At 33.8% G+C, this 144,179-nt stretch overlaps 1 pseudogene; it reads left to right on the top strand.

Annotated features, from left to right (window-relative positions):
• Positions 1-46,220: 46,220 nt before the first annotated feature.
• LOC149538164 (glutamate--tRNA ligase, cytoplasmic-like) lies at positions 46,221-136,183 on the top strand (annotated as a pseudogene).
• The last annotated feature ends 7,996 nt before the right edge of the window (positions 136,184-144,179 follow it).

Genomic DNA, 144,179 nt, shown 5'->3' with positions numbered 1-144,179 from the left:
AGAGAGAAGACAACTCTATATTCTCCACAACAAAATAGAGTTGCAGAAAGAATGAATAGGACCTTGATGGAGAAGACTAGCAGTATGTTGAGTGTGCTAGACTGGAAAAAAAGTTTTAGGCTGAAGCTATAGCCATTTTCTACTACCTAATAAATAGGTCTCCTACATCAACTTTTGTTGATAAGAAACCAATGGAAGCATGGTCAGGCCACAATCTGAGAGATTTTGGTTGTGAGGCATATGCTCATGTGCCAAAGGATAAACAGAAAAAATTGGCCAATAAAGCTATCAAATGTATCTTCATAAGATGTGGTTATGGTGTGAAAGAATACAAGCTCTGGGATTATGTTGCATAGAAGGTATTTTATTCAAGAAGTGTTATATTCTAAGCCTTCTTTTGTTACAGTGCAACTAAAATAGATAGAAGAAAAGAAAGATGTGATTCAACTTCCTGCTACACATGGGAAATTTGAATCGGGGCCCTTAAAAAGATGAGATGTTGAAGATAGCTCTATGAGTTTTGAATCATCAGAAGAAGAGGGAGAGCCTGATCTTGAACTTGAACTTGAACTTAAACCAGATCTTGTGTGAAGGTCTAGTAGACATTGGAAAGCACCAAAAAGGTATGAATATTCTCCTAAGAATTAGAGGTATATATTTTATTTGAATTCTAATTATGATGAACCAAAATCTGTAGAAGAGGCTCTTGGTATGAATGATTTAGGGTTTTGAAAAAATTCCATGAAAGACGAGATGGTAGCTCTCAAGAGGAATGACACATGGGACCTTGTACCATTTCCTAAAGGACAAAATCTTTTTGGTTGTAAACGAGTGTTCAAAAGGAATATAGGTTCATATGGAAGCATTGAAAAGTATAAAGTATGATTGGTTGCAAAAGGTTATTCCCAAGTTGTAGGAGTTGATTATGGTGAAATTTGTTCTCCTATAGCAAAAATAACATCTATTCAATTTTTACTTTCTATTGCAGCACCTTATAATCTAGAAGTTGAGGAGATGGATGTGAAGATAGCTTTCCTTCATGGAGATTTGCAGGAACAAATTTATATGACACAGTCAGAGCACTTTGTGATGCAAGGTAAAAGTCATTTGGCCTATAAATTGAATAAATCCTTGTATGGTTTAAAACAAAGTCCTAGGATGTGGTACCTAAATTTTGATACATATGTATTGAGTTTGAAATTTGTGTGATCCAAATTTGATTGTTGTATATACTATAAGTGTGATGGTGATTATTTCCTAGTTATTGTCTTATATGTTAATGAAAAGTTATTTATTGTAAAAGGAAAAGGTTTGATTGTAGAATTAAAATCTTAGCTCTTAGCAAAGTTTGAAATGAAAGATCTTGGTGCAGCAAGGTACATTCTAGGAATGGAGGTTATAAGAGATAGACAAAGCAAAATACTTTGGCTAGGTCACACTATGTATGTTGGTATTATTCTAAGAAGATTCAATATGTAGGATTCCAGACCATGGAGTGTTCCTATTACTATGGGAACAAAGCTATCTATCTCATAGAATCCTTCATCCCCATTGGAGATGGAAGAGATGATTTTAGTACTGTATTAGAGTGTTGTTGGAAGTTTTATGTATGCTATGGCCTACACAAGACCAGACATTGCCCAAGTAGTGGAACTACTTTTCTGTTACATGTGTAATCTAGGAAGAGCACATTGGGATGTAGTAAAAAAATTCTTCAGATACTTGCGGGTACCTCAAAGTACTCTATATGTTTCCATGGAGTAAGAAATGAGTATTCCTTGGATATTCAAGGCTGTGTGGATTCAAACTGGGCTAGCAATGCTGGTAGAAGAAGATCCACTAGTGCATATGTGTTTGCATTATTCAGTGGTGTAATCAGTTGGATGAGAAAGTGACAAGTTGTAGTCCCTTTGTGCACTATAGAGGCAAAGTATATGACAACTACTCATGCCTGCAAGGAAGCTATCTAGCTTAAGAGATTATGTTTAGATATATATTTCAAATAGGGTACACTGACAATTTATAGTTACAGTCAGATTGTAATCTTCCTAGCAAAGAACCTGACATTTCATGCCAGGACCAAGCATATTTATGTACAATATGATTTTTCTAGGGATATGGTCATGGACAGTAATGTGAAGCTGAAGAATTTGGAGACTTTGGTGAATGTTGTTGATGCATTAACTAAGCCCATGAGCACAAAGAAGTTCAGAGTCTATGGGCCTCTCGGCTCCTAGCAATTAAGTCCATGACACTTTGGATCCCCTGAATCTTGCAAGGTGTTTGACAAGTGAGAGAATGTTGAGAATTGTGTCTCAACCTTGCAAGCTTTTTTTGGAAAATTGTAGAAAATTGTAGAATTTGTTTGTGGTATTTTTCCACATGTCTATAAGTTGGAAAAAGGTGTATTAGTTGTTATAACTATGTGGTCTCTATAAAAATATAAAAGGACTATTTTTAGAGTATAAACAGCTCATTATATGACTTTTATGGGGGTCTAAACTAGAGGACAAAATTATGGACAAAAATGTTATTCTTGGAGTTATAAATGACAAGTGGGTAACATGTGGCATGGTTGTTTTGCCCATGGTTTTGGCCCATAATTTTGTAAGGCCACAAATGGTTTCCAAGTTGTAAATCACTATAATAGGAGGGCTTGGGGAGGTGTTTGAATCATTGAGTTCTATTTGCAAGACTGGGTGCTAGAAGGAGTATCTCTGAGTCCGAGTCTGAGTTTGAGTTGTGGTGATGCACTCCTATAAGAACTTACATTGCAAGTGTATTATAATATTCTTGAATTGATAATATATTGTGTAGTTTTTGGAGGGTGGGGTTTTTCTCGCAGAAGGGTTTCCCCACAGTAATAATTGTGTTATGTTTTTATTGTTATTTTGATTAAGTTATTATGCATTTCTTGATATCTCTGTAATAGTTAGTTGAATTTGCATAATCATCCTCTGAAAGATTAGTGTAGGAGGGGATTATGTGCACCTTTTCTTCCTTACAAGTATTCACTTCTATAGTTGGTGTTATGGTGAGGGCTATGTATGTGTTTCTGAAGTTTATATTGCTTATGACTTTTGGTAATATAATTAGTTTTTCCTCTCTTCAAAATCATTAATCCTTTTGTTTTCCTTTTTATTCTTGTATGAACGATTATGTTTTCATTGCTGTTGAAATTTGATGTTATTTTCCTTTTTATGAGTAGTGTCCATATATGATAAGTTCCATCTTGTCCCTAGTGATGGTTACAATAGATAATGTGTCCCATTTATACAAAATGGGGTTTGAAATGATGCATGTTAAGATCAAGATCATCAAGTTGTGGGAATATGTGGCATTGATGTATGTTATTTCTATAAAATGTAGAGGTTTTCGAGTTGCTCAGTCCACACAATGAGTTGGGCAAGCAAGAGACCAAGTCACTGGGTCGCCAAAGGGATACTCCACAAAGGTAAAGGAAGAGCATCTCAGTCAATAGGAATTGAGTTACTCAGCAAAAACACAAGCCTCATGCAAGGAGCAATAACAACATTCTAGAAAATGTAGAGACAAAGATTTAGTTTTAGTTTTTCCAAAGCTATTAACATGCACAATATAATGTATATGAATGAAAACAAGATCAAAAACACAATATACATGAGATGGATAAGTTTGCTTGCTTGATTTTACTAACAAAATAAAACTATTACAAATCTAGAAAGAAACTACAAACCTAGAATATGAAATAAGTAAATACTACTTTGGATAATAAAATAAACTTGTAGCCAGGTTTGGCTGCATACAATAAGCCTAGACAAATCACTTCTCATATAGGACAAACTTTTACTTTCACAAAACTTAAAATAAACATCCACCCATGTTGTTGCTACTCTTCTGAATCACACAGAATGTTTGGGATCTCATTAAATGAATAAAAAATTCCCCCCTTTTGTATATTATTGTTCACACAAAGTTTCTCTCACATATTCAAATTTCAAACTTGCCTACCACATTAAATGTCTTGATTTTTGGAGTTGCAAGTCCTAGAGAAGACTTGGGTATGTTTGACCTTTTATCTAATTGTTGAATAGATTGTATTCGATATTTATTTTATCTCCTCAAATCGTTTATGCTTTTTTAATACCTTCATTTGTCTCTTTTATGAATGCATTCAAGACAATTTATTCAATATGATGAAGGAACTAAAATCTAATTTCCAACTGTGATTATGATTAGGATTGTATTTTTATTGCATTTGGATGAAAATACTTCTCCTTCAAAATAATATTAGTCCAATAAAAATGTGGATGTCGAAAGTGGATGTTATATTTGAACATGGTTTGATTAAATATTTCTTGTGATTTGTGTTAAACTCCTTCTTTTCCTAATTCTCCATCCTCCAATTCTATAATCTTTAATCCCTTCTTAGATGTATTTCTGAAAGGAAGCACAAGGATACAGAAACACTTCCTACACTAATCTTGAGAGGATGACTATACAAATTTTAACTTAAGTATCACAAAGATATCAAGAAGTAAACAAAAATAATGAATCACATAACATAGTAATTTCCATGGGAAATAAATTCATCTATAGCATGAAAGCAGATAACATTCAACACATATATGACACAAGATATTAGATTACCCAAAAACCCTCCAATGAGAAGGTAAAACTAGGGTGGGGATGACACTGACAAATCTTCAATAGTACAATTGTAAAGTGTATCTAATGAGGTTACAATGTTTGATCATAAACTATGATCTATCCTATGAAAGGTCTACCTTGTTAAAGGCTTACAAGATTTTTAGATCTTACCCTATTAAAGGATTTTAACATCCTGTTAGAAGTGTTCCTAATTAAAGAACATAAACTTACAATGAATTAAGAACCCTATTAAAGGATTTACAATAGCCTGTTAGGATCACTCTGTTAAGAGATTTAAATGATTCACCTATTAGAATGTCTCAGCAATGATCCTATAGTTATCACTCTAATGCTAGATAAAAAAATCACCTCTTTGCATGTATCCTTGATCCTCTTTGATCAGATGTATCGCTTCTACCCTCTAACTTCTTTCCTATGTTCTCCTCTAACTGGTTAAGCAATTCATAACTTGATTCAAAACTCCTTGGCCACCATGAATGCTTTGTTTGCACATGAAAACTACTCTTTTCTCACTTACTTTTTTTTAGGGTTTGGCTTCTGTTGGCACTCAAAATTAGCCCAAATTTTGAGCATTGTTGAGAAAATTGAGCCCTATAAATGCTTTTAAATGAGATTGTACCTGGTTGTAGCTTTGAGACCCCTAAGAGGTGTTTAATGCTTCTAGCACCTTTCATTCAATATGCCTACATGTTCCATGAAGTTAAACTGTCATTCTGAGCCAATCTGTGAAGTCCCGTTTTGAGTATTTGTCAAATTTGCATTTTTACCCAAATTTCAGACAAAGACATGAGGCTATGTTTCCTATTGAATATCTCGCACCCCGAATTGCATCATGACCCACTATTTTGGTAGTGTCTAGTTTCCTTGCCTAAGAGCCTATTTTTCAGATTTTGAGTCATTTCAAGTCTTTTTGACTAGGTTTTGAATCCCTCAAAGTTCGTCATTTAATGTTTTCATGCTGATACACATTGCACATAATTCTAGGAGGCCATGTTTGATGAGTTATAACTTTGAACCAGTTGACCAAAATGCTAAAATTCCTTTTGTGTTGCATTGTAGACATTAGAGAATTTTTATGTTTTAAGTTTCTGCTTATGACGAATCCATTCATTAGTTTTCAAACGTGATTCCAAATGGAATTTCTATCTTTTTACTGGTGTCAGCATTTGCAGATTGTTTGGTACCCGTGTTCAGGATTTCATAACTTGAGATTCATGATTGGTAAGATCACATGAATTGTACCACTGTATTGTACTCCAAAAATTTGTTAAGTGTACTAAGTTTCAAGTCATGATGAATCCATTTGCACACTTTTCCAAGTCAATTCCATGTGCAAAAAATCACTTTCTGCCAGTGTTTCCAGTTTGCAAAATCCAAGTAGCCCACTTTAACCACTCGCCAAATGCGTCCTATTATTTTCTATGAGCCCAAATCATAGATTTATACTCTCCTCATGATAGTGAACCAATGTCATAGTTTTCATTCTCCTGAATGTCAGTTTACCAAGTTTTTGAAGCCAAATCTGAACACAATTTATTGTTTTCTAGCATGTTTATGTGTAGGTGGTTCTGAGATGTCAATTTTGACAAAGAATATCTTTTGAACTTGAATTCGTTATGAGATGAGATTCAACATGGTGCAAGAATGCAGAAAGAGAGTTAATGTGCCAGTTTTCAGAGCCTGATTAGGTGTTCTAGTTAGTTTTTAAGTTAGTCAAAGGAACCTTTGGCATTGAATTGACAAGTTGTAGATTAATAGTAAAATGATCTTTAATTGATGGTTTAGTGATCAAACTTGTTTCTAATCAGTATGAGATGGTTAATGGATTAGTTTTGTAGTTTAGGTGTTCAAAAAAAAAAAAATTTAGCTGGACCTGCCTTAAGACCCAGCTAAAATTTCATCTGACTGATAAGGCATCATTGAGTTTTCAAAATGACTAAAATTGGTTAGAATGAATGTGGTCTTTTGAAAATATAAAGGGAAACTATAACGGTTAAAGAGAGGTTGAAGACGAACTGAATGAAATATTTTTGTGCAAAGCTCCAATCTCTCATACCAACAACTCTTCTTACAAAGGCTGACAGGGGAGCCATTTAAAAGAATATGCCCATTTTTTTAAAGAAGAGAAGACATCTCTCCTGAATCCTATGATCATATTTATCTCTTTAACAATGACAAAGATGATGCAAAAGGTATCTATGTACAATGCATGCATGGGAGATTTCCATATGACAATACAGGTTGAATATTTTTGGAAGAAGGGTACTTGGTATATGAATGCAACTCTATGTGTAGTTGTAATAAAGAATTCCCAAATTGGGTGCTACAGAAGGGCTGGGCATTCAGAGCTACACAAACAACTTTGCATGGAACATTCATTTGTGAGTACCTTAGAGAAGTCTTGAATGATTAGGAGGCTAACAAAAGATGCGAGAGGTATGACAATGAAGGTTGTAGTTATTTATATGATATTGATGCCCATATTGATGCAAGTGATTTGGGTGATGGGGTACAACCATATGTTATTGATGCTACTAAATATGGGAAAATTGCATAGTTTATAAACCACAGTTGCTCACTAGACCTAGTAAACTATCAAGTATTGGTGGAGAGCATGGACTGCCAGCTTGCACATATCAGTCCTTATGCAAGTCGAGATATTGATATTGGGGAAGAGTTGGCTTATGATTATTATTATAAACTATTACCAGGCAAAGGATGTCCTTGTCACTATAGGGCACGTAATCATCGTGGAAGATTGTAATAGGCTTTTATGTTTGTAGTTCATCAAGTTGTAAGTTTTTCAATTGTTTCTACCCAAAATGACCAAGCCGCCAAGGAGCCAAAGTAGCATCAAAACCATATGAAAGAAAGTAGCAAGTAGGCATGTTGAAAGGAAGAGGTGCCCAATGGAGACTCATGCCTAAAAGGAATGCAGCAGAGGCGGCAGGGGAGGCACATAAAATGTAGCCCATGCACTGCTAAAGTAGCCAAATGCAAGTAGTAAGCCACATTAGTTCATAACCATAAGAGTAGAGGTCCACGTGAAAATCAAAGTCCACGTGCAGGAGTCATCCTCATTCATAATTGAATATGTTAGTGCCAAGGTCCAAATTCTCATAGTTTGATCACAAATTTGATTTCAGACAGACTCTGAAACATGGCATGGACAAAGGCACTCCATAGCAGCAGGGGAGGCAATTGAGAGGCCAAGCTGCTATACGAGCTAGAGGAAGACCCTTAATTTTTCAACAAAGAGTAATCCATGGCAAAAAAGGAGATCCCCACGTTGAATCACCAAGCTGCAGTATGGTAGGAAAGTATAAGACGCCAAAAGATTATCAAGAAAGTTGCAATAAACATATAATACAAAGAACACCTTGTGTTAAAGAATTTTAGAGGATATAATGAGTTGGTGAACTCTATGTAACTAAGGAGATGCCAAAAGATTATGGAGAGAATTGCAAGGTGAGCAGATCATGCCAAAAGGGGAGCTATGGTTTTAAGAAAAGTTCATGCAAGGGTGAGAGGATATCTGAAATGTTTATCCCACATCCACAAAATGGGAGAGCTTTATTGTGTTTAAATAATAAACCACACACATTATCAAATGTCAATAAGACAAGGAACATTTTGGAAGAGAATAACTTTGTGGTGGGCCCCAGATGTGGATGCAATTTAGAAGGTGATGTGTAAACAATTTTGAATGAGCACGCAGACATGGAATCTTGTCGAGAAACTAGAAAATCTGGAAAGGCACTATGTCGCCATCAAAAAATTGTGAGGTTTTTTGGTAGCGACATATTGGAAAACCTTGAAATCTGACAAAGATGGTTGTGGGTCCCATCTATGTGATGTGGCAATTTGACAGTGAACTAGTGAATGCCAAGTGGTAGTCGACAGTGAACGTAGTGACGAGATGATGAAGTGGAGTTCTCAACTAGTCTGATGGTGACATGTGGTAGATGTTCCTCACATGGGACACTTCTCAAGGTGCCGACATGGTAGAGGGTGACACGAGTCACAAGGTCACTATGTCACTGATGACATGGCAGATGCTGACTCAGATAGTGAGATAGCTACTTTAAGGTGGCATGAAGAGGTGGTGATAATGTGGCACCGGTGTATAGAAAGTGAGCCAATAAGAGATCGACACGTGGTAAGTGGTCAAAGAAGGTTGACCCACAATTCATGGGTAAGGAAAATTTGAGAATGATTTTAAATCAATTATTTGAAATACTTGTCCAAAGACATTCCCATACCAATTGTTTTAAAATCTGAAAAGATTTATGATAAAGTTTGAACTTTATAAATGGATAAATTTTTGAAAATTTTAAATGCTATGGAAGCCATGAGACAGAGGCCTAGTCTTCAGAAGGCCATAATAGGGACATTTTTTTATCGAAAATGGTTGCTCCAATATACGATCGAAACTTGGAGAATCTAAATTTTCCATTTTTGAGGGCAGCTTTTGTACAAGTGTTCACCAGTTTAGTCTGTAAGCCAATTTGTAAACTTTGGGGCATTCTCAGTAGAATAGGCAAATTTCAACATTGATCATTAGAATTGGTTAAAAAATAGATATGAAGGTTGGATGAAATGTGAAAAATAAAGAAAATCAATTCTGAGATGTTTTCTTGGCTTCTGGAGGTTATTGTAACTGGTTTTTCACTTTTACCATGATTTCATTTTAACACCAAAATCAATTACATTCTTTCATCATGAGATTTTTAAGATATCTCTACCTTGTAGAGGCCAAATGATTGGATTTGATATGCAATTGAAGAAAGTAGGTAGAAAGAGGTTTTTTCATCTTCTTGGGAAGGAATTCTGAGTGGACACCTGTCAGTTGCAGAACAGATCCAAGAATTCATTTCTTCCTATATCATTCCCTTTCTTTCTCATTGTACAGGTTCCAGTTTCTAGGAAGAAAAAGTTCATTTCTGTGATACCATTAAGGGTTCTTGTTTTTCACCGTGAGACCACTGGTTCCAATTTTTGACATGTTTCCTTAACTGTGACACCATTCTTTCAGCATAATTCTTCTTGTATGAACAATAGTAAAAGATAATACAGATAGTTCAGATCTATTATGTGTTTACATGTTTTCATTTCATGCATATGGTTGTATTGTTTCAAGGAAATTAATACATGGAACAATAATTTGAGTTTCAGTTGATTCTTGTCTCCTTTATTAGTGATCTTCAATGTTTGATAATCTTTGACATAGAGCTTCAGTTTTAGTTGCAGTCCCTTAAGGTTGTATGTTATTTCATTGTTGCTTATAACCCAAGGGGTTATGTAAACGCTTGAGGGAAATCAACAGGGATGTGAGGTTACTGATGGGGATATCATGTAAGAATGAGATTTAAATTGAACATTGATGTCTATTTACAAGGTAAATAGATAGATCGTATATCTAAATATATAAATAAGTATCAGATATCCCTATGTATGCATTTGATTCATGGATTTTCCCAATAGATTAGGCACTGGTCAGCTATAGAATCATTAAAGTCTTACTGCTGCATATCTGAGGGTTTGTTGAATTCAACATTATTAATCAAATGTTCTTTTCCTTTCATGTTGAAGAACCTAAATGTGATGGCCTCACTCAGCTTGTGCATTTCATAGAGTTGTAATTTGCTACTGCACTTCTTTGTTACTACATAAGTCATTAGGAGATATAAAGGTTTGCATATGCTTAATAGATTTAGGGATATGTTTTGCACTAGTAGGGTATTTTTTGAATCTGAGGTCCACCTGCCTAGGTCTTGCAGAGCCTGAAGTAGAAGAAGGGTCTAGCCTTATTGTTGGCCCGATATCTAAAATGGCATGTTGAAAATGGGAGTTAGCTGCCCCTAGATATGTCATATTCTCATTGGGATAATTGAAAACCCTCCAACATTTTCAAACACCAAAAAATTGGTGGCTCTACTAGGGACTGCATATAGAAGAAGCTAAAATCTCTAGCATGAAATAGATTGGATACAACAAATATATAGCAAGAGGTGTTTCTTATTTCCTTACTAAAGTTTTATGCACCCCAATAATTTTTTATCCATTTGTAGCAATAATTTCAAGGTTGAATATAGATTGTGTTACTAAGTTTTATTTCCAGTCAATTCAACCAGTTGTGGTTTTTATAATACTGCTGAAAACTTCAAGTCGGAATTGTTTTAAAGAGGTTTCTCTCTTCAAGGTGTTTAAAGTTTTGCAAAGTTCTACAAGTTGAAAATCTAGTTTAGATCTATCATGTATGATTTATGTTAAATATTTCTCACAATCATGAGTGGCAACTCTCTAAAGGACCTTTGTACTAGTGTAGATCGGTTATATAATTGGTTTCAAGATTTTTCAGTTGAATTAGGTAAATCTAAAAGTTGTGTTAAGTTTTAAGCACGAAGAGAGATCTATATAAGTTTTTGACCAATAAGTTTTTAAGTGTTGTTTAATTTTATGTTGTAAGAGTTTTTGAATGATAAAAATCAATCACATTAGTGATTTCATTTAGTTGTCCTCAAGAAGATGGAAACTCTACAAAGGATTTGATTAGTGGTGTAAGGAATTGAGATTAGCACCAGACCAATCAACAGATCAATATTTTCATGCAACAACACTAAAGGTATTTTATATTTTCATGTTATTCCTTTTCCATGAAATTGAGTTCTACATTTGTGTTCTCCATCAAGTGGTATTTCTAGCACTAAGAGGAGGAGAATCTTAACTTTAGTTATAGTCATGATATGGGTGATGCACAACTGCCTCCTAGATTCACGTTCCATCCCACTGATGAAGAGTTCATAACACATTATCTCATTAAAAAGGTTTTAGACAAAAATTTCACAAGAAGGGCCCTTGGTAAAGTAGACCTCAACAAGTGTGAGCCTCAGGGAGGGTTCAATTCCCTCCTATTATTCACTATGTGTATAATCCCACACACCCATTTGATCTTGAATGATGATATGTACTGAATGCTCCAAAGACATCCATTTCATGCCTTCAACTATACACAATGTCTTTCTAGTTTCTTTCTACTCGCACACCCATTTCATTTCATATGATCGTCTAAAAATTGTGTCACTCTAAGTTCTCAATTGTTTCCTCTTGATTGATCATCTCATAATTATTGAATGAGAGCTTTGGGATAAGCTATAGGCATCCATCAAAGCATAAAGGATTTTGTTAGATGGTGTAGATGAAGTAGTAGCATTTGCCTAGGGAGACATGCTTGCAAAATGGAAGCATAGATAAGTCATGTGAACTATTTGACAGGATGCCTAAATGTAATGTGGTCATCAAAAGCCATAGTTTTTGGATATACACAAAATAGATATATTGAGAGAATATATTTGTTTAAGTTGCAACTGCCCTGGTAGACATGCATGCAAAATGTGGAATCATAGGTAAGGCATTTTAACTATTTTATTGATTGCCTCCATGAAATGTCATCTAATAGCAAGCCAATATTGTAGGATATGCATATTGATTTGTTGAATATATCCAGATGATGTAGTGAAATTCTTGTTACTGCAACCAATGCCACATATGTATAAAATTGGGATTCCAACTCTTGTTGAGGTTGTAAATTATGTTGAACATAGTCTGAAGCCATAATAGTTTTCTATCTACCAAAATTAGAAAGAGAATCATACAAACTTGTGTGAGCTCTTTGTATTTTATTTGATATGATATTTAGGAAAAGGATGAGAAACAAAACTCTAAATAAGTAGGCAAGCTCTCCATGTGCTCTACACCCCACAGGTAAATCTACTCTAATAAAAGAGGCAATAAAAAAATAGTTCACTTTGCATTTGTAACCTTGAGTAGGCTCTTAGAAACATGCTCGCATTGAACCTTTGACGTAAAGGAGAAATAGACAAGCTCATCAACCTCAGGAAGGATTTCTTAGATAAGAAGTTTCTAAGAAGACACAAATCCTCAATAATAATGCTACTATGATTTTCTTGTTTAAATCCAAAAAAAAGTTGTATTATCTTGGGCAGAGGAGACTACTATTTTTTGTGGTTAAGGATCCTTTAGGTCAGTAGAATCACATGCAAACTAGATGTGACATTGTACTAAGAAAACTATAATGAGAGCTAGGAGCTTGCCTAGTGATTAGGGCTTGAGACTAGACACTGCATGAAGCATCTGTAGGCATTTGAGTCTGAAGTGTCACCAGCACAAAATCAAACTGAAAAGAAAACTTGGCAAATAAAACTAAATAAAAATAGTCCTCTTGAGTAAATATCAACATTTTATGAACAATACCATTACAGTGCACTATACTTGGTACAAATATATTGTTTTCTGAGTCCCCATGACATAATGCTAGTTCCTAGGTATGTCAATATGCCTACTTATCCAGGTATATCATTTTCTTATGGATAAAGGACAATCTACTAAAAAAAGAAAAGACCACTTTTTACAAATTCACACAGGTACAAACTCATTCATTGTGGGAAAGCAGAAATAAAATCTAAAGTACTAGTGATGCAAACAAAAGTATCTAGCATCCAATCAGGCAATTCACCTTGAACATTTATCCAAGTTTCTCAACACACTCCATAACAAGTTGTTGGTGTGCTAAAACTTTTCTACTCTTCATAATTCTTACAATTGACCCATCAATTGCATAACGTCTATCTTTATCCACATCCTCAATCACCTTTTTTTCCTCATCCACTAGTTAAGCATTGGCGCTACATCAGAGATTTTGGTGCTTGATCACAAGATTGAGAAGCATGAAGACAAGAATAATGAGACTGCAAGGTTCTCAAGGTTAAGCACTCACCACTTGCTGAATAAAGGAAGCGCCTTGCAGTCTAGCAACCCACGTGAAGTACCCAATTAAGACGAGCCTACTAGAGAGTTGGTTAGCACATACTTTTTCATTGTTGAGATATTTTAGAAACCTAGAACCCCAAATAGAAAAAGAAAGCAAAAAAATTCATGACCTTTTAAGCTTTACCCAATAATAATATCCCAGGAGTCCAAGAACAACATTTGACTACAAGGGTGATGATAAGAAGTGTGGGGCAGCATCCCTTCAAACCATATAAATTTTTCTACAGTTCATGTTTTGAATGCCTTAAAAACATAGAATTAACATTAGAATCCATGGTTTGAATAATATAAAGTCTTAGAATCAATACAAAATCCATGGTTTGATTGCTATGAAAATTTAGGACCAGTACTAAATTTCATGCTTTGAATGCAATAAAGACTCAGAGTAGTCATATAATTTTTTGTAACTCAACAAATTAAATGTGTTGTAGTAATTACCAGTTATGATGTAGCAAGATGTGCATGAACCTACAATGTTCATCATACCAATGGCAATCATCTCTTTATTGCCATCAATATTGTAGTTCTGGAACAGTGCAAAAGTTCTGCCAACTGCTATTCCTTCCTACATGGGACTCATTTAAATCAGCCAAGGTAATAAATTACCAGCCAATGAACATAATTCAAGCGATTAGCTCTTATAGTGAGTGTGATGATACCAATTATTAGTCATGCCTTCACAAATTTCTTTAAATATTTGGCCTCGAAAATGAAGAATTCAACGGTCAATGGGTTCAAACCACTTTTTAAGTGACCAACCTATTTCAAGCCTCCCACAAAAACATTAGCAAAAGAAACATCCATTTTAGGACCAGAAAATCATGTTTAGAACAATAATTAGACATAATATCAAACAAATTGTTCCATACCCATCGTGTTTCAAACTTTCTAAATAACTAGTATCTTTTGGGTAGTGATACTGAACATGTACAGATCATAATAATAAGTGATTTGATAAGTGATTCATTCTACCATACTTAGATGTGAGTGAATTGAACATTGTGCAGAAATGAATACAAGACAATATAGAATAGTTGGTGATAGAAACTCATACAATCTCAACCCCGTGTTTATCAGCATGTGTAGCGAACACCAGCATGCTACTAAGAATTATAGATATCAAAGGAGCAACTGCTGATATCCAGAAGAGCTTAGGATTTTTCTTACTCTGTTAGATCAACCTACAGGAATGAAGAAATAGATCAACACCATATCAAACATCAGTCATTCCATGTTGTTTCTTCTTGTCATTATAAAGGCTAGGTATTATATGGATAGAAAAATGAAAGAGAATCATGAAGTTATGTTATAATATTGACAATTTGATGAGTGATTAGTAGAAAAGGAGAAAGCATATTCTAAGCACTATGGTCTCCCACCTCCACTGCACATTGATACAATTACAAGAAGAAAATAACAATAAGTTGGAAATATACTTTATTCAAGAATGAATTCTTTACTCTAGATGTATTCAAATAACGAGGTTGTTGATTCATTGCATATAAACATACCTTGTGAGTTTTTCCCCATACTGATCTCATAGAAAATGCTATGTTTGTCCCTCTAGTAAAATGTTGAAGACCAAGAATGCCTTTTATTTGTTGGAGAGAAACAACAGTGGCTACTCCAACCACAAAACCTGCAATAGTTGCATGTGATAGAAAGTCTATAATAAATCCCAACCTGTAGTAGAATCATAAATGATGTGACACATACTATTAGTGACCAAAATCCAATTGTTTGGCTCCACTAGAGTTGTCCATGAACTTTAAATAGTTATATAAATCAATATGACTTTCTCATGCCATCCCAAATAAGCATAATTACATAACTAAAAATAGAAATATGGGACTTGTTAAAGCCATTGAATTACACGAGTTTTTAGTGCAAGCCTCCCACTCAATTATGTACAGTCACATGTATCTTCTCTATAAAAGAAGAATCATATGAAGGACAGACATTGAGAGGCTTGCATAGTGACAATATTGCATTATTAGACATGTAAATCATGAACCTGAAAATGCCCATGCTTGCTTGAAAAATCTCAGCAAAGAATGTTGCAGTCAAGGCCAAGTGCAAAGCTAGTTGAGGATTTTGTGTTGGGGAGACCTCCATGGCAATCAATGATCCTATAAGAAGTGACACAATCACCAATAATCTATAAGATGGTTTATAGCCTCTTCCAAATCACCTGAGAAACTCTGAGATTAGAACAAATGCAAAAGGAAATCTATGTGATACCCTTCCAGAAATAATATATGATAGCCACTCTACGGATTCTATTAGCAAAGAGTTATACCATTTGACATTGCCTCCATTTCTTTTCCCTTGGCTACTTGGGTAGAATCTCATTGCTCTTCAATTACTTCAATAGAGGGATTTCCCATCTATCAGTAACTACATATGTTAATTAAGGAGTTGATGTTAACAACATCAATCATGTAGAAGCTCCAAAAGCAATACTAACTTAGACTCAGAATGTACTATGACATACATATTTTAGTTTTCAATAGAAAATATTATCAATCAAAGCCTTACTTTCTATGGGGGGTCATTGTCTAGTTCAACAACTCCTTCATTGTCAAGTTCAATGTCTGATTCAACAATCTCATCATCACTGACATTTTCTTCTAGCACTTTTGGTGTAGCACTTGAAGTACCAAATTGTTCATCTAGCTCTATATCATCATCACTTTCATCCTCGAAAGTACTTTTTTGGAGCACATTTTACAAAAATTCAGTTTAAAAAACTATAAACATTTTGGATTCTCATGAATGTTATAATTTAGATTAGTATAAAACTCCATAGAAATTGATAAAATTGATTCAACACATGCTTTCTTTGTTACAATTCCTACCCGAAACTCCTTGGATAACACTAGTGAGTTCTTAGGTGAGAATAAAGTTAAATATGGGAACCAATTTTTGTTTAGAAAACCAACTAATACAGTGTAAAATGTACACAAAAGAAAACTTCAAAAGCACAAATACCAACAAAGATGTTTGGAGTACAAACGTATGATATTAAGATATTTTATAAACTATAATTCTAATATAAACCTGCCTACTAAATCATAATATGCTTGTTTTCCTCAAAAACACACAACTGGATCTTAATAGTAAGATCACAATTTGATTTCTTGTGTAAAATATCTCCTACTTATCAAGCTTCAAATATCTTAATCTTTTTCTAGTTTACTTCTTCCAATAATGCTTTAGAATTCAATGGGACTTAAATGTTTCAATTTGAAACAAGTACAAATTTCTTGATATCTAAGTGTCCAAGTCATTTACTATAGTCTACACTAATGCAGTGTCTTTGTTCCTCATATATTTTTCCTAGGAAATTAATTAAACTAACTATTTAAATATCAAATTGTCTTGATATTACTGCTATTCTTTCATTCCATTACTGAGTGTCTTTCATTCCATCCATCCCATATGATGATTATCATGAGAATTTTCCAATAGAATTTAAAGGTTTTCTTTCAATTTTCAATGTCTATCCTTCTATAAGGGACTTAGTAGATTTTGACAAGTTCCTTTCTAGGTTCAAGTATTTTCACAAAGAGGACCATGAGAAAAAATTGGTCATTGAGGGGGGTTTCCAAATACTTCTACGTTGTGAAAATAGTATTAACCATTTAAGTTATACAAGGCTTGACTCACCTTACAAGAAGGACCTTACTGAGGTTTGCTACTGCTACTTTAAGTCACAGACCCAATTGATAGAATCCTATGGTCCCTCATGCAGAATGATGAGTTCACTGTCGATTTGACTTACAATTCTTTTCTTAAGGTTGCTATAGACACTACCTATTGGGAAAAAGTGTGGGAAATCTAACCCATCCGCAAAGTGAATTTATTCTAGAGGATTGTGTTGCATGGTAAATATATTATGCTAGACAACCTTGCGAAATGTTTGTTTAGTCTAGCCAATCGATGCAACCTTTGTTTGAAGGAAGAGAAAAGGATCAACCACCTCTTTTTACACTGTGAATGCTCCATTTTTATTTAATAACTCATCCTCAACAATCTCAACCTCCCTAGGTTGTTCAATGAGAAAATAAAACAATTTACTAATGTCTAATATTTCCCCTCCTAGCACCCTTTTCTCCTACTTCTTTGACAACAATGCCCCCCTACCCCCAATTTTTTTTGGAGCATCTAGAAGGATCATAATAACAGGATATTTAGGTATACTAAACTATCTCCTCTTATTTTATTTTTCCTTGGAACCATGTTCCTAATAGAGAACCCTTTAGTTTCCCATTGGAAGAGCCCCAACCCCCAAGTACCCCCTTGAGGTTGCTAACCTTCATATTACTAAGAATTGGAAAATTGATAGAGGGTTTAGAAGACATGATAATTCTAAAATCCTCACTAGAAAGGAAACTAAATGGATCCCATGAACCTCTTGTGGACAAACTTAACTTTGAAGGTGAGGTGAGTAGTGGTAAAGAGGTTGTGGGAGGATTAATCTACAATGGAAAGAGTTTCCTTATAGATGTGTATGTCAGTCCTTTTAGGGACCATACTGTCAACAAAGTAGAGGGTATGGCCCTCTTGTGGGGTTGAAATTTTTCCTTGAGTTGGGATGCACAAAATTGGAAATTGAGGAGGACACTAAAATCATTATTGATGTGGTTAAAGGTTGTGCTAGCGTAGGGTGAAATGTGAATACTATCCTCAATGACATCCTTAACCTTCTTTATAATTTTGATATGGAGAAAGTAAAACATGCCTATAAGAAGGGGAATTCATTTGTAGATTCTATGGTTGTTGTTGGTCTATTGTCTATCAGCTTGAATTGTTGGAGGGCAATCAATCTTGTTCTCAAGACTACCCAAAACCTCATAAGGTAGGAGTAGGGTGTTGAAAATATTGGTGATTGTGATATTTAAACTTTATAGATAAGGATATCTTAAACCTGACATGATGGGGCCTTGCTTCCTTGGAGTCATATTTTTTAATATAAATGTTATCATGGATTACTCATTCAAGATGGATGTTGATTAGGATTTTTTTTATGTGGGTTGGTAGAGTTGGACTTGAACTCATAACCTTGTTCTATGTACTACTCATGATGGTTTCACCATATGCATGTGACCTCACCTTTTTTATTGGTGTTCTACAATAGATTTGGGTGGGACTACTATATAGCTTTTTATTGTGAGTAATCTTTCACCTCTGAATTTTAACCTTTATACTATGTGGATGAGCTAGAATTGCAATAAAAATATTTACATTCACCAAATCCTTTTGGAAGGATTTAAATTCACATGGACTATGTGATTATGCATTTATACTCACAATTTTATTAACCTACACTAACATCGTATCAAAACATGTCTTTGGGAAATACTCTTCAAAATAGTGATTGTCTTAGATTTGGGGCTTCTCCTCATAATTTTTATGCCACTTCTCCACTCTAGCATACATGCCTTCCATATTGGGCATCCAAAAATTTCATTCTAGCATTATGTTTCCATTTTTGTATGCTTTGTTTGCAGTTGGTCTTTAACCTACAATGGGGTTTCTTCTCATAAGTGTCTCATTATTTCTAGCTTTATTGTTACTAATCTAAATATGGGGCAGGGGCCAAAAAGACACAAGATCGAGCATGATAAAATCAAAGATGAATTCAGAACCAACCCTATGGTCATGTATTTCTATAAAGTAGGGAGCACTCTCTACTTCATGGAGTGTATGACAAGTTTCAATGAGATTGTTTCCTGATAATTTGTGAGCTCTTGGAGTGATACACGAGTCACTGTGAAAGGAATAATGATTGAGATCAATGAATTGGTTATTGGGAAAGCTATTGGGTTACCCTTGTAAGCCCAAGAAACATGCCTAGACAAAAAAGCCAAGAAAATGGTCCTTGACCTTAACTATGATAGTGATGAGGACACTCAATAGAAACAAACATGTTGCTTGAGTAGGTTGGCTAAGGAAAGGGGTAAAAAAGATATCGAAGACTTGGCTAAAAAAGAGGAGACATTGTGGAAAGTGAAAGCAAAAATTTTGTTACTTAAGAGTGAATCAGATGACTCTTCCTATAAGGAAAACCAAAGCCCCATGAGGGACCCTTCCCTAAACCCTTCTATCAATACCCCTCCCCTCACCAGCCCATGTAGAATACCTTCTACTCCAAACCCCCTACAACCCCCCACAATGTCTCCCCTATTGAACCTAAGCAATGTTGCAGTTGATAGTTTTAGCAAAGGAAAGACTAGTGGCCACTTCATGAAATGTTGCAACTCTTCTTCTTCTCACTTATAAAACCCAAGCATCATGCACCAACCTTGGCACAAGGTGATCAAGCAACCCCAACCTTCCTAACATCCAAGGGAACCCAAACAAACATCAACACACCCAAAACAAATCAGGTATATGGTAGACCTGTTGTTAGCAGTCATAAGGTAAATTGCAACACTTGACTCTTATACCATACACACAACCAAGAATGCAATTGGATCCTCCAAGACTCCCAAGCACCAAGTATAGTTTGGAAAAACTCCTATATGACCAAACAAGGTGCAACAAAGGTTGGAAACCCTGCCAACCACTTACCAAGAAAACTGCTGCAACCAACCAAACAAGCACTTAGGTTTCTTAGCAATATTTTCCACCAATAACTCAAAATGTTTACAAAGGACCAGGTAAAAAAAAGACAAATTCAAACACCCTTTTCAAAGTTCCAAAAGACTCCAAAGTTTCAAAACCTAACTCCACTCTAGGATACCCTAACCTTAATCTTGCACATAGACCTAATTATCAACTTTAGGCTTGGTCTACAATGAAATGGTTAAAAATATGGGTGCATGGATCAATTCTTCAACTTTAGTGTGTCCTCGTAGTCAAATTTAAGATGCCTTGCCTCCACACCAAGTCCCAAGTTCCTTTTATCACTTTAACTCATCAAATTGCAAAAACAAGGTCTAATGCATGTGTCTTATTAGACCTAGGGCTTGCTCTTAAAAATGCTTGTTGCAATCTCTTGCCTCTAGGATTTTCACATTTGATAATACAATGCCCTAGTTTGCTCCATACCAAATTGGAGAAAATTCCAACGGTGGGAATTCAAACTAGGGCCATTCCTTTGACCAAAACCCTTGTTTTGAGGGTTTCACAGGCAGCAAGGAAGAAAAATATATAACTTGCAAATGAAATTATATCTCTCCTTGAAACCAATGCCAAAACTTCATAAAATTCAACCTCCAACTTTTCGATGCAAAACAGCCACCGTACAACCTTCAAGAGTCTGTACAGTATGGAAAAATAGTAAAAAAGATCTAGAAACTGCAGATTTTATTAATTTAAATGCAAGTACAATGGTTAATAAACCAATACCCTACGACCAAAATTTTTTAGGAACAATAACATGCAATTAGACTTCTTGATGTATAAATTGGGTCTTAAAAAAATCAACTTCTTTTGGGGAAAGTACTTATTTGGTTTGGAATACTAATGTCATGGAGTTTGTTTCAAATCATATAGTGTCTTTTCAAGTGACATACCATGTGTTCCTTTTCTTTTCTAACAAAATTGGGTTTTCAGATCTTCATTTAGGAATGTACTTCATATCTATTTGGTGGATATTCCAACTATGATTAGAAACAAGCACTATCAACATTCTAATCATAATTATCTTTGCAACTAGAGCAAAGATTCCTCAATCTTCAATGTGTTTCTCTTTAGCTACTAATATTGCTTTGTGTTTGTCAATTAAAACATTATTTTTAAACTTGATCTTAATACTTTTTGTAATCAATGGATTTCTTTCCAATGTCTATCTCTCGACTCAACACATTTTTTCATTTTTCTTTCCTTCTTTCTTCATCATAAATACTTGGTTCACAAGCACTTATGATGTTCTTCTTGCTAAGATTATGAAGTGGACAATGACTTTCAATCTAGATAATCAATTTCTTCTCTTCCTTCTATAGATTCAATGGGACTTTTAGAGTTTGGCTCAAATTTTTTGGGTAAGTGTGATGATATGTAGTGCACTATAAATTTTCTCTTCAATGAAAGGATTAGCACCTCTAACTTTCAAATGGCGATCAACCAGAACTAGCTGACAATCTAACCTTAAAAATACATTTTATACCAAATTCCAATCACAGTTGAAGACATTTAGCTATTGTAAAATGGAAAGATTATGTCTTATTTAAGATATGCATTAAAATGGGCAAGAAATGTGGAAGAACATTAAGTTTTTACACACCAAAACATGAGTAAAATTATATAAACTGAATGTATTTTTAAAAATAATATCAATTCTCTTCAAAAGAAATATTTTGCATGCAACTTACTTGCTGAAGCTGTTTCAAGTTCAACAACTCTTTAATCACAGGATCCACAATAGTTGGAAGCTTTGACCTATCTGTCAGCTGTGGCTTGGCCTGCAACAACAAAAAATTCATTAGTATATGCATCTCAACATTTAAAAAGTACATCAAGCAATTCAGGTCAGTTCCAGTCTGTAAATTAACTGGCATTTGTTTCTTCTTTAACATATTCAACAATCAAGTACAAGGTTTTTTAGTTTGGACTCTGCCCTAATGAGTATTCCCTTACAATCAAATTTACTTACTTTGGCATTGTAGTTTGCATCAAGGAGAACATTTGATGATTTCAAATCACAGTGAATGATAGATTGATCGTAGTGCTCATGCAAATGCTTCAACACTCTATAATATTTAGGGCATAATGACTTTAGATTCTATTGCATTGTCTTTATTTTTATAAAAGAAAAACATGGAGAATCTGCTCTTGGCTCAAATCATTATCACTATTGGCTCAAACCATTTTCACTAAAACTAAATGAATAGACATCAAAAAAGAGATAAAACAATGCCAAAACAAACGATGGTCTATTTAGAAGTTTTAATAGCCCATAACCGCTTTAGGAGGCTTATTGAACCTATTTAAAATTGAAAGTGAATAAAAATGGGCTAAGGTTAGGAATTGAAAGAGAATAATAAATGAGTATAGAATCTCACTTGAAAACAAATATAACTAAAGATTTAATGTGATGAAGAAGACTGGAAAAGAAAATGCCAATGAATAGAATAGATCAAGATGTAATGATCGTATGGACAAAAATACAATCAACCCATTACTCTTCCCATCAGAATAAATTCTGAACAAACCCTTGTAACCGCTTCTCACTATTTTTGTTAACACCACAATGAACAAGAAAATTGACTATGTGGAAAGCACGAAAACTCTTTGACAGGAATCTGTCTCGAGACAAAAAGAAAACCATGCATAGTTGCATATATTTGTTATAAGTATTTTTGTTGCATCAAAAATTTGAACTATTAATGTCAAATAGAAATGGTAGATTTATTCTGATCCATGGCATGAATCTCAAAAGAGGCATTGACTGCTAAATCGACAATCTCAACAGTAATTTATTGAAAAAAGATGCAGGGATGCAAGGTTTCATGGATGGGAATGAGGGTTTAAATTATGAGATGGCAGAGGGACAGTGGGTGAACAATGGTGGAGCACTGGTAGGGGTGGTGCTGCTATATATTATTATATCTTTGTGAGTTTTCATGAGGGTGGCATTCTTATTTGAAGTGATTAAATCATGTTACAAATTTCGAGGGAAGTGCTTACCAATTTGTTACCAATCTAGCCTTTGACATTAATCGAAAGGACTCAAATGAGACCGAGCTCTGATACCACTTGTTACAAATGTTGTTGCCATAACACCAAAATATTGACCTATTAGTGCTCGATACAACTACACTTATAAAATCTACAAGAAGTAGTTAAATTGGATTTTGAAAGGATCATTAATGAATTTGCCTAACAGATTTTTCTAGAGTACCCATAATGGTCATTTAAGTCACTTAATGCATAGTTTAGAATATCATTATTGACAACTATTGCTGAGGGCAAAAAAAAAAAAGGGTAAATATATAAAGGGAACAAAATGATCAAATATCAAACATTATAGGTAGCCACACATAAATCCCATATCACATTTGCATTGTATGTTATGGGCAGCAATATTCATGGATCATTTTAGACCTAAGACATGCAAAGTGTCCATTTTATGTTATTTTGAGCTTCACTTGGTTTCAAGAATACTATAATATTCTCTACTTAATAAGGCCAACCACATGAAGGTGGAAGCTCATCTGGCCTCACCCCCCTCTGCCTAACATCAATCTAAAGTACCCATTATCATCTAATTACACACTTCATTCATATTTTTATCCATTTATGAACTATAATATTCAATCAATATAATCACATAACATTCATTAATCTGATATAAAATTCATTAATACACAATACTAATCAAAACTTCATTAACACATAACAATATTCATTAACATAAAATAAAAATCTGTATTAATACACATCATTCATACATAATTACTTAAAACAAAGTTCTTTCATTATCCAACAAGGTTTATCAAAAAAAAATTTTGAAACATCATTTTTTTTTTGTTTTTCTGAGCTCTCTTAAGAAAAGCGCTATAGGAGCATCCATATCGCTTCATTCTCCTCCTCTTCTGGCATGTGTAATGTCAAATTACGATGGCTCTTTTTGTTTGGAGGAGCAAGAGGTTGCTGCATTAAAGGGGGTTCTGTTTCAAGAACAAGTGAATGGGATAAATTGGCATACTCTTTTTCTTTTTGTAACTGTTACAAGTTTGTAATTAAGTGCAAGTACAACATAAATGCATTTTTCTTACCTGACAATGCCACATCATGTACATTAACATTTTGATCTCCCACTATGTCAACATGTTGAACATTTGGAACATGGTTCCACTCCTATAGTATGATGTTCAACATGCTCTAAAATATTCAAAAAAAGGATACACGTCAAATTGCAATTGAAGATGTTAAATTGTATTCATAATTGCATAATTAATTTCCAATAACAAGTTAATACCTCCACCACTATAATACACATCATGGCCTTCATCAAGAGTAGGTTCTATGGTAGGATATGAAGGCTACAGTAAAATGTTATGCACATTGTTATGTAGTCAATTTACGTTTAAAACTAATACCAAAAAAGAATCTTCCAAACTATTTAATTTCATTTACTTTTCATCTGACCAATTTACCTGTGAGATATCATTTGGTGTACTGGATTCTTGGGCAAGGCTTACAGATTCTTCATGTAGGCATGCAACCACAACTTTATAGCCTTCCTTCAAGGCAATTTTTCTAGTTTCATCTGTGACCTCCACATTGAAATCTTTGCCCTGTGTTTTTTTCTTGATAACGTCAGTTTTCCATGTATGGTTTCATTAAACAAAACTATTTGTAACATTATAGTAAAAAAAAAAAAAATGCATTGCTCTACTTATAAGTCGAGACTGCAGATTCATATAGCCACCAAAGCCAACTTTGTGTTGGCCAACCTTTTCTACTCTCACTTTTGTAGCCATGGATGTGTCTTGCAATCTATGAACAATTTCAAATATCTTAGATTATATATATACAAATATCAATAATTAGTGCATGGTTACAATGTACTTAATACTATAATGACATACCTCTTTTTTCCCTATGCTACATCATTATCTCTATCTTCACATAGCCTTTTCTCCTTTGCATCTTCTATTATTTCATTCCACTCCATCGATGGAATCATAGGAGGACAGTCATAATTTGGGTTATCCTTAAGAGCCCTTCTATATTGATCCCTCACAATCTTTATATGCTTTGCTACTCTTTTCAGAAGTAGGCCAATGTCAAAAATGTTTTTTCCAAATTTCTCCTCAATAGATGCAATCAACTGATTTTTTAATTCCACAGCTTGTAAATTCCACCTTTTTAAAAACAAATAGATTGTTAGATCAATAACTTTAATGTATTACAATAAATAGAAGAAAAGAAAAATTAAGTAGCAATGATATGAAACTACGTACCTTTTACGTATGGTGGATCCAAATAGTCCTAATGTCATATGAAAAAGATGTTCAAAGAAAGCATTATTACCTACAAAAACATAAAGGATTTATCAGTCCAAAATGAGTAATGTAAAAGTGAACTAAATTTACACTTTAAATAATATCAATTTTAAAGCACCTAGAAGCTTTTGTTCTTTTAATGGAAACATAGTTTTCTTATTTAGCAACAATGTCCCTTCATACAAACCAGTACTAATCACATGAAATACTCCAGAAAATGGATCAGTTTCAGTAGTACTACTCTCTATTGGTCTATCAACTGAAACATCATAACAATTAAATGACAATTTTAGTATTGGTCTCTGTTGGTCTACCTACCTACCTATGTCCATGTCTCTCTATGTGTGGGTATATATATATATATATATATATATATATATATATATATATATATGTATGTATGTATGTATGTATGTATGTATGTATGTATGTATGTATGTATATATGTATGTATGTATGTATGGTGTGTGTATGTATGTGTTTGTGTGTATGCAGGCTTCTGTAGACATCATTTAAGCACTGATATGATACTTTGTTATTCATCAACTTGTAGAAAGACATTACAAAATATAGAAAAACAAGGTTTTACTAGTTCTAGTGGGCATAGACGATGATGTTTGCATGGTCCTTGTTGTTGACAATATAGCAGACAATAGTGGACTACCAATCGAAGGAGGAGTCTGCACTTCATCATGAGCTAAAGAATAGAATATTGTTAGCAAAGACATTTGCAATGGATAAAGATCAAATGGGATACTAGTGAGAAAAGTCCACAAAAAAAAGGTTAAGTGTTATAATGTTGATCATAAAAAACAAAGTGTTACTTACACGAAGGTACTATGCAACAACCCTAACCATGTTCAGCATATGATGTTGCAACTGGCACATATGTCTATACAAGAACACATAAAATTAGAGATCATGATCCATAAGATACTATAAAATATTAATATCTATTGAACTTCTATTACTGCTTTAGTCGAATTACTGCTTACCTTCAAAGATTGGATTCTATGGTCTAATTCTATTCTCAATGCCTCTTTCTCCTCACTTTTGTCACCCTTGATGATAATGTTAACAAGTTCATTAGTGTATATTTGCATAATTTTTTGGGTGATGAATACAGGGTCAGTACTAAGAACAATGTCATGTAGATATGACGCCCATATTTTAGATTGCATTTGATTATCGATCATTGTAGCTTTTTCATATCATTTGTGACATCAAATATTCGTATACTTTCATCAAAATAACTCCAAAGCCATATAGAAAAGAACATAATAATATGACATTTGTTTCTATATTAACATTAAAATCTACAAAAAAATGACTCGGCATCCTGAAATTTGTTTGCGGCAGGTGTTAAAAGTTTGATTGACTTGGACAAGATCCAAGGAAGTACGAAGAAAATCAAGCTATAATTATGATTATGAAGGTTTTAAGAAATAAGGGTACTTTTCAAAATGGAAGCATGGGAAATCGTAAATGCAGTGATTCATTATTGATTAATTGACACACTTTGTGGGTTGTTTTTTACACTTGCTTCTGGAGAAATAGCAGGGCTATTTTTCTCTATTTATTGCTTACTCTTAGAGGTCCCTTTCAATCATAGAGTGAGGAGCACATGAGTAAAGAGGGTGTGCAATGTGCAAAAATGGTATTTTGAAAAATGGAGAAGTAGGGAGAAAGTGTGGGAAAAGCTACAATAGGGTGGGGTTACCATTTATATTATGAAGCTACATGGATTCGATCAGGAGGTGACCAAAAGTATGGTGGGGTCCTAGAAGGATGGCAAGGTGAAGGTGAACGGGGTCTACTTCTAGATAATGGAGGAGGTGATTGCGACTGTCACCGAAATCCCTATCGAGGGTTTTAAATTCTTCAGGGATAAGAAACTCTCAGCCAATGCATTTAGGGACTTTGTGGAGAGTGAGAAGGAACTGAAGGTCTAAGAAAGATTGACACCTACTATGTCCCTGACTCCATGAAGAAGTGGTGGAGGTATGTTCTGAGAGCTATTATCAAGTACATCACATTGGACCCCAAGTTTGATAGAGCTCGTACCCACCACTTTTTAAAATTGAATCATTTTTGACATAATGCTAATATTTCCTTTCCATATTATCTATTAACCTCTATGAGCAAGGCAGTGGATAGCTTCAAAAAGAAGCCCACCACAAACCTGGCTCTACATGAGGGGTTGTTATTGCCTATCCATGAGCACTTCAAGGCTCTGACTATAAGCATCACTCCCCCTCAAGTAGAGAATGTGGAGTCTAGTAGTTCTAGCTACTCCTCTGACTCAGATGAAATTCAGAGCCTCAGCTCTAAGGAAGGAGAGATCTCTTCTTCAAGGAAATTAGCGACTCACCAAGCTAAAAAATTGCACTCCTGAGAAGGATGAGGAGAGAGACAACGATGATGAGGAGGAGCCAGAGTTTGAGGAGGTGGTTAAGGAGACACAAGAGGAAATTAAGGATGAAAGTGGAAGGAAGAAACACAAGAGGGAGAATTTGGAAGAAGTGCACTCTTAGTTTGAGGAGGCGTCTGTGCTGCCCCTATCTCTTGTCCACCTCCAAGCCCAACCTGAGGAGCAGAAAGAGGAGAATGCAAGGTATGTAGAAGGGGAAGTGCAAGTTAATGATAGGAGGAAAGCTTGGATAAACTTTAATGTCAAGACTTTGAATATGGGCATCTTCAGGGAGGCCATGAATCCACAAATCATCATGGAAAATCAAGAGGAACAGTGGCTAGAAGAACTTATTGACCTGATGATAGTGGCTATTTTGGACAAAGCCAGGGAGACAAGGATGAACCTCTTGAATAATGCTCGTAATAGTATGATTGACAATTTTAGATCAATCAAATGGCTTTTCCATGAGCTGGAGGAGGTCAAAGAATAGGTGAGACATATTGAGGCAACAAGAATGGGATGGATGTTAAAGGAGGACGGATTCGGCTAACAAGCTCATTCTAACAAAAAGAAGGATACACAACCTGGAGAACTACAATCACAACCTTGCGAATCAGATTTTCTCTCTGTTAAGCTCCATTAACAACAACATCATCTCTCTTACGAGCTAGATCAAAGACAGAGAAATGCAAGATGATGAGGAAGGAAAAGACATGGATGAAGCCAAAATGGAGGATGACTCTACAAAGAACAACACCATTCCTGATTAGGACCAGGGGGATCAAAGGGCACACTAGCTAGAAGTGGAGGAGAATCAACTAGCCTTTGAGGCTACACAAGTTATGCAAGAGTTGGAATGAAAGAGTGAGGAATAACTCTTGCCTGTCCTTTTATTTTTCTTTTTTTTTTTGGCTTTTTTTCTAGCTTTAGGCCATGGTATTACTTGTCTTTTTTCCTAGTCTTTTCTCAGAACTCTAACTTTTGGCTAGGCTTTATGCTTATTATCAGCCTCTAAACTTTTACTCTTTTGGTTGGGCTTTCATGCTTATTATCAGCCTTTTATGTTTTAACTATTAGGTTTCAGGATCCCTATAAAACCTATTTATCTAATCAAAAACATTAAAATTTACAATAATTAATGTTTACCTCTATTGAAGGTGTCTAAGATGGTTCATCCATATTGCCCTGTGAAAAAAATTAGTAAGTCTTAGAAATCAGCAGCGAAATTAAAGTAATAGACTTACCAAAAAAAATATTAATAATAAACTAGATTGTATATGTAAATCATTTGTCTTAAGTTAAAAATTTACCATAGCTAATGTTTATATCTAAAAAAATATTTGACATGTTCTACTTAATGTTTATATGTGCACATATGGTTTGGAAAGAAATATTTGGTTATACAAGACCCCATCATAGTTGACATTGATCCTACCTGGACATTTCATTGATCATCATGATCTTCATCCATGTCATCATCATCATCATCATTATCATCATCATCATCATCATCACCATCATCATACTTGTCACTTTGATTGCCATCGTCACCACCACCATCTTCATCACCATCATCATTCTCTTGATCTCTATCATTATCATGACCATCATCACCATGATCATCACCATCTTCATCACCATGATCATGATCGTCATCAGCATCATCATCATCATCACCATTATCGTTAGCATGACCAAAATCATCACCATCTTCTTCTTCATCATCATTAGGTAACTGTCTTTCCTGATAATCATTTACTTCCTCTTGTGCTTCTTCAATATCTTCTTCTTCGATCACATTATACTTTACTGGCCTTCCTCTTGGGTCATGTCTAACAAAAAATGACCAACCTAGTTTGTGTGGAACACCAAAGTAAAACACTTCCTCACATTATCTTGGAACAACATAGGGCTCATCTCTGACTGGCTCAAATGACCTTGTATTAATCATAGTAAATCCACTATTATGTTCAATAACAGTCCTATCGAGATCATTTTGATTAAGTCATAACCTAAACCATTTGACGACAAATAGAACTATTTTGAATGAATTAAAGTTGCACTCAAGTATATCATCCAAAATGCCATAGTATCAATTTTTAGATTGTTGAGGATGTATGTTAGTTCTAGATGAAATATTGGTGACCGCAAAGACAGCACTTATCCTAGAATCACATGTTTTCTTCATTTCATCTAACTTTTTTGTGCAGAATTTATAGGCATGGTTGTACATAGCTTTGTGGTGTTTGACCTACAATTATTCAAACATGTCAAGAATCTTCTCATTGATTTGTGAGTTGATATTAAACTTATGTCTAATGATTAGTAATCTTATGCATACCTTTGTATCTCTTAAGCCATATATTAGATCAAGTACCATTGGCGTAACATTGGGATCTCCATTACGATGAGCTTCTTTAATCAACAATGCAACACCATCACATGTTAATCAGTGACCATTTTCTTGAGACTATTCAATCCATGTTGTCATCCAATCAAGATTGATTGCAATATACAAGTGTAGTGCATCTCACTCACGACCAACTATAAAGAAGACAATTACACTAGTTAGAAACAACTTATATATATTGATGATGGATAAGAATTTTTAAATTATGAAAAAAAACTTATAATTACCTCTCACCCTCCTCAATCTACCTTTCCCTGTCAAGTACTCCTCTTTGAATTTTTCATTACAGTTGGGCTCCCAAATGCGATCTATATGGATATCTACTGCAAACTTTGGAAGATATTCACTGATATACACCATGGTCTAGTATATTATATATCCCTCTATCATAGAACCCTTAGGATGTGCTTTTTTTCAAACCAAGCCCTTCATAAATTTCAAGTGACTCAACCATCCACATTGATCTAGCTTGTACAGGTCCACACAATTCAATCTCCTCAACTTGATGTATGAAGTAGTGTTCTCAAGCATTGAAAAACGTTGGAGGTAAACACTTTTGCATTTCACACATAAGCTATGGAAATTTTCTCTTCCAATATTTTATATCTTTTTTATCAAACTCTTTAGATGATAACCATCTAAAAGAGATTCAATACGAAAAAACACATAAAGGAGATTTCAAATAAAATTATATAATAGATTTCAGATAAAAAGCTATAGATCTAGGAAAAAACACTTCTAACCTCATATATTTTCTAAGATCATATATAACTTGTTTAATACTATTGTTAAACTATTGTGGAAGGGATAGAGGTAGGACGAACTGCAATCATTAAAAAATGATCATTTCAATATATTATTAAATAATGCAATTGGTACTACATTTAGTCTTACAAATATACTATAAATAGAAAACATGACTTACTTTTAGGAAGGTATGTCAATCATGTGTTTTCAACCCTGACCCAAAATCACCTTTCTTTGATAGAAGAGTGCTTATATTTGCAGCAAATCCTATTGGAAATTTTGTTTTTTTAATGACTTCTTTTAATGCATCACTTTGTTACTCCATTAATAACCAAGGAAGGACACTTGTATTTATGTGGTCTCCATTCCTTTTTGATTCAATGAAAACTTTAACTGCATGATTGGATTCATGAATGTCAGTACAAATTTTAGCAATTTGTTCTCTATTACCCCTTCCATCCAACATTTTCCATAGTGTCTTTGTTACATTCTTTCCAATATGCATAATATCAAACAAATGCATGATTGGTAGATCCTTGTAGTATGTAACCTACTAAATTGAGTAGGATAACTTTTCATTCCTCTAGGAAGTTGGTCATTAATGCCTTGATGACCTTCACGAGCATTAATTATAGCATTAGTAAATATAAGACAATATCAAAATACAAATTCTAAACTTCAGATGACAAATTGGACATTACCTCGACGATTTAGTCGATCATATTCCAACTTCCATAAATGAGGTGTCATTCTTCATGACCTTGATGATGTCTCTTCTTTCCCATTGAAAAGATTTTTTTCTACAATTCGATACCTATGATTATTGTGGAGAAAGTGTCTCAACTCATCAAACACCTGCTTTCCTAAACTTCTCAAATGATGACATTTCATCTTCGAACCACAAACTGGACATGCAAATATTCCCTTTGTTTGAAGACTTAAAAGACCATGTATAATTGGATCATGTACAATTATCATGCACAACTTAAGCATTCGATAGTAATGTGTAAGCACTATAACAAACCAAAAATATGTGATCTTGACAATATAACATACTGCAAAAATGAGTTAGCCTAGGGGCATCATGTATTGTCCATACAAGCATTGCATGAAATTTAAATTGTCGATGTTCTATCAGTCTAGAGATGTCATACATAGTGATTCCATTCCATAACTTCAACAATTTGTCAATTAGGGGCTCAATATACATGTTCATATCTTTAACTTGGTATTTACCTAGCAATTGAATGAACATAAACATTACATAATTATTATAACCATTTTCATGCACTATTTTTAAATTAATTTAGATAACTATAAACTTAAAAAAACCTGACACAATCATTGAAAATATTACGTGCTCCCTCTTTATGGACATCCAAGCAGGAATGTTATTGTTAATAACAAAAATAGGCCATACTGAGTAAACAGATCTCATATCTCCATATGGATTGACAACATCCATCACCAATGAAAGTTTTAGATTATGAGGTTCTTCTTTAAAGTGTGACCATGTTTCTTCTATCTCTTTAAATGCAGAACCATCGGCAGACATTCGCATAATGTCATCTTGACTTCTATTGCATGCATGGTAATCCATAAATTGTGCCAAGCTAGTGCACCTAAATAACTATTCAAGATGTGAAATAATGGGAATGTACCGAAGAACCTTGTGAGGCACTTTTTTTGTTATTTGATTTGACCCATATCTACTAACATGATAATCAGGGCATTTTGTTGCAAATTCATGTTGTTTATGATATGGAATGTGATCATTAGGACATGCATGTATTGTTTGATACTTCATTCCAATCTAATCCATAATGTTAGATAATTCTTGGTACGAATGAGGCAAAATGTTTGATGGTGGTAACAAAAACTCACTAATCAACCTACAACAACAAAAATGCATTGTTAATATAATGAATAGTAATTGTATGCTAACATTGAAGATGACAAAAATGACATACCTTAGCATACGTGACATTGCTACATTGGATATACTATTCATAACCTTTAAGTTCACCAACAACACTATAGCTGACAATAGAGCTATTTGGGAGCCTTCGTATAAGGTCTTGTGTGCCTTCTCAAGTAAAGGTATATCAAGACCATCTTAATCATTATTATCAGATTCACTAGTACCATCATTGTGAGCCTCTTCATCACTTGCCCCAATACCATATTCTTCAATCATGTCCTCTGGCACATTATCATCTTCTTCCATGGGAGTGTTATCGTCAGCTTGGATATTCACACCTCCATGTTCCTCCACTAGGAAATCCACATTCAGCAATGGATGAAAATTGTGGCCCCTTCAACATGACCATATTGCCTACAATGACTCTAGGCTATTGTGATTAGAATTATTTGATTCTTTAAGCCCTTACACTTTTTGCAAGGACAATAACATTTATCAAATTTTCTTCAGAACTGAACCCACAATGTAGCCATTGTCTCATTATTTTGTTTTGGGTTCATATTGTCAGGCGTGGTCTTTTTTCATAGGAAAATATACCTAAAAATAAATTGAACATTTTGTAGTTAATGTTTATATCTACACATATGGAAATTTTTTGATTAATGTTTTCAAATGTAACTAAAATGATCCTATAATTTCTAGAAGGCCTAGATGTTTGAAAAATGTGGATTTATAGACAATGTATCTTAGTTATTTGCAAAATGCCTCAAAGAGATGTCACAAGCTAAAAGTTACTTAGGTGCTAACAGTAGCATGCCATGACTAATCCTAATAGCAATGACTAATCTAATTAGTGCATCAACTAATGAAGATGACTAAAACATTGAAGCATATTAATGCAATCTTCAATCTAGAACATGTGAGCTCAAAAGATGGGTAAATCTCAAAAACTTGTAAGCCTAAGATCAAAGTGCCATCATTTGATAAATTGTTGCATTGAAATATGATCTAGAAAGGGCCTTTCCACATAGTATGTTGGCACTATTTGGCAATCATCGATCATGTGGTTATTGCAAAGAGGCTAAGGACCAAACATGGAATCATGGAGATAGTGCACGGATGTACAAAGAAAATGCAAGAAACATCAAAGAGATTGTTAACTGTTCAATGGCCTTAGTAAAGACAAAGCTTGGCACTTGAAATGCATTGTGCAATGGGATTAGTAAGATATCAAATTTTTTGATAGAATGCCCAAAACAGAGCTTGGAATTCTAATTGATGGACATGCATATGGGAAAGCATGATATGTAATGTTTTATGTCAAAAATGGCTTTGACTCTATTGGCTCAGTGCATGAGATACACTTGCAACTTCTCTACACAATCAGCTTGCTATGAAATGTTTTAATCCAGATGGTCAAAACATGTACAAAGAACATGAATTTTTTGACTAAAGGTATTCATGACATTGGTGTCAATGGGTCTCTATGAAAGTCAAAGAAAGGATACCAATTCATTTAACAAAGTTCCAAATATCATACTTCCATCACAATTCAATTATGAAATATAACATGCAACACCATGTCTGATTAGATTGGTTCAAGGAGATATTTGACCAAGGATGAAATGAATGATTGCACCTGGTGTGCACCACTTGATGCACTTTACTTCCAAATTTGTCAAAAAACCTAGTAACCTCTTCATCTTTTCAAATACCCTTTATTGAGTTCTTCAAACCCTATGAATCTCAGCCCTTCATCCTATGACTAATGAACCTTTCTATGACTATTCCTATTTGTAACTAGGCCTAATTAGCCCTCCAATTACAAAGCAACTACCTTTTACACTTGCTCCCAACATTCCAAACCTTGAAACAGTCTTAAGGAATCTATTAAATAGTAGGATTCCTAAATTTCTTTGAACATCCACTCACATCTAAGAATTCTTTCATCAAACCCTCATTTTAAGGGTTTCTAACCTAGGGATCTCTAGAAAAGACCCTTAATAGTTACACAAAACCATTCAGACGGTTTAGACACCTTAAACTATACTCCTCTAAATGTTTCCAACATTTATTTATCCATTCTAACCCTCAGACCACATTTCCTACCATTCCAATATTAGAAACACCATGGGATGTGGGGGAAAAAATAAAGTCGTGAATAGAGGCTTGGAAGTAGTGGATACAGGCTTGAAAGCCTATTGAGGAATATAATTAGAAGATGAAAAAAAAATGTGGACAAATCCTAGAATAATGATTAATAATTTTAAAACAATACACTATTAATCAATTTAGATGACTCCATTCAAAGTGATTGTTGGTTACAATTCTCCTTAACTAGAAGATCTAACCCTTGAGTTATAGAAATCTCCAACAACTCAAAATATAATCTAGAAAATTGAAGATATCAATATGTTGAAAGATAATTGAGTTGTAGTCATAAATATAATGAAGGAACTAGTGTACTAGTGTCGAAGTAAAATGAGTTTTGAAGTTAAAGTCATATGCCTTGTGTGAATGCCAAAAACTTATATGCAGATAACATTAAAAATTAAAGTTGAAACCTGAACAAAAATTCCTATATGATGAAATGTGCAACTTATCAACTCCTAATAAGACCTTGTTGAAGCTCTGATGCCACCTGATGGATTTATACAAAGTCAGGTGTAGTGGCACATGATAAAACAGAGACTAAAAATTATATTCCTACCAATTTCTTGTGAGTGAGATCAGCTGCTACTTTCACACTACCAAGATGATGAATATTTGAGGAAAGTTGTGTAGTAATAACTCTTCCTTTTGCAGAAGCAATCTTTCCCAATAATGCTTTGGCAACATCTATTTCACTGGTAGTTCTTCCAGGTGAAATAATGTGGAGTCACTCATCATCTGAAAATAGAACAAATTTCAACAAGGGGCATAATCTAACAACTATCAAGTACATTTTATATTCCAAGCACTTTGATGGACCATAGAGAAGCTGATCAATTCCTGAGCATGACAAATAAAATAGCAGTTTTATAATTCACTAACATAGATTAAATAATAAGTATCTAAGAAGAATTCAATTATATTAGACACAAAACCTTGATCCTTGGGAAACAACCATCTATTCATTGATTTTTCGCTAAGACACTGAGTCAAAGGTATTCTATTTCCATTTTTCATTTGACACCCTACTAGCAAACAAATAGAAAATATTTTTAAAACTATATCCACAAAAATCCTCATCAAATGGGTATATGAAACTTCAATAGAACAAAATGTTATGTGAACTGTAGTTAAATAATACAGCTCTAGTTTCTGAATAAGATTTGCAACTATTATACCCCATTACAATTTTATTTTCAAGCTTCTTATACAAAAGGATTTGCTGGAAAATAGTCAAAAGTCATTCAATGAACTAGAAATTGAAACCTTCCTGAAATCCAGTCAAAAGATTGATGTTAGATTTTTTCTAGGGCAATTGAGGGATACAAATCCCTATAATCATCTTAATCCACATATATGATGTCTCTTTGAAGTTTTGAATGGTTCAGAAAGATATATATTTAATAAATAAGCTTCTCAAATACAAAGTAAAGAATTGTTTGGTCTGGCATCTCAAAATTCTCCCTTGATCCCCTAAAATTAACAGCATTCTCATCTTCCATGGAGCATATATGTTGGAAATCATATCAAGCCCTAAAACATAGAAGACAATAGCATAACATTGCAAAGATTCATGTTGGTAAGGATAGATGGGAGAAGGGTGTGTAGAGATAGCAAGACCTTTTATTAGACTAAGATACAACACCCATCCAGAAAAATGCCACACTCTTAGAGTGGTGTAGGATATTTGTGGAGTTTTCTTCTTGTATAAGATTCCCAAGCTTAACCATTCATGGATTTTGTTATCTTTTCATTGCTAAAACTTAGTTGTTTCTAAGGTTTTAATGCATTCACCTTCAAGTACACAATCGAAGTTCTTCAAAGTTGTATCATAAGTTCAGTTCCTTCTGAGGGATTCCTTCTAAATTCTTATGCACAGAGATGTGTATGTGTGTAAAAAGATAAAGATATTTTAAAGAAGTAGGGGGCATTGAGAAAGACTAGATGGATAAGTAATGGCTTCATTTTCCCAATCCAAGCATTGTTACAGAAACTGATCAGTATGAAAAGTGGCAAATTTGGAGAGGACCCATTTCTAAAATTTCAAGAATCAATTTAGCTCACCATAAAATACCCAATATCTACCATTAAATTTTGGGTTGCCCAATTCAAGCATGCTTATTGAAAGGCATTCTATTATTGATACAGGGCTCTCAAATTGCCAAGTCTACAAAAATATTTAGGAGTCTACAACATAAGAATTCATGCTCAAGATGTTAAATTTTGGATTACCCAATTCAAGCATGCTTATTGAAAGGTGTTACATTATTGACACAGGGCTCTCAAAATATTTAGGGGTCTGCAATATAAGAATTCATGCTCAAGATGTTAACATTTATACTTCACTTTGATAGCTTCTCTTCAATTTTTATCAACATAAACTAAGGTAGCAAGAGTCCAAACCATGAAGAGTCCACAACAAATAAGAGTTTTTCCAAGAGATATTGGGAAGTTTTGGATCTCTACAAGTTGTGTTTCACTATCCCCGTCTCTTATTGCATGAAAAACAATCTCCAGGGCTGCATCATTAGCATCTCATATGGCCCAAGATCAAGCCTCAAAACAACATTTTGTCTCATTGGAAAGCCATGTGACAATTATAATGCAGTATATCTTAGATCATATTAAATCCTCTGGCTATCGATAGTTTGGCTTAAAATTAAGCATTGCCTAATATGAAATGTCAGGTACTAGTAAAACTTGAGATTAATTGTTTACGTTTAGCCTACAATAATTCTCATTGAAAATGTGGGTTTCATGGAGTAAAACTAATCTTCCTTACCTCCTTAACCATTTGGAAGTATTTGGAAGTAAGAGATATATTGATGAAGAGTTTTTTTGCTTTCATTGTTCTTTGATTAAGACCATTAATGTTTGGTAACTTATGCAGGAGAGAAACAGATTTAGGTCTTATTTTCTCTCTAATTTCTATCTATTGGATGAGGGAAAATTCAATATGATATAGATGGAGGAAATAAAGATAATGTTGATGAAAGATCAAGTAATACTACCCTTAAGGAAAAATGGGGAAATACTGAAAAGAGAATCTTCCAAGGCTCCATCTAGACCTACATAATATAATGGGCAGAAAGATACCATAAGAACTGAGTTACATATGCACAATTTAACTACCAATCAAGGCATCTTTGATCAATGTCCTTTTTTTTGTATTCATTCTAAGTTACTCTTTGGTCCAAACTGGTTATAGGTGAGTAAATTGCTCCATTTGTAGGGTTATCAAAAAGAGTTATAAAAGTGAATTAAAGATGCATTTAGTGTCTCTGTTAGAAGTTGTTGTGATGATTACAAAATAAAGATAATAGCAAAGCCTCATAGTTGGTGAGTTGAGTTCCCATGAAGAAACTAAGAACTCACACCCATGTGACTTAAATAATCAACTCCATATTCATGCATTATGATCCTCTTGACTGACTTAACTACCATTTGCTATCCAATTTTTCTTATAAAATAAAATTAGGGGAAATAAATTTTCATCATCAGTACAACTATACATCTAAACTTTTAGGGCTAGAACAAGGGACTGAGTAGTAGAAACGTATGTGATAGGACATAAGTCAAGATTGTTACTAATACTAAGTTGGCTGCATTTTGAACTCTTACAAATTTTGAAAGGAATTCTCCCTCTTATATTGACAACAATTTGAGTTACAGACATGCAATAATATCAAGTACACATTACAAATTTTATTTATCTTTTACAAAATTGTTCTATTAACTATTGCTTACACACTAAATTACTACTTTATAGGGTACGAAATTCTGAATCCATTCCCTATATTGATTTCCATTTCTATAAATTGACACAATCAAAACAAAAATGTCCAACTAACAATCTATGCATTGCAATGTCATAAAATATTTTGAATCTTTGAAAAGGCCTGGGTCAACATACCCATTTTAGCAAATAACCCTTCAATGTCTTTAACAGATCTCTCCAAATTAGAGAGAGTGTGTAGGCTTGCTTGATCAGAGTGTTTTTGCTCACCGTAAAAAATCCCAAATGTAAGTCTCATCTAAGAATATCCTTTAAACTACATCTACTAAGTAACACTACATGCATACAAACATGCTTTCTTATGGTTTGATATTATGTATTCTCTTTCTTTAATTGCAAATTTTTCCTATTTGTAATCTTCCTTTAAAACTGATATTGTTTTCCTGGATTGCTTGAAAATTTTCTGTACACTTTCAGATACAGTTCAAAAATGGGGGCCTAATGTACTAGTGGCATCACACTTCCTGCCAAGGAAAATTGCATTGGAAGATTGATATAGTAGAAATAAAAGATTAGATTAGGAATTATAATTATATTAATCATGATAGAAACCTAATTTAGCCATTAGGATATGTGAGACTAGAAGGAACAATATGATTAATCATGATAGCCTTTTAAACAACACTAACTCAAATAACTTGTGGTGCAATATTATTTTGCACCTTGAAAATGCACACATATATCAATGTATAATAGTGTATTATTTATTCATAATTTTAAATTGTTGTTCATAAATTGATAGTTGATACAAAAGTTTCAAGTACAATGTTTCTTTAGCACTGTGGCTGTCAAGTTTTCAAGGAAACGGGGATTGGTAGATCATATTCCTTAACTAATGGTTGAAAAGGGGATCCAACATCAAGGAGCTTTCCTTTAATAATATTTTTAACATCTAATATCTATAGCTTAGCTACATTTAGCTCTAGTAAAACAGTGTAGACTAATGTAGAAAATATATGAAAAAATGAACAATGTTTGATGCATGCATAGTATGTTAGAAGAAAATCAGAACAAGATGGGTAGTAGATGTGGAAAATTACCAAGCCCAAATAAGTGATCAATTTTTCCACCTAATTCAATTCATCCCCTAAAATCAATAATGGAAAATATTCTTTTGACTAATTAAAAAAAAATGTGAAGAGATATCCCAGAAATACAAAGAACTCAAAATTGACAACCACAGAAATTATGAAAAATCCTATGCATGAAAGACATTTTTTCTCTCTCTCTTCTCATGGAATTTGCACAATGCAAATATTTATTATCCTTTTTTTATGGAGCCATGAGAACATGGGATATGAAAACAACTGCAAGAGACGTAAAGAGATCACTAAACTCCCTAGTTTCTAAGCATTGGCCACATCTTCAAGGCATGCAAATTTTTAAAACATAGCAAGGCATGTGGACTATTAAAATATATCATTTGGTGCTCAAAAGTCTATTATTTAATTGATGCACAATTTACTAAAATAAACTAAGTTTTTATGTACATTCTTGCATCGGTATCTGTGATACCTTTTTCTACCATCTACAATGCCAATTGTAACATATTATGGCCTCTGCAAAATGTAATATGCTTATAGACATATGGACAAACCTCAGAATGGGGTCATTTATTGGACTAAAAAGATAAAGTCTTAAGAGAAAATGGAAATTTGGAAGAAGAAAGAAGACTTCCCTGAACAGATCTTGAGACCATTGGTAGTATAAGAGTGGCTATGTACTATGAAACAATGAAATTCTTGAGGAGAAAAGAACTAATGTAATGGTTCTATTCAAAATCAATGGCACTAGAATTGAGGATTTGCAAAGCCTAGGATACAGTAGATGAAGCATTTTTCTATCCCACTGTGCTTGCTAGTTTGGATTGTTATTGATGGAAAAAATACTATGCATGTTAGTTTGGATTGAGATTGATTGAAAAACTACAACTATTGTGTTAAGGATATAGAATTTTGCAAAACAACAAATAGAATTACCAAAAAGCTATTAAAATTGTTTTGCCCATAAATAGTATGAGCCACATTAAAGTACAAGATTGCAATAGTAATTATATATGCTAGAACCTCCTAAAGCAAAGTTCATGCCATTGATTTTTTTTAATAGAGGCCCGAGGACTGAGATAGGCAAGTGGGAAAAATGTAAATCCCAATGTTTCAATTGCAAATTAAAAATAACACAATTTTTTTAATTTAAAAAATTGAAAAACTTAAATTTAATTCAATAAACTAATTTATTTTGCATAAACTATCAAACTTGCAGAATCATAACAACCAATATGAATCTACTAAAAATGATTTTCATCAATGTAATCATTCCATTCTATATTTAGTAGAAGCAAATGAAATCCCCCCAAGACCAATAAATTATAATCTACTATATTATCTATAGCGTTAATTCTAAGCATTGTCATTACTGTAATTTTGTTTAACTGAAGAGTTACCTTAGAGAAATCTAGTTCAAGAATAAAGATATATTAGTAATTAATATTATTTATATAGTATAATTTCATCTATAAAAGAAAACACTAATGAAAGGAAAGAGAAAACACCAATTTTGCATTGACATGGATACAGTCCTATGAGTACAATGTTAGATACTGACACAACCATTTTAAAGACCTCTAATATGGATATAGAGGTGTGTAGATGGAAGGTATGGACATAGACCAATGTAACTGATAGAATTTTTTTTTCCCAATAACTGTGGTTGTGCCTACCCTCACAGATTTTCATCCAAATGTGGATGTGTCGAAAATGAATTTTAATAGTCTCTCAAAAAGCATCAAATTTTTTTGGTCTCTTAGAATAAGGTTGTGCTGAATATGAGTTTCTTGCAAAATTTCAGAGACTTGTGATTCACAATCCCTCTTCCAAGCCAAACTTTCTGAAAGCTAAGCCACTCTTTACTACTATAACATAGACTTGAAAATGAAGAATAATATAAAGACATTCAGGAAAATCCTTGCACAAAATTCATCTAGTTTTATCTAGTTCCTTGTCTCACAATAGTAAAAACCTCTCAGCTCCAAATGCTCAATCTACAGTAGTTGAGACCTAAATTTCTTAAATTTCTTATACACCTCATACTACTATGGACAGTTGTTTCTGTTATACACTCCCACATGCTCTTCACCAACAAAAAACCTATCTTGAAATATTCTAAATCAGAGAATGTAGAGATCAGCTCAATATAGCCTTGTCCAGCCTATAGTCTGCCATCTACTTTACTTTTTAAATTTTTGCCCATTCTGCACCACAGGTCCTACTAAATACTAATAAGTATTTTAAGAAGGAATAATTTAAACATCACATACTAAGCTTAATTCCTAGACCAAAAAAGTGTTAAATAGTCAAAGTTACTTTTTTTTGACAAACTTAATTCTTCCCTTAGTGTGTGATGTTTAAGGGTAGCCCCTTGAGAAACATACCTTCTCTTGCATTGGTATTTTGAAAACACATCTGCCAACCCTTTGTAACACTAATCAAAGAGGAAAAAATAAATTTGTCCATTGTTGAGGTAAGAAATATGCAAGTTTTCCATAATGAACATAGCAAACAAAATTTATCCATGAAAAAAAACAATTCTATTGGCTAAAAGGAAAAAGATTAATGATTGTTTAACCATATAGCCTTGGCAGTAATTCTCAGGAACTAATAAATAGTAATTACCTAAATTTCTTACTTCTTTGACTAGTGTCTCTTCTGGAAATGTCATGACTCTTCTACCTCTATATAAACTTTACACTTTGACCTTTGATGATTTGGTAAGAAATTAAATCATATCCACCATTCAAACAATATAAAACTTTCCTGCAATACTAAACCATGTATCTTCCACACTATTAAAAATGTTGTCAACATGGTAAAACTAGCCACCTTGCAACTCCTAGTTTTCAATACTAGAAGGTGACATGCAAACAAGGTAAAACAAAACAATAATAGTGCTTGAATACTATGAAGTGCAATAAGACTTTTGAGTATTTGGGTCATCACAACTATCATATCCTCCATGTTAGATAGTGTAAATTAATCATCTGATACTGAAAAAATGGTCAATAAATAGTTGCTCAACACCCAATTTAGTCAACTACATAGCCATTCACTTTACCATCCACCATGAATGCTACATCAAATTTTGACTAGTAGTACACTGCACATTTATTATGTATTTCTATATATTGGAAGAATTAGTAATGCAATCTCAAAGCTCTTTTATAGAGTTTCTCCTTTGTGCCTTATTTTCTAGCATGGTATCAGAGCCGATGGTTTTAGTGATATTGGTGGATGTCACTTTGTCTAAAATTGCTTACAGCTATGAATACTCTGTTAAGGATGGTGTTGAAAGGAGGCAGCCATCAAGCAATCTAAAATTTGCTGAGTCAAAGGAAACCATTGTTTCAAGTCAGTTCCGAAGCTACTAATTATATATCTTGCTATATGTGCAGATCACCACTTTCTAAAATAAGGAGAAATAAGAAATCAAAAATAGTTGCCAAAGTTTAAATATGTTGACATGTTGAATGGTGCTACCACTAGTTGAGCAAATGTTATAAGCTATTATCAATCATTGGCTGGTTGATCACTTTAATGTCATAAACATTTGGGGTGTTCCAATCAAAAAGCTCTAGAAGAATACTTCCCATTTTCTTTTTATTGAAGTTTGAATCCAAGATTAGTGTTTCATCAATGTATTTCTTTGAGAAAGTCCTCAACCTAAACAACTTCATGTTTTTTGTTCTAATTTGGCAATGCCTCCATAAGAATGCATCAAAGTCATCTTGACAATCTGCTTATAAATCCTCAAGGCAAGGGAGGTGACCACCATAGCTAGTGGTAAATGTCTTGTTTAACTTACCTCTTGGTGTCAAAATTGGGCCTCAACAAGTAGAATTTTCTTAGTTTAAGGATTTCCAATTTGGCACTTGCATCTTTAGCAGTTGCCAAAGTGCACTTGTATCCTCTACATGATAATGAGAACCCCACAACTTTTACCTTTTCTATGGAAAATACATTATGTACATCCAAGATTTACTTGTAGAACTTGAGCATGATGATTTGATCACTATAATATTGAGGTAGTAGATAGGGATGTCATTAGAACCCATACACATGGATATAGGTGTGTCACCAACTCTTTATGAACCACATCCCCCATGGCTTGATAAAGGTTTTCTCCTTCTTGGACAATTAAAATATGGGGTCCCCTTGTAGGCATATTATTGTCTTGTATAGGAATGTACCATTAGCCTTTCAAAATATTGCAAAACATATTTCAAAATGGAGCCCCCATGTGGTCTTTAGTCTCCAACACTTCATATTGTCAACACAAATCTATCATCCAAACTACTTAAGATGTCATATAAAAATTGTGAGTCTACTACAACTCTTTTAGTTGTCAACCAATATTTTCAAAGATCATTTGTGCCTAGTCAAAAAAGGTAGTAGATTCAATAATGTTGAGATTAGATAATACATCCTTGGGGAATATTTTTTCACATTTAATTCCATAAATATGTGACATAAAATAATGATGATCCCTTGGATGGGTAATATGAATTTTTTCATAGAGATAGTGGGTGAGGAGGATTATCCACTATGTGTTCACTTATGACTTGCATTCATGCTCCATGGATTGATACTCTCTAAGGGTAAAGACCTTATTGTTCAAAGTCATGTACTTTCTTCTAGGAGTCTGGAAGACTATGGTTGTGTTGATAAAATCAAAGGCAAAAATGATAGTATTGTCTGGTAGGGAACAAAATTATGTAGCTAGTGAATAATTATTGTCCAAGGTGTTGATGATTTTTGGACAGTGAATGGATGTAGGAAAGAAGAATTTCTAAACTATCCTAGACTAAGAAGGTTGGTATAGTATTCATATTGAGAAACATTTACTTTGTATACATCTTCCTTGATTTCCTCTTAAGTTGCATTCTTTGATGTCAATGTCCATTAGAAACCAAACCAAGTTCTCTATCTTCAACACTTGGAGCACATCATCCTTCATATGTTTCATTGTTAGCACTATCGTGTCAAACTCTTTGATCAACTTTTCTCTTCTTTTCCATGGGTTTGATGATACTTGTGTTGGGTTTCTACTGGTGTGGATGATGAGGAAGCTATGCTCTCGACTCTATCTTTTCTTACAAGATAATATTTTATTAGTATACAAAGCCAACACAATCTCAGTAAAACCCAAATTGAATTATTACTTGAGGGTTTCTAATTACTCATTCACAAGTTACTTAACAAGGATTAAGGAAACTTGAAGCTTTGATATTGAAATCCATAATATGTTCTCAAGTAATTGATGTTGGAGTAGGATTAAAGAGGAAAATATTCCCCCAAAAGATAATCACTTGATGAACATTATAACAAGTGCTTGGGTATGCAAAAATCATTTCTTTAATACCAACTATGAGAAAAAGAGTAAGTGGTAGAATCAGATCCTAGAACCTAATGATCTAATGTCTAGTTTTGAATAAAGGGTGTCAACCCAAAACTAACAAGGGTACATTTGATGTGTGACCTGTTAGTGGGCCAATGTTAAAGAGGGTTTCAAGGGAAACCCTCTTTTCAACTACAATTTTGGACAATGCACTTAGGGGGGGGAGTACTTCAAACACCAAGGCAAGGATCATGAAAGGCCAAATTAGGGCATCAAAAGATAAGCTCCAAGGGAACTTCCTTCTACAAATTTTTAACACAAAAATTGCTAACCTTTCAAAAACCCTTTCAAAGATATGCTCCAAAGGTGTCTTAGATCCAAGAGGAAGAAGTGCAAAAACAAGACCAAATTTAGGCAAGGTAGAACACTCAACAACCTATGACTAGGATACACACCAAAGGCAAATTGCTTGTGAGTGAGGAAATGGGAGGAAATTTTTGCCTTGTAAAAAAGGTGTTTTGTTTAATGCAGTTCTGCAAGCATTGGACATCTGCGGAGAAATCTTTAGGGGGTTCATGTGTTGAAAGAAAAATGTGAAACATCTCCTTCAACTAGCCCTCTATAAATGGGCAATATGGTCCAAGATTGATAAGAGTAGGGGATGCAAATGGCATTTTGTGATAGTAGAATGTGCAATTTAATTCAATCTAATGACATTACACCAATGGCATTACCGGTGGAAGGTTTTAGGTTTTCAATAAACCTCATGAAAGAAGAGCATGCCATATTTAGTGTAAGAGCCTAAGCGTGAGACAACTCAAACCATTGGAAGAAATGAAATAATTAACCAAATGTATGAAAACATAAAAAGTGTATGAGGTAAATACTAGTTTAAGTGTAGATAGTGCTAGATTCAAAGTTGGATGCGAGAGATGGAGTCCAGTGTTCCAGATGAGGAGCCAGCGGTGGGAAAGCAAGCAGCACTGGCATGGGTTGACCCAAGGTTCTGTAGCTCTAGCTACTTCGCGCACTCAACGTTAATGAAATTGAAAATAATTTTGCATGTTAAAGTTAAGCCCATGTTGGTCAAAATTTTGACCAACACGGGCTTAGATTTTGAAAAATTAGAAATTTTTCCTTCTACAATTCGACCAATCAAAACCTTATTAATTGATGGTCAAAATTTTTGGATGAAAAATGACCTCAAATGTACTAGTGCAGGAACTAATTGGGCTTCTAGAAACAAGATGAATGAACATTCTGAGGTTGTAAGAAATAAAGAAAAATTGGTATGTAAAGGACATTCACAACAAGAAGGTATAGACTATGAAGACACATTTGCCCCTATTGCTAGAATTGAAGTAGTAAGGATGTTCTTGGCTTAGGCAGCAAGCAAGAAGTTCAAAGTGTATCAAATGGATGTGAAGTCAACATTTTTGAATAGAGAACTTAAAGAAGAAGTGTACATTGAAAAAATACAAGGATTTCCTTTGACAACAAAAAGAGATAGGGTATGTAGATTAAATAAAGTGTTGTATGGACTAAAATAATCACCTAGAACCTGGTCTGTGAGGTTGGAAAAGTACTTGGAAAAAAATGGGATTTTCTAAAGGTACTACAAATAGTAACTTGTATTTAAAATAAATTGAGAATGGCTTGTTAGTTATTTTTATATTTGTGGATGATATAATCTTTGGAGTTAATGATAAAGAAAGTGACAAATTTGCTGATGAAATGAAGAATGAATTTAAGATAAGTATGATTGGTGAGATGAAACATTTATTAGCTTTACAAATTATGCAAAATAGTGATGGTATTTTCTAATTACAAACTAACTATTTGAAAGAATTGTCAAAATTATTTGTTTTAGCAAGTTGTAAGCCTATCAGTACACCTATGATAACTAGACACAAGTTTTCTAGCAAAGATGAGATACCTAAAGTTGAAAAGAAGAAGTATAGATCCATGATTGGAGGTTTGAAATATCTAACTCAAACTAGACTAGATTTAGAAAATGTAGTTGGTATAGTAGAAATATTTCAATCAAACCTTAAGGAATCATACTATGAAGTGGTAAAGAGAATATTCATATATTTAAACGGTGCACCTAATTTTGGTTTGTGGTATGATAGATCAAATGATTTTACTCTATGTGCATATAATGAAGTGGATTGAATAGGAAGTATAGATGATAGGAAGAGTACAAGTGGTGGAGAATTTTCCCTTAGAGGAAGATTGGTTTCTTATTTGAGTAAGAAGAAAGAATGTATTTCACAGAGTACAATAGAAGTAGAGTATGTAGCGGTACCAGACACTTGTAATCAGATCATGTAGACAAAAAAGATGCTAAGGGATATTGGGATAGAGTTTTTAGAACATGTTATGATATATTTCAATAACACAATTATAGTGAGTATGTCAAACAATCGTATGTTACATTCTAAGACTAGGAATCTATCAATTAACTATCATGTTCTAAGAGAGAAAGTTGTAGAGAAAGAAATATGATTAGAGTTGTTAATATGAAAGAGTAGATCACATATATTTTTAGAAAGTCTTTGCATAAGGATACATTTGATTATTTTTGAGCTATTCTTGGGATTATGCCCCTTCTTACTTCTAAATAGATGATGTAGAGAGTGCATTAGTCCAGTGGTATAGAGCATTATTGTTAATCTAGACTAAATGTTGATGCTTCCTGTATGGGGGAGAATTTGTGATTGAGAAGAGTCATTAAGGACTCTTGGTAGCTAGTATGAAATAGTGTCTTTGGGCACTTGACTTGGTTGAAGAATTTGAGGAGATGATTGACATAATAATACATTTTCATCAACATCAATGGGGGAGAGATTTCATGAAAAAATTCTTCTAATAGTATGAGGGAAACATATATAAGGAAGAGAATGAATGGGGGAGAAGTGTTCATAAGATATTGATTGGGAATTATGTCCGTCAGAGAAGTGTCAATAACTGATGCCATCCATGTAAGAGTGAGAAAGCAAAGCTTTGATTGATGAAGAGGATTTTAAAAGAGAGAAACAACTTAAACTGACTTTGATTCGGTATTCATGGACTTAGATGTTTTTCATGTATGTTTTCATCAATGTGACAGGGGAGATTGTTAGTATAAATGATGATGTTATTCCTTTAGGGGAGTATCCTAAGCATTTCTAGAATAGTTGGAGAGTTTTTTAGCATGACTAACATGTTTCATTCATGACTATGCTTGTCATTGATGTTGGCATAGTATTGTTTTTGTAATATTAAGCAACCAAAACAAGGGGATTGACCCTTACAAAAAGTCAAGCTAACTGACTACCAACAGATTACCAACCCAAAAAAAACATCCACTACCATAGCTTAACATGGAAAAAACATAGCATGAAAAACATAAGAATAACTAGGCATCCTACTAGGATAACCATAACTAACACTATTTAAACATAAATAGCTTTCAAACAAAGGCAACACTACCTTAAAACTAACTAAGTCAGAGATCCAAAAAATAATCAAAACTGTATAAAACTATAAGACAAGCAAGGCACTATTTAACCTTTTCATCACTTTTTCCCTTATGGAGGACATTCACTAAGTCTTCTACCAGAAACCCAAATAGTAATTTGGAGTCCTCCTGGTTCAGATCCTCATCCTAATTATCTTTCAGCAAATGCAAGGTCATAGCCAACACATGGGTCAATATGATGGTGAATTTGGATAAAAAGCCAAATCTTTCGTCCATGACCATTTTTTTCTCCCTCATCTCCTTAACCATTATTTTTAGAACTACCAATATTTCCTCTAGATAGCTACATGACTTGCCCTTCTCCATAGATCCAAGTTGTTAACCTACAAAATTAGGGAGTTAGAAAAAATTAACCCTTCAAAATTCACTCAAACTAGGGAGGACACCATCATGAGGGAGCATGCCTTATCTGCCATCTCTAGAATTTGATCCTATGTGATATCCACCATATCCATTGTGAGGGACACAGAGACATGAGTCACCTCCTTACTCTCCTTTTCCTCCTCTCCCAAACCCAACATTGAGGAATCCAAAATATTCACCTCCATTACCATATCCTCCTCCTTTTCTTTGGAGGTGGGGGGAGTGTATCATTAGATTCTAACTCATACTCCTCCTACGAGGCAATGGTTTTCAATATCCTCTTGGCATTAGTTTTTGTGAGTCTCTCATACCTTCTTCTATGCCCTCTCACCTCCTCCTCTAAATCCACTAGGCCCTTCTCATTTCCTTTATCCATTTTTACCCTCTTCCCATTGGTCATCAATGGGGTCATCTTAATCTTCATAGGGAAACCACTGGGAGAGTGTTTACGATTGGGGACCCTAGGGCTAGTGATTCTTAGAGGGACATGTGGAGGGAAATGGTCATTAAAAGAAGAGATATTAGCTTCTACAATTTTAGGTGGTATCAAGGCCAACTGAAAATGGTAGAGATAGAACATCAAACCCTGCTGAAGGATAGTGTAATTAGCACCATTTTTCATTTTCTCCATCATATTCATAACAATGTCCACTAACTCATGCATCAAAAATAAAGGAATGGGAAGACTATCACAATGTTTGAAATGATTAAGGAGGGGGAAATGGTAATAATAACACACCCCATACCTCCCTTCAAGAGTGAGATACATGATAAAAAATAAGTAGACCTTGTTCCACGGCTCCAATAGCTTCCCCCTATGAAAAATACCATGGTGGAAGACATGTTCTTCATACTCTTGAAAGAAATGGTTCAAACTAGCCTCGTTTGAAATCTTGGTCACTTTTTTTCATTTCCTACCTTTTAGAGCAAGGCTTGTTTCCATAGAAATTACTTCCTTAGATACCTAGAAAGTAATACCATTCACTGTCACCCTTTTTTCATCCCAAGAATTCACAAACTAAAGTGAACAACTTTCATCATAACCATTCATCACCTCCATATGTAGGACTAACCCACCTCCTTTAACATGTACTAAGTGAGGGGTTTTTGAGAACTTTCCTCAATTATCAAAGGTTCAATTTGAAGTAGGTCACCCCCCATTCCTTCACAATACTACTCCTACCCTTCTAAGTTCTAGACTTAGAATGCAAATTGAAACCAAAGTAACACTTAGACAAAATAAAGCTTATACACATAAATTCCTTTAAGGCCATGAAACTTTGTGCCTTTATTCAACCTTGTTACTATGTGCCATCTACCAGTTCCCCCATTCCATTTTGTATCATCATCAAGAAGGAACCAATGCCATTTTAAATTTGAATCATTACTTGGCATTCAATATGAATTCATTATAAGAAAAATTATAAAATATACACTCAAATCATACTTCAATTTTATTTCCCTCTTGAACCTCACGTCTTTATTATTGGTAGTACTCTTTCCATAAATTCTCACCATCTACCTATCGTGACCCAATCCCACCAATCGTCTTAGCACTGAGTTGTCATCATAATCAATAAATTTATTTCATGTAGACCCAATAATTAGTGGTTGTCTTTATTCATCAAAGGTATTACCAAATTTGGTAATGCCCCAACATCCCGCCAACAATGTAATCCATGCATCTTTAGACACATCACAACCATCATCTTTTTGATGACATTACCTTCTTGGTAAATATGTTGCAAGTCATATCACTTCAGGGTCATTAATAAATTCCACACTTCTTCAATCACCCTTCTAAAGCACAACCCTATTTTGTAAGACCATTCACAATGTTGATGTTAACCTTTGAGTCTCCTTCAATAACCACATTCTCCCAGCCAATGCTAATGGTCATTTTTAGGGCCCAAAGGAGAGCCATAGAAGCAACAACATTATTCAAAGCCTTACCTAAACTACTAGCATAAGAAAAAAACATTCTACCATTTATATCTCTTACCATACCACCTCACATTAACCTACCCCTTCTCACAACTCTACTAAAGTTTAGCTTGATCCATTTTTCCTTTGGCAGGCACTATTTCATCCTTGCTTTAGTGAGATGCTTTAAATTATCAACCTCCATAAATTCCTCCTCAAGTTTCCAATTCTTTGAAATCCTCTGTTCACCAAGCATGGGGGGGAAAATGGTTTCTTCCACTTGCTATTCTACATGTTCTCCACTATTAGCTTAACAATCAATCCCATTACAACCTCCTCATTCCTTTCTTCATTTCTAAAGACCCTACTATTTCTTTTCTTCCAAATAACCTAGCAAACATGCAGGGAATCACATTCCATATTTGAGTAAGAAGAGGATGGTGGAGTAGACTCTGCCAATTCATAAAAAATTGTTCTATCCCCATATGAAAGACCCACTCTACCTCTAGCATCTGGAGAATCCTTCCCCAAATATTTTTGGTAAAGCTACATTCTAGGAAGAGGTGGGGAATAATTTCTTCCTCCTCTTTACACAAATAACATCTATTAGGTATTTGGAAACCTCCTTTTCTAAGGTTTTTAATCATTAAAATCTTCCCATGAATGGTGACCCACCAAAAAATGTTGACTCTTAGAATCAATTGTCGAAGCCAAACCTTCTACCAACAATTGAGAGCCATATCCATCTCAAATATGATCATGTAAGCTAAGCCAATTGAGAATCCTCCCAACCAAGTAGCCCTCCATATGAAAGTATCCTCCCATGCCACCCCTAGAATTATATACCCTTTATGAAACTCACCATGTTCCCCCACTAGGCTCTCCCCATTATAATTCCTTTGAGATAGATGTAAATTTCTCCATCCCTTCTCAGCTCCAATATAATCGATCACCTTGTTTCCCAAAATTGATTGAAGATAATCCCTTAGCACTCCAAATTATGGATGAACCAGTGGTTTTCCATCTAGCCAAGAATCTTCCCAAAATTTGGCTTTACTACCCTCTCCCACCAACCATTACACACCCTCCCTATAAAGACTTATGTTCTTGATGATATTTATCCACACCCTAGACCCCAAGGGAAGATCATTCTCCCAAATACAATAAACATATTTCATATTCTCAAGGTACTTTGGCATAAGGATCCTACACCAACTAGCTTCATTCTTTGCCATCTTCCATCCAAGCTTAGTAAGGAGAGCTTTATTGAAATTAGCATTCCTCCTAATACCTAATCCAACTGTACATTTAGGTTTAAAAATGGTATCCCAACTCACCAGGTTAAATCGGTTCTTCTCCTCCCCACCTGACCATAGGAACTTTCTTTGTATTCTCTATAGTTTCTCCACCATAGCTTGAGATATTTTAAAAATTGAAAGAAAGAAAATAAGGATACCGTGGAGGGAGGACACAAGTAGTTGGACCTTCCTTACACTACTCAAGAGTTTTCCCTTCCACCAAATCAAATTCTATTACATTTTTTCAAGTATATTATTCCAAAATTGACTAGTTACCTCTTTTACTATTAGTAGGAGACTCAGATAAATATCTAGGAGGATGGTTGTATTGCACCTTAGAATATTAAGCACCCTCCTTTGGATATTAGGCTCCATATTGAAGGGCACCTTACTTTTATCTAGATTAACTTTTTGGCCAACATTAAATTTGTAGATCTCCAAAATATGTTTCTAGGCTCTTTCTTCAGACACCAAAGAATCCCCTCTTAGGAAGGTATCATCCATGTGATGTCCCCATTTTGACAAGTAATTTAAATAATAATAAATACTTTATATAAATTAATATTAATAAATAATATTAAAATAATAATATTATGCTATAAGTAATATTATAATAATTATATTATGTATGTCGTGTTATAATATTAATACGAATGAAATAATAAATAATGATAAAGATATGTTTAATATAGCAATACTATATTAGTAAAGTATTATACTATAATATAATATATATAGTTATTAAAATAATATATGATATGCTTATTAATATAGTTATATTAATTAATCAAAACTTATTCATATAAATATATAATTAATATAATATAACTATATCATTATTATTAATATAATGAAAGGACGTGACTCTTGTAATAAAGTTATATATATATATATATATATATATATATATATATATATATATATATATATATATATATATATTGAATCAACTATGGAGAAGAATGATCAAATAGGAAGATTATCAAGTTGTATAGATGAAAATGGGAAAATATATAAATGTCCCAAAAAGGGGACATTACAATCCACAAATTGTTGTGTTACCTCCATTGGGAAAGAGGTGGTTGATTTAATACCTTTGATATCTCCCCTTTCTAACATTTTCAAGAAATCTCTTCCTAGCACTTTAGAAACCATGATGAATGGGTATGATGAAACTGGATCCCCTTGTCTAAGTCCTCTTTCCACATTAAAACTTCTCAAGAGATGACCATTCCCCAACACTGACTAGTTCATAGTCTCAATCATTTTTCTAATGATTTTAATGACACTCTAGTTGAATACAATCTTCTCCATGCCTTCATAGAGAAAAGACCACCTGACCCTGTAATAGGCTTTTGAAATATTTAGCTTTAAAGCCATACCTAGATTACCTCTTTAATACATTGAGTGAAGTATCTCATGGGTAGTAATAGCAACATCCAAAATTTGGCTACTAGGGGCAAAACCCATTTTGGGGTTTTCCAATAAATTTTTGAAGTAATGACTTTAGGAAATTCAATAAGATCTTAGAGAAGATCTTCTGGGTTGTATTGCATAAGCTAACAGGTTTGAAGTTAGTGAGAGCCACTGGGTCCTTAATCTTTTGGGCTAGAACAATAAATGTTCTATTAATTCTTTGAAGTATCTTCCCAATCCTAAAGAAATGCCTAGCAACTCTAACTACATAAACTTTTATTACATCCCAAAAGTGTTGGAAGAAGGTCAGGGGAACTCATCAGGTCCAAGTATTTTCTAGGCCTTCATAGAGAAAATAACTCTCCACACTTCCTCCTCTACGACCTACTAAGTAAGGTCAATATTCTCATCCATTGAGATCACATTATGCATAGAGACAATCAGCCACATCTTGTCCTCCTTATTGGACCAATCTCCTCCATCTTAGTCAGCTTATTTTTCTCATCATCCATCATAGAGTTAATCATATTTCTCCTTTTATGATTAGACGCTCATCTATGGAAAAATTTCATATTCCTATCCCCTAGTTTCATCCAAAGGATTCTCAATCTTTTTTTCTAGAACACTTCCTCCCTAGTTATTGTGTCCTTCCATAGCCTCCTACAGTTTTCCTCTTCCTGAATCATATATTCTGAGGCTAACCCATCTCCCATCAGCTTCTAGAGATTCTCTAGTTTCCCTTCAACCTCCTTCTTGATCTTAAAGAAATCTCCAAAGGATTTTTTATTCCAAGGGAAAACATTTCTTCTTACACTATCCAATTTAGAAGTGAGCCTAAACATAATAGTATCCTCAATCTTTATATTCCACCAACCCTTCACACATTTTCTAAATTCTAGGTGGGACTACCACATTATTTCATATCTAAAAGCCTTTGGGCCCCCCTACACCACCTCCTTCTAGTTGAAAAGGATAGGAACATGATTTGAGACCACCCTAGGGAGACTCATGAGAGTGGGACAAGTCAACCCTTTCCAACTAGCCAGGATAAGGAGTCTATCCAATTTGACTTGAATTAGGTCCTCCCCCTTCATGTTATTTGGCCATGTCAGCTTGAATCCTCTCAACTCCAAATCCATGAAGTCATTGGTATTTATAAACTCTGCCAAATAATTCATACTATTACTTAGGGTTTTAAAACCCAAGTATTACCACTCCCAAACAATTAAAAATTAATATACCTTCAAAGAAAAATACATTATAAATTATTTCACATTATATTTAATTATTTAAATAATTAAATAGTACTACATGCAAAATACTTAAATATCAAACTCTTAAGGTAATATGATCTTTCACATAATTAATTCCAAAAAGAATAATTATTACTATTGATCATGAAAGTAAAAATGATATATGGTAAGTTGGTGGGAGTAAGACAAATTGAAAAGAGAATTTGAAATAATTAATTCATTTAAGAGAATTAATTATTATTGTAATATTAGATATTTTGGAAAATTCGTATGAAGAAAATCTTCGAAAATAGGTTAAATTGGGAAACAAATGTAAAATAATTAATTCTTTAATAGGAATTAATCATTATAGTAATGTGACCAAGAAGACAAAAGTAGTTCAGTAAGAAGTTGTGGTGGTTTCCAAACTTCTTTGGGAAAATTTTTAATGGGTGAAAATCAATTGTAAAGGGTTCTTCTTTTTCGGTTCTAGAGTTATATAGCTATAGGAGGAGGGAGAAGAATATTTTTTAAATGTAACATTGAATGTAGAGAGTTGATTTCTTTTGTTTTGTACATTAGATTGTAATGGTAGGGATGAAATAATACTATTTTTATCTTGTTAAATTTTAGAAATGTAAAGGAATGTTTGTATGTTAGATCTTGAGGTCTGGATGTTTATTTTCTGATAGAGCAGGATCCTATGGTCTTTCCTATCTTTTTTCAAATATACTCCTGTGTTGTTGTCTTTTGCAAAATGATATGTTTTATTCCTTCTATTCTATTCTAGTTACATGAAAGACTCAATAGGTAGTCTTATGGTTGTCTATTTATCTTTCTTTCATTATCTCATTGCAAACCTTATCATCACATTCACTCCATTTTGATGGACAAATGCTATAAATCCTTTGTGTCTTCTAGTTAAAAATATGTGTTGGTATTTATATTCATTGAAATATCCTTGCATGAGGGAGTTGTACCTCTCAATTTAGAGAAGAGTTATCAATTAATGATAACTCATCCAACTATTAGTATATTTTGTTGCCTTAATTTGGGCATACCAAGTCATTATCTACTTTTCTCTTTGAGGGGAAAAAATTGTTTACTAACAGATAGTGACTCTACTGGGGACCAAAAGTGAAGTTCTAGTGCTTTCCTTTCCTTTTTTCTTTGTAGGTATCACCTTTGTTTTTGGTAAAAGAAGTTTGGTGTTATGTCTTTGGTTGTAGCCTAGACATGGGGGGCTTAGATTGGGTCATTTACTTTATCTCTATTGGTGTAAATAGGTATTTACTATTTAGACTTTACTAAATTTTACTTAGGTTAGTGCATTATTTTAATGAGACACTTAGGAGTTTACACACCTTTTCAGTTGTCATGTTGACAACATAGAAGTACGTAACTCTAATTATGCACATGGTATTTACAACACTGGAGTTTGCATCATTCACTGAGTTGTCATGTAGACAACATAGTAATTTGCACTCCTAATTTAGCACATTTTGTCTACAACACTAATTTTCATGTCACACCATTGTAGGCTTAACCTCTCATCTTTGCACTTACTTCCGTGCTTAATGGAGGATAACCCATATCTGGTGGACATGTGCTTGGTTGTATGACTTATCATGATGTTGATTCTAAGGCATTCTAGATGCATCTTAGAGGCCTTTATATATAGGCACTCCTAGTGTACTTGTACATTGTATTGAATACTATATAGTTATTCTAATCATACTCTAGACTAATTTGTGCTTTTGTTTTGAGTTCCTTGGTCTTGGGTGAATTCTGCCCTAAGGAAAATTCTTGCAATCTCAATACTCAACCCTACCTAAGAGATCAATGGAATATCTCTTGAAGTTTTTTGGTGACACAAATCAAGAGCTTGATGATCACATTAAAGTAACTACAGTCGCCTATGGGATACTTGGTGTGCTAGAAGAGAACATATTTGTTAGATTGTTTGTTGTGAGTCTCATTGGAAGCATTGCTGATTGGTTCCAAAATTTTCATAATGGTTGTATCACTTGCTATAGTGATCTCTAGGTAAAATTTCTCCAAAGATTTAAGCCTACAGTTGATGTTACTAAGTTATTATTAAATTTCTTTCAAATTCAAAAGAAGGAGATTGAACCTATGAGAGATTTTTTAGATAGGTTTAATAGGTGTGCTAGTAAAATTTCCCAAAGTAGCCACCCAAATGAAAGCAATCAATTATGTGTTTTCATTGCTACTTTACAAATTGAAATCAAGTTTTTGTTAAAGCACCAGAGAGTGCAAACATTGCAAGATGCATAAAGGGAGGCTATTGGTTTAGATGATGACATGAATCTAAGTGGAATGAAGTGTAAAGAAATTGTACAAGTAGGAATTTGTCTCTATGAACATCAGAATTACCCGAAGGTAAAGCCTAGACATAAAAGGGTCATTATCAAAGTAGTAAAATCAACATCCCCCACCTCTTTTTATCAAATTCTAATAGTTTTTAATGATTAAAATGCCCTAATCCCTTTTGTGATTGAAAGCACTCCCCATAGTGTAGCTAGAGCCTACCATCAACATGTTGATTATGATGATGAGTATGTCTCACAATCAACTGACTCAATGATTGGCCTTGATATACATCCAATTGAATAAGGCCTAGGGGATGAAAGATAAAATTAAAACTTATTAGGAGATGTTCCAACTTCACAATTTGATTCTTTTATATTTGGGACTGCTAATGTTAATTCACCAAATGATGTTGTTTAGGAAGGTATGGAAGATCAACATACACTAGAAAATATTGATGAAGAAGAGATAAGGATTTGTTATCAATTTGGTGAACAAGAAAAATGTGTGACCTTCTTATTTGATTGCACACAATATCGTGAAGAAAACTTGTAGCCTAAAAGATTAGAATAGCATGAATGCTCCTCTAAAAGAATGGCTTGATAACATAATGCAATATCTATCAACATGCTTGGACAAATCTTCTTATGAGCATGAAGTTGATTATGAATTATTCTTTTTTGATTTTTTCGAAACTAATATAGCATTGCTACAACCTAAAGGATTAGAGGGTCTTGAGGAAGCCAAAGTCAAAGGTGATTTGACAAAAGAATAGCATTTCTAAATTCTTTCTATGGTGTCATCCTTAGTCAAAGAAAATCTCTTGTGAAAGAGCTAGAAAAGGAAAAGAAAATGTTTGAAGAAAAAGAGAATGGTGGAATGGGATTGATGCAATAAAAGGATATTGAAAGAGAACAAAATGTTAGCCAAGAAGAGGAAAATGATCCTTTTTTTTTTGGCACCCTGTAGTTCTCTCCTCAGTGTCACCTTTGGATGGATCAATGCAACAATCAAAAGGTCAAGGTATGGAAGAGGTTGTTGGAATTTCGAATATAGCGGTGAAAAATTATATGCAAGAAGTTGGTTTCATATTTCACTGTAGATAAATTCATGTTATTCATGAGAACATTCTTGAATTTGTGTTTATTTTTCCACCCCTACCTTTCCTTTTTAATGGAAAAAACCTTACACTTTGGTTGTTTTTAGTTTACCTCTTGAAAAGTCCGCTTCCATTCTATCCAAAGCTGGTCCGGAAAGGCTCATACTTTTCCTAGCCTATAAATGATCACATTTAGTTTTTTAAGGTTTTTTCCTCTCCATTGTAAATAGCCTATCTCCTTTTTTGTTTTTTATTCTTTGGCTATTTTTTTTTCAATTGTTTTTTGTTGTTGTTTCCCTTCATTTCAAGCTTCATCATCTCTTAATCTTTCCCTTTCCTTGAGTCAATCCACATTCTGAAACATTTCAGAAATAAAGACCCTCCCATTGATTGGCAACATCATGTGTTTACCCTAATTCACTATCCAGAGCTATCGGAGCCATGCATTGAAATATAATAATGCCCCAAAGTCACCCAATGACTCTTTTCATTAATGGAGAAAACATATATTTTTCCAACTACATGGGCTCTAGAAATTTCTTCAAAACCACTTCAAGAAATTAGGGCTCTTTGAAAAATAGATGATGGGGTTCATATAATGGAATTTTATCCATCTTTTGTGAAAGAATAAAATATGTAGGATCTTTATTTCCAAAGGTTTTGTTCAATATTTCACAATTGCAATAGTTTGACAACCCTATCAAGACTAAATGTGCAAAAAAATATTTGATGCTAGATTATGGCAAAAAAAATCAAATATTTGGAAAAATGAGTATATCTATTGGCTAGAAACTTGGAAGCATTTTGTGATCATGGATCAAAGTTTACCTACATTTGGTTATAATCATGACTTCTCATTTGAGGGTAAGTGGCATTGGATCTGAGAAAGATGCTTGGACTTCAAAGAAACTGCATAGAAATGTGATTTTTTTTAAGGGCTATGGTCACCCATCGATGCATATACCAAAGAACATAGAAGTTAATCATTGATGGGATGTTTCTGATCAGCAGCCCTCCCTTCATAGATAGATAAAGAGTATTTCAGAACTGAGATCCTCAAAAATAATGTCTAGTGTTAATGTGAATAATATGGATTCCTCCTCTATTTGTTGGAGATATCAATGCAAAGATTTGGCATAAGGCATCAAAATATTTGAACTAGTCTAAATGTTTGGAACACATGATCACAATATTTTAAATATTGTTTATTCCTTTAGCATGCATGGAAAGTTATATTCTGTGAAGGTAGGTTGCACATACTCAAATTGGGGACATCTTTCTCACCAACATCGAAGGGAGGAATTGCTAATGGATTATTCATATATAGAAAGATTATAGAGTATAGTTTCTTTGAAAATCACTACCTATGATCTTTGTGAAGAATCACAGTAAAGTGTAAACCCTAATTCAGTTTACAAGTGTGATATGAAGATACCAATAAAGCTTTTAAATTTTAGTTGAAGGTGGTAAGACCCAAAACATGAAGAGTGTGTGCATTATTATCATAGTTGGTTAAGAAAATCCACAATAGAATCATAAACCATTACATGTGATTTATTGCTCCAACTGACAGGTGTAATACCATAATCCACAATGTTCACGTCATTGCTGGTATCTTCATGCAGCCTATGAGTCCATATTGTGTTCAAGTAGAACTGTGGTTCTGGAGGATGACAGCATGAAGGAACTCATAAATTGAGATATCTTGAGCATGTGGAAGGAAGTGACAAAAAAGTTGATGATTTTTGTTTCGTATAGCAACGTTGCATATTGAGGGGCATTGTATGGTAGATAGGACAATATTGTATCACATATGGACCTGCAAGCTAGTTGAAAGGTTCAGAGTCAAATGGACAATCTAGAAATCATGGTTTCTCAATCAAACACGGAGTCATGATAATTATACTAATGGACCCCTTAATAAAATAGAAGCTATACATACAATCCTAAATCCAAATATATGTGGACATCATAAACATGATTTAAAAATTGCTAATAGTAGTGGACCTATATTTGAATGAATCCCACCAGCCACCTTAATGGCTATATAGATATGAAGTTTTGTAACCATTATAATGAAATCAATATATACATAAATGATGCAAGGACAAGGAATGTGTGTGATCAGTGACAAATTTCATCTCAAAAGAATTTAAAATGGTAAGGCATGGTGCACATTTAGGATGTGGTCCAACCAAACTAGGCCAACACTGGACGGATGCCAAAAAATTGGAGAATATGTGAATGTTTGCAAATTATAAAGGACTCTATTTATGTTGAGGAGGGTGATCACTTGATTCTTTTGGTAATGATGATGAATTTGAAAAGGAGAAGCTAGAAGAGCAAGAATATACTAGTATCAACTTTGATGCTTATGAGGATATCGCTATGGACACCAATGGGGAAAATGTTCCCCATCCTGTAAATAAATTTGCATAAATTGATGTGAGGAATACCCTCAAGTGCAAGTATGTTAGGTCAATTCATGTACGATAATATGCCATACCTATTTCTCTTGTTGGATGTGATCTTATGTCATGTGCCCAAATAGGTTATGGGAAGATTGCTACATTTTGTTTCACAATAATCATAAGAATTATGATGGGCCAGACATCCTAGTGACCTCGTGGAGCATGATCATCGATTCCATTAGCACTTATTCTTTCTCCAACAAGATAGTTGTCAAGTTAGATACATGAGGAGGCTAGAAATTTTTCATATCAAACTAGTTTCAAGGAAGTTGGACCACATATGGAGGCACACCCATTAACCAACAGTTGTGTGAATTAGAGAGGGGTGTTATTATTCTTTTTGTAACTCTTGGGCTACTAGTGGATCTTCTTGAAAGGGCAAGAGTATCAATATCTATGGTTAGTTACTTGGATTTATATGAGGATGATCATATGCTTGATATGGGGTTTTGAGCCTCAGATCTATAAAATAGTTCAATAGATGGATATGCCTCTAATAGATCATAGATAAAGCATGCTCTTTAGTGCCACATTTCCAAGGAAAATTTAGAGGTTGCTTGCAGATTTTTTTTTGTCATGCAGCCCAAAGAGAGAATGCAACCAACAAGTGTAAAGAAAGTTTCTATACTCTTTGAAACATCACCCCAAGTTGTGTTAATATGAAGCAAATTCCATGTGCAACAAATGAAGCAATGATAGTTGCAAGCCTTCTTGCTGATGCGACAAGAGTTGTTGTGATAAGCTTGACTTATACATTGGTAGGGTTCTTTTTGGCAATATTTGGTGATGTGGATATGGGTGACTCTATTCATATTATAGTTTTAAGATTCATATTGATTAATGACTCTATGGTCCATAGAAGACACTTGGATAGTGATAGCCAAATATTTTGGAGTTCTCTAGATCCTGGCATAGAATACAGTCCCTAGAGAGAGTCACTATTACCTAGGGTTTTAAAACCCTAAGTATTACGCCTCCCAAAAAATAAAATATTTAAATACGTTCAAAGAAAAAAAATTATAAATCATTTGGCATTATATTTAATTATTTTAATAATTAAATATTACTACATGCAAAATAATTAAATGTCAAACTTTTAAAGTAATATGATCTTTCACATAATTAATTCCAAAAGAGCTGATTATTACTATTGATCATGAAAGTAAAAATAATAAATGGTAAGTTGTTGGGGTTAAAGTAAATTAGAAATAGAATTTAAAATAATTAATTCTTTTAAGAGAATTAATTATTAATGTAATATGAGATATTTGGGAAAACTTGTATGGAGAAAATCTTGGGAAATAGGTTAAATTGAAAAAGAAATTTAAAATAATTAATTCTTTAATAAGAATTTATTATTATAGTAATGTGCCTGAGAAGAAAAAATTAGGTAAGAAGTTGTGGTGGTTTCCAAAATTCTTTAGGAAATTATTCAAGGGGGGAAAATCAATTATAAAGGGTTCTTCTTTTTTGGTTTTTGGAGTTCTGTAGCTGTAGAAGGAGGGAGAAGAATATTTTATGACTGTAATAGGGAATGTAGAGAGTTGATTTCTTTTGTTTTATACATCTAATTGTAATGGTAGAAATGAAATAATACTATTTTTATTTTGTTATGTTTTATAAAAAGAAAGAAACATTTGTATGTTAGATCTTGAGGTTTAGATATTCATTTTCCAATAGAGAAATATCTTATGGTCTTTTCTTTCCTATTTCAAATACAATCTTATGTTGTCTTTTGCAAAATGATATGTTTAATTCTCTCAATTCTCTTCTAGTAATGTGAAAGACTCAATAGGTGGTCCTATGGCCATCTATTTATATTTCTTTCATTATCTCATTGTAAACCTTGTAATCATATTCACTCCATGTTGATGGATGAATGCCAAGAATCCTTTGTGTCTTTAGGTTAAAGGTACATGTTGTTATTTACATTCATTGAATATCCTTTCATGAGTGAGTTGTACCTCTCAATTCAGAGGATATTTATCAATCAATGATAACTCATCCAACTGTTAATACATTTTGAACTTCTTCTACTTGAGCATATCAAGTCATTATCTACATTTCTCTTTTCAGGGAAAAATCTATTTACTAACACATAATATTAGTAAAATCAATTGCTCCCCCAAATTTCTCCAAGGCGTACAAGGGAGAATTGAAGTCATGCATACATAAGGAGTTCCTTGAATATAATAAGAAGTCAGTCAACTCCTACTAGAGTCGACATCTGTCTTGTCTCGATTTTGGAGCATAAACATTAATTACATTCCAAACTTCCTCATCCTTCTTATGCTCAATAATGAGGCAACACTTAGAATAGTGAATAAATCCCCCTTTCCAAGAACTAGAGTTCCAACAAGTGGCCACTCCTCTTGAAGCTCTCTTTACTTCACTATAACAATAAGTATACCCCAGCCAAATATTACCTATAATCTTGTCCAAATTTTTAAAGGAAATTTTCACTTCCTAAATTAGTAGGATATTTACCCTAGTATTAGACAATTGTTGTTCTAGCGCAAACTACCTTTGAGGATAATCATTTCCTACCTTTAGTCATAGCCTCCAAGGTTGGTTTCCTACCACTAGCCACATCCCTTTCTATTTTCTTTATCCTTCTATTATGCTTCATCACCTTCCCCACATCTAGCTTTGTCTTCTTCCCAACCTCCAATTTATTTCACACTCTGGTATGTCTTATCAGAGTCTTCCATATCCCTTCATCAACTCCCAGGGGGGAGGCTAAAGGAGAGGTTGAGGTTCTCATCAAATCCTCCATCTTGGATCCTAGGGGGGTCAAGTGCCCCTAAGCATATGGGCCACCTCTTTATCTACCAAATCAATCCCCTTATCTTCCTAAATGTCCTTACACACTCCCTCTAAATCCACACATACCTCCTCTCTCACCACCATCCCCAAGGGATTTTTAAAAGATCCTCAATACCTTGTAGGAAGTGGAAGGGGTTACCCACATCAATATCAACAATCTCTCCTTCCTCCACTATACTAGATGAGCTTCCCACCTCAAGAGGCTTCTCAAGTAGAATCCAAGATGCCTCTACTAGTAATCCCTCCCCATGAGTACTTTTTTAGAACTTATTTGCCTCCTCATTAGCCACTAGTAGGACCTCCTAGGGAGAAGAGTCCACTAATACCCTCCCACTAGCCTTCTCTTCCACCTTCTCATTAGGTAGGTCCACCACTTCTTTTTCACTCAATTTCACTCCCTGTACCTTAGACAATTTACTATTTTATTATAGTCCACAAACACATATCCAAACATTGAGCAATTCTAGAAGAAAAGCCCCACATTTTTGTAAACTATAGACTGGAGCTTCTTCCCCAACTTTGAGGTCAATAAGATGGACTCAGAAAGAGTCACACCAATCCCTACATTCACATTGAATCTTGTAAACACCACTCAATACTTTTGTAGAATAACCAAATCAGCAGCAACAAAATGACCAAAGGAGTTCCCAATCGATTTGAAAACCCTTTCATCCCAAAACTCTAGAAGGCCCAGAAGCCTAACCCAAACTAGAACCAGTTAGTTTAACTCCTTCACTAGATCAAAGCTAGGATTCCATTTAGCTACCATAAGACCATGTTTACCATAGTACCAAGACCCCTTGAGATCCATGGCCATGTCTTCTATAGCCATAAACTTGGAGCAGAAGAGATGACTAGGCACCACCAAAACAACAACACTGCCCTTTAGCTTCCATGTCTAATTCACCCATTTCCTAACCATCTCAATTAATGGGTGAGAAGCCACAAAGAGTCCCACTAGGCACAACTTTAGGTTAGCTAACACACTATCAACCAAGATGTTAGTGACAACAATCTCTAGCCCCTCATGACCACATGTCACATTGGAGGCTTCAAAAGAGTTTTGTGTCAATTTTTCCCTAAGGACCACGTCCTTAAAACTAGAGACTACCGAGGGAATGTTGGCCACAAAATTCCTATGGACATCCCTAGAGAGTAGACTTGACACAATTGTGTCCCTACTCAAAGAGAACTCAGGATCCACCTCTACCTAGGCCATCCCACTCAAGGTCAAATCCAGCTGTAGGTCAAGGAAAATTGTAGGGATCTGGCTTGCTAGAAGGGGGCCATCACAACTCATAGTAATTGAAAAGAACAAAACAAGAAGGAAATTTGTAGAGGTTGTGGTGTTTCCTATCTATAATAAACATATTATTTCTATAATGACTTGCAGAGTAGAAGATAGACAATGAGGTACAGATTGTGTATTGATGATGAGCTTAAGAAAAGTTAAGATGTGTTATACATTGTATCTTGATGACATGGAAAAGTGAAAGAGAATTGAAGAAATGCAATAATTATTCAAGAGTTATAGAAGCTAGTGTGGAGACAGAGTACATAAAAAGTAGTTTTTGTTGTTTGGAGTGTATCTCTTATAAGGAATAGAAGCGTGACAAGAAAAGCTAGACAATGACAATAGATAATCTAACCTTGATGTTAGTAAATGGGTGAGGTTTGAGGCCAGTTGTGTAAGATGTTTTATTTACTCTAAAACAAATTTGTTTTATAATTGCAAAAATATGTGATGAATCATAATACCTTAATGAGGTCCTATTATAATTATTTGGGAAAGCCTCAAGGCTCATGTGGTAAATTATTTCTAGGATATGGTATAAAGGAAGGTCATTTTACTTGTGGTGAAGTATGTAAGAGAAGTGAATAAGTTGTGAAAGTGAAAATTATGAAAGTGGTATGTAAAGTTGGTAAATGTGTGTAAGTGATCAAAGGGATTAGTGTGATGTGAATTTGAAGATATGGAATTGAGATCTAAGAAAGTGTTTGGTATGGTATTGGCATAGTAAGAGGGTAGATAAAGATATTGATTTGTGAAGATTAGTTTCATTTCTATTATTTTGTAAGGAATAATAGGAAGACTAGTTAGATAGTGAGATCAATGGTCTTGCCCCTGAAGCTATATGGATTGTTGGTTCTTCTCCCTTCTATAACTCCTAACAAGGCTATAAAAACTCTAAATAAGGGTTCAAAGTCTCCTAACAAGGGCTAATATGTATTGAATGTATTTCATTGGCTCCTAATAGAGTCCCTCCTATCCCAAGGAACTTTTACATTAGGGTATGTGCAAGATCATGGTCAACTAAACTATGCCCTTAAGTGGCAATGAAAAATTAACAAATTAGGGTTATGTTAACTTGACGTGCAATTTTTAACTTGTTATGAACTTTCTTTCAAAATATTGACAGAAAATAATCTCTAAGAAATTGAATTTAGTTTCTAAATTACTAGTCCTTATTTGAAAAAAAAAAAAATTTGATTCATCCAATTTTTTTGTTTTAATGCAATAGTATAAAAACACTAGGACAAAAATAAGAAGTAGATGTATGTTTGACAATCTTAATCAAAACCAAATGATAATATTTTTTATTAAGATTGGAGATATAAGAATTAGACTCATTCATGAATGTCACACATATTTTTGGGAATTTTTATTCTAAATAAATGATTAATTATTAATTTTCTACTAGAGTATATTTGGAACAAAAAAACTCTCATATCTGACCACCTTAAATAATTCAAAATTTTGCTAATTTTTTTAAATAAATTTCCTTATAGTAGAAGAAGCATAGATTGTGATGCATCTTTTGGATTTTAAAAATGTTGTGCCATTTGAAAGTTATAGTTATTTTTAAATTAGTGTGTCAATCAACACATTGTACATAACTCCATTAGAAAATAAGTAATAATTGTTAGTTCGTGATGACTGATTAGGAAAGTACTGTACTTACTTCATAAATTCTTTGGGGTTTAGGGTATCACCTTGAATTTTTTTTTTGGTTGTGGCTAATGTTGTGGCCGACATATGGCCAACATATGGCCAACATGTTGTAACCTAAAGCAGTTCTAGGGTTAGGTATTTTTATCATAGTTGTGATGCAAAATTGGTTCTTGCAGTGGTATTGAGCTATAAGGGATTATAGATTGTAATTAAGTTATAATCACTAGATCATAATAATATCAGACTTTTTGTTTGGTGGACGTAGCCCAGGGAGTGGGTGAACCATGTTAAATCTTGGTGTCTTGTGTTCTTTTTTGTGTGATCTATTATTTTTTGTTATTGGTTATATTTGCATGTAATTGATATTTCTGTTTGTGGTTTAATCCTAACAAGTGGTATCACAATGAGGTTTTTTTTTAGTTATCCTCTATAGTAAAGTCTCATGGTTGAGTAGGAGTGATGGAATATGATGGTAAGCTAAGGGTTGATAGGTTTAATGGGTAGAACTTCTAGTTATGGAAGATGCAAATGGAAGACTATCTTTATCAGAAGAATTTATCAAAGCTATTGGAAGGCAAAGCCAAGAATTAGGGATCTATGTCAAATGGAAAATGGGATCTTTTAGATAGAAAGGCACTTGGAAGCATTTGATTATGCTTGGCACCATCAGTGGCATTTAATATTACAAAAGTGAAGACAATAGAAGAGTTGAAGAAAACCCTCGCGACATTATTTGAAAAGAACTCCACTTCAAACAAGATATTTCTCATGAAGCATTTATTTAATATGAAAATGGTAGAAGGTGTATCTATTACAGATAATTTAAATGAGTTTAATACTATTACTAGTTAGTTATCTTCTGTGGGAATTAATTTTGATGAAGAAATTAGAGCTCTCTTCATTTTGTGATCTTTTCCTAAAAGCTAGAATGACTTGGTAATGGCTATCAGTAATTTTATTCCTAGATCTAGTAGGCTAAAATATGATGATGTGATTGGTGTTGTTTAGAGTGAGGAAACTCATAGGAAAACCTCAAGTGGATCTACATCAAGAAGTGCTTTGAATGCACAAAGCAGGGGCAGAACAACTCAAAGAGGAAGTTACTATGGAAATCATGAGAAATCAAGAGGAATGTCAAAGGGGAAGAGGTCTCAATCGAGAGGACCAAATGACTGCTGGTACTATGGGAAACCAAGGCACAAAAAGAAATATTGTTGAAATCGAAAGAAAAATGAAGGAGATAAACTACATGGAGACAAGGAGGCAAATGTGGTAAGTGACAAATCCAAAGAGGATGCTTTTCTTTTGTCTTTAGAAAGTGTTGATGATTCATGGGTTTTAAGTTCTGGTGCTTCATTTCATGCTACACCTCATAAAGGTTATTTCATTGATTATGTCCAAGGGGATTTTGGCCTTGTTTATTTGGGGGATAATGAACCCTGTCAGATTATTGGAAAGGGAAAAGTTAAGATTAAGTTGTAGAATGAGAATCATTGGCTACTACATGAGGTAAGACATGTTCCAAGGCTAAGTAGGAATTTAATTTTAATAGGGCAACTCAATGATGAGGGTTGTGTAGTTACTTTTAATGATGAAAATTGGAAGGTTTCAAAAGGTTCCCTTGTACTAGAAAAAGGTGTGAAAGTAGGCACATTATATCTTTGTAAAGGTCATATTGTTCCTTCTACTTTAATTGTTTCAGAGAAAAATGAATGTTTAGGAGCAATTGTTGTAGTTGAGCAGGGATAAAAAATAGTTGTTGTAGATTCTGATATAGCACTGTGGCACAACAGACTTGGGCACATGAGTGAGAAAGGTATGAAAGTACTTCATTCAAAGAAAGTTTTACCAGGTCTAAAATGTGTTAATATGGATTTCTATGAAAGTTGTGTGTATGGAAAAAAAAAGAGTGAGTTTTGTGAGGACTGGGAAGGAAAACAAAAAGGAGAAATTAGAGCTTTTGCATACCGATGTATGGGGACTAGCTCAGGTATCTTCCCTTGGTGGCTTTCATTATTATGTTACATTTATTGATGACACAACTAGAAAAGTATGTTCTTACTTCCTTAAATAGAAATCTGATGTATTTTAAAATTTTAAGAAATTAAAATGTCTCAGATTTGATAATGGTGGTGATTATTGCAGTCATGAATTTGAAAATTATTTCTCCACTAATGGTATTCATAGATAAAAAACTATTTCAAGGACTCCACACAAAAATGGAGTGGCTAAACATATGAACAAGATTATAATGAAGCACGTAAGGAGTGTGAGGTTGCATGTTGGGTTGCCCTTACACATGTAGGTGGAGGCTATCCATACTGTTGTATATTTGATTAATAGAGGTCCCTCTACTCCTTTGGGCTATGGCATTCTAGAAGAATCATGGACTAGTAAGAAGGTGAGTTATTCTTTTCTCAAAACCTTCAATTGTGAAGCATTTGCTCACATAGATTCTAAAAATAGAACCAAGCTAGAAGCTAAGTCAAAGAAATGCATATTTGTTTGATATAAAATTAATGAGTCTAGTTATAGGCTTTTGGATTTTGAAAATCATAAAATTGTAAGAAGTAAGGATGTCATATTCAATGAGAAAGTTTTGTACAAAGATCTATTGCAGCAACATGAGAAGAAAGAAGATGATTATCTAATGTTGGATGATACTCCAAAAGCTAATGTTGTAGTTATTCCTCATGATGTGCAACAACCACAACAAAAAATACTACACACAAAGGTGAATGTTAGATGGTCAACAAGGAAAATTAGACCTCCACAAAGATTTTCTCCCTCTTTGTATTCTATTTTACTTACTAATAAAGTGTCCACTGGTGAAAACTTGGCAATTCAAGGGCCTTGGACAAGTACCATGATGAAAACTTGGCAAACAAGCATCATGTGTAATCCCGCCATCCCCAGCTTAGCCTATCACCCTCATGCTTTTGGTCATCTCTTGACATCCAACTCCATCTTTCAATCTATCCACCTATCCTCCACCCTCCATCTTCCATCTCACACCATCCACTTATCTCCTGCAACTTCAACCAACCATCCTAGCTATCATCCATCTCCCTAGCCCCTTCAGCTTTTTCCATCCTAGCTTCAATCTTATCAAATCCATCATAAGACCTCCTTCCACATGTTATCTTTTGAATGGGTGCACTATATTCCTTGGAGATCTTATCTTGTCCATCCTCCCTTGTCATTGGTATCTAACTCTAGGCTATCCTCATGCAAACCCAATGTCATCTCTTTATATCCATCATAATCCTAGCTATCTACCATCCTATCCAGTCATCTCATCCTGCTCCTCTAGCTATCCTTGGTCACAAAATCTCTCATCATCATTGGATGCATCCTGCCAAATCCATATCTTTCGCTATCACCCCACCCTTAGCTTTCGCATCTTGCACAACATTGAACCATCCCACTATCCTATCATCCTGAGCTGTTGCCTACTTGTAACTATCTTGGTCAGCTTCAGCTTGTAAATATCTTGGTCCATCAGCTTGTACATCCTCTTTAGCTTAGTACCATTGTATCTATCCAATTTTTGTGTCAGATCGTCCTTGCTCAACATCTTGCACCCATCGCACATCTTGGTTAGCTATTCCAATGCATCCTTTAGCTAGATTTCCTATCACCAAAGTGTTATCTTTCTTAGTTCAGCTTGCCAAACACATCACTCATCCAAATCCACCATCTTAGGTGCTCTTCGATAGGTTCTTGTAGGATATAGCTTTCCCTATGTCTGATCTTGGTCCATTAGTACCTCGTCCTACCCATCTCGTTGGAAAATGGTTCTCTTTTGGATTTTCACTTTCTTTTCATTTGGACTCTTCCCTATTGGGTCTTGAAATATCTTTTCCAAAAAATCTCCTTGTTCCCTCCTCAAGTTTGCCATGATCTTCCATATCATGGTATACTGCGAATGGGGCAATTAGAGCATAAGGTCTTGATCATGTCTTTTGCTTGTTTTCTTTTCTGCTTGTGGGTTACCTAGTGTCGTTTCCACACTGCTTCCTCTGGGATTCATGTGTGATACTAGGGCAATCCTTGCATGTTTGTTTTGAGTTAGTTTGTTAGTCCTCTGGATAGTTGGTGAAAAGGCCTTGATGTTTTTGGTAACCTTGGCAATTAACCAACAGTCCTATAGCAAATCTAGTGCTCAACTACATGGTGGTACTTCTCTTTGAAGTATCCCCCCGCTCAAAAAGCTTCAATGGTTTTCCTTCATCTCCATTATCCCCCATCCATATCCAACATCTGTCTCTCCTACCCTAGCTTATGCATCAGTATCTCTTTGAATCACTCCTCACCTTTAGCTTTAGGGATCCACAATCCTAGTCTTAGGGATCCACCAATCCAAATCAATTAACCAAGCCTCATCTTTCAAGATCCACAATCCTAGTCCTAGGGATCTCCGAAACCCACCTTTCATCAATCCGACTCTTTGAAATCCTATTGCATCAGCTTTATAATCCCCTCATCCATCTCCCTATCCTAGATTCCTTTTTATAGCACTCCACTCTTTCATCCTCCACCTTCCCTAAAGTCTTAAGCTTGCTTCCTCTTGTACCTCTGATTCTCCCTTTATCATTCTCTCGTACTGAGAGTTTGAGCTAACTAAACCTCTTCTATTAAGCCAATTTGAGTTTCCTTGCTCATCTGAGATTCTTGTACTTTTCAAGAAGCCATCGAGCCTCGCTTTCTCTCCCTGTCACCTTCTTAAGGGGGCATCTCACATTCCATTCTCTCCTCTTTTGCTCTAGCCTTGGGCATCTTATTTTCTTATCTTTGATGCCATGCCACTTGCGGCATCACATCAAAGAGGGGCAAAATGTAGACACCTAAAAAAAACTAGAAAATAAAGTATTTTTATTTTCTGAAAAATTCCTGATGATATCATCATTTATCAATTTATTTATTTATTTATTTTTATGCCATTAAATCCCTTTATCTTAATTAAAAATATTTAATTAAGGAATCCCTCCCAAAAATGTTTAAATCTTATTTAAACATTATTTCCTTATTTATTAATTATTTAATTAATAAATTGACCAAAAAACCCAAGATAAATTTTAAAAAAAATTTTTGCCCAAAACTTAGCCAATTTCCTTAAGACCACTAACCTCTTCCAAAATCTTCTAATCCTTCTTTAATTTTGATTAAAGGCTAATCCCATCATTTCCTACCCCTAATCCCAACTCAAAATATTTAATTAAGATTAAATATTAATCCTCATGTTTATTAAAAAAGTTTTAATAAATATCTCCTCAACCCAAACCCTTGAAATAAATAAAACTTTATTTATTTCCTAAAAATCTAATTTATCCTCATCCTAAGAAGTTCTAGACTCTTCTAGAAAGTCTTCATCCTCATCCTAGGAAATTCTAGACTATTCTAGAAAGTCTTTATCCTCATCCAAAGTCTAGACTCTTCTAGAAGATTTCTTTAAACCTAATCCTAGTCCCCTCCTAACCTTGTCACATTCCCTAAAAATGGGTTAAGACTTACTAACCCAAGCCAAAGTTAACAAATATCTCCTCCTTCACCCACCCTCATTAAATGCCATCCACTTTCCTATCCCTAAGCTAATCCTAAACCATCCTAATCCATCCTCTAATCATTTGCACAATCCTAAGCAAGCTTAAAACCCTCCTAATCAAGCCCAAGTCGAAATTGCTCTCATCTCCCTCAAAATATCTCAACCATAAAACTTTATGAAGCCCACTAGGCCATAAATGACTCTTCCAAGCCCTTTTATTGCTCTTACAAGCCATTATGAGGGTCTTTATGAAGATTTTATCCCTCAAGCCTCTTGCCTTTAAATTGGATCCTTCTCCTTTGCAAAACAACACAATCCATGAAGTAAAGTCATAATGCCATTTTAAGAAGCCATTTTACATCAAAACCATACACTCACACCCAAATTCCAACTCCATTTGAAGCCCTTTTTGAAACATAAAGCTTGAGCATACATCCTATCTATTTAGACAAAGCTACTCAACAAGAGAGCTTCTCATTGAGAGAGCCCATTAATGGCTCATATTCTCAATTGAGAGCTCATCTTAGTCTATCTTGAAGTTTATGAATTTTGTTTAGTTTGTAAAAGCTTTATTTAAATTTGGTTTCTATTAGCATACTAACATTTCTCATATACAAAAACAACCTTCCTTCATGTTGATTTGGATGAAGAGATATATATGGCTTAGCCACAGGGATTTGCAATCAAAGGTAAGGAGAACTTAGTGTGCAAATTGAAGAAAAGTTTATATGGCTTGAGGCAAGCACCTCGGCAATGGTATCTAAAATTTGATAGTTTTATGCATCAACATTGTTACAGTAGGTTTCATTTAGATCATTGTGTCTACTTTAAGAGGTTGGATGATGATAGCTACATTATTTTATGTTTATATGATGATAGTATGCTTGTAGCTGGGTCTAGAACATGGATCATATTAAGTGGCTAAAATTCCAGTTAGCACATGCATTTTCTATGAAGGATTTGCGGTCAAAAAAAAAAATCCTTGGTATAAAGATTTGTAGAGATAGGAAGAACAAAACATTGATACTGTCTCAGGCTGATTATGTTGAGAAGGTGTTGCAATGTTTCTCTATGAAGAATGCTTAAGTTGTTAGCTCACCTTTACCTAGTCATTTAAAGTTGACTAAGGAGATGTGTCCCAAGAAATCGGAAGAGGAGGATAAGATGTCCAAGGTACCTTGTGCTTCAGCTATAGGAAGTTTGATGTATGCTATGGTATGTACCAGGCTAGATATTGCACATGCAATGAGAGTTGTTAGTAGGTATATGAGTCATCCAGGAATTTAGCATTGTAATGCAATCAAATGGATTCTCAGATATTTGAGAGGAATATCCAATAAGTGTTTACACCTAAGGGGCTCTACTACTAATTTACAGGGCTATGTTGACTCAAATTTGGTAGGAGATATTGATACCAGGCAGAGTACTATAGGTTATGTCTTTACTATTGGTGGGGTAGCCATGAGCTAGGTTTCTAGGTTATAGAAGATTAATGCTCTATCCACTATAGAGGTAGAGTATGTTGCTACTACAGAGGGAATCAAGGAGATGATATGGCTTTAGTTCTTCTTGGAAGAATTGGGACATCCTTAGTAGGATAGTTATTTGTTCACAGATAGTCAAAGTGTCATTCATCTTGCAAAGAATTCAGCTCTGCATTCAAAGACCAAACACATACAATTGTGGTACCATTTCATTTGGTCAGTTTTGGAGGATGGATAGTTAAAGCTAAAGAAGATACAGATAATCTAGGAGATATGTTGACAAAGGTAGTAACAAGGGAGAAGCTGAACTCCTCTTCATCTTTGGTTGGTCTTCTAGACTGAACATGGATATAAGAATAGCAGAGTCTAGGGTGGTTTGATCCAGTGGGAGCCTCATGGAGTAGCAGCATAGCTACAGGATCAGTCTCCAAGTGGGAGGTTTTTGTTTAGTGTGGAGCCTGATCAGTCCCCAAGTGGGAGATTGTTAGTTTGTGGTGACTAATCAGGAAAGTACTGTACATACTTCATAAATTCTTTGGGGTTTGGGGCATCGTCCTAAAAAAAAAATTGGGCCATGGCCGACATTATGGTTGACATATGGCTGACATGTTGTAGCCTAAAGTGGCATAAAATTAATTATGTAAAAGGGCTTAGGGTTAGTTATTTTTATCACAGTTGTGATGCAAAATTGGTTCTTACTATGGTATTGAGCTATAAGAGATTACAGATTGTAATCAAGTTATAATCATTGGATCATAATAATATCGAACTTTCTGTTTGGTGGACATAGCCCAGGGATTGGGTGAACCATGTTAAATCTTGGTGTCTTGTGTTATTTTTTATGTGATCTATTATTTTTTGTTATTGGTTATATTTGCATGTAATTGTTATTTCTATCTGTGGTTTAATCCTAATAATAATTACTTATTGAACTTGTAATTTGACAAACATTACATTTATGGAAAGATAATAACATTCTTAAGAAACCCTTTTTCTTTCATCAAATTTGAGTGAAAAAAAAGTTGATAGCTACATGTTTGAAGTAAAAAATACACAAGAATAGGCCAAAATCACATTTTTGGGACTTTTTTTAAGTCGATCATGTAAGGTTGCTATCCCAAAATATAATAAGCCTTATAAATTTATTAGATTTTGGGTTTGGTATCAGGATGGGTGGGGAAAAAGTTGGAATAGATTGTGAAATGCTTTGATGCATTTTAGAACTACGTAATTGTTAAGTAGCTTCTTTTTGGCACACCATGATTCTGCACATACCCATTAGTACATCATTTTGTTGGTAGGTTTCCATACTTAACATATCTAGTGTTATTGTGTATGTGTATTTTAAGGTTTAATAAGGTTGATAAAAGTTATATTGACTTGATAACTTATTCACCAGCCCCCCCCCCCCCCCGTCTCCTCTTAATTATCTTGGTGAACCCTACCTTCTAACAAGGTTAGACCTATAACATTATGTAATACTCTCTATAAGTTCTTCACTTATATTATTGTGTGTAAACTCTAGAGACTTCTATCAGATCTCCTTCATGTGAAACATACAACTTTAGTTCAGTGTTGTTCAATTCATGATGGCTTTATAATATCCCAAGAAGAAATTTATTCATTTCAAAATAATAAATCACCTAGTATGTTCATTAATTTAGTGTAAGGATAAACCACAGACAGAAATAAAAACTACATGCAAATATAACCAATAACAGAAAAAATAATAGAACACACAGAAATGAACACAAGGCACCAAGATTTAATGTGGTTCACCCAATTCCTAGGCTACGTCCACCAAACAGCAAGTCCGATCTTATTACAATCCGTAATCCCTTACAGCTCAATACCGTCGCAAGAACCAATTTTGTATCATAATATTATGAAAAATACCCAACCCTAAGCCCTTTTATACAAGTATTAAACCACTTTAGGGTTATAACATTTCAGCCATATGTCGGCCATAATATGTCGGCTACCATGTATAGTACTTTCCTGATCAGTCACCACAATCTAACAATCTCCCACTTGGGGACTGATCAGGCTCCACACTAAACAACAATCTCCCACTTGGAGATTGATCCTGTAGCAATACCACTACCACATGGGGCTCCCACTAGATCAAACCATCCTGGACTCTATTGTTCTTTTATTCATGTTCAGTCTAAAAGACCAACCAAAATTGAAGAGGAGTTCAGCTTCTCCCTTGTTACAACCTTTGTCAACATATATGCTGGATTGTCATTGGTATGTATCTTCTCCAACTTTAACTGTCCATCCTCCAAAACTGACCGAATGAAATGGTACCGCAACTGTATGTGTTTGGTCTTAGAATGCAGAGCTGAATTCTTAGCAAGATGAATGGCACTTTGACTATCTATGAACAAATAATTATCCTTCTGAGGATGTCCCAATTCTTCCAAGAAGAATTGAAGCCATATCATCTCCTTGGCTGCCTCTGTAGCAACAACATACTCTGCCTCTGTAGTGGATAAAGCATTAATCTTCTGTAACTGGAAGTTCTGCCCATTAAACCTGTCAACCCTCAACTTACCCTCATCTGCCATCGCTCCCACTCAACCGTGAGACTCCCACTTAACTGTGAGACTTTCCTACAGAGGATAACTGAAAGACAACCTTGCTCTGATACCACTTGTTAGGATAAACCACGGACAGAAATAAAAACTACATGCAAATATAACCAATAACAGAAAAAATAATAGAACACACAGAAATGAACACAAGGCACCAAGATTTAACATGGTTCACCCAATTCCTGGGCTACGTCCACCAAACAGCAAGTCCGATCTTATTACAATCTTAGATATTATGAATGTGTATGATAGGGTACATTAGCATATTTTATGTGAATTTTTGGAGGCATATGGATTCTCAAAATAATAGATCAACTATATTTTTGAATGTATAGCTACTTTGAAGATATCTATCTTAGTAAATAGTTGTCCACTAGGATTTTTTGGTATTCCTCAAGGATTGAGGCAAGAGGATCCTATTTTCCCCTTCCTCTTTATTCTAATAGAAAATGCCTTATGTAGATCAATTTCTAAAGTGTGAGAGATGAGAGATATTAAAGGTTTTCCCATAAGTAGTGGTTAGGGACCATCAAATCTTCAACACTTTGTGGATAATACAATGTTATTTAGGGAATGTTTAGAAAAGGAGGTTGCAACCTTGAAAGTGGTTATCTTAGATTATTCTAGAGCCCCGGGCCTAGAAATTAATACAAAAAAATTGGATTTTTTTTCTTTGATTTTTCACCTTATTTAGAAAAAATAATATACTCCATTCTTAATTTTCATTTAAGGGAAATCTTCCTTGTGAATATTTAGGTTTTCCTCTTCCCTGAATTAGGAATGACTTTAGTCTATGGGAGCCTTTAACAGAGAAACATAAAAATAAAATGAGTGTATGGAATGGCAAGTTGTTGTCTTCAATAGGAAGGAAAACAATGGTCTCTAGTTTATTGTCAACCCTTCCAATTTACAAACTCTCTTGCATGGATCTTCTCAAGAACAAACTATCTCAAATTCATGGCCACCTTAGGACTTTATTTTGGAAAGGAAATTCAAAAAAGATTAAGTTTTATCTTATAGCATGGGATCAAGTATGTATTTGAAAGAGTTTGGGTGGCATTGGCATTCAGAATATCAAGAGTTAGGGGATGGATCTAGGAGCTATATTCTTATGGAGAATTATTTTCTTTCCTATTCTTAAATGGGTTAGAATCCTTTCTCATAACTATCTGTGTGTCTCCAACTATATCAATCTCTTTAGAAAAACTAATACACTAAGGGAGTTAGTATTTTGGAACCTTCTTTTGAAATATAGGAAAATTATACATGATAAGTCTTCTTGGAATCTAGGGGATGGAGAGTCGGGTCAATTTTAAAGTGACTCTTGGGGGGATATAGGCCCCTTAAGGGTGATCTCTCCCTTAGAAACATTAAGCCCCTCTTGGAATAAAATTGGGGCTCAAGGGTCAAAGACTATGTTTCTTTTGGAAGTGATGGGCTAAGCTAGAAATGGAGAAGCTTTAGGATAGAGGATATCCCAAGGGAAGAGAGATCCAATTTTCAAGGTATCCTAAAACCAATGAAACTTTCTTTCCAAGGGGGAAATAATGTTATTATTTTGGATGGGGACAAGGATAGTGAGTATATCTCAAATAAAGGATATCGATACTTTATGTCCTTGCATAATTATCACAAATTTCCTGTTCATCTATGTTTATGTTGGGACAAACTATGCCTCACAAAAGAAGGTTTTTTTTACATGGATAGTCTTGAATCAAAATTCTCTTACTATAGAACAACTAAATAAATTTAGTATTTCAGGCCCTAGGAGATGTCCCTTATGTGTGGAAGGGGATGAATTTGTGGATCATTTTTTCCTTCATTGTCCTTACTCTTCTTCTTTATGGAAATTTTTATATTCTCACTTAGGCTTACACCTACATTTTTCTAAATCCATGCAACATATGTTATCCTCCTAGTCTCATCTTAGATATGATGGCATCTATCATTGCCTATGGAAGGAGAGAAATAGAAGTATTTTTTTAGGATGAAATCATGTCAATAGAGAATCTTAACCAAAAGATAGAGGTAGCTAAATTATTGAATTTATTAAATATATATTGCTCAATTCTAATATCAAGAATGAAAAAATATCTCATTAGGATTTAGACATGATGATCTTATCAATAATTGGATCAAACCCATCTTTTGACAAGCTAGTCTAGGATTTTCCAACCTTGGAAAAAGTATTAATGAGGAGAAAGGGAAAGACTTGTGTTTCTATTGTCTATTTTAAATCTATTCATTGGAATACCTTATATTCCTAGTTCAAATTTCAAAGGAATTTGACTATCTGGTCTCTAACTAAGGACTTGCCATATTGATAGCTATTGATCTTCCCTCATGCAAGAAATGGGTAGGTATGGGTTCTGTAGCCATTGGTCTCTAATTAAGACTCATCATTGAATATAAGATTTTTAATTTTCAAGAAGGATATGAAAGGAAACACATGTTATTTATAGGTAGAGACCATTGTGTCTTGTTTCCATAGATCTCAAGATAGATATCTTTATCCATGTGAAAGGTCTAGACTCTCAAATTTCTTTTGATATACCTATCTTCAGTATTCATCTTAAAGGGGTCCTCCTTAATACTCACTTTTTGGTAATCCAAGCTATCTTAACAATTTTAGTAAAATAATTTATTATGAATATAGACTAGTATCGAGTTCTCAGAGACATTCCAATGATCTTTAGGCGTAGATAAAGGGAGATTTCATATGCTAGTTAGGCAAGTTTTAAAGCCAAAATTCTTAGGTAATTAGGGGAAATTGATAACTAGCTTAAGGGAGGACCTTTTGATGTACATACCATGCCATTGTGACATTCCCCAACATAGTAGACAACTCGTTCCACTCTACCTGGTTCTAACCTCATGTGATCTTGCAAGGGTGATTGAATGGTTTTCCATAATCCAAAGAAATGTCTATTTTCTTCTTTGTTTTATGCATGCTAAAATAAAAAGAACAAGTAGTTGGTTGGAGGAATATGTAGTAGAGGATAGCATTGGAACTTGATAAAATGAGGATGAAGTAAGTTTGAAATGTTTGGAATTCCCAATTGAAATAGAGGAGGATGCCTATGAGCTAGAAGATCCACCGTCCCTATTCCAAATACAGGTGGGCTAAAATATCTTTCTTATTTATATTAAACTCTTGTATTCTTGTAAGCTATTTAGGTGTTTTCTAGAGTTAATTTTAAAATATGAAACTTATATGGACATGTACAGAGGAATGAGTCCATTGATTCTATTTTTCTTCCTTTATGGATTATACACTATTTATCTCATAAATTTAAGCATCTTGGTTCCTAATTGAAGGATCCTACATTTTAACTCTACTAATAACCTTGTTCTTATTGTATCTTATAATACTCTAACACTAAAAGAATATGCATTGCAGTATGTCATGCTATTGCTTTTTTGACATCTTTTGAAGTTACTAAATTATTATGGAGGCTTCTTGCAGTATGTCCAAATCTTTCTTCTAGAATCATCATCAAGGAATATTTATTTATAAAGCTCAATAATCATCTTGTAAGAATTATCAATGCATAGAATCATATTAATTTGTAGAAGCAAGGAAAAACATTAGGAATATCAACCAACTATGTCCATTGATTACGTCTTGAGCTGGGAGGTACACATTATTATTCTTATCAATAGATGACTTCGACATCTTCCATGTGTGTGTGTGTGTGTGTGTGTGTGTGTGTGTGTGTGTGTGTGTGTGTGTGTGTGTAGACATACACACACACACACATACATACATATATATATACATACATATGTATATATATCAATATATGTATATATACATATACATGTATATGTATATATATACATATATAGATACATATATATGTATATGTGCGTATATATATAATATCATTTTTTTTAAATTAATTTTTTATTACTTAATTTAAATAAAATTAAAATTTATGTATATATATACATATACGTATATAGATATATATATATATATATGCATATACCTTTACATATATATACATATACATATGTATATATGTATGTATGTATATATATATATACATATACATATATAGTTATGCATATGCTTATACATTTAAATACATACATACATCCATATATATATACACACACAGACACTTTCAATTAAATATTATTTTTTAACTATTGTAATTTTTTCTTAAATTTTTTAAAAATCATAACCTTTCAAATGCTTTAAAACATTTATCTTATAAGAATATGTATTGTATTATGTCGTGCTATTGCTTTTTTGACATCTTTTGAAGTTAACTAAATTATTATGAAGGCTTATTGCAATATGTACAAATCTTTCTTCTAGAATCATCAGTAAGGAAGATTTATTTATAAAGCTCAATAATCATCTTGTAAGAATTATCAATGTATAGAATCATTTTCATTTGTAGAAGCAAGGAAAAACTTAAGGAATATCAACCAACTATGTCCATTGAGTTCATCTTGAGTTGTGAGGTACTCTTATCAATACATGGCTTGGACATCTTCCATATATATTTGTGTGTGTGTGTGTGTATGTATATACATATATATCTATATATATATATATATATATATATATATATATATATATATATATATATGTATGTATGTATGTATGTATGTATGTATGTATGTATGTATGTATGTATGTATGTAGATATACATATACATATAGATATATATATATATATTTACATATATATACATATAAATATCTATATATATTCATGTATGTATATATACATACATACATATATATATACATATATATATACATATATGTATACACACACACACACACACACACACACACACACACACACACACACACACACACACACACACACACACACATATACATATGTTGGAATACTTGATAATAACTGAGAGGTGGGGTGAATTGGTTATCCAAGGTCCGGATGTATAAATAAAACTTTTCACAGTTTAGTGAACCCAAAAGACATTATTCATCATGCATGCATCCATAAGATTTGTGCAATCACTTAAAACTTGTAGGTTACTGCCAAATCAACTTGCATAAATGTAAACATGAAACATAATAGATTCATCAACACACTTGACATAGTGATTTATTTGGAAACACAATTTGGGAAAAACCACTCGTAACATGCTACTCTTTTCAATCTTTTGAAGTGATTCCCTATGAAAGGTCAACCCTACTAAAGGTTACACTACACAATGTTAAATGTGACCTTGTTAAAGGATTTCAATCACCCTATTAGGAGTGAGCCTTATTAGAGGACTTTAAACCATTCATTTGGAATGTCACCCAGTTAAAGGATTTACAAATGACTGTTAGGTCAACCTTAATCCAAAGGATTTACCCTAGAATGATATAATTATTAGAGAGTAACAGTAAGGCTTGATCTACTAACAACTTATAACTTCATTGGTAGATTATAGATCACAATTTAGTACTGCAATTTGCTTGGCCCTCATACGTTGTGGTACAGCTCTGATAGCTTCATCACCCTTCAAGCATTTACATGCTTAAGACTTCTTGCTTAACATGCCAATGTAGTCTCTTCTCTTAGCTCACTTGATGAATAAAACCCCTTGACTCCTTGTCTTTCTTAGGTTCTCATACATGAAAACCTTGCTTCATGACCAGCCATTCCTATAAATGGGAAATTAAGATCTTTTGCTGCTCATTCTCCATCATCCAATTTAGGGTTAGGATGGATTAGGTAGGATAAAATGAATCTATCCCACATTCTATATTTCTTCTAGAAACTTCTAGAATTCTCTTTGAATTAGCCTAAAAATGGTTTACCTTGAATTTTGTGCCAGTAGCTCATCAACCTTAACTTCCACTTGGTTCACATAATCTAAGAAAACAAACTTATCAACTCAAATGCATCAAATTCATGATCTTTCAAATAATGTAGCAACTCAGCATTATCATGCTTCTAATGCTCAGCACACATTGTGTTGCTCCACATCCTCTATAAAATTACTCAGCATCAACTAAACTTTACTACACATCTACTATTCTTCTCAGAATACACTAGAATAAACTTTTACTTAGCTCCAACTGATTTTTTGCTCAGCTTGCATTGACTTTGCTTGGCACCTACTATCTACTCGATTAAGCTTGGTAGACAACCTTTGTGTAACTTGTTCTTCTAAACTTTCTTAGTCTAACTAGACTTTGTAACCTTAAGTAGATTATCAACACATCATGTTATCACTATCTTAACTAATTCTTGTACTCCTTTACATAATCATAACTCAACCTTTCCTCTAGGTGCTATTGTTACATCTTTTAACAAATCCTCTTTATCAATCAACTAAGAGATAATACTTAAATTATATAAGCAATTGTCTCACTAGCAAATAGTAGGTTTGACATTAATGACAAAAGAATGATTGGAGCATATTTGTCATACTTGTATGTTCTCAACAATCTCCCTTTACAATCTCCCTCTTTGATTAGCTTCTTCAATCTATTCTCAACAATTTGCCTCTTTGGTATTGATGGCAAACCAAACTCATTCAACCAAATTGATTAGGTTAAATAGTAAGACCAACAAATACCAAAAGGAAAATAATTCTTTGTATTGAAATCTCTCCTTCTATCAGCAACTTCCATCATCTGAATAGGTTACAAAATTTTGTTATGTCATCCTTATAACTCCCTTTGAAGTCCCTATTGTATCTCCCTTTTAATATCTACTCTCCTAATCAACAATTATCTCCTGCTATGATTAATAAATCTTGCCATGCTATTATCTCTCTTGATCAGTAAATCTCTCCTTTCAATTTTTTCTATTTCTCTCTCTATCACTGTACTTGTGACTGATTTGAAGTTTTAGCTCTTTGATTATTTTAGGCAGCTCCTAAAATAAGATCCTCTGCATCAGTTTGTAACATATGAAATTTAGCTTGTTTGATGCAGGGCACTCCATTTTTTACTTAGATAGCCTTTGATAGGGGTATCACCCCTAGTTTACCTCTTAGATATTCATGAACATCCATAGGTAATGCTTTTGTGAAGATATCAACAATTTTCTCTTTTGTGTTAACATATTCCATCTTCACCTCTTTATCTTGAACTAACTCTCTCAAGTAATGATACTTGATTGCAATGTGCTTAGTCTTTGTGTGCATTATTGATTTCTTTGATATATTAATAGCATTTTTATTCTCACAATAAAGTATCACTATTTTTGTGATCTCTTCCTTCATACCTTTGAGTAGCTTTTTGATCCATACAATGTTTCTACAATTTACAATAGTGGCAATATTCAGCTTCAACAATAGCTTGTGAGGTGTAGTTTTGTTTCTTGCTAGTCCATGTAACTAGCCTCTTTCCTAAGAAAAATGCTCCACCACTGGTGCTCTTTCTTTCATCAATGTTTCCTAGGCTCTTAATTAAATTTTCTCTAATTTTTATTATAGTATAGACCAAACTCTTTTGTTCCTTTCAGATATCTCATAATTATTTTTATAGAACTCAAATGATTCTCCCTAGAATTACCAAAGAATCTTACAACTATTCCTATAGATAATGCAATATCAGGTCTGCTATGTACTACATATTGTAATTTGCCAATCATAGACCTATACAATGTTTGATTCACCTTAGTTGATTTTTCATTCTTTGACAACTTGTGTCCTATCACCATAGGTGTACTTAGTGGTTTGGAATCCTTCAATCCAAAAAAATTTAATATTTCCTTGACATACTTTGACTAAGTGATGTATATAACATATTTCATCTGATATACTTGCAAACCCACAAATAACTTGATCTCTTCAAACATAGAAATCTTAAATTCTTGCCTCATTTGATTTGAAAAATCCTTACATAAAGCATCTTGCCATCCAAATATGATATCATCAATAAAAATTTCAGATAACAAAATACCTTTTCCTTTCTTTGTCTTCATATACAGATTGTTGTTATCATCAATCCTTTCAAATCCAATCTTCAAAAGATAGTTGTGAAGTTTCTCATACCATGATCTTTGTGCTTGTTTTAAACCATATAGAGCTTTGTGTAATCTACATACCATGTTTTAACTACTAACATCAACAAAACCTTTTGGTTGTTCTATGTAAAATTCTCACTCCAATATGCCATTCAAAAATGTAGATTTAACATCTATTTGATAGACTTTGAAACCTTTGTATGTAGAATAAGCAAGCAGAGTCCTTACTCCTTCCAACCTAGCAACATGAGTGAATGTTTCTCCATAGTCAATTCCTTCTTCTTGTGCATATCCTTTGCAAACTAATATTGCTTTGTTCCTTGTGACTTCACCATTTTCATCTAGCTTGTTTATGAATACTCACTTGTTGTCAATCACATTTTTGTCTTTTGGTCTAGGAACAAGACTCCATGTTTTGTTTTTCTAAATTTATTCAATCTCTTCTTCCATGGTTTTACTCTAGTCAACATCTTCTAATGTATCTTCCACTAATTTGGGTTCCTTCATGATTACACTAGTACATTTGGGCTCATTTTTTGACCATTATTGGTAAAAATTTTGACCCAGGTTGGTCAAAATTTGGACCAACCAATTGGTCAAAATTTTTCTTGCCAAAATTTTGACCAACTTGCTGGTTGGTCAAAAAATTTCAAAATTGTTGGCATAATTTCTGCCAAGCATTGGTCAAAATTTTGACCCATTTTGGTAGAAAATTGCATAGCATTGGTCAAAATTTCAACCAATTCTTGGTGGAAAACTACCAAGCAATGGTCAAAATTTCAACTACCAAGCATTGGTCAAAATTGGTGGAAAACAGCTAAGCAATGCCAAAATTTTGACTAATGCTTGGTCAATTTTTTTTTGACGCATTCCATAAAATAGTTGACATGCCTTGCCTATGATTTGACATTTTGCATGCATCCTACACTCTCTCATCTGACTGATGGATTACAAAGAGTGGTCTAAAATGATGATGCTAAAAAAAACACACAATCAAATCCAAAATGAACTTGCATTACAAATGGATTGTGGAAATTTGATATTGTAATGCAAGTTCATTTTGGATTTGATTGTGTGTTTTTTATCATCGTCATTTCAGATCACTCTTTGTAATCCATCAGCCGAATGAGAGAGTGGAGGATGCATGTAAAATGTCAAATCATATGCAAGGCATGTGAACTATTTTATGGAATGCCTCAAAGAAATGTCATAAACTATATGTAGAATTCACTCTGATTATAGTCATAAACTATATTGAGAAAATCAAAATAAATAGAATAAATGCATCATGTGAATTATTAATAGTAAAGGAAATGAATTTGTTTAGATATTGTCAAACTTCATAGCCTAAGTAAGGATTCACAAAAGAAATCCATACCTAACTCAGGAGCACTGTGCTAGCCATACATTTGAATTATGGCTATTTCTATGCTGGGAAAAAAAAAACTAGATCAATCTAAACTTGAAACAAATCTTATATACAAGTTTGAAATTTAGCATTAGCTTCGGGGGGGAAATATCTCAAAATTGATCAGAAAATAAACCCTCATAAGAACCCCCAAAAAGTCTATGCATTAATATTTAAAAATTAAAATCCTAAACAATGAGCCTATTTTAAGATGACATAGAAGAAATGTTTAACTTCAAGTGCAAAATTCCTCCAATGACATTGCTAAACACAATGGACAGTTAACAACTATTTAACAAGAAAGGGCTTATGTTAAAATAGTGCACAATGAAACACAACAAAACATGATTTACAAATATACTACTCACATTTTGCATTGTTACAATGCTCACACTCCTTGTCATCACTAGCCTCATTGATCTTGTGTGAAATGATGAATGAGGAAAAATGCAATGTAAATCTAAACCCATACCCCAAACTAGTCATACAGAGCTTAAACCTAAAACAAGACAATACAAAGATCAAGCTTTGCATTTCTATTTAAAGGTGCAACTATCAAAATCCTAGTAATGGCAACACTAGAGCTAGGGATGCAAAATGCAGCTATAACATCATGAAAAGTAAGAGAAATCCATCTACTGGTCCAGAGTACACAAGAATATAGTAAATTTATGTGAAAAAAAAATCAATGTACTTCAATACAATACATGAACCACTTTCTTTTGATAGATAAAGGCACCTCGGACAATTATCTTCAGAAGGTAAAAGAAGCTATGAAAATAGAGTATGACTCATCCCACAAAGTGAATAGCTCATTACATCAGTGAGAAAGGTTTCTTCATGAGGTAACCTGCAAAATATGATTAAGGTGTTAGACTCACTTTGACAGTGTCCAAACAAATCTTCCTTCTAGAGAAACCATTAAATGGAGAATTCAAATGAGGCAGTCCCTTCTTGTAGAGAAACTAACTCAAGAGAAGAAGAGGTATATATGTTCTAGTCTTATAGATAATAGAACACTAGACATCTATTTTGTTTTGACATTTCAACAAAATTGAGAAAAAAATGATACAAGAACATGAATCTCAACAGATCTCAATAAGCTAGCAATGCCATGCCTAACTAATACCACATAGCATGATGCAATTAAAAGCTAATATGCATTTCAAATATAATCTAGATGACATAAGCTACAATAAAAAAAATTATTACATTAAATTTTTTTGATATATATAAGTTAGTTGTTTATTAAATGCTTCATTTTTTTTATTACCATAGATATTTTTCTATTATGCTTTACGTATTTCATTAACCTAGATATTCTATTTTATGCAAGTGTTTTAGTTTCCCTTACAAAGAAATTCACATACATGTCAAAATGAATGTGTGTGTGTGTGTGTGTGTAATTTTAAGGATTAAAATTAAATACTTTTGTATCTCCATTTTGGCCTCAGTCTGATTGCATGTCTTTGTTTAGTCTATATGTGAGTGTATATGCTTACAAAATGGAAGCATAGATAAGTCATGTGAACTATTTGATAGGATGCTTGAATGTAATGTGGTCATCAAAAGTCATGGTTGCTAGATATGCACAAAATAGATATATTGAGAGAATAGTTTTGTTTAAGTTGCAACTGCCCTAGTAGACATGCATGCAAAATGTGGAATCATAGGTAAGGAATTTGAACTATTTTATTGACTACCTCCATGAAATGTCATCTAATGGCAAGCCAATATTGTAGGCTATGCATATTGATTTGTTGAATATGTCTGCATGGTATAGTTAGTACTGCTACTACTACCACCACTACTACTAACTGACCTAGCCTCCTACTACTCCTACTACCAACTAAAGTATTGTATGTAAGCCACTTCTACTACATAGTGTATACAAGACCCTTCCTTTTCCTTTTCCCTTTCTTCCTTCTCCACTAAAAAAGATCACTATAAAACATAGATCACAAGGGCACACCAAAAGAAAATATATATATCCACTCTTCAATCATAAATGAATGAATGAAGGGGAAAACTAAGTGGTAGCATAAGTTATAACACAATCAATCAAAATTTAATGACTTTTAATTCTCATTTCATTCTCCCAACTCAAAAAAAGCTTCCATTGTATAGCTCCCTCGTTTCTCTTTATCATTGATTTGTGTGTATGCAAAAAGGGGAGATAAAAGAGCCTGTGATTAGGAAAAGCACATGAAATCCATGTATAGCAATGAACTACACTATTCAATGCCTAGTCATTCATGACTTTATATTCTTACCTAGCTTGGAAAAATCCCATCTATTTCTCATCAAATCCCACCTAGCTTTATACATCAAAACCTCACAAACCAAGAAAACAAAAACCATAATCAGTGTTAGCAAATATACTAAATGAATATATGAATTCCATGGCAATGTTGTACAATTTGGGGCAAGGGGTTGCAATTGTGCTATAACTTAGTGCTGACAGGAAGTCAATACCAAAAAGATTGGTGCCACAAATTGTGTTGCTCAAATGTGACAAGGGTTACAATGTTCTTAGGGTGTAATTAATAGTGTTTTTGAATAGATTTTTTATGGTTTCATGTAATTTCATTTTCAAATAAAATCAAGTAATTAGTTTGAAACTTTGATACAATACTGATTAATAGAAAAATCTACCACTCATAGAACTTAAAGAGTACAAGTACCCAAGTATCCATACACAAGTACTAGGTACAAGTACCCCAAGTACCAAGTACTCATGGGAGAGTATCATATCTAAGGACCTTGATTAGGATTTCTAATTTTGCTTTAGTTTTTTGTTTTTGCATCAACTTGTTGTTTATCAAGCTTAATTCAATATGTAGTCAATTTGAAACATTGATATAATACTGATTAACAGTAAAATTTATCACTTGTAGAAGTCATAGAGTTCGAGGTGATCTACAAGTGTCATTTTAAAACATTCTTTATTCATCCCATTTTCATGAATGCATGTTTGCCCATTTATGTGTTTGCCCATATTGACAATCCAAACAATTGCCTAGGGATCTACAACATGAAATGTAAGGAAAGACAACATATGTCCACTATGAATGCTGACAAGCACAACAATATAAGAAAAATTGAATACCTCCATGATAGCTTTTCTAGCTTCTACTTCTAGCTCACAAGCCTTCCTCCATCTGGTTATGTCTTCTTCTACCATAATTAAAGACAATAATTAGAATTTTAAACAAATATAAAGACAATTAAAGATAGTAATTAGAATTTTAACCAAATATAGTTACTCACCAAGTACTTTAGGTCCTCCATGGTTAGAATAATAGATGAAAACGTGGTCACTGGAGCCACTATCCACTACTTTACCAAGGAGGAGATCTTTCATGCACTCCAATGGCCACTCTGTATAAACGGTCCCAAAGAACTCAAAAAGGGCCTAAAAAGGGAATTGATAGTTTCTATTCAAATTCAAGAGCACAAGATGTTTTACAAACCCGTGGCTCAATAGCATGGGTGTTGACAATGACATGTTTGATATCAGACAACTCTGTATAGTGTTATAACCAAACTTACAATATAAGTGATGCATAAATATTTCCTAAGAAACCATTTGACATAAGGAAAAATGGAGTAAACCTAAAAATGATTTCCACAAAAATTCATATAGACACTATTTCATACAAACTATTCAATCTATATTAAATCTCAAGTGTACTCCCAATGAATCACGTACCTGAAGTGCGCTCATATATAAACTAGCTTTCTCACACAACTATTCTATACAAGGATGGTCATAGCGACTAAAAATTTCATCAACCAAGATAGCATCGGCAACATTAGGGAAAGTGACCAAATTAATCTCTAGAAGCTGCAAGGAAAATAAAATAGAAAAGACAAAACCACAATAATTTATACAATCAACAATGTATAAATAGTTACATTTTCACTCTTTCCATACTTTTCACATTAGTGTACTTTTAAACTAGGTTTAAAATCTAGTTGATTCATGATCATATTAACAACTTGCCTTAGTTTGAAGATGCGCATGTTTTGGTAAATTAGGTTTTAAAATATCCAAGAAAAATGATGTTGCTTCATGGATCATATTATGCTGCATATAGATTTAAATTGGAAACAAAAGTATAGTAAGTTACAAAGAAGATTCTATATGGTCTCTATAGTCTACCAAACATTTTAAACATTTTCGATCCATCTTGTAAGATATTATCACTTTCTACTCTATTTACCAGTGTCATACATAATAGAAAAATATGAGTCCACTTTAGCTCAAACTACAATAGCATTAATTTCATACCTCGTAGATATTTCAGAGAGCACCATGCTAGAATTTTTGGTGAGCCTAGTGAGCCCAATGCTCCATTCCAACCTATATACACAAAAATGAACTTAGTACAAATCATGTCAAAGCCAACCACTATCATGGGAGGAGATTTTAGGATTCATATTAGATAATCTTGTTGGAAAATGGGGTCATATTTGAATCAAAGGTTAAGTGGTGGATTTCTTATATTTTTATTTAATAAAAACTAAGGTATATAGGACTAGGAATGACAATACCAATCTTTTTTTTGAAGCCTTGAAAGCATTTTTCCTAATTTTCCATATTTGGCCTAATTGAGGGCTACTGTCCCTAAAGCCTTAATTTGACCCAAGTTTGCTAATAGCCCTAGAAAGGGGGTAAGACCTTAGAGAAGTGGAGTCCACTTGGAGAGATAAAGGTCAGCATTGGGTAAAGGTTGGAAACCTCGCTTGGCATCTTGTAGTGGGGTGGGTACTACTAGGCACTTAAGAAGATTTTGGTGGATTAAGGCTATAGACTCTACATCAGTTGAGGCAAGATATGAGCACATATTTTTGGCAGCTTACAAGTTACATTACCTCAACTTGGTGATGCAAGCAATTGGCATCCAAATAAAGTGGGTGAAAGAAATAGTCTACATTATTCAAGCACATCATTCTTTTCTTTGGAGTGTTATGATTTTAGGATATGTAGATCATGAATTGATTAAGCTTTAGACCCTTCCAAATAAAAGTGGCAAAAAAGATGACTTATTGGGATGAGAAGATGAGAGGTAGATGGACTTGGGTTTTGTGATTCACTGGTATGTTAGTTTGAGCTTCACTTGGTTTCAAGAATACTATAATATTCTCTACTTAACAAGGCCAACCACATGAAGGTAGAAACTCATTTGGCCTCACCCCTCTCCCCCTAACATCAATCTAAATTCCCCATTAACATCTAATTACATATTTTATTCATTTCATTCATCCATTTATGAACTATAACATTCAATCAATACAATCACATAACATTTATTAATATGATATAAAATTCATTAATACACAATAGTAATCAAGATTTTATATTATATTATCAGAAGATTTTATAAAAAAATTTCCCTGTTCAACTACAGGCCACGGGGCAAAGAAAACCCTTGCTATAGCCTGGGACTAGAGTCCTATATACATTATAGATGCCTTATATAAGGGTCTTTAAGAAGGGATACCTCCTTTTATACAAGGGGAGGATTTCTGATTGAAGAACCTCCAAAAAAAAAATACAAGGTTGGATCAAAATCTGTCTCAGCCAGATTTCCTTCCCAACATATTGGGGATTATAAATAACATTGGCTGAGAGGGTTACAAATATTAATGTTGGAGGAAATTGGAGCGACAATTTTTTTAGGAGATCTTTGGTCTAGTTAAAGAAATCGTGGACACTGGAGGTAAATGTTGCAATCCTTGAATAACCTATAATAAAAAACAATATTCCATGGCAATAAAAAGAATTGGGGTAAGGGGTTAATAGGTATTACCCCCCTAAAACAAATATCTAACAAGTCATCTGTTCTCAAAATAGGAATCCACAAAACTATTTATATGTATATATGTATATATATACATATATACATATATACATATATATGTATACATATGTATACATATATATATGTATATATATGTATATATATATATATGTGTGTGTATATATATATATATATATGTATATATATGTATATACATATGTATATATATACATATACATATACATATACATATACATATGTATATAATATATATATGTATATACAAATATATATATATATACATATGTATATATAAATATATATGTATATATAAATATATATGTATATATATATATATGTATATACATATATATATACATATGTATATATATATATACATATATATATACATATGTATATACATATATATACATATTTATATACATATATATACATATGTATATACATATATAAATCTCTACACACACACACACACACACACACACACACACACACACACACACACACACACACACACACACACATATTATTCTAGAGGACAAACAATAATTTATGCTAAGGAGAATAGTAAATTGTTGTTTTTCTCTATAATATATAAATTTAATCTAGCACCCATAGAAGAGGACAAACAAATTGGCTTCAAGAAAAGCGATAAAGTAGTGATTGCCCACCATGACACAGATTCTAGTGGCCAAAGAAATGTAAAATATTTTGGTACATTTGTTCACACAAAGGCAAATAGCCTAATCAATAATAACTAAAATTGAGAACTTCATGAGAAATAATCTATTTGATGTTAATTTCAAAAAATGATGACAATGTGCATGACATTTCACTACATCCTTTTACTCACAGCACAAATCCTACTCATGATTATGAAGGCAAATAGGCACATCATGACTATCTTCGGCATTCTCCTATGGCTCTTGTGGTTCTAATATTATAACATGAGGCTTCCTCTTCTTTTTTCTAGCATAAGGCTGATGCACCCCTGTAATAAGAACTAAATGGGTTTAATTCTAAACATTTTTTTTAATGTTATAAGTATTTCATTAATCTAAAGAACATTATAGGTATTTTTCTTTACTTGATAGTATCACATAAAGAATACACCAATTGCAATTTAAGATGCCAAATTTTATTAATAATTACATAATTAATTTTCAATAAAAATTGAATATGTACCTCTATCACTGTGATACACATTAGGGCCTTTGTCATGTGTAGGATATGTGCCTTCATAATCATGAGTAGGATCTGTGCTGGGAGATTTTCATATTAGGCATGCCTTGAACAAGATACTAAAAGATTTTATCAATAGATATATGTTGCTTGAGAGGTATAAGGTGCACTATGTGCCTAGTTGGGATTGCCATGGGCTGCCCATTGAGCTCAAAGTTCTGTAGTCCATAGACCAAGAGGCAAAGAAAGAGCTCACACCATTGAAACTAAGAAAGAAAGCTACTCAATTTTCCAAGAAAACTGTGTTTTTATATTCAAGCAAATACAATTGGTAGGTATAAAGCTAAATGACACAACCTTTTCTAGCATTATTGATGCCTATGCCAAAACAAGAGCTTTGGAATAAGCTATGGACATGCATTAAAGAATAAATAATTTTTGTCAGATGTTTTAGTCACAATTCCCATGGTAGACATGTTTGAAAAATGGAAGCATAAACAAACCATGTGAATTTTTTGACAGAATTCATGAACAAAGTGTGGTAATGGTATAACTCTACTAGTTTTTTATGTGTTGTTAAACTCCTTTACCCAACTCTTAGTTTGTTTTTGGGTGCTTAAAATGGATAGTACAGATATAAAAATGGTAGAGATTAAGCCCTGGAAACCATGAAACATATTGGGTGAGTCGAAGATGGTGCCTTGGAGGACACACAATAAAATAGTTTAATTGCCTAATGTTATCACTTGGTTATCAAATTTGATCAATATAAAAAAAGTCTATTGAGACTCAAAAAAAAATATCTTAATTACTTGATGTCAATGATTGAGAATTTCAAGTTAGTCATAAATGAAACAAAATTATTTCTTTGATGTTCAGATCATGATCAAAAAATCAAGTTGATGTTTTTCAAGCAAACATTTAACATCAAGAATCTATGACCTCCTCACTTCTATCAATCATTGCTATCGATTTTTTTCTAATGTCCCATTCTAGAACACTTATGAAATTCATCTCTGAAGCTAATTATAGGCTATCATAACTTTGAAATACAAAGATTATTTTTTTTTGCATAGAAGCATATTGGGAGATTCACAACATGATAACTGCTTAAATAGATATATCATATTAATTTAACACCACAAATTAAATCCAATATGATTACAGGCATCAATACAAGAAATAAAAAGTTGAGCTTACTCCTTAATCCTATGTATCCTAAAAAATCTATGGGCAATAAGATTAATGTAAGAGAGATACAAAGATATCATTCCTACCCTACCAAAATTTAAATCCAATATGATTACAGGTATCAATACAAGAAATAAAAAGTTGAACTTACTCCTTAATCCTATGTATCCTCAAAAATCTATAGACAATAAGATTAATGTACAAGAGAGATACAAAGATATCTAACTTGAGCAATAGATACTACACAACATATCTAACTATCAGTGTCATTGTTGTACCTTATAGGTGCATGTGCTAGTCATTACAAAATACCAATATTAAATATTTATTAAACTGAATCAGTAAATAATAGATAAGAAAGGCTCAACTTCCTTATCCCTTCACACACATATACAAAAGAAGTCATCAAACAAGAGGGGGTGGTGGGGGGGAAGGTAAAATTTTTAAAAGAAGAAACAATGACAATTTATTGAGGAATCTAACAATTGATGGGTCAGAAGAATACAGTATAGCCAACTGAGCTATGGATACAATAAGAAACAATAATCCAATCAGTGGCTCATCCCATTAGCATATAAATTGCCTTATAGTCAATGAACAAGGATCATTTTATGAAATGGAGTAGTATATAATTGACAAAGACAATAGGGGAATTATTTTTCATTCATGAAAAATGGGTGTTTATTAGTCTAGAGAGATCCTTTCTAGTCCCTATATCTGTGAAGATAACTATCATGTGATATTGTGCACTCTATAATCAATTGTCAACTCTATCTTTAGTGGCTATCAAAACTCAAGAAAGACATGACATTCACATCTATAGGCTTTTCCATCATCTAATGATTGAAATCATATCATTGATTGTAGTCGATAGATGCATACTTCATAGGTTGAACATGATTCATGATCTACAAACTTCTTAATCACCCATTGCAATCAGAACATATGAAAGATCCTATGATCACACAAGTATATAGAGTGTTCATTTGCTATGTACCCAAGCACACAAATTAATACCCGTCAGCAAGCATATCACATATATAATTAAGAATTTTAAGAATGGTATTCATTGCCACTACGCTTCACATTGATCACGAACCCAGTCTACATATAGTTCCTTGTTACAACTTGATCCTATAAAGGTTCAATCACTAGAAAATAGAAAATAGATATGTAGTGACGTACCTATCATCACTAGTTTGAAGATATTATACATGAATGTTTTAGTGGCATACCTATCATAACTGGTTTGTATTTCTATCCCTTATATTTTAATTATTTTAAATGAATTGTTTGTGTATTATTTCAGCATGTATAGATAGCTCATTATTTTTTATTCTGGTCATGATTTGTGGAAGTAAAAGATCTATATAATTTTGGAAATGGATCTTATTAAAAAATTGTAAATTTGTAGATTGATGAATGGTTGGAATATGCCCCCATCTTTTCCTCTAGAAATGACTTTGAAAAAGCATGTGCTAATGTAGATAGCTATCTCTCATTTTGCACAATCCTAGTTGGATATAATCTATCTGAAGCTAATATAGCAGTTTGGTCTGGTCTTGTAGGTATAGTTGATTTTATTTATTGTTAAGGATTTTTTTTAATTGATCCTCTTTTCCTATAGTCAATACCAATTAAATCATGTTTTAGCCTATTATTTGTTATCTTCAAAAAAAGTAGCCTATATATTCTTAAAATCTTGTTTTCTAATTTTCATATAACTTTTCTTTTTTTTGGTCCAGGGATGGGGCAAAGATTGGAAGGTATCCACAAATCAAAGAAGTATCAAAGTTTAGCTAGATGGTTTAACTCAATATTGTCAGAGTATCCAATACTCAATCAAGTAGCTGATAAATATGTTGGTAGAAGAGGAATTGGTAAGACAAAGCCAGTAAGTCTAAAAGAAAGTGAGCCTAATGGTATCAAAAGTGAAAGCAATGAGAAAGAAAATGAGGAAGGTTCTTTTGACATTGATCTACCAAATGCAAAAATTAGGAAAGCTCGTACTCAGTTTCCTCCTAAGCTGAGTGGATATCTTCATATTGGACATGTAAAAGCTACTTTTTAAAACCAATACTTTTCTCAGAGGTATAAAGGGCACTTGATTATACAATTTGATGACACAACCCTACTAAAGAAAGCAATGAGTTTGTAGAGAACATATTGAATGACCTTGATACACTAGGCATTAAAGGAGAAGGACCTACATACACTTTAGATTATTTTTTGTAGTTAGTAGAGATGGTTGAGAAATTGATATCTGAGGGGAAGGCATATGTGGATGACACACCTAATGAGTAGATGTAAAAAGAGAGAATGGATGGAATTGAGTCCATCAATAGGAATAAATCTGTGGAGAAAAATATGAGTTTGTGGAAAGAAATGATTGCTGCTACTAAGAGGGGGATGCAATGTTTTCTAAGAGGTAAGTTGGATATGCAAGATGTTAACAAAACATTGTGGGATCCTCTTTATTGTAGATGCAATCCTATCCCCCATCATCGTGTTGCATCTAAATACAAGATATGTCCAACATATGATTTTGCATGCCCATATGTGGATAGCATTGAAGGTGTGACACATGCTCTCCGGTCAAGTGAGTACCATGATCATAATGAACAATATTACAGGATCATAGAAGACATGGGTTTGTAGGAAGTACATGTGTGGGATTTTAGTCATTTGAATTTTGTTTATACTCTCTTGAGTAAGAAAAAACTACAGTGGTTTGTAGATAATGGAAAAGTGTAGGGTTGGGATGATCCTCACTTCCCAAAAGTGAAAGGAACATTGCAGAGGGGGTTGACAGTAGAGGCCTTAAAGCAATTTATTTTGTCACAAGTAAGTTTAAATGTTGTACTTTATCTTTGGAACATATTTTTTCACTTAATTTTCTATAGATTTCCATACAAATTCTTGTAACCTATACCAATTAAAATTATAAATTTGAGTTTTCTTTGGCTCTTTTGTTTTAGGGAGCATCAAAAAATCTAAATCTAATGGAGTGGGACAAACTTTGGACAATGAATAAAAAAATCATTGACCCTGTCTATCCTAGACACACTACTCTTTTTGAAAATTGTGTTCTTCTATGCTTAACAAGTGGGCCTAAAGAACTTTTTGTCAGAATTCTAGCTAGGCACAAAAAATATGAAGGTGCTACCAAGAAAGCAACTACTTACACAAAACACATTTGGTTGGAGAGTGCTAATGCTACTCTTGTCTCAGAAGGTGAAGAGGTAACATTGATGGATTGGGGCAATGCCATAATAAAAAATGTTGAGAAGGACTCAAAGGGTTTTCTTTGTAAAGCTTCATGTCATGCTCCATCTTGAAGGGTCAGTCAAAACAACAAAGCTAAAGTTGACTTGGCTACTAGAGATTTAAGAGCTTGTCAACTTGTCACTTGTTGAAGTTGACCATTTGATTACTAAAAAGAAGGTATATTTTTCATTGACTCAAAGCCTTTATGGTCAATATTTGATGAATTTACATATGTTTCTATACATTGTGTTGGTATTTTATATTGATGTTCAAATATGACTCTCATTACAAGATGTTGATATAGCTTTCAATAGTCTATTCGAACAAATATGTCCAATTTGGCTCTGTGTCACATACACACTAGTAGGGGAGCTCTCATAACTATCATTTGGTGTTAGTAAATGATCGGGATGATTTAAACTTGTAGAACACAATAACAATCATAAGGGGTGGGGGATTAGGATTGTGCTTGAAAACTTATACCAACTTATACCAATTTAGTTTTGCTATTATAACTATTTTTTAAAAATATCTCATTGCACAAAATATAATGTGGAAACCCAACTTGGGAAAAAGCACAAACACAAAGGCTGCTAGCATCTACTATCCTAATCTAGCCATCTCAATGAGCTTCACTTACAATTTTAAGGGATTCAACCCTTAGGAACAACAATCCCCTTCTCAGAGCAACAACTATGTTAATCTATGTATTATTTCAACCAAAATGAACCACAATTCAAAACTTCACTAGAGAATTAATTTACAATCACAAATTTGAATTTCATTGATATATTTCTGTACCGATTTTCATTCAAAACTAATAATTCACAATCTATATTTATGAACAGTATAAATTGATAAATATATCATTGCCTTGCAAACTAATTGTGTACATAGAGCCTAAAAATTCTTTTAGACTAAAATTAACTTACTGGAACAATGTTTTAGCATTCCTTTCTATTCTTTTATCTTCAAAAAAATATCACTAAGCATTATACCTATATTGTTTGATAGAAATTCAATACCATAAAGCGATCCTTTTCAGTCTGTGTCATGCTCCAATAACTTCCAGACTTTGAGATTTCAATCACATTCTAATTCTCCAATTGTATCTTATGATTTATTTGGGGTGTATTGACTCTTACAATGAAAAGATGAGGTTTACATCATACCCTAACTAAGATTAATGATATGGATACAATCAAGCCTCAATACTAAATCAAATGAGTTTTATTATTTGGGTATTTATTAAATGGATGAAGTTGATATTGCATCTTAAGATTTTCTTGGAATGTAGTGATGTTGTGTAGTGAAAGGACACAATTTAGATCATACCCTTACTAAAATTAATATTATAGACTTAATCAACCCTTACACTAACCAATGAATTTTGATTATTATTAAGTGGATGGGGTTGAAATTGCACCTTGAAAGAATGTGCAGTCCAAAGGCCTATCAATCCTTGATAATAAGTTGAAGAAGACCAATTATTTAATTTTTTTTTAAAAATGAATTAGACATGGCCCAAAATGGAAGCTATTATATCCTTGACAAAATATTGAAGAGGGTTGGTTATTTTTGGCCCTATAAAAGAGTTGAAGGCAATGTCATAGAAATGTTTAGATCAAGACAATGTTTAAAATAAATTTTGTTGCATGAATACCCCTTAGTCCTTCATATTAGGTGTAAGGGGTTTTGATTATTTGTTTACTTATAAAAGGGAAAAGTTGAGATGAGGTAGACATTTGATTATCCATCAATTGATAAAGAAATGGGGCTAGGATTGTGTATTAGTATAATTATTCAAGAACTTGTTAGAGAGATGATGTTCCGATCATCTAAAAAGAATTGATTATTTGTGCAATGGTCAAGATTATACCTCTAAGAAAATTAGTGGTATGGACACCCTTCATTTATTGGACCTAATTCAAAGAAGTTTGGTTATTCATGCAACCATTAGAGGAACAGGGTATGATCTTTAGTGGCTTAGAGACCATAAGTTCCTCACACTAAGCCAAAGAAGTTTGATTATTCTTTTATTTTCTAAAAAGACTGTAGGGCCCATTTGTCGTTGTACCAAAAGCCATGACTGTTAGTGAACATGGAACACCACATAATTAACCACCTATGGGCAGGGGAGCACATCGAATCACCCAACAATCTCCCCCTCGACATGCATACCAGGTGCTTACGCGGGTCGGGAAGGCACCGAGGAGATTTGAACCCATGACCAAGCCAAAACCAGGCTCTGATACCAATTGTAGGGCCCATTTTCTGTTGCACCAAAAGCCATGACTGTAGTGAACATGGAACACCACATAATTAACCACCTGTGGGCAGGGGAGCGCGTCGCATCACCCAACAAAGACAAGATTGAGATATACCCTAAAAGGAATTTGAAAATACATATGCCCATTGTTCCTTGACAATAAGTGGGGGATGTTGAGATTGTATCTTATTTGTGTTCTTGTAAAAGGAAGATGTTGAGATTGAACCTTGAGAGAATTTGGTGGTGTTAAGGCCTTTAGACATTGACATGAGTTGAAGAAGTTTGATTTTGTTCACATACCCATTATAGGGATGAGAATGAAAGATACCTGAAAAGAGTTCAATGACTTGGAATTCTTTTAGTCCTTTTCTAAGTTGAAAATGTTTGATTACAATGCACTTGTGGCATTTATAAATGAATCAAATTTCCAACACAAGCCAAATCAAGTGATTGGTTTACCATTACTTTTAGTTGGACTAACATAAGTCATAGAAGTCAATAAAGGACTACATTAATATCATGCATACTTCATATTCTACTACATTTGACTAGAATTGAACTGTTGATTCTAATATTGGTGTGACACATCCTTCCATAACATATTGATTTTGAGAGCCTTGTAACCTTGTGTCTACCACAAAAAGTTCTTCTTAATCAAACTAAACCCTTAACCTACATTTAACTAGAATAAATGAAAATCTACAAATACATTTCATGGATATCAATGATGTGCACTAGGTTTTTGGTTGTGTGAGCAACAGCATGATGAAGACTATTTTCCTCCATTGCTTTGACCTTCTTGTATGTGTATTTTCTTACAATGTAGATATAGAGGCATAGGTTGAGAGCACTAAGAGAATCCAAGAGCCAATAGAAATAATCTAAATGACATATACTAATGTTGTTCACAAATCAACCATTGTGACATCCTTTTTCACTAGTCGTATCTGTAATGGTGATAAGAAGACTACTGATGAAACTTGCAATGCTAACAACACTAAGATAAAAGGCAATCCCCAAGCTTCTCATGCTATCAAGCAATTGGTCATAGAAATACTCTTGCAATCCCACTAGTGTGAACACATTTTCTATTCCAAGGAATATGAACTATGGGCATAACCCAAAAACATTGAGGGGTATTGTGGCCTTGGGAGTGTGAAGAAATTTGTGAGCTTTTTCTGCATTTATCCTCTTTTTCTCAGAAAGATATACACTCACTAGAAATATGATGGAGAAGAACATGACAACACCAATTCTTTGAAGTATGCTTATTCCTCTTTCATTACCAGTGAAATTTCTTGCCATGGGTACATGTGTAGCCCTTTCAAAGAATATGACAGTTTGTGAACCAAACACTTTAAAAGAAGCACACCACTATTGATAGTGTATATAAGGTCAGGCCTTGTTCAAGGTGGGGTTATTAAAAAAAAGCATTAGTTTCTCACCTTGAGAACTTTTTTGTAGCCTATGGTCAAATTGTAGATCTCTGCTTTAATGTCTTTCACCTACTTCTACAAGTCTTGTACATAGCTAATGGTGTCTCCAACAATTGATGCCTTGTCCATCTACATAAGCAAAAATAGAACCACCTTTCAGAACAACCAAATAGAGAACTTCACACAAAATCTTCAAGAAACAGAAGAAAAAGAAACTAGAAAAGAAAAGAAAACCCTAATTTAGAATATTACCTTGTGAATTTGGGAACAAGAGCACACAAAGCATAAAGCCTCTCATTTAGCTAGTTGCGGGCAAAGTGATTCTACACTTCTCTTTAGATGTTGATTTGATGTCTCAGATTGGAAGAAGACCTCAATGCATGCCACAAGTTCTATAGAGTTCATTTAATGCCACAAAGTGGTGCAAATGAATCAGATTTGCAATGCTCACCACCCAAGTGGGAGATTATGCATTCGATAGACCAAAGATGAAGCTTGTGTTCATAGAACAATGAGTGTGCATAACAATGAAATAGGAAATGACCTTTTTCATTTTCACAAAAACTATGAAGCCTGTGTTGGTCAAAATTTCAACCAACACGGGCATGGATTTTAAAAAAAGATATTTTTCCTTTCCTATTCTGACCAATTTGACCCCATTTTAATATATGGTTGAAAATTTTGGTCTAAAAATGGGATCAAATGTACTAGTGTTAGTGAACATGTATTATTTCTCAATCTATTTGTTGTCAATGGTCTAGCATCTTTATCTCCTACAATTTGTGTAGCATTGTCTTTTGATATATTTAGACAATCTTGATTCAACTCTAGTTTCTTCATTTTGTCTTTTAGCTTTAGAATCACTATGTGCATCTCTATTAGGTAGTTTATCATATTTTTCATGTACACTAATCTTAGAATCAAAATGTGCTTCCATTTCATTCTATAACTCAGCATTTGAATGTAGCTCAGTTCCCAAATGCAACTCAACATTCATAGTGTGTGACTCAGCAATCACTAAAACTTGATGTTGGTTTGTAGCTTGATTTGTAGCATTGTCTTTAACAAGCATACCTTCATAAAAGTATACAAATGATTTTTATTCTTCTGGTTCTTTCATAGGTTTAGCCTAATACACTTCTGTATATTCATCAAAATTCATATTTTCACTTTCCACAACTTTGTTAGTGTTAAAATTCAAACACTTATAAGATTTACTTCTTTTGGAATAGCCTAGGAATATACCTTATTCATGTTTTGCATCAAGTTTACCATTTTTGAAGTATTTAAGAATGTAACATTTGCTTCCAAATACCTTAAAATATTTCACATTAGGTGCGTATGCATACCATAGTTCAAAAGATGTTGAATGAGTACCTTTTCTGACTTGTACATGGTTCAAGGTATTGACAATTGTACTTACAACTTCTCTCTAGTATTTCAAAGCAACATTCTTCTCCATCATGAGTGTTCTAGCACAGTCCATTATAGATCTATTCCTTCTTTCTACAATTCCATTTTGTGGAGGTGTTCTAGGGGTAGATGTTTTTCTTTTGATTTCTTTGTCATTATAGAACATCTCAAACTCATTTGATGTAAATTCTCCTCCTCTGTCAGATCTCAAACACTTAAAATTTTTATCTGATTCCTTCTCAACTCTTGCTAAGTACCACTTAAACATTTTGAAAGCATCAAATTTCTATTTCAAAAACATAATTTTCATCATTCCACAATAATCATCAACAAACAAAATTATGTACTTGTCTCCTTTGTAGCTTTACACATCAATTGGCCCACACAAGTCAGTATGAACAATCTCTAGTATTCCTTTAGAGGTATAAGTTTTACTCTTAAAAATTGACTTTGTCATTTTGCCTGACTGACATTGTTTGCACATTATATTATTAGGCTTCTTCAACTTAGGATAACCTCTAAATTTATTCATGTTATTGATACTAACCAAATTATCAAAATTAACATGACATAACCTCTTGTGCCATAGCCACACATTATCAAATTTTACAAGAACACAAGTAGCATCCTCTATGTCAAGATAGAATAGATAACTCCTAGTCGATTCACCCTTTCCAATAGCTTTCCCATTTGAGTCATATATCTTAGTAGTCTTGTTTTCAAACTCAACCTTACATCCAAAATTATTTAGTTGTGACACACTTAAAAAATTATAGTTAAGTCCTTCAATATACTAAGCATTATCACATAAAATCTTATCTATGAATTTGATCAAACCTTTTCCTTTTATCAAACATGGTGCATTATTACCAAATCTTATACTATTTCCATCATAACAATTCAGGGTAATAAACTTACTTTTGTCTCTAGTCATGTGATGTGAACACCACTGTTAATGATCCATCTGTCATTCTTGTTCACACAAGTCACAAGTACAGTTGCCTCATCTTCATTGGATTTTTCTTTCATTGCAACATACACCACTTCATCATCAGGTTCATCAAATTCATCTTTTATTTCCTCTTTAGAAATATAGCAAGACTTCTTGCCTTTTTCTTTGTAATCCTTATTGTCTTCATCTCTTTTATTATTGTATTTGTCACCACTTCTGTCATTTTTCTTCTTTGGACATCTAGTAGAAATATGACCAACCTCATTGCAATTGAAATAAATGATAGGTAATTTACCTTTGAACTTACCTTTACCTTTGTGGAATCTTCTTTGCAGTAGTGCTTCAAGGTGTTCTACATCCTCCTCATTTGTATCACTATCACTAGACACATACTTCTTCATTTTCTTCTTTTTCTTTACATCAAGTTCCCTCAATGATACCATCTTTGAAAGAAAATTCAATATTTTTAGGTTTTTAATTATCAAAGTTAGATAGCTCAAATGTAGTGAGTGTTGACATTCAGTTAACTTTGTTATTAGTGACAACACTTATTTAGATTTTGTATGGTTACTGAGCTCATTGAACAGTCTATAGTGTGTTGGTGTTTTGAAACTATTGAATCAACAAAATTCTCAATACCAAAATGATATCACTCACACAATCTAAGGATTAGCCAATTCCTATTAACAATTATATGTGCAAACCATTTGGACCCAACTTCAACAAAACCAAGGGTGGTTTTCTACTTTTTAGGCTCTGCAAAACTAGGGTGGGTATACCCAGGGATGATTCAAGACTGGGAAACACTATAATGAGAATTATTTTAGTTTCATTCTGATTCTCATCTCAAATCCTCAAATACAAGCATAATTCTTGACAATTTGATAAACACATCCCATATAATAGATCTAGCCAAAATTCTTCTATAGATATGCACGTGTTCTCAGCAATAGTGGCTAACTGAAGCTAAAACATTCCATGCAAACAAGTACAGGCCAACTTTGAAGATCTTTAGAAAATAAAAATAAAATTTATTATAATTTTGCATTTGAAAACCATTTATGACATATTTCTCTTCCAGCTGAATCAATTTGACTAGTGCCTAATCCATTGGGGTTCAGAGTCTACTACAAATCTATAGATCTAATTTTTTGCCTTACAACAAATATTATCAGCAATTCTTATTATAATTCATCATTCAAAAAATCCTTCCTACTACTATAGCAACCTTATCAAATTCATCAAAGCTTTTACTTAATCCATTGAACTAATAGTAGTGGTGAATAGATATACAACCTAACTAGATTGCACTCAATTGCACAAGCCTTTATTCATACAATATCAAGATGACGAAGTAACTAAAGGAGACAAAATTCAAAGAGAATTGATATGGGGACAACTCATAATTTGTATTCATTTTCTTTGAAAATTGTATACATTTGCAGTAAACTCGGAATGACCTTAGGAAGAAACACAAAGATCATTCTATATTAATGCATTCTCCAGAACTAATAGAGATAATACGTCATCAATATTGCTCCAACATTGGACTGAAAACAAACTAAGTATATCACCTAGAAAACATTAGAAATCGGACCATTCTCTAGCCCTAGAATCTCACTTATATAATGTGAGATGCAACAAGCTACAGGCTAAGAGAAAATGATAGGTGCCCTTTACAAGAGATAATTACATACACCTATAATAAAATGACAAAATGGTGGGTAACAGAAGATGTCTAGATCAAACATTCCTTTTGGTGGGTCCGCTTCTATCACATCCTCTATTATTGTTGATTTGGTTGCTATTCTAATCCCTCTTTGTATGCAACTGCCAAGCTAACCAATTATGAAGTTTGTTCTGATGATTGCAAGTTAGTCTCCACTTGTGGGTTTTCACTATCTTTATATTGTATGGTGGGAATAACTTATACTTTTCCCTCTTCTTTGGTTGTATTAGTGTCTTATGGGCCTAGGTCTGTAACTAAAAGTGACTGAGCATTCTTGTCTTCTTCTCCCTATTGGCCTTGTTTAGTGATGGTGTCAATGATTTGGATCTCATCACCCTGCACCTCATCACTATCAGTTTCTACTTCCTCAAACTATTCATCAGGAGCTATTTCTACCATCCACTTGTCAAACAGTGTGTCATCTAGCCAATTGAATTGCAAAATATCACTCTACCTCTTGAGAACATACTTAGCCACATTAGTAATAGTAACAAAATTTTGTTTCAAAGAATCAAAGAATATTTGGGCTTTTACTATTTCTTCAGTTGTTGTTTCCCACCATGCATGCCCTATTTCATTGATAACTTGATTCATTCTTAAACAAAATAAATCATCAAGCTCCTTAGCCCATTCATCTTTGCTTTTCAAATTATTCTTCTTATCTAGGGCACAAGGAAGAAAATTAAACTTTTGGCTCTTGTACTTATCTAAGTAGCCAACTACTATTCTTTGCAAGTGAACTCTCTTATTGTCAAAGTCAGTAAGATCAGAAATAATATCAAAAGTTTTCTCAATTTGATCACAAGAGGTTTTTATAATAGAATAACATAAAAATTTCATCTCCTTCCTCCTTCTTACTCACTTATTCACAATGGGTTTCAGAGCCTCATCACTTATTTTCATTTCATCCCAAATACTGATCACCCTAGCCAACTGATCATAAACTAGTGGCCATTCAATTTTATCCCGCAAATATGTAAGATCTTTTCTTAATTTTTCTTCATATTTCACATTCAACTCCACATGCAAAGCCCACAATTTATTATTTTCTTCTTCAAAGTCCTCAGCAATATAATATTCTAGCCTTTGGGGTGCATCAAGTACCTCTATGAAGGGAGTGGATTAAAAAGATTCCATTGGGGGGTGAGGGTATGTTATTCTTGGTCTTGTGGACCTCCCCATTAGCTTGTTTTCAAGCTCAATTCTCCACCTCTTTATTGTAGGCATCCACAACTGCCTCATACTTACTCTGCAACTCAGTCATTTCTTTTTCCTCTCTCTCTGCAGTAGCCAAGGAAAATTGAGAGTAATCTACATTCATGTGGGCTGCCTGTACATTTGAGGTATCAGCAACTCTCCTCACAATGATATTCCCTATTAGTCCTGAATGATCAGGCTATGATGGAACAACCTTGGATCCTCTTCTTAATGATCACATGACAAGAGCAGCTTGGCCATTACTGAATGCAGTTCCCAAGAACTCCTTTTTTTTGGATCTTGCAATCCCAAATTATTTGACACAGAATTAAAAATCAAAGCATTAGCAATGTCCCAATTGGGAAATAATAAAATATTTGCAGCCTTTACCATCTGTCTCCCTTCTTTGGGAGTTATATTTTGGAACTCTTGAATCATTTGTTCCTTTATTTGATTTTGAATGGAGGCTTCATCCATTTCTGGATGCTCTGTTTTCATATTCTTACATCATTCCTCAAAAATGTGCATGTTTTCCCTCCAAGAAAACTGATGGAAAGCCCTAGACTTTACAAAACTATCATCAGAAAAAAATTGCTAACTGGCTTGTTCCAAAGTAAGATCCAATTCCCTTGCCCTGAAATCTTCTATAGTCAACTCAAAACTTGGCATAGGAGGCTCTTGGGGGTTCCCTTCATCAATCTCTACTTGGGTAACAAAAACTCCCCCTTGTGATCCAATTTGTTCAATTTTCTCATCAGTGAGATGCTCCTCCTCAATTCTCATGGGAGTTTTGGAAGGTGAGTAACTCTCATCATGTGGTTCCTCTTCCCTTATTATCTTTCTCCTCTTAGGAGACGGTTCAGGAGGCCTTTCTTCAAAAATAGCACTAGTAGATTCAACTATCTATTTTCCTTTATCCATAATGAGCCTTTGATCCTAAATGATAGTATATTCTAACCTCCTTTGAACAACTAGTGGGCCTACCCCTATATTAGGAGTGAAGTCCAATATCCTCATTATTTCCCTACCTTATCTAGAAAAGAATCAATGAAATATTGTTTTTTCTCATTCATCACCTCCATTATTTCAGGGAATGTATTCATAAGCTTATTGATTCTATCTGTAGTAGTTACAACATTACTTAGAGGGTTGTAATCTTTGTCAAAACAATTATTGAAACTCAAAACTTTTGAATACTCTCCATTTTTCTTTCTTTGTTTCTTGCTCCTGCAAAGAGTACTAATTCCTTATTACATCTTTAGGGAAATAAAATTCATGCTCAACTGGACGAATTTTGATCCTATGCCTAAGAGCCAAATGAAAGAAACCTTCTACATCACAAAAATGAGGGTGAGATACTGCCATCTTATACTAATCCAAAAATTTGTAAAGGGAAACCCATCCTTCATCGGTTATCACAAACTGGTGGGCTACTGTACAAGTGGGAAAAATTGATCTCGTTGCCCTTTTGTGCAAAAATGCTTCTTCTACTCCTCCCAAATACCATAATAATTTAGCTACCCCTACCTTTAAGGGCACCTAGTAAGGTAGTACATGAGGTGTTCCCTTGAATCCATAAATTCTGATAATAGTTGAAACTGAATATGGGATGATATCTCCCCAATTATGTCAAACCTTCAGATTATGGGGTTTATCCATAGGCCTAACAAGGTTCATTAGTGCCTTAGGGATTCTAGGATTGTCTCTTAATATGAGGCACCTTAGTTTGGAGGTGAAGTACCTGTCAAATCTAACAAAACTAGCATTTTCTACTTCCCCAGTCATATCTGCACTCCACAATTGAACTAGCAGTGCTTCCACCTCTTGTTCTCTATTCAAAACCATTTCTTTACCAAAGTATGTAGGCCCCTTAAATAGAAACATGTACATCAACATGGAGTATTGGCCCCAAACCTTCTCCACCTTGCCCTTAGCAATTCCAACCAATCCACTGTGAATCTCATCAGCCAAGTAAGAAGCAAAATCAAAAATCATTTCCACACCAAAAGAGGAGATTTGAGTGATTATATACATGAAACTCATAAGGATAAAGTCTTCTTCACCCTCTCCAAAAACTCAGCACAGGGTCCTGTATATCTCTACTGCCTTGGCATTGAAGCATGCTTTCTTGAAAGGTTCTTTAGAGGATGATGTTATTGCTGGTAGGGTTCCAATCCTACCAATGTGGGCCTTCAATGCACCTTGTCTAACTATACCCTTCTTTGATATATATTCTTTTTCTAAATCTGTCAAATTAATGGGCACATGATACCTAGCAAGAGGTCCTGAACAAAAAAATTCCCTAATCTCTTCTGAACTGATGGTGACTAGAATTTCACCATTTACTCTTCTCACTACCCTAGTCACTTGATCATAACTCTTCACCATGGCCTTAAGGAGATTATAATCCATAAAACCACTGGTAACAACTAGCTTTCCTAGGTCAAAATTCCATATATTAGCATGTGGGGCAAATAGTTTCCTTTCTGCAAACCATTTCTTGAACAAATTTAAACCAGTTTGTGAGGTTTAAGCATCCTAGACTCAATTACCCTTATCATACAATTCATCTGCTATCCTCAACCTAGGGTTTAATGAGATCAAATTTTTCACTTGCACTATCTCTACAGTAGACTCAAGAAGCAACTCAAGAAAATCATCAATGTACATTTCTATCCAAATAATTTACTTAACCTAAAAAATCCTTCTTCGAAGGCATCTTTGACTATGCTTTACAGGACTAAAATACTTACAAATATTATAGTAGGACTACTTACTTGAATTCTATCCTCATTTTCTTCTATATTTCTACAAATTTTTCACAAACAAACTACTTCACAATCTTGCCAAACTTTAGCACGATCTTCTTCAGTAATTGCTTCTACTCAGGAAAGGCTTGAAATCTTTGTTTGCGTAAGGTGAAACTGATAAAACCTTCTATATTATACTCTATTTTTCCTCACATGTGAAGCTTTCATGTCTAATTAATACATAGAGTGGCACCATCTTCTGTGTTTAAATCTATGTCGTTGATCTTTAAAAATCCTACGATCATGGGATACAGAGAAAGACAACTCGACATTCCACTTGACAAGTTGGTCTGTCAATCCAATGAAAATTTCTCATGTACATAGCTCCTTCCTTGATGAAATTTTCATCTAGACCCACTGGTGACTGAGGACATGTGTCAATAGGTCACTACTTTTCTATACATAAAGAATGAGCACCTTGCCATAGTGAAGCAATGATAGCCATTGATTCGATCTTGATCTTGTGCATGATACAATACTGCATTGCTTAGAAGAACAGTGGTGGGGCCTCATTCGCTACCTCGCTATACATATCCTCTGAGAAACTCTTCATGGTGAGATAATGATGGCCATTCTTCTGAGATCAAATCAAAGATAAAGAAACTACACAAAGTACCCTGAAAAGTGGTGGGTCGCATACTTGCTATGTTGCATAGATTAAACAACTTGCAACTTTACATAGCAAGATAGTGAGGACTGTTGATTCTAGTTTGATTTGATGATCAGGATCCCTTATATGCTTTATGAATGAGGCATGGGTCTTGGGCATTGATGATGCAAGAAATTTTTGCACTACTAGAACCCAACAAGACCTTACTTTTAATCCTAGTTACCCTTCCACGTTGCTTGAGGTCCCATCAGCTGTTCTTTTCATGGCGCCTCGCTAATTCACTAATGGAAAGATTTCAATTTCTTTTGATAGCTAGGTAGTGAGAAACTTGGAGTCCATGCCACCTAGATAGACTATAGTTACTGAGAAACTTGGAGTCCACTGTGTCTTTGATTTTACGGCACCTCGCTACTTCACTAATGGTAAGATGCTTAGTTTTTCTGATAGTGAGGTAGTGAGGCATCGAAAAGACCTTTATTCTGGTGCCGACTTTTGGTTGCTTCTACTAGGTCCCTTTTCCTATTATGATGGTACTTACAAGGTGCACGTGACTGAAAAGTCAACTAGAAAATAAATCCTTGACCATCGTACCTTCATTTTACGGTCCTGTTTTATAAACTTTTTGGCACTCGCTACCTTGTTATGTATAAAAAGTGCTCATCTCTTCATAGCGAGGTAGCGACAACGGTAGATCTATTCAAATTGGATGATGAGGAACCTACGAGGAAAGGTTACTTGAGGGCGTGGGAAAATTTCAAAAGAAAATAGAATATTCACCCAATGTTTAAAAGGGTTTCGTGCCTAAAAACTATAAAAGGAATGAGGCAAAGGGTTTTAACAAATTTTTTCAAAGGTTAACAAATCTCAATGACCAAAGACCGTAAACTCTATTCACCATTAATGGATACAATATGAATTTTTATACTTGGACAAAGGAATTTTATCATTTGAAAATTTAGACCAACAATGGCTCTATCTAGGGACATTGAATTCTTTGGATTCAAATGAGGGCTCAAAATTTATGGGGAAAGTAGACCAACCAAGCTCCCTACAAACCAACCACTACTAAGAGAACAACACACATAGGAAAACTATGCACATGAAACTATACAAAGACAAAAGGATATACAAATATGTACAAGAAACCCTAAACTACTATTCATGGAAAAATAAGTATTTCAGCAAAAATATCTCTTCAAGAACTGTCCATGAACTAGCAGTTCAAGAATATTGTCTGATGATTCTTTAAGAATATAGGAGTCTTCCCCCATGAATTTACAATTAGATAAGGACCTAACCAGATAGGATCAAATTTACCATGATTTCCTTTATCCTCCATTCTAGCATTCCACATTAAGACTAGTTCTCCATCTTCAAACTTTCTGCTTACTGTCTTTTTATCAAAGAGTATCTTAACTTGTAGTTGCAACCTTTGGTTATGGAGAAATGATTCCTTTCTAGTTTTTGCTAATCCTACAAGTTCATCTAGCTTTTCTTGCATGTCATCAGTAATATCTTCATCATATAACTGAATGTAATTATAGAGTCCTACCAAGTTGTTCTGAGGTATCCTAGCCTGAATTTCATATATTAGATCAAATGGTGCCATACCAATAGCCTTTTTAACAGTCACCCTATCAGCCCATATGGCTAATTGAAATTTAGAATCCCAAGCTTTCTTATTATCATCCAATGTCCTTTTTATTGTTTTCAACAAACTCTTATTTGTGGACTCGGCTTGTCCATTTCCTTGTGGATGGTATGGGGAAGATGTTGATCTAGTGATTCCATATTTGTCATAGAATTTCTTGAATTCTTCAAACCTAAAGCACATTGGATTATTTGTTACAATCTTTTGAGGACAACCAAATTTGGAAATAATGTTATTCAACAAGAAATTTTTGACAACTTTACTTGTTGCATTCCTTATGGGGATAGCCTCTACCCACTTTGTAAAATAGTTAGTTGCAACTAAGATCTAGGAATAGCCAGTGCTAGATTTGGGAGAAATTTCACCTATGAAATCCATACCCCATTGTTGAAAAGGTGCTTGACCTCAACAGCCTTTAGTGGAGTATTACCTAAGAATTTCAGTTTTCCAGCAAATTTTTGGTAGGCATCACATTTTCTAATCATGATTTGAGCATCCTTGAAAAGAGAGGGCCACCAAAATCTAGCTCTTATCACCTTATGTGCAGTGGTCTTGGCCATATAGTGTCCTCCACAAACTCCAGCATGCATTTTGTTTAAAACTTCTTTTGCCTTTTCTTGATCAATACATTTCAGTAACACTCCCTCAAAATTTCTCCAATATAGACTACCTTTGACAATTATGTATCTAATGGCTTGCAATTTAGTATTCCTTTTTTAATTTTCTGTCAAATGGGAAGGAGCTTCCATGTGTTGAAGATAATAGATAACATTTGCATACCAATCACAATGATCCATGTCAAATAAGTCAAATTTGAGGTCATCAACTACCACATTTATCTTATTAGCATCCAAATTAGATTTAGCCATGAGTTTAGACAAACCTTGACCTCTTACCAACTTAGTTATCTATATTTCAATATTGAATTCTTGGATCCTATTGATCCATCTATACCTTCTTCCTGACACTTCTTGCTAAGAAAATATGTCTTTAACAACAGCACTAGGCACAAATGTAATGACAATAGCACTTATCAAGTAGCATCTAAAAGCCTTAACAGCCTTTACTAAAGCATATGCTTGTTTTTCATTTATGTCATATTTTAATTTAGTAGGCTGCAGTGACTTATTGAAAAAAGCAATGGGTTGTTCATATCCTTCTTCATTTTTTTGCAACAAGATTGTGGCTACAGTGCGAAAGGATGCAAAAGAAAAAATGTGCATAGGCTTTGTATAATCTAGGGTTCTAAGGACTGGGGCATTTTTTTATGGTAGTCTTAATATCTTAAAATGACTATGAGGGTTCTCCATTCTAGTCAATAGTAGCTCCTTTTTTGAGCATTTTAGAACTAGGTCTACTAATTTTAGTAAAGTTTGTAACAAACCTCCTTAGAAAATTAACTTGCCCAAAGAAAGACTATATTCTTTTCACATTTTTGGGCTTAGAAACCTTATCAATGCTTGCAACTCTTTCAGGGTCTATCGTCACACCATCTTTAGACAATCTATGTCCTAGCAATCTGCCTTTTGTCACCCCAAATGTACTTTTCTTTGGATTCAATGATACTCCACATTTCAAAGCTTCGATAAAAAAATTCTCCAAATTCCTACAGTGATCCTTAGCCTTCTTAGAATAGGCTATAAGATCATCTTGGTATACACCCATAAATTTGTTGATATAATCATGAAATGCCACATCCATGGCTCTTTGAAAAGTAGCTCCTGCACTAATCAAGCCAAATGGCATCCTTACATATACATAGGTCCCCCATGGGGTTGTGAAGGTTTTCTTAAATTATTCATTTTCCTTTACCATGATTTGATTGTACCCTGAGAAGCCATCCATCATGGACATTAGCTCAGAACTAGTTACTTGCTACAACATGGCTTCCATATTTGGTAATCCATAATTATCCTTCAAGGATGCAATGTTCAAATTCCTAAAATTTACACATAATCTTATGTCTCCATATTTCTTTCTAATAGGTACCAAATTTGAAACCCAAGTGGAATGTCTAATTGGTTTGATTATCTCCCCATCCCTTAATTTCATCAATTCTTCTTGCATTTTGGGAGCTAGGGTAGGGTTTACTGGTCTTTGTTTCTATCTGAAAGGTTTTACATTATCCTTTAGTGGTATGACTTGTTGGAACAAATCTTCCCTATAAGACTTAAGGTCATCATATGACCATGCAAAAACATGTCTATACTTCCTAAGAAAGTCAATCAATGGTCTTTTGATTTTAGCAGATAGATTTTGGCCAATATAAACTTTCTTGGGACCTTCATCAGTACCAAAGTTTATCTCTTCTAATTCTTGAGGCTTAGGGTTCTTAACTCTTGGTTTGACTCTATCTAGATTATCAAAAATACTTTCCAAAACCACTAACCCCTTTGGCACCTTGTTGGTTTTCCACTGCATAATCTCCTGGCCAAAAATGGTTTCCTTACCATCTATAGTTTCAATTAAATCACTACAATCCATTTCTTGACCATGGTATTTGTCTTCATTTAATAAAAAATTTATAATGTCTTTATCATCTTCAAAGACTTGCCAATTTTCAATATTATCAGGTATCAAAGGTCTACTCTGTACTTCAATTTGAGAAATTCCTATAAATGATATCTCCTTAGGTTTGATTGCTACATTTGCTAATAAATCAGCCATCTTATTCTAAGTCCTATCTCTCCATGAGATACCAAATGCATCAAAAGATTCTATCTGCTCCTAAACAACATTTCTATACTGCTTTAATCTCCTATTCTTGGATGGATAGGTTTATTTTATCTAGGAGATAACTAGTTCAGAGTCCCCTATGACATGAAATTTCTTAATTCCATGATGGGTAGAAACTATCAACCCTAATAACAAGGCTTCATACTCAGATATATTATTATTACATTAAAATTTCAAGGTAAAATACTATCTAAAAGTATTCTTCTCTGGAGAAACAAAAACTACCCCTGCCCCTGCACCCTCTTTAGAACTAGCCCCATCAAAAAACATTGTCCATAATATTGGTGAGTTCGTACAACACTTAACTTCATGTTCAATTACAATAGGAAAATTCTCAACTTCTTGAATAATCAATTCAGCTATGAATGCATTCACACCAGTATCTAAGAAACAAGTGGCATCTTTGTCAATTTCTTTCCCTAAAATGTGATTGACCCTCGACTCTTTGTTTACCTTGACAACTTTATCTCTGATGTGAAGAGTAGCATAGGTTAAGTCACATTGCAAACTGCCTTGCATAGTAGCACTCCATTTTCCAGAAAGAAACATTCCATAGTGTGGAGGTATATCCACTACAAGGACTGACATGGTTAACTCTACTTCAGGATATGCAGCTAATTTGAATGGTAAAGCATTTATGGTACCTATGACTGGGACTTCCCTAGCATCGATACCTCTTCATCTACCCTGCTTAGTGTTTACTTTCAGACCTAATTCTTCCATTATCTTGAATGGCATGATGGTATTAGAGGCTCTTGAATCTATCATGCAATTTTTTAGGGTCTTTCCATTTATGATCAAACTGAGGGAAAATGGGTCAATATCTTCTATATATGCCACTGAGGAATCATCTAAAAACATTTGGAGAATCTGAGATATGATACTAATGGGGTTTTTTGTATAACACTTTGTTGTACAACAATATTGTTGTTTCCTATCCCTCCCAACCATTATAAAGCCTTTCTTTTATCCTCTTCAATTCTAAGAAGTTCAGACAAAGGTACTTTTACAGTTATTTGGGACAACATGGATATCGTATCAATAGGTTCAACAATAGTGGGTTTTACAAGAATACGTGGAGTTGAAGTCTTTTGAACAGCATGCACCACTATTTTCTTGATAGTATCAGGTCCTAATTTCTTTGCTTGCACAACTACTTTCATTGTTTCATTTGTTTGAAATTGAACCTTCTTTTTTTGTTCCCACTTCTTAACCTTGTTGTCTTTGATCTTAGGCACATCTATATTGACCTTCTTATCTTCATCATTCATCTTATGGGTAATATCTTATATGAATACACTAGATGTCTTTCTTGCATCATTATTTACTATTCTATTTCTCAAATTGTAGTTACTATGAACTTGGAAAATCATTTTTGTTATGATTCTATCAATCTCCTTTTTAGAGGGCATTCTTAAACTTATGTGACCTACATTAGAAGATGTAACACATACCTTATCTTCATCATAGCCTTCATCATCTGAAAGCACTTGTTGATTATGTAAACGATAAGCAATTCTCTAACTGGTAATATCATTTTCAAGTTCTTCAAAATCAGAATCTATAAAATCATCACACATTCTTACCATATTGCAACTTATATCATCATGGCTTTTCTCTTCATTTTCTTCTTCAAGTTGCACACCTTAATCTGGGGAAAATGATTGAGCAACAACACAATAATTAGAAGAATGAGGTGATTGACATAAAATGCACCATGGTACATCATCATTCATATTTATAGTGTTCCTTTGTAGGGGGTCTGGGGTACCCTTATCCTTCACATTTTATGTCTGGTTAGGAACTAGCTTACCATCTTTCCACTAGGTAGTGTAAGGGTAATTTTGCATTCTAGCTTGCCTATTCAAATTGTTGTTATTCACAAGGGTTTTTTGAACAACATTTGGCTTATTGAAACTAGTGGGATTCATCTTCTTTAGTAATTCAAAAACCTAGCCTATTGTAGGTTCTTATGGCTTTTTTCCTATAGGAGTTTTATCACCCTCCCTTTTGTTATTGTTCTTGGGATTGAAAAGCTTTGGGTCATCTCTTCTACCCATTTTGCTAGATGTTTTCCTATTGTTTTCTATATTTACTGCAACTTTATAGGTATCCCTTAAAGTTTTGGTATCCTTATCCCTCAATTGATAAGTCATTTTTCTATCAAAAACATTAAAATATGTTGTGAGACAAACATCCTCATTCAACTTCATAGCTTGAAACAATTTGTGCATACCTTTCTGGAACCTAACATTGAAATCAAATGTCAACTCATTTGGATTCTTCTTGATGTTATTGAATTCATTTAACATGAATCCTGCGTTAGTGTTGTCTCCATATTGCTCCTTGAACAATTTTTCTAGGTCACTCCAAGAGGTTATATTTTCATCAAGTAACCTTCTGAACCAAGCCCTTGCATCCTAAGTTAGTGAATGAACAAACAACTTCATGACCACATCTTCATGTTCAACATCATAATTATTTAACATATCTATGAAAATTCTCAAATGTTCTTCACTAGTAATAGCATTATTCCTAGAGAACTTAACCACTTTGTCTCTTAAATCAAATGATATGGGATGTGGAGCACCAAGAATACCAGAAAATGATATTTGTCTATATTTTTTGAGGTATATAGGTTTCTTCTAGAAACTAGGAACATTTAAGGTACTCACTACGTTAACTTGGTTTAGAGGAGCAGCTAGGGATTGTTGAGGTTGGACAATAGGGACTTGAGTATAAGTAGTGGATGATGAGGCAGGAGCAAACTGAGATATTCCTTGCATTGAAACTATTGGTCTAGAGGGAGGTATAGAAGCTGAAGCTAGGAGGGATAAATTTGGCCATGAGGCTAATGCAGAATTATTTTTAATAAACTGAATTTTTCTCCTAGTTTCTACTGCTTGAGCTTCATTCTCCACCTTCTCAAACTCATTTGCAAGATCTTCCTTCTCTTTTCTAGCCTTTTCCAGGTCTAAATCTTTGACATAGAAGGTTTTGTGGGTTTGCTTGGTTGAGCTTGAGGTTCATTTATCTAGACTCCTGTAGCCTTGCCCTTTCCTTTGTCTGCAACTTTCACAATGGGTTCTATAGGATTTACTTGGATAGGTTTATAATCTTGGACTTCAGCAATAACTGGTTCTTGCTTTTGATTCAAGCATTTTTCTTGTTCTTGAAATTTAGCTCTCAAACTGTCTATGTCTCCAAATACATCAGAGTGGAGAGTTGTGGTATTTTCTTCTAACTTTTTTTTCTACTCCTTCAAGGTAGCCATCCTTCTCAGCAGAACATCTCTTTCTATTATGGCATCCAAGGTGGCTTGCTCCTTCTCTTTTTCAAGATGAATGTGTTTAGCTTCTTCCTCAACAACCCATTTCTTCAAAAATCCTATCTCAGATTGCACTTCGTTAGGGTCTACAGAAGGAGCCTCTGAATAAGTAAGATCATCCAGATCTATAAGATTGGGCTCCATGTATGGGGCTTCCCTAGGATTAAAAGGATCATCAAGTGAACTCCTAAATCCTAGCCTTAAGTTCATATCTACTATGAGATCTAGCCTTGGTGAAGCATTCCCTATTGGAGCCATATCTTTATCTTGATATGTTTTTTCATCTAGTATTGGGGTACTAAAAATGCCTCCTAAGAGTCTTGTGGTTTTGGATTTAGAACTGAGTGAAGAAGACTCTCTCCCTAATACTGGTTGATACTGAAAATTGATGAATACAGTACCTTTGGGTTTCCAGGTGGGATTTGGAACTGTCCTTTTCTTATTTAGGTTCTTCCTACCACCTTGGGGAAAATCAGTATACATTGGTACATCAGGATTGGCTCTCATGTAAGTTCTTGTTTTCTTTCTCTTGTCAGCCATATTCACCTTTTGTTAAAACAAGCACCAGCTTCAAAACCTTGACTGATTCACCACCCTATTCTTGGGAAAATACACAATGAAAATTATTCCTGACTCCAAGGAAAAACATGCAAATAGAAGAAAAAAAATATGTGACACAAATAGACCAATCACTGAGATTATAAGACTACAACTCTTGCTTATTAGATAAGACACTTGGATAGGCTAGATACATCAGTGCATCTCTGTGGCATTCTGGCTATTTTTTCTTTAAATTCTCAAGATTTTTTCACTAAAATATCCACTCATGACCACGGGAAAAACTTAGATAATCTGACATACATGTACACAGTAGGACTAAAGAAACTACAGTACTTTTCACAAATGTGTTGGACAACTCCCCAGTAGAGTCGCCATTTTGTTGGTATTTTAAAACTATTAAATCAACAAAATTCTCAATACCAAAATGATATCACTCACACAATCTAAGGATTACCCAATTCCTATTAACAATTATATGTACAAACCATTTGGGCCCAACTTCAACAAAATCAAGGGTGGTTTTCTACTCTTTAGGCTCTGCAAAACTAGGGTGGGTATACCCAGGGATGATTCAAGACTAGGAAAAATTGTAATGAGAATTATCTGAGTTTCTTTGTTCTGTCTCCTAATTCTTCATATATCATTAACTTTATGATTAAATGGATAAGGTTTATTTGATTTAAGGTAGCTTGGATGAGTTGTGTATTAGATCTATTGTTGCTTCTAACTCAAGGAGTTAGGTAAATGCTTCAGTGTTCTGATAGGGTTTCCAGGTGTATGAAGGGGATATTGCATAAGAATGGGATTTGGGGATTTCAGTTGATAAACTTGATTGTAATGCAAACAAGTTAGGTCATCCTGTTGGTAATGACTCTATGTTTCAATGGATAAGGAACTAATTACTAAATCTGATGCAAGCTGATATGAATGTCATTTGCACAAAATATTTTATTCAAATAAATTTAGTATTTCATGTTTTGTAGTGGGCTGAAAAGAATTAACCCTCACTCAACTTATGAGATTCATAGAGTTGCATTTAGCTATCATAGATCTGTGTCATTTCATGAGTTATTAGGAGATATAAGGGTTTTCATCTACAGTGAATAGGTTCATATTTATGTTTTAAATACACTAGTACCATATCTCAGAACCTCAAGGTTAACCTGCCTAGGTCTTGCAGAGCCTGAAGTGAAGAAGGAGTTATGCCTTATAGTTGGCCCAAGACTGCAATCAGGTGTATCCATTATAGGAAGTTGCTAGCCTTAGATGCATTTGTCTGGTTTCTTGGTTGTTTGTAAAACTGTTAAATCAAGAGCCAACATACTACTTGCCATGTAATTCAGTAGCCATAGAGCTTTACAATTCCTACTGAGCATTCCAATGGTTACCAAGGAAATTTAGTTAGTGTAAAGTGCAATAGTTCAGACTAAGAAGAATCAGGCAGTGTGAAGTCCAGTAGTTCAACTTGAGCATTCCATTGGTTACCAAGCTTTTTAGTTTCTACCGAGCTAATAGTTCATGTGAAGTGAAGTTAGTGTTAACTAAGTTATGTGATGATTAGTGTTTACCAAGTGCAGTCATGGTAAACAAGTAATTTAGTTTATACCAGGTTACATAGTATCTATCGAGATAGCAGTGCAAACCGAGTTTGAGACTACTCTAAGATGATTAGTATGGACCAAGATTCTACTTCTACCAAATGCATGATGATGTCGAGTACTGATAGTGTATGTTGAGTATCAAAACTTCACCAAGTCAGTCTTTAGAACCTGAGTATCTATATTTGGGCCGACTTTGTAATATTGGTATTAACTTGTATATTGGGGCCAACTTTGTAATTATGTAAAATGGATTCATATATAAATGTAATGTATTCTTTCATATCCAAGTGTGGAAAAATCATGTGGAAAATTTATGAATGTGAAAGAGTATGAATGTGGAAAATAATGTGAAATAGAAGCATGCAAATGTGAATCAGCAGTAGAAAAAGTATATTGAAGACCATATTAGAAAAGGAGCAGCAGTGTCATATCTATCACATAAAGGTTCTCAGCACTTCAAAGAATCTCTATCAACAATTTAATTGTAAGTTAGAGGTCTACTATTTCATCCAAATCGGTGAACTAGTCCAAATCCTTTAACAGTGTAGAATTAATAATATTTTCTCAAATCTCTTAATAGAGTGCATACTTCATTATGTGTTTGGAAAACTTCTAACAAGGTGGACCTAGTAGTCCTAATTGCTCCTAACATGGAAGATCATCAAAAGTGATCATTGTAAGCCTTAACTGGCCAACTTTATGCTACAATATTGAATTTTTGTGGGTATCATCCCCACCCCAAATTTACTTTCTATTTGGAAGGTTTCTGGGTCACCAAATTGTTGTGTTCAAGTGTTATGAATGTTTTATGTTTGTATGCATGTAGTTAGATCTGATTTGATGAACTAAATGGTAATTGGATTATTGAAATTAAGATCTAAATAGGATAAAAAATTTGAGGTTACTGATTCACCCCTCCCCTCTTAGTAACCTAGCTAGTCTTGAATATTTCCAATAATTGGTATCAGAGCTTTGTGGGTCTCAGGATAAAGATTAATAGCTTAAGCAAAGATCAAGAACAATGGAGATATTCAAACTTGAAAAAGCCATTGACAATGAAAAGCTAGATCTAGACATGGCCACTACACAAGTCAATAAAGCTAAGGAGCAACTTTCCCAATCCTTGAAAAGAAGGAAGGAACTTGCTAATCAAATGAATGGTCATCAGTACATTGAAGAAAAGATTGAATACTTTTTCCCTTCAAGTAGTTTAGATAAAGCAAATGATGTGCAATCAATGAACTCTTAAAGAAGAATGGTTCCCCACAAGAAGAAGTAAGAAATCTCAAAAGAGAACAAGAAATTCAGTCAATAAGGCTATGTGAAATTTTGGAACAAAGGAACAAGATGAAAGAAGAAATCGATGGAAGAAACAATGAGATCCAAAACCAATCCCTTCAGCATGCAAATCTTATGGATCAAATCTCCAATGCAAATGAGAAAATCATGAGCCAAAGATAGATCAATGAAAGATTAAGAAATGATCTAAATTTGGAAAGACAAATTAATGATAGAATAAGAAGTGAGTTGAGAACTAAAAAGAAAATCAATGAAAAATTAAAAAATGACCTAAACACTGAAAAGCAAATCAATGAAAGAATGATGAAATATCAAGTAAAAATGAATCAATTGAATTAGTTGAATGAGAAGAATATTTATAGAAGGTGAATCCTCCAAACAAGGTGCTCAAAAGAATCAAATACCTACTTGCAATCACTGTGGTAAGATAGGTCATACATCAAAAAAATGTTGGAGGAATTGTAATGCAAAATTCAAAGGTAAATGCTACAATTGCAATCAAAATGGTCACAAGGCTAATTAATGCAAAGAGAAACCAAAATTTGAAGACAAATATCACAAATGCAAGAAATAAGGTCACAAGGCATCAGACTGCAAAACCAAGTCATTCAATCCAGTAGAGAAAATTGTAAAAGCAATATTTAGTTTGGACTATAAAACTTGGTGTAGATATCATTATTGTGGAGAATATGGACACATTGGCATGAACTGTGTTAAATGTCACATGAGGAAGAGAGATACCACCATAAGATGTTTCACTTATACAAAACTTGGTCATCTAGCCAAGAATTGCATGAATACATATAGAATTAAAGATAAAAAGAAAGCAAAAGCTAATAACATTTGAAAGCATATGAGGCAACAATGGATTCCTAAATCTGCTAAGGAAGATAGTTTCAAAAATGATGGTCATGTCACTCAAGAAGTTGGTGACTCCACCATTTCCATCTAACTTCTTAAGAAAGAAATGAAACTACGTTATCAAGATCACATACAAATAGTTCCAATTGATAGGAAGCAAAGATCCAAATCAGTATTCAAGATACAAAAGGATCATCAAGTGAGATTGGTATAAGTTATCATTGAGTTGATTTCTCTATCAAGTAAGGTTGGGTCATGGAATCTATTGAGAAAAGTCAAGAGTAACAAGTCATGCATGGTTATTGAGTTATGAAGTCTTTTATTCAGCAATCCAAACAAATAGTGGATGATAGTTGTCACGCATAATGATTTCATCACAGCTACCTTCATACTGAGAATTAATGGAAAAGTTTTATCTAAAAGTAGGAAATCAAATTCCTTTTCCACCGAGAATTCTAAGTGTTATTGTGATCAAGTGAATTGCAAAGCGATGAAGCGACTTCGAGTGGAATTTGCAGCTAAAATTTTTCAAATTTGTTTTATAGCTTACCAAGTAGCCATGGAAGCATCAAGAAGTAGTAGCAAGGCAAGGAAAGGGTCAAAAATGTTGGTCTGAGGAGTAGAATGGAAAGCACCTAATTTCAAACTTATGCCAATGATTGCTAAAACCCTCGATCCAAATAGAGCACAATCATAGATCCCTCCTAAGGTACTACTCATTAACAATATTTGAACTCATTTTAAGTGTGTTATTCAGGAAATCAAAACCCTAGAAATGGATGATGCTCTAGGAAAATTATGTGTTAATGGTATTCTTAAGCTTGAACATAAGAATTTGGAAGCCAAAGGTTTAAGCCACATTCCCCACCTACCACAAAGTTTCCAAGTCAAATGGATAAGATACATCCTAAGTCAAGTTCACAATGGTCAGTCATGGCTTGAGAAATTAGTTTTGATTACTAAGAATATGATTCATTGTATCATCGGCCTTGCCATGCTCTCCAAAGCCAAAACCACTAAAACCCTAGGTCAAGTGGAGTTAGAAAAGAAAGCCCTAGCTGAGTGGGATAGCAGAGGTATGAAAGTTAGCAGCATAACAAATGCAGAGCTGAAATTTGGAATACATGTGATAGCTCACAAGATCTATAGTTCTAGTTGTCTAAATAGTGTGTCATGTGAAGTAGTAGACTTGGCATGCAAGGTCGTGGAGGTCCTAAATTTGACATCTCTTCATCAAGATTAGGCAAAATGACCAAATTTGGAGACAATTGAGATACTACATTGGTAACATAATTTGTATACTGTATGCATGTCAATTTGGGGAAGCCTTTTGGAGTATTTTTAAAAAAATTGGTAGGACAAATGCATGGTAGTATGGAGAAAGGATGTGCTAGTGCTATACTAGATTAATGAGTATATTGTAGAAATGGGAGAGAATTTTGTCAACATAATGAATAACTACTTTGATGTCTTTAAGAAGAATATGAATAACAGATTCAAGACACCCAAGAAATTGGTTGAAGATTGCAAAGATTATGTTTGTTTCATGGTAGATTGTGATAGAGTCTACATTCAGGTAGTGAGACCTAGAGTTGTATGTGTAAAACCTCTTCCCTATTAGGTGAACATTGATGAAACCAAAGAAATTATTGAAGCCTTGGTTAATGAACTTGTTGATCCAAAGGCACCACACTTTGGAATAGAAGATGAGGCTAAGGCAATGATAGAGCTTGAAATCAAGCTTCTATAGGTGATTAACAAAGGAAAGAGGAGAATAGAAAAACTCAAAGAAACCACACCTCTTATGTCAACTAAAGTAAAAGGAGAAGATGTGGAAGAAGTAGAGGATGAAGAGGAGTCAGAGAAGGAAGAAGAGCCAGTGAAGAAGAAAGGAAAGGTGATCATCACCAAGCCATCCATTGTAGTTTTTACCAGAAGATTCAAGAAGGAAGGTAGTGAAGTTGTCTTCAGCAAGCCTCCTCCCACCTTCCAAGAAAAGTTGAAATAATTGGAAGAAGGTGTAGGCATAGCCAACTTCAAATCATTGAAGTATGAATCTAGGACAGAGGCTAAGAAGAAATAGGTTAAAGAATTGGTATTAACCAAGATGGGAAAATGGAAGTATTCCCCTAATCAAATAGCCTCCTAGATCTCTAATGAATTATAAGAGAAATTAAAGCCAAGATGGGACTCTAATATGCAAACAACAAAATATATCTATGCACAAACCCTAAGGCAGTTTTTTTCAAGCATAACAGATGTTGAGGTAAAAGAGTCTTTAAAGAAGAATGAAGATAAAATGACCCACAAATTTAATGCTTGTTTAATTTTGTTAAAGGATATAAAACATGTGGTTAGGAATGCCACAATTATGTGAAAGAATGTTTATCACTTGCATAAACAAAGTGACTTCCTTGTAGAAGTGAAGGATGATGATAATGATGATGAAGAAGAAGAAACATACACTAAGCGTACACATTTTGACAATGAAAAAGTTAAAGAAGATAAAGAGGAAGAAGCTACCAAAGAAGACAAAGAAGATGATGAGGAGACTGATCTTGAAGATAATAGCCACAATCATTGCCTCACTTCCTCGCTTTCCAAGCAAGCCAGTAGCCACATTAAGTTTGGAGACAACTTCAGCAAGTTTGATCATGACCACAATAGATACATCAAATGTCCAATCACTCTTCACTCCCACACACCTCAGCACTTCATTGATAGAAGTGTCTACCACTTTATCTACCAAGTTGTAGCCTCCCTCTTCTTCAGCTCTTGAGTCAATATCATCAGCAATGTATATAGTATGTTCTACAATTTTGTGTTCTTCTATAGTAAGTACTTCAATTTTGAGTTCTACAATTTTGGATACTTCTGTAAATACTTCAGTTTTGGATAGACTAAGCATACCAGTTAGTATTCCATCAGTTGGGACTATATCAATTTTCACAACTAGTCCTACTATCTCTACAATTGTTTCCATTCCAAATTCTAAGGCATTAAGTACAAGGACAATTGAACCTAAGGCTAAACCGAGTACAAGATTTTTGAGTAGCAGTAAGGAGATAGAGAAGGATATAAACCCAGATGAGGAGATTGAGATTCCTAAATGGGGTTTTGATAATATCACTATGGATCAAATGCATATAGCTGGTCAACTCCTCCAAAAGAAGGCAATTCAGAAGAAATTGAGAGAAGAAAGAGACAAAGAATATAAAATTATAGATGATGCCAAGAATATTTTGACTGAGGTGATAGGTGCTGAAGTTGATACTTCTCAACACATTTTTTTTCAATTAGAAGAGGTAGTCTAGAAGTTTAATGAGGACTCTAGTGGTCAAAATAGATTGATTGAGAAAACAAAACAAAAAATTGATAACAAAGTGCTTGAGCACATTGCTTAGCAAATAGCTATTCAACATGTGGAACATTCCTCAATTCTAACCAATCTTGAAACCACTTGCACAAATGTAACATCACTTTTTGGAAAGTTATGTAATGTTACCAAGTTTACAAAGGAAATAAAGAGCAAACTGGAAAATATTGATGAAGATCTAAAGGCTAGTGCACAACATTACTTGATGTTGAGATATTGGGTGTTGCACACATTGTACAATATTGTTATACTATATTATTTTATTTTATTTTATTATGTAATATTCCACCTAGATGGACGTGCAACATGTAAAGATTCCCATGGGATATAATTGATGAGTTGTATTGTAACATTGTGAAAATATTTCATGTAATTATTTAATATTGGAGAAAAGAATTAAATGCCCAATATTAAATGTGGAGTCAATGGGTTAGGTAGCACATGGTTTATGTAATACCACTTAGTGGTTTTGTGAAATTTGCTACTATATAAGCAGCCACAAGGGTAGTTGTTGTAGAGTGACAAGAAAGGACAAAAAGGCAAGAGTCGAGCAAGACAAGGCTTGATGGGTTAGCCAAGGGAGCATTTGTGAAGGTTGGAAGCATGGCATGGGATGTGTGTATTCATGATTATTCACATAGTTTTCTTAATTATGACTATGGTTTTGAAGGCTTCCATGGTTGTATTGCAATGGTGATTTTGCTGAATAATACATGGTGATGGATGTTTTTGGAGGTTGGGTTTTTTCCTTCAATTAGGGTTTCCTAGGGTATATCTTGTGTCACAATTTTTTGGGTATGTTGTCTATTCTCTTGCATGTGGATTTTAATTCCGCATTTATTTTAGTTTTATTATGAGTTATGTAGAAATGGTTATATTATTCTTTATTGTTGAGTTTCCTTGCAAGTGGTATTAGAGTTATGGTTTTATTATTGTAACTCTAGATTGAATCCATGGGAATGCATGAGAGGATAAAAGAAAAGGGCAAGATATATGAGTGATTTATTGTAGATCTGAGGGTTTTGGGTTTGCTATTATGATGGGATGTTAAAAGATTTGGGCATGTAAAATTGTTGGACAAAATGGGTTTTTTGGATGTTTCATTTAAATGAGGGTTTTAGGGGGGAGCTTGCAGAAATGACCTCCTAGGTAAAAACAGACCTCACCATTGGATTCGGGTCGACATTTCCATAAATTTTGATAAATAATATGCCCTAGTTTGGCCATGTTCAGAGGAAATGAAAGAATTTTTTAATTTCAGCTCGTGATGGCCATCAAATTTAATCCCATCGAAATTTTTCATCACAAAAAAATAATAAAAACTGAAAAATCACAATGGAAATGGTAAAAATACTGTCTTAGTAAAACGGTCATAACTTTCTCTCAAGATATCAGATTTTAGAGTTCTTATAGGCGTTGGAAAGCTAATTCAAAACACTACAACTTGGCATAGGTTTGGTTCTATGATTTTTAGAATTTTTTTAGTTTTTAAGAGCACTAAAGTTAGATGTTATTTATTTTGAGCATAGATTTGTGCATAACTTGGGCATACAAAGTCAGATTTTGGACTTCAAGTAGTCAACAGAAAGCTCTTGGAGATCTCTACACATTGGTTCAAATTTTGTACAGTTTTGGCATGATTTATTTGGTGATATATTGATCTGAATATTTATAGATATATTTTGCCTATGGTAACATTGTGTGTTTATGGCATTGAAGATTTAAGTTTTGATGTCATTGTCTTAGTTCATATTTTAGATTGGTCTCATGATGATATGGTTATCATTGTTTTGTTTGGATATGTATGATGACTTGTTCGATCTACAAGTTGTGTAGTGTTGTAAGCGGTCTATACTTACAGGTTGCATTTATAGCTAGGTTATGGGTTGTGTTTTTCCATTGATCTTTCATTATTGATGCATATTCAGATTGGTGGCTTGGATTTGGATTGTCTATGCCCTAAGTCACATGATTTGTTAATTTTTTTTCATGTATAAGGGATGAGATGTTGTTACCAGGTACAATCATGGTGGAGGATTGTGGTAAACTTTTATGCTGATAGGTTGGACACTTTTGAGTGTTAGTTGCTCAGTTCATGGATGTGATCATGGTGTCATAGATTTTGGCATGACATAATTGGATATATAGGTACATCCTTGATGATCATTAGCTTGGATTTCTAATTTGGTTATGATAGTATATCTTCTTGGTTGAGGATCATGGATATTTGGTTTCTTTTGAGGAGCTCATGATGTGCACTTTGAGTTCTTTGATGGTTTAATGCCTTGGTTGATTCTCATGGTTAGAGGATGATTTTTCATCATATGTCATGGATAGCTTGGATACACGATTTAGTGGGGGCTTCTGATAGTGATGAAGTGACAGTGTAGGATTAGTTCCTAGTTTGGTTTGGATCTTAATGTAGGAGATGGATTCTATGATGCCATAAGTGACTTGGTACCATAGTTGAGTGGGATTTTTTTTGTTTTTTTTTTGGCATTGATATATTTATTGAGTATTTGTAGATGTTGGAGGTTTGTCTTAGATCCTGTTGCTACAGAAGCGTCTTTGAAATTTGCATGGTGCACTTGGTTATCTTTATGGTGTGTGAAGATAGTTAGATCTTAATGACTCATTGAGTTTTTGGTTATCTTCATGGTATGTGGAGATAGTTCTTCATGCTATATGGAGATGGTTTTCTTCATGGTGTGTGGAGATGGTTGCATCTTGAAGACTCATAGGGTTCTTGGTAAAGGTGTGGTTTATCTTTCTATTTGACATGTTATCCTTGGTATGAGGATGGTTTCACAATTATGTCATGATATACTCTTGATATGCATTTAGAGTTGTGACATGTTATGGTATGTTCATCTGGAGCATGTTATCTCTTTGGTTGAGATGGTTAGATCATGTTGTCATCTTTATGTTCCTGAGGCCATGGTTGGAACTTTGACATTGATCTTGGTTTAGTTTCTTGGTATTGAGTACACTAATCATAAGTTGGATACTTCATGATATTGCTATATTTAATTTGGAGTCGGCATAGATTGATTGGTTATAAGTGCTCATGGATACTTAAAGATGCTGGTGATGTTGACTTCTCTTGGATTAGAGAAGTATTTGTTGGGACAATTGATGGTTTCAGTAGGAAGTCCGAGGGGCAGTCACCTGAAATGAACTTGAGAGGAGATTGTTCTTAGATGAGTCTTGGTTAGAGACTTGGGTATCTTGATGAGCATTCTCATTCCTCACTCTTGGTCTACTTGGTGTTTTGCTACTTGAGAGGTATAGCCCATTGTTTCTCTCAATTGCATTATATTTATGCTTGTCTTTCATAGATATGGATCTTGAGCTATGGTACATGAGTTAGTTCTAGAGGGTTCATTTGAGACATGGTTTAGCATTGGTTATCTCCATTTGCATATGTTGTTATGCTAGTTGAGTTTGGGAGATGGTTTTATATTGAGCATATTCCTTGGATTAGGAATAGTTTATGAGTTTTCTCTTCTTGTGAGAGGCTTACATCCATGATTAGTTATATGGTATGGTTTGGGTGTTGTTGAGGCTTCTTGTTGGAGTTTTATGGAGGAGATCATACTTGCACAGTTTCATCTGGAGGTGTGTGTAGAAGGACATGGTACAAGTTATGATTTGCATGATTTCTCTAGTCTTGGTTATCTTCATGGATATTCGGTTTCACTTAAATTGGATTTGAGATTGGTTAGAGATTGTGATCACTGGTTTGTGCTCATGTATGTCATGTGAGAGATGACATGGTTATTCCTTTATCTCTTTCCTTTATTGGTTATGGAGAACTTGGGAGCCCATTGAAGACTTGTTATGAGAGTTGTTCTTGCAAAATATCAGTTTATGTATTGTTGATGTCCTTGAAACTACATGGATTCACTTCTTTGAGATGTTGTGAGTGGATTGGTTATAGATTTGACATTATCTTTTGCAGTGGGAGCTTCTTGGTATATATGTGGTAGGTACTAATCTTGAAGCTTGTGAATGAGAGTTGCAGATTGGATATGTTGATGATGTGAGATTCACTTGGTATACTTTTGGAGGTATGGATAGTTGGATGGGTTTGGCACTTGTTGTGGGTGCTATTTCAGCTATGGATATTTTGACAACTATGGATACATGTGATTACCTTTGGATCAAGTTTTTGTGCTTGGAATTTTAGTTGGTATAGGATTTTATGATCTTCTAATGTGACAGGTTGGGTGGCTTTCTATTTGGATGGTTTCCACGTATTCTAGTGGAAGTGGCATAATAGGAGGTGAGATCATTCATGTTTGAGATGCTAGATACCTTGATTTTGTTGCAGGTACCATAATAGAGCACTTGGTGTACTTTGATCCATGATGGTGGATGTGTTCAGAGGGATTGTTCCCTTGTTCATTTATGTGTCTATGGATTGACCCTATGCAATGTATACAACAAGTGGGAGATTGTTGAGATATTGGGTGTTACACACATTGCATAGTATTGTTATATTGTATTATTTTATTTTATTTTATTATGTAATGTTCCATCTAGATGGACATGCAACATGTAAAGATTCTCATGGGATATACTTGATGAGTTGTATTGTAATATTGTGAAAATATTTCATGTAATTATTTAATATTGGGGAAAAGAATTAAATTTTTAATATTAAATATGGGGTCAATGGGTTAGGTAGCACATGGTTTATGTAATACCACTTAGTGGTTTTGTGGGATTTGCTACTACATAAACAGCCACAAGGGTAGTTGTTGTAGAGTGACAAGAAAAGACAAAAAGGCAAGAGTCGAGTGGGACAAGGCTTGACAGGTTAGCCAAGGGAGCATTTGTGAAGGTTGGAAGCATGGCATGGGATGTGTGGATTCATGCTTGTTCACATAGTTTGCTCAATTGTGGCTATGGCTTTGAAGGCTTCCATGGTTGTATTACAATGGTGATTTTTCTGAATAATACATGGTGATGGATGCTTTTGGAGGTTGGGCTTTTTCCCTCAATGAGGGTTTCCCAGGGTATATCTTGTGTCACAATTTTTTGGGTATGTTGTCTATTCTCTTGCATGTGGATTTTAAGTTTGTGTTTATTTTAGTTTTATTATGGGTTATGTGAAAATGGTTATATTATTCTTTATTGCCGAGTTTTCTTACACTTGAACCTAGTTCAAGCTTTGTACATCATATGAAGATCAGATATGCAAGTAGAATTATTGAGAGAAGAAGCAAAGATCTAGTCTTCATTGGTAGATATTTAGAATATAATCCTTCCCATCATGGATATAATGCACAAGCATATTGTTTATTCTAAAACATTGTTCCATGAAAACAACTTCTCCATTGTAGATCACATGATAGAACTATCTGCGAAAGTGCAAATTGCTCTACATACATGGAAAGTTTTGCAAAAGAACTGGGATAAGACTCTAGCACTCATATTGAAGGTACATTCTGATTTTCTTTCTAATAATGGTGTCTCCATGTAAATAAGTTTTGAATAAATCTTTGGCATTATTGTCAAAAAGGGGGAGAGACACTTAGCATAGTATATATGGGGAGAGACACTTAATATGCTATATGGGCATAGATACTAGTCATGCTATGTATATTGTATGGGGGAGAATCATGCAAAGCAAGAAAGTGTATATACTTACAAAGAAATTTTTTGAAAAATCTCAAAAACACTATACCATACTGAGCTAGTATCACACTATGATGTATATAAGTTTTGGCTGATAACTATTTTTGTCACTAATGCCAAAGGGGTAGATTGTTGACATTCAGTTAAGTTTGTTATTAGTACAACACTTGTTTAGATTATGTATGGTTACCGAGCTCATTGAACAGTCTACAGTGCTTTCCATGTAATTCAGTAGCCACCAAGCTTTATAGTTCCTACTGAGAATTTCAATGGTTACTAAGGGAATTTAGTTAGTGTGAAGTGCAACAGTTTAAAACGAGAAGAATCAGGCAATGTGAAGTCTACTAGTTCAACCCAAGCATTTCAATGGTTACCAAGCTTTGCAATTTCTACCGAGCTAGCAGTTGATGTGAAGAAATGTTAGTGTTAACCAAGTTATGTGATGATTAGTGTTTACCAAGTGTAGTCATGGTAAACAAGTAATTTAGTTTATACCAAGTTACACAATATCTACTAAGTCACCAATGCAGACCGAGTTTGAGACTACTCTGAGATGATTAGTATGGATTGAGCTTCTGCTTCTACTGAATGCATGATGATGCCAAGTAGTGATAGTGGATACCGAGTATCAGAACTCCAACAAATTAGTCTTCAAAACATGAGTAACTACATTTGGGCCAACTTTGTAATCTTGGTGTTAACTTGTATATTGGTCGACTTTGTAACCATGTAAATTGGAGTGATGTGTGTGTGTGTGTGTGTGTGTGTGTGTGTGTGTGTGTGTGTGTGTGTGTGTGTGTGTGTGTGTGTGTGTGTGTGTGTGTGTGTGTGTGTGTGTGTGTGTGTGTGTGTGTGTGTGTGTGTCTGTGTAAGTAATGTATTGTATCATGTCCAAGTTTGGAAAATTCCTGTGGAAAATTTATGAATGTGAAAGAGTATGAATGTGGAAAGTAATGTGAAATAAAAGCATGTGAATGTGAATTAGCAGTAGACAAAGTATATTGAAGGCCATATCAGAAAAGGAGTAGCAGTGTCATATCTATCACATAAAGGTGATCAACACTTCTAAGAATCTCTATTAGCAATCCAGTTGTAACTCAGAGATCTACTATTTCATCCTAACAAGTGAACCAGTCCAAATCCTTTAATAGGGTAGACTTAATAGTCTTTTCTCAAATCTCTTAATAGAGTGCATACTTCATTGTGTGTTTTTAAAACCTCTAACAAGGTGGACCTAGTAGTCCTAATTGCTCCTAATAGGATAGATCATTAGAAATAATCATGGTAAGCCTTAATCGACCAACATTATGTTGCAGTATTAAAGTTTTGTGGGTATCATCCCCACCCCAGTTTTACTTTCTATTTGGAAGGTTTTTGGGTGACCAAATTATTGTGTTCAAGTGTTATAAATGTTTTATATTTTCATGCATACAGTTAGATCTGATTTGATGAACTAAATGGTAATTAGATTATTGCAATTAAGATTTGAATAGGATAAAAAATTTGAGGTTACTAATTCACCCCTCCCCACTCAGTAACCTAGTTGGTCTTGAATATTTCCAACAATGAGTCTACCTACTAGACCTTCAAGTGATAGTCTATTCCCTAGTATGCATCTCAGTTCTTGAATTGCAAAAACTCTAATAGCATATATTAGTAATAGTGTCCTTAAAACTTTTCTTAGTATAGTATCATCATCTATATTACCAGTAGCTCCTCTTATTGCATTGACAAATTATTTTATCCTTTCAACATATTGAGCAATATTCTCACCTTCTTCCATTCTCATATCATCAAACTTACCTTTGAAACTTTCAGCTTTGGCTCTTATAACATTTGCATCTCCTCCATAGTTAGTGGTTAGGGCATCCCAAATTTTCTTTGCACTATCAATATCTTTGATATCATTAAATTTGGCATAGCTTAGCACATAAGCGATCTCCAACATTGTGTGGTTGTGTTCTTTCTTCTTTTTCATATCCTCAACAATTGGGGCACCAATAGGATCAACATGCTCAATAGTAATGGTAGATTATGCATGATCTCCAAGTCCTCTAAGGTCTAGCTTCATCAAACTTTTCCATGCAGGATAGTTATCTCTATTAAGCTTGGGTACTTCTCTTTTTGACATATTGATCTTGTGTGCTTCTAGTACCTTCAAACTAGTCCTCTTAAACAGATGGCTCTAATACCAATTGTTAGAATACTTTAGAATAACTAAGAGGGGGGGTAAATTAGTTATCCAAGGTCTAGATGTATAAGTAAAACTTTTCATAGCTTAGTGAACCCATAAAACATTATTCATCATGCATGCATTCATAAGATTTATGCAATCACTTAAAACGTGTAGGTTACTATCGAATCAACTTACATAACTGTAAACATGAAACATAACAAATTCATCAACACACTTGACACAATTATTTACGTGGAAACCCAAGTTGGGAAAATCCACCAGTAACATGCTACTCTTTTCACTCTTCTTAAGTGATGCCCTATGAAAGGCCAACCCTGTTAAAGGTTACAATACATATTGTTAAATGTGACCCTATTAAAGGATTTCAATCACCCTATTAGGAGTGAGCATTGTTAGATGACTTTAGACCATTCACTTGGAATGTCACCCAATTAAAGGATTTACAAATGACTATTAGGTCAACCTTAATCCAAAGGATTTTCCCTAGATTGATACAATTATTAGAAAGTAATAGTAAGGATTGATCTAATAACAACTTACAATTTCATTTGTAGGTTATAGATCACTATTTAGTCCTCCATTCTACTTTGCCTTTATACATTGCAGCTCTTATAGCTTGTTCACCCTTCAAGCATTTATACCCTTAAGCCTTATTGCTTAATATGCCAATGTAATCTCTTCTCTTAAGTCACATGATGAAATAAAATCATTGACTCCTTGTCTTCCTTAGGTTCTTGCACATGATAACCTTGCTTCATGACCAACCATTCTTATAAATCAAAAATTAAGATATTTTTTTCATTCATTCTCCATCATCCAATTTAGGTTAGGATGGATTAGGTAGGATATAATGAATCTATCCGACATTCCATATCTCTTCTAGAAACTTCTCCCAGAATTCTCTTTGAATTTTCCTAAAAATGATTTACCTTGAATTCTGTGCCACTAGATCGTCAACCTTATCTTCCACCTAGTTTACATAATCCAAGAAAATAGACTTGTAAGCTCAGATTCATTGAACTCACGAACTTTCAAATAATGCAGCAGCTTGGCATTATCATGCTTCTAATGCTTGGCACACACTACGTTGCTCAGTATCCTTTGTAAAATGACTCGACGCAATCTAAAGTGTACTAGTGCTCAGCATCAACTAAACTTTACCCAACATCCACTATTCTACTTGGCATACACTAGAATAAACTTTTACTTGGTGCCAACTAATTTTTTACTTGGCTTGCACTGACTCTTCTCGGCACCTACTGTCCACTTTGTCAAGCTTGGCAAAAAAAACTTTGTGTAACTTGTTCTTCTAAAATTTCTTAGTGTAACTAGCCTTTGTACCCTTAAGTAGATTATCTACACGTCATGTTATCACTATCTTAATTGGTTCTTGTACTCCTTTTCATAATCATAACTCAACCTTTCCTCTAGGTGTTATGGTTACATCTTTTGATCAAATCTTCTTCATCAATCAACTAAGTGATAATACTTAAATCATAAAAGTAGTTTTCTCACCAACGAATGGCAGTTTTGACATCAGTGACAAAATAAAGATTGAAGCATATTTGTCATACTTGTATGCTCTCAACAATCTCCCTCTTTGATTTGCTTCTTCAATCTATTCTCAACAAGATATACATATGTTTATACACACACACACACACTTTCAATTAAATATTATTTTAAAATTATTTTTAAACTATTATAATTTTGTCTTAAATTGTTTAAAAATCATAACCTTTCAAATGCCTTAAAATATTTACAATAGTTTTATAATTTATAAAAATAATGTGACTTCTCCAAAAAGAAAAAAAAGTGCTCATGTAACCAAATATATTTTAATCAATCCAACGTGAGAAAATTAATTTTTTAAATATATTTTGTATAAAAATGTTAAATTCACTTTTAGTTACAATAAATATTTAAGAAATATAAAAATGATTTATTATAAAAATATATATATAAATATTTCTAAATATATAAATATTTGATTGGTTAAAAAATTAGTTACTAATAATAGTTCTAAAGAAAACATATGGGGTGGGTGTAACATGACCTAGTTATACATGTTATCAATGTAACACTCACATTTTGGGTCCCATAACCATTTCCATTACAATGGTTCCCAACTTTGTGCATAATAATAGAGACTAACTATTATACTAGATTTGGTGTCCAAAAAATCCTAAAAGCATCACAAGAAAGAAACAAATGACACATAGTGGCTTAGTACTTGCCTTAAGTTATTTTTTATATTAGAAATAAGAGTTTCAGAACTAGAAAAAACACCAGAGTATCAATATGAATATACACAAGGAGGCCAAGCCTCACCTAGAAGAGAAAGTATCAGTTGAACATACAAAGCAACAAAAGGAGGAAAAGCAAAACTATCTAGCTGAGAAGATCATAGTGATTGTCAACCCAGGTAGTCTAGCCTAAGGGACCTTCCATCCAAACTATACTTTTATGCCCTTGAATCTGCACCATCATAAATAACTCTTCTTTTCTGGCATTCCCTTTTTCTCTAATATCTTTGTTTAATCTATTGCAAGCTTGCTCAAAAACATGCAGATCATCCAAAGTACTACGCCACTGGTACCCACGCTTAAGCTCAAGGTAGTAAAGAGCAGCATGCCCATCACAAAGGAACCTCCTCATATTGTCTTGTTCAATCATCATAGTAGTCTGCACCTGCAAGAAGATTTTAAAGTAAGTGAGTTTTTGAAAAAACTCAGTAAGATCCCTATGCTTACCTTGATACCTTTCCTCATTTCTGCACTTCTAGATCTGCTAGAGAATGTTAGACGACAATATATTCCAAAATGAATTGGTATCTTTAGGAAGACCATTAATATGACCAGAAATAATATCAAAAATATTAACATTAATAGGATAAACAATGCCAAACATTTTCCATATTTCTTTAGCAAAAATACAATCAAGAAGGATATGTCTACTAGTTTTAGGAACTCTACACAAGTTACAAATATCAGAATTAACAAAATCTCTCTTTATAGGTAGCTTGTCCAACAAACTAACCATTTGAAACATCTAATCTTGGGTTCCATAGGATTCTTCCACAAGATATCAAAATAATTTTTCAAAGCATCAGCATCATAAGAAGAGTACCAAATAGCATTAATATGATTGATAATATCAATATTACAATCAATGATTTTATAAATATTCTTAGCTTTGAGCAGAGTAGTAATGATACCACCAGGTCATTTGCACTTCAGGAACCTAAGAGAATCGGTGTGGCAAACAGTGGGAAGACGAACAGAAGCTTGCACAATCATGTTATAAGTTCCTCTATGGGAATCCGGGATAGCATATTTATCCTTAAGAATATCCCAAGGCATAATTTGATCATACTCAAAGAGATCCATAAATTGTTTAATACCTTTATTAGCCCACTACCTGGCAGAACACCCTTGGGTAAGGGCCAAAGGTTTACCATTTAGGTGGAGATTCCACCAAATGGATCTTTCACCATGGAGTTGAATATTGGAATGAAACTCCTTGTTAGTGATGAATTTCCTAACATGATATAATTATTTTTTTTTAAGAAAATTTAATATAATTATATTTAATATAAATATTTATATATTAATTTTATAATTAATAATTATAATGTAAAACTATATTGGTGAGTTAATTATAATGAAATATAAAATTTTAACAATCTAAATTATGAATGTTTCATTTTTAACCATATCCTGATTTAAATTAAATATATTATAATTGATTGTAATTTTAGAAAAAACAATTATTAAGTGTAATTGTAGCAATTAGTAGTATAAGTTATAAATATTTTAAATACTAATCTTAATTTTATTTAAAATTATGTCATAAATTAATAATTTATTTTAGTAATATTATTTTAAATTTTATATGTTGAATGAAACTATATATGCTATATTCTTACTAAGAATGTGTACAATTATATGTATAATATTTTTAAATTTAAAAAAATAATTTAGTTTAATGATAGTTCTATATTGTAATCTAAATAGTCATAAATGCACACACTTCAAAAAAATTACAAAAATTAATATTTTTTAGCTTAACCATAATCTAACATTTAATTCCATTTTGGAAAAAGAAATTATTACTATGCATAAATGTCCTTCAATCCACCCTTAAAAATTGCCTAAAAATTTGGAAAGAAATAGTGCTTCCTGAAAGTCGATGTATAAGACCTCAATTATTCTAACCAATATTGCTCTTAAATTATTTTTCAACAATCTATTTTGATTGGTAGAAATGGGAATTGTTAATCATTAGTTGTGAAATAGTGATTGCAATAGTACTATGCCTATTGGCAAGTAATAACAAGTGCCACATAGTGGCATGTACTTGTCGAAGAATGTATTTGTAATAGAAATAGTAATTAAATCTTACAATAATTAATCAATAGAGTAAATGTATTATAAAAAGATTAATGTAAGGTAAAATTATTATTGAAATAAGTATTTCAAATCAACTAATCTAATTTCAATATTATAAAAGTAGTCAAATAAATAATAATTTTATAAATAATCTCATCAAAACCCTCACTTTTATTTGTGGAAGTTAAAACAAAATAATAATCTAGTAATAAGTTTTAAACTATCTTGGAAGTCAATAGAATTAATGAAGTGGTAGTTCATTTCCGAGCAAACTCCTAGCATCATTGAATTATATCTACATTCTAATCAATTGCTAGTTGAAAGCTAATCTCATTTGATAAAGAAAGTGGACTATGGAATTGCTAATAAATTTGAATTGTTAGAAGATTCTATTAATTTTTAAATACAAAATAGCTAAAAAAGAGCCCTCTTAATTTTCCACTATTTCATTTGAATTCCACTCTTCTCTAAAAAAAATTATTCAAACTAAATAGGGAAACAATCTTTAAGCTTATTTGTTTTGCTTCTTTCAATATATATTATTCTATTTTAGTTTTAGAACTTGAAAATTCTAAAAAATCCTATTTCAATATAGAATTTTAAATTTGTATGTAAACTAACTCTACATATATTTTCCAATCAAACAACTTAAGAAAGAACTAGATCCAAATTCTTACTTTTAGATGAAATATATATTATTAATTTCACTTTCACTTAAAAATAGATTCTCTTCTCTCTTACAAATATCAATATCTAAAATTTTATTTAAAAAATTATTTTTCATTTAATATTTCTAATTATAAGATTTGTGGGGTAATATTTGGATAGCAAAAATATTTTACATAAATATATAAAATTCAATATAAAAATATTTTAGTAGGTTTTAATATAAAATTCAGTTTCTAAATTTTTTTAATTTTTTTATTTGTTTTTATCAATAAACAGCCAAGGCCGTGATAAAAAATTCAATTTCTAAAATTCAAGGTGGATAAATGTTAAATTAAAAAATCAAATGTGTCTTAAAATGGAAATTAAATTTAAAAGATTGTGATTGTATGTGTAGAAATTAAATGAATAATTTAAAAAATAAAAAATAAATACTTAATATTGTTGTCAACATAATATAGTTTATTAATTAATTCCTAAAATCATGTCGATGAAAATCAGTAATGGAGTTATCCAAACAAGGGGTCTTATAAGACAAAATCAAAACACCCACAGTGGTGACAATTAATTTTTACAATATATTAAATTTTATTAATAAACTAAAAAACTTTAGAAACATGTCAGTTATATAAAAATTGTCATTTGTGATTGGTGCAAATTAATTAAAAAATCAGAACAATTGAATGCAATAGTATATTGCCTACCACAAGTACAATAAGATATCTATTTCATTTATTTACCAATAAAATCATAATTATTATTTATATTATGTATGTATAGTATATTTATAGTATTTTAGAAACAACACATCTTAGTCAATTAAATTGAAAATGATATATCAACTAAATTATGAAACTAATCCAACAAATGCATATTTATGCATTATGATAGTTAAAAGTTAAATGCGAGCAAGAAATTGACCACATCATATGTACACCCAACAGCTTGAATTTGAAAATAATTTATTGTTCTTGGAAGCCTACACTTCCTATATATCTATGTCCACCAGCCTGATCCAATGTAGGTCTAAGGTAGGCCTGTGGAAGAGCATTTTGCAGTAAACAACTACATGACATGATTGTGTAGAGGATACAAGATTATACAATCCATGAATTAGCTGAAATGGATCGAAATGACCTCATATGAGCCATGCTAGATGGAATGATCTTTGAACATGTTTGCATTTATTCATGTGGGGAAAAAAAAATTTCTCTCACCATAAAACAAATAAATAAGAACAATATTTTATGCTTGTATTGATAGAATCAATATATAGGTTTTATCATGTCTCCATATGTGTGTAAAGTATCATTCAGAGCAACTGTCCGCCATTTCATAGAAAATTGGGTGGATCAAACGGAGGAAATTACTTATTTCTAATCTAGGTTTTGAGTTATAACTGTTGTAAATTAATGTTGAGTGCCTACAGGTTGTCCTCGAGCCCCACACCCATCTACCCTATCAGTTTCTTTCCAGCAAGCATCCATGGATGATAGACATTTATTGTGGTAGGTGATTTTGAAATTTGAACATTGAGAGGGAAAATGGAATATGACAAAAGGGAATGTTTCTACATTCATTCATTAAATTAGTTAAGAGTTCAGCAGAGCAGACTAGAGAAGGAAGAAGAAGAAAGTGATCAATAGATCCAATCTCTCTAGTTGCACGTGTTTCCCTATTCACTCTGTAAGTTTGTTATTGTTGGATTTGTCCTGTTGAAGCAGTGATTGCTCTAGGCACCATTGTATGCAGCCATTAGAGCTACAAGTTTGAAGTATTGAAGTTGTTTAAAGTTTTAGGGTTATTTTAGGGTTTTCTGGTTGAAGTCGAATACTCTCAGATTTTGTAATGTTTTTCATCTTAGTTGAATAGAAAGTAAGTAGGCATACTTGAATCTATTGATTCTTCTTCTATTCATTTCATTTGATAAGTTTGTTTGAAAACTTCATACTTTTCCTCTCTAGTTAAAATGGCAAAAATATTAAGTATATGAAACAGAACACTCAGCATCCTCTTTTGTCGTGTATCACTTTCTAGTGATTTTCGAGTATTGCCTTTGATTTCCAAGCTTACTCGGCTTCCTCTTGTGTCGAGCTAACTCGGCACCTACTACTTGTCACTCAGCACCTTCAAGTACCGAGCAAACTGGCACTCGACACCTTCATGTGCTAAGAAAGTTGTTTTAGGTTTTAGAGTTGTGAATTTTAATTGAATTTTATATTTCTCACATGGTATCAGAGGTTTGAGGCCCCACATCCACAGTGAGTTAGGGAAAAGCTTTTTTTGGGATTTTTGACATGGTAGGAGATGCAGGAAAGATATGGCAGCAACCACCACCATTCAATAGACAAAACTATGATACATGGGCAAAGAAGATGAAAATCATAATGGTTGCAAATGATTTGTGAGATTTTTTAGTTAATGGGTTCAATGATGTGACAGACCCAACTTAGTATGATGCCCTCACAAATGCACAAAAGACTCATTTGAAAGAGTCAAGGAGGAAAGATGCAAAGGCATTAAGTTTGATTGAAGCAACAATGACACAAACTATTTTTTTCAAGATTACAGCAGTAAATTATGCAAAGGAAGCATGTGATATCCTTGAGATGAACTTCAAGGGGACTGATAAAGTCTGTATAGTAAAGCTATAGAATAAAGGAGGGAGTTTGAGAACCTTCAAATGAAGGAAAATGAATCAATTGTAGACTTCAGTTCAAGGACCTCCAATGTGATTAACCAATTGAAGTCAAATGGAGAAGACTATCAAGAGAAGAGGATAGTGGAGAAGATATTGAGGATTTTACATCATAAATATGACAATTTGGTCATGACCATAGAAGAGGCAAAATACCTCACTGTTTTGACAATGGATGAGTTGATGGGTACTCTTCAAACCCATGAGCATAGGATCAACAGATCTGCATCTTCTTCTTCCCAAGAGCAAGCATTCAAGGCTTAGTCCAATTCAAGAGGAAGGGGGAGAGGTAGAAATGGCTCAGGTAGAAACTCTAGAGGCAAAGGCTAAGGTAATGGAGGACAAAGAAATGCTGTAGCAGAAAGCTCAGGAAGAGTAGATGGAGCAAGTAGCTCACAAAATACTTCAAGAGGAGGTAAGAAAAACTAAAACTCAAATAGGAGTAATGTAGAATGCTACTATTATCATAAATATGGGCATTATGCAAGTGAATGCTAGAAGAAGAAAAATGATTAGTCAGGACAAGCAAATATGGCTGATGTGAACATGAGAAGTGGAAACAATACCACTGCCTTCATCATGTGTAATGTTGGTGAAGAAGGAAGCCTTGAGGTTTGGTACTTTGATAGTGGATTTAGCAACCACATGAGTGGTAATGAAACCTTATTTTCATTCATTGATAAGAGTTTCAAATCTGAGATTAAAATGGGTAACAATGGAACCCTACCAATAGTAGGCAAAGGATCTATTATGGTCCGCACCAAGAAAGGTGAAAAGAAGGAAATACAAAATGTGTATTTTTCCCCTGGTATGAAGCACAATTTGATGAGCATTGGTTAGCTCATTCAAAATGGATACAAAGTGCTGATGGAGAATGACAACTGTGTCATTCATGAAAAGGATTGGAGCAAGAACTTACTTGTAGCAGTTCAAATGACAAAGAATAGAATGTTTCCCTTGAGGATAGAGACATGTTTCTAATCTTAAGTTGGTGTTGCACCTCCTACACAATTAGCTCTAAGGAGTGTGATCAAAGACCCTTCACAGCTATGGCACCTCAAGTATGGTCATCTTGGCTATGTTGGTTTAAATTTGTTGTCAAATAAAAGAATGGTAGAAGGTTTTCCACGAATAGAAAATTCATGTGCTTGTATTTTGGGTAAGGAACATAGGCTTCCCTTTGATTCTAGAAATTCTAGGAGGGCTAGATATCCATTAGAGTTAGTGCATACTGACCTATTCGATCCTATGCAAGTTACTTCCATTGGGAGGAGTACTTATTTCATGACATTTATTGATGATTTTAGTCGTAGGACATGGGTGTATTTCTTAAAGAATAAATCTGAAGCATTTGAAAAATTTGTAGAATTTAAATCCCAAGCTGAAAAAGAATGTGGAAACTATATCAAGGTCCTAAGATCAGATAGAGGAGGGGAGTATACCTCCAATTCTTTTATAAATTTTTGCAGAAAACATGGTATAAAGAAAGAGCTCACAGCCAGCTATACACCACAGCAGAATGGAGTGGCTGAAACAAAGAACAAAACCATTGTTGAAATGGCAAGGAGCATGATGAAAGAGAAATGTCTCCCAACTGAATTTTGGGGAGAGGCTATGGCAATAGCAATTTACCTAATTAATAGGCGTCCTACAAAGGTAGTCCATGATATAATTCCAATGGAAGCATGGTCACGAGAAAGATGGATAGTTGAACACCTAAGGGTGTTTGGATGTGTTGCATATGCACATGTGCCTAAAGAGAAAAGGCATAAATTGGATGAAAAAGGTGTGAAGTGCATCTTCACAGAGTACAGCTCAGAATCAAAGGCATACAAGTTGTACGACCCATTGAACAACAAGATGATTCTTTCAAGAGATGTGAAATTTCTTGAAAATCAGTCTTGGTATAGTCCAACCGAGTCACCGAGCACCTCAAGTAAAGTGCCAACTATGAATGAAGAAGATGTTGATGAACTACAAGAAGGAGTAGATAGAAGAAAATGCAAGTAGCCTCAGTCATTGTTGAGCTCCTCTAGGCATGACTAAGTGTCAGTGTTGAGTAATAGTGAAGACCAAGCTGGTCGACAAAGTAGCAGCAGTGAAGATTTTGATCCCACACTCTCCTCCCTATTACCAAGAAAGACTAAGAGTCTTGGGGAGATATACCAAGATGAAAGGTCTGAAGATTATGGTGAGAGTGTTAATTTTTTATTATTTTCTCATAGTGATCCAATATATTTTGAAGAAGCTATTAAGGAGAAGAAATGGTGTAAGGCCATGGATGAGGAAATAGATGTTATAGAAAGAAATGAGACATGGGACCTAACTGAATTGCCTCCTAAGAAGCAAGTGATTGGAGTGAAATGGGTCTACAAGACCAAATGCAATGCTAAAGGCAAGATTGATAGGCATAAGGCAAGGCTGGTAGTCAAGGGCTACAAATAGTAGTATGGAAGAGATTATGATGAGACATATTCCTGGGTTGCAAGAATGAAAACCGTGTGTGTTGTCATAGCAATTTTAGCTCAGCACAAATGGAAGGTATATCAAATGGATGTGAAGTCTACCTTCCTAAATGGTGTATTGAAAGAAGAAGTATATGTGGAGCAGCCACCTAGTTATGAAGTTGCAGGTGGAGAGAGCTCTTTATGGGCTCCAGCAAGCTCCAAGGGTATGGTACAGTAGGATTGACTCATATTTGATGAGCAATAGCTTTAGCAAAAGCAATGGTGAGCCTACTCTCTGCATCAAGGAAAAAAAATAGAAATGTGTTTATTGTTGTCTTGTATGTAGATGATTTGATTTTTACTGGTAATGACAAGGCTCTAATAGGTGAGTTCAAAGAGGCCATGAAAAATGAGTTTAAAATGATATACCTAGGTCTCTTGAAGTACTTTCTAGGCATAGAAGTAAAACAAATGCATAATGGCATCTTCATCTCTCAAAAAAAATATGCAGGGCAGATCTTGGAGAGATTCAAAATGCAAAATAGTAAGGCAGCCCCCACACCAACAGTAATAGGTCTGAAGTTGAGCAAGGAAGACTCTAGCAAGATAGTGGATCCAACACTATATAAGAGTATGCTTGCAAGTTTAATGTATTTGACTGCAACTCGGCCAGACTTGATGTATGCAGTAAGTCTGATTTTCAGATTTATGGAAACACCAAAAGATTTCCATTGGCAAACAAGAAAAAACATCCTAAGGTATGTGAAAGGTACCAAGGGATTTGGAATTTTGTATACTGTAGCAAATGAGTTTAAATTGATAGGTTATACTGATAGTGATTGGGCTAGAAGTATAGATGATAGGAAGAGCACTTTTGGATACATGTTTTACATGGGATCGGGTGCAATTTCATGGGCATCCAAGAAGCAACCTATTGCTGCTCAATCTACAGCAGAGGTTGAATATATAGTAGCAAATGTAGCAGCATGTCAAGCTATTTGGTTAAGGAGGATCTTGACATATTTGAATGAAAGGCAAGGGGATGAAACCACAATTTATTGTGATAAGATTTCATCAATTACATTTTCCAAGAATCCAATTTTCCATGGGAGAAGCAAACATATA

This window comes from Cupressus sempervirens, chromosome 9, assembly GCF_028749045.1.
Source record: "Cupressus sempervirens isolate cs-2001-9-10 chromosome 9, ASM2874904v1, whole genome shotgun sequence".
Classification (NCBI taxonomy): Eukaryota; Viridiplantae; Streptophyta; class Pinopsida; order Cupressales; family Cupressaceae; genus Cupressus; species Cupressus sempervirens.
This window is presented reverse-complemented; position numbering and strand designations above follow the sequence as displayed.